The sequence below is a fragment of the Magnolia sinica genome, chromosome 15, assembly GCF_029962835.1.
Source record: "Magnolia sinica isolate HGM2019 chromosome 15, MsV1, whole genome shotgun sequence".
Classification (NCBI taxonomy): Eukaryota; Viridiplantae; Streptophyta; class Magnoliopsida; order Magnoliales; family Magnoliaceae; genus Magnolia; species Magnolia sinica.
Genome location: NC_080587.1, coordinates 1379200 through 1510952, shown reverse-complemented (window position 1 = coordinate 1510952; position 131753 = coordinate 1379200). Strand labels below are relative to the sequence as shown.

Here is a 131753-nt window from a genome sequence, read left to right as displayed (position 1 = left end):
TTGCTCACACATGTTTGGAACCTAGAATACCCTACAACCGTGGTAGCCCATCAGTAACCCACTTGAAATGAATGGGACACTGTGTCCGAGCTGTCGGCCTATGCTGGGGTACCCCGCCTCCCCGTAGTGACCTCGAGTGATCCCTTTCTCACGGCACTCCTCAAGTGCTTGAAGTCGGGGATGAGGAACCCGACGGGATCACGGACAGCAGGGTCTCGGCCTCACGCATTGGGGGTCTTAGCCTTGCAACCCGTTTAGAGCGTTGATACGTGGGGTGTACCAGATTTTCAAATCTGCTGGATGAATGGACCTAACTAATAACTCACCTAACACGATCGCATTATATCGCACTAGTTAGGGTGGCGACTCGGCAGTCGAGGTCGCACTGAGGGATTGTTGTCATTTGCGATCGTTAGATGGTGTCGCTCGAGGGAGCATTGTGGTGAGGGCATGCATCATGTCATGCTGCATACATGCGCATTAACAAGATTACTTAGACATACGTAATTGTCTGGTTTTCATTAAGACCATAATATAATTGATGCCTGTGATAACTTGAGACTAATAGCCCCCACTGAGTTGATCACTCACTCCCACTCTAGGATGGTGTTTTAAAACACCAACCAGATCCGTTTATAGATGCAGGTGACTCAGGACTGGAGGAGCTTGGTGAGGCCAGCATCGACGAGGAGGACGAGCTATCTTATTTCCAGTTGATGGACGGCTCTCCATCGGCTTGATGGGCAGGATCAGGATTGCTGGGCTGTGGGCTTAGCCTCATTATTTTTTTTGACACAGTATTCTTTTGTTGTTTTGGTTGGGCAACGCTTTGTGCGACCCATATATGTTTTGGACCTGTATATATGATAGACCTCTTTCATCTCAGTAGACTCGCGTGGTTATATTCATGTTCCAGAGAATTCCAGGCTGCGCAAATTAAACTGGATTAAATGCTCATTAATGAAAGTTGGTTGTAAGTGACTCTCGAGAACTCGGGAGTTGAGCGCATGCGCGACCCCCGAATTCCAAGGTGTTACAAAGGTCCTTAGGTTGGGTTAAGGATGGAAAACTATATGAAACATGGCACCCTCTTATAATCATCACATGATAAATGAAAAAATTAGGCCAATCCGCTCATAAGGTGGGCCATACCATTGAAATAAATAGATGGCTGATGGTCTGACTCAACATATGGCCCATCTAATGAGTGAGGGCCCAACTTGTGCACAACTTAAGTGTTTTACACATGACATGGTGTGGTCCACCTGAGATTTGGGTCTTCTTAATTTCTGGAACCACATCTTTAAATAGGCTGGAAAAATGGATGGACGGCGTGGATATAAAACGCATCATCAAGGTGGGCCCCACAGTAAGGGCGTGGGTGTTGCCCAGGTAGTCGGGTAACACTTTGCTCAGGTAATCAACTCCAGTCCGTTGAATTTGATATCCCAAAAAATCGGTCTCGGATTGTCCACAGCACCCACGTCGGTACTATGAATACGTGGCATAACTCCATGGCCGGATGTTTATGAAATCGGATGGACGCGGATTTCCTGCGAAAGGCCCTGCGCTGGGATGCTAGGTGGGGTCCACCGTGATGTTTGTGATAAATCCATCCCGTCCATCCGTTTTCTGAGATCATTTTCGGCATATGACCGAAAATTACGTGGATTCAAAACTCAAGTAGGCCGTACGAGAGGAAAAACTGGGGAAATAGTTTTCTACCATTGAAACCTTCCTGGGCTCCACATTGATTATTATATGCCATCCAAACGGTTTATAAGCTCATTCCCACTTAGATGAAGTGAAAACAATAAAAATTTATCATAATACGAAACTTTTGGGGCCTTAAAAATGTTTCAACGGTGTTGACTGAATCGCAACTGTTTCCTCTCGTGCGGCCCACTTGAGTTTTGTATCCAACTAGTTTTCTGCATAATGTCCTAAAATGATCTCAGAAAACAGATGAACAGGGTGGATTTATGACAAACATCAAGGTGGACCCCACCTAGCATCCCAGCGCGCAGGAACATCCTGCGAAAGGCTTTCGCATGAAATTCCCGTCCCGGATCGGACTGCGTACTTAGTTACTCAGTATGCTCTTATCGTACTGAGTAAACTCTGTCGGGCCCACCATGAATGCATCTGGTTTATCCACGCCGTCCATTCATTTTTCCATATCATTTTAGGTGTTGAACCCAAAATTGATGCATATGCAAAGCACAAGTGTACCATAACACAGGAAAAAGTGTAAGCATTGATTTCCACCGTTGAAAACTTCTAAGGCCCCCAGTGATGTTTATTTGTCATCCAACCTGTTCATAAGATTAGAAAGACATGAATGAATGAAAAAAACAAAGATCAGCTTGATCTAAAACTTCTTTGGCCCTGAATAATTTTTCAACGGTGGATGTTCAATTCACACTATTTCCGGTGGTGTGCTCCACTTGAAGATTGGATACACTCCTTTTTGGGCATAAAGCCCTGAAATTATCTATTAAAAGAGATGGACGAAGTGGATAAAATGCAAGAATGCCGTCTCACAGTTACTTGGTATGCAATCCGCTTCCAATGTTTATTTGCCAGCCAACCTGTTGACAAGCTTGATTGAGAACTTCTGTGGTCGCCCCAAGAACTTTTCAATGGTTGACAATCAATTCCTAGTCTGTGGTCCATTTGAGATTTGGATCTTATTCCTTTTTAAGACCATGCCCTAAAATGGGCTTGAAATACCGATGGACGGCTTTGATATACAACACACAATCAGGTGGGGCCCACACTTGAGGAATATGTAACTATGCCGCTAAGCGCCTCAACTAATCTGCTCTCCTTTCCGAGTCCTACGCAATCAGAGTCCTGAAAAATCGAACGCCGTTTTCCCGCGATTAACCGTAGCAAGATGCTCCAGCATTCCAAAGCTTGGTAGGCCCACCATGATATTTTTGAGAAATCCATCACGTCCATCCGTTTTCTAAGATCATTTTAACATATGAGCCCAAAAATAAACCAGATCCAAAACTCAAGGGGGCCACAAGACAGGAAACAGTGCATATTGAACACCAATCATGGAAACATTCATGAGGCTACATAAATTTTTTAACCAGGTTAATATTTTTGTATTTTCAGTTCATCCCAGTAGGCATGACCTTATGAACGGTATAGATGGCATATAAACATCACGGTCCACCCTAGGGAAGTTTCAACGCCATGCATTTCTCTACTCACTTTTCCTGCTGTGAATTTTTAATATATCTCATTAATAGACTCTTGACTTAGCTAGAGCTGACAGAACGGATGGACGGAGTAGATTTTCCCGCAAAATTCACGGTGGCCCACTTAGCTTCCGAGCGCAAGAAATTTCAAGATTATACACGTAACTAACCAACCCGAGTGTAAGGAATTTTAAAATTCAAGTATGCGGAATTTGTGTTGGATTTTATCTACGATGTAAGTTTTTTATTTATAAATATAGGTGGGCTAAAATAAAAAGACAATCCAAAGGTTTTGCTCATAGAGTGAAATATGAAGATTATTATTAGTTATACTTCCATCTTTCTCATCTTGTTTCTACAATGTTGTGTGCATGGCCACCTTTATGATACTGGAGGGCTAACTAGGAAAAGCTTTCCGCCTGGATTTGTGTTCGGCACAGCGACTTCGGCGTATCAGGTTGAAGGAGCGGCTGGTCCTGAGTATGGCCGTGGACCGAGCATTTGGGATGTGTTTGTTCGTTATCCAGGTAATCTAATCATAATTTGAGTTCTCCCTTCTAATCTTGTTTTTGGGTTTTATTTATTTTATTCTACATTTTTTTTAAAGGTTTGGTGTTTTAGTTCTTTGCGTCTTTTCTTTTTTTTCTTTTTTCTTTTTTTTTAAAGTTGAAGGGTTTGCTTTTTTCGCTTGTCACTATATAGTTGAGTAGTATATGTGGCTTTTCGCTTGCAAAAAGCAGTGCCCATGATTTGGTAACGTAGGCTATTGATCAATTGTCCTCTAATGTGGATAGACAATGCTTTAAAAATCTCTTGCAAAGAATAATATTAGCCTTTAGATTATTATTTTTTTGTATTCAATTTTAATTCTTTTTTCTCTCTTTTGCATTCTTAAATTCTAAATTCTTTTATTTGGACAGGAATTGTCGCAAATAATGCCAACGGAGATGTTGCGGTCGATGAGTATCACCATTATAAGGTACTAAATAGATAGGCTTGTTTATCTAGGCATCCATAGATATGGATACATATATACTTATGACTTCACATACATATATAATATATGTATATGTCTGCATATATGCGTAGATGAATTTTTAATGCAATAAATATTGTTAATTCAGATAATTACATGATGATTGCAATGGATATTGTTTTATGATATTTTGCAATTCTATTTTGAGTATAAATTTCAAATTTTACAATTAATTTTATCATGCCCGGCCAAGTGACAACCTAACACACCTGTTTTTGTGTTTTCTAAATGTTGCAATCTTGCAGGAAGACATTGATCTCATGGTAGATATGAACATGGATGCCTATAGGTTCTCCATTTCTTGGTCAAGGATCTTCCCAGGTTTTTAAAGACAAAATCTCTCTTTGATAGATATAGATGGGTTGGAAGTCTGAATCACAACCCAGTGCACTTTATAAACAATCAAGAAGTTTATATTGTGGCTTACTATGATAGAAAATCTCTTATAAAATAAATTGTTTCTAATATACAGAGGGCACGGGTCGTGTGAATGAGCAAGGGGTCGATTACTATAATAGATTAATTGATTATATGATTGAGAAAGGTATTTTCTTCCCTTCATCACTCCTTATTTTTAAATAGTTCACTCTACAACCCCTTGGGATCCATCAATTTTTTGAGGTAGCTTAATTAGAACAAGTGGCCTTACTATGTCAACCACATAGTCCATATTAGTGAGTAGTGAGAACCTCATGGCGTTGACACTCTTTTATTTTGAAATTATGTCAATGTAGGAATTACTCCTTATGCAAATCTCCACCATTATGATCTCCCTCAGGCCCTTGAGGAGAAATATAAAGGCTGGCTCAGTAGACAAGTTGTGTAAGTTTCTCATTATAACATTCTCATGCACATGTTAATAGAGAGGGAAATCATACAATGCTCGATTGAGATTTTCTTTGACACATGTTAGCACACTCATAAAGTTTGTGTGGTACAACAGTGAAGATTTTGCAGATTACGCAGAATTCTGCTTCAAGACATTCGGTGACCGAGTAAAGAATTGGTTTACATTTAATGAGCCACATGTCATTGCCAACCAAGGCTACGATGGTGGGAGCTTTGCCCCTGGGAGGTGTTCGGCACCCTTCGGAAATTGCACATCTGGGAACTCGGCGACAGAACCATACATTGCAGCCCATAACTTGATTCTTTCTCATGCTGCTGCTGTGCATCGGTATCGTCACAATTACCAGGTAATTGTTAATATAATGTATATCTTATATCATCATATATCCCAATAGTCATAAGGTGGACCTCTCCATTCAGATTCACTTTGCTAGAACTCATGTGAACAAAAGCAATAAACAGATTAAGGAATGTTGGTGGTCTATATTTAGTGCACACTACCTATTGGATAGCTTCAATTTATGGGATGTCTCTGAATTCCACCATTTTCTTGTGATTGGTTATTCTTAGATAGTTTTGTTTTTTATGGTGTTAATATTTCAGAAATGCCAAAATGGGAAGATTGGAATTTTGTTGGATTTTACTTGGTATGAGCCTCTCACTAATAGCACTGATGACATGGCAGCAGCTCAAAGGGCAAGAGATTTCCACCTTGGTTGGTATGTATTGTTTTCCTAGGCTAAAAATCTTAAGACAACACTATTAATTTAATACGTCCTAACATGGATGACTATGAAAAAATAACCCAAATTAGGAGATCCTACCCATTTCCATTGGATGTGGACCATTTCTATTCTTTTTATAAACCCTTTATCTTTCGGCCATTGATTGAAAGGTGGAAATACATCAGGTGGGAGCCAAGATACAACTATTAATCTGATGGCCCCTATGAAGAAGTACTATCTCCTAGCCATTTTACATTGGTTAAGGATCATTTACGTACTAAGTTCACATTTTCATGCCACAGATAAAGGGTTAGGATTTACCCATCATTGACTACTTGAATTGTCCATCTGTAGTGGGGCACATCCAATTAATGGACTGGAATCTTTAGTGGGCCCCACAAGGTTAAGCCTTCTTTACTAACATAACAATGTTTAGAAAAAGAAGAGAACAATTATATCATTCCCTTTACTAAGGGAGATTAATAAGTTTCTTTTTGTGATCATTCTTTGTGGGCCATTATTGTAAAATCACAGGTTTTTGCATCCTATAGTCTACGGTAGATATCCGAATAACATGCGCCAAATCGTGAAAGAGAGGCTTCCAAAATTTACAAGTAGTCAAGTGAAGAAGGTGAAAGGATCTATCGATGTAATCGGCATTAACATATATTCTGCAGCTTATATATATAATCCCAATTGGACACCAACGAATATTGATTATCAAGCGGATTGGAACGTCGGATGGGCATGTAAGTCTCTTTTTCTTCAACTCAATTTTCTTTAGACATTTTAAGCTATATATATAATAAATTGAATAACTTTTTTTTTTATGGTAGTTGAACGTAATGGTGTGCCGATTGGACCAAGAGTAAGTGAATTAAAATTTTGTTAGGTTGTAGATTATGATTATACTCTTAAGTTAAGTTATATTGATTGAAGAATAAAATAATGCAGGCACACTCATCCTGGCTCTACATTGTTCCTTATAGTATGTACAATAGTATCAAATATGTGAAGGAAACATACGACAACCCAATCATCATAATATCTGAAAATGGTAAGATTAACACCATCTTTTGACAACTATATTGGCCAAGTTGGCTCACCAACTTAAGTCTCCACCACTACATAATATTTATGTATTGTAACTCAATTGTGTTACTTAATTTTTTATACATGCACCTAATTTTTTTAATGGTTTTCTAGGAATGGACGATGCAGCCAACCTCACACTTGCGGATAGTCTAAACGACTGGACTCGGGTTAGTTACTACAGAGACTACATACTCAATATGAAGAAGGCGATAGACAAGGAGGGAGCGAACGTAATAGGTTACTTTGCATGGTCACTACTTGATAACTTCGAGTGGCGATCTGCCTATACGTCGCGGTTTGGATTGCACTACATTGACTATAACGACAATTTGAAGCGAATTCCAAAGATGTCAGCAAATTGGTTCCGAAAGATGCTCTACAAAAATCATACGAATTAAGCACAAGAGTCACTATTAAGCCCTCTTTCTTTTTATGCATGAACCATTTTTTTTTACTAATTTTGGTATACAATATGCTTGCGTATCACCAAAAAGTAAAAGAAATGGTTGTGTTTATCGAAAAGATGGGGCGGAAGTTCGGCTTTCATTCAATATGATTAGGAGTTGATTAGATGATGTCTTTCGATTTTCTGATTTAGTTGGTTGGTTAGTTTATATTGAGTTGTACTTAATTAGGACGTCTTCTTTCGAACAGTATTTGTTAATAAAATGCTTATGCACATTGTGCTTTTGATATCTAGGGGTTTATATAGCTCTTTTTTTTTTTTAAAGACCGAAAAGGCCCCCAAAAGTGACTCTGCACAACCCTATGCTAGAAAGGTGCTTTACAACGAATGGGAAAAGGGGAAAGAGGGGTCAAGGGAATCTAACAGCGCCCAGCCCCGCATTGTTCAACACCAGCTCTCCTCTAACTAGCCTCAGGAGAGAGGAGCAGCTTCTATAGATTCTATCTAGGCACCTGTCACTTGCTAATCTTGCTAAAGCATCCGCACAGAGTTCCCCTCACGGAAGATATGAGAGAAGGATATGTTAAGGCTTCATCTTATGTGCCAGATTTCTCCTAGATTTTCCAGGGAGTGAATGTTGTTAGACCCTCCGTTGCTTCCACAATAACTTTTGAGTCAAACTCGATGACAATGTTGGCAAGCCCGAGGCTGGAGCAGATGTTCAGACCATCAAGCGTGGCCTGGGCTTCTACAACCGTGTTAGAGGCAGTCCCATAGTACCTATGAAAAGCGAAAATGAGCTTACCCGAGTGGTCCTGGCATACTCCTCCTCCTCCACTCTCCCCTAGGGTTTCTACAGCTCTAATTACTCTAATATTTACATAATGTGAATCATTCCATCTTTGGCTTTTGCCTTACTTTTTTGTCATGAATGGGATGGTTCAAATTGGTTGACGAAAATGATCATCCTAATGCATGATGGGTCCCAACAAATACATGAATCAAATCATTGATTGGACCTCTTTTTTGTTTCAAAGATGCTAACCATCAATATTTAATGTTATTGATTAGATGGTTAAGATTATTGGATTTGTATGATTCTAGCACCTAATGAACAACCAAGATCAACGTATTTAGATCTGGTGGACTCGTGGTGGCACACTCCAGTTACTCTCCCGACCTAGATTCGGGCCCACATTCTGCGGGTGGATTCTGCACTTCCAACAATGATGATTCCTGAATCTGGCCTCATGGCCCATCAAGGAGGTTCTCTGTGAAATCAGCCTAAGATGTGGTCAAGGTGCACGACAAAAAAAAAAAAAAAATCCTAGTTTAAATGGGTGTGGCACCCTTTGCTTCCCCCAAAGATCTCAATGTTTTTATGGAGGGTATTGATGCATGCTCTGCCCACAAATCAGGGTTAAAAGTCGGGCGGGTTCAACTCGACCGACCCGTGACCGACTCGACATTGGGTTGGGCTTGGGCAGGATGTGTTGGATTTGGTCTTGAGCTTGGGCTATATAAACACCAACCCGATAGAGGTTGGGTTGGGCTTGGGTTGAGGTCTTGGGTTGCCCGAGCCAACCCGAACCCGATCATTATATAAGTTATAAATGATAATTGAGTGTGGATCGTCTGTGTTGAAGGCAATAGGAAATTCCAGTGCCGTCAAGTCTTATTGGTCCATGCCATTTCCAATGACTCAAGCTAACAAGATATGCTAGATTTCTCTCTCTCAAATATATTGCGTACTACACAACATGACTTTTAAATGAGTAGTCCTATATTTTAGCTTGTTTGTTTAGAGAAAATGAAGTTCTTTACCATAAATAACTACATATTTAATTAATAAAATCATAGGTACAAAAAATAAAACATGTATTGAAATATAATAGACTAATGTAATAATGAAAATATTAACATGTATCCACCCGACCAATCCGATCAACCCGACCAAGCCCGCTTGGGTTGAGAATTCCCAACCCGAGGTTGGGTTGGGTTAGGGTTGAGGTATAGGAACCTTGGGTTGCGCTAGGGTTGAGCATCAACCCGACCCAACCGGCCCGACTTTCAGCCCTACCACAGATGAGTGTTGCAGCTTGGGTCGAAGCTCTCTCTCTCTCCCTCCCCCTGAGACGTTGTCCCACCTCTTCTTGCATGGGATCCTCGCTCAGGTGGTCTGGAATCTCTTGGCCAGCCTACTCGACGTCACCATATCTATCCACTCCTCCATCCAAGACCATCTCCACTGGTGGTGGTCCACAAATGCTCAGCCACCCCCCTTCATCTCACGTCGGCCTTCCTGCTCTGGGAAATATGGAAAGCTAGAAATGGGGCTAGATTTGACGGCCAAAATATATCGATCCAAGGTGTTTTTTGGAGAGTTCACTGGTGGTTAGACACCCTCTCCTTGCTGCCCAGGCCTCATCCTACCGCCCCTCCCCATACAACTGATCCTTCCTCCCTGCCACAACATTGACAGCTCTGCCATCGGAAATCCAGGGCCAACCGGGGGTGGTGGAATCTGCAGAGATAACAATGGCCTTATGATGTTTGCCTTTTCCAATGGGTATGGTGAGGCCTCTAACAACAGGGCAGAACTTTGGGCCCTAAATGATGGAATGGAAATGTGTGTCCAATTCAGGCTAAACATAGTAGTTTGTCCCAAGAGAGCCAATTTTACCACCTCTAATCTCCTCACTCTGGTTAGAGGTAGATATCTTCTGGACAAAAATGAGATGGGCTCTATTAGGAAGTTCAAAAGGTTTCATTTGTATAGGATATGATAGGCGGGCCAACCTCTTTGTCCCTGGTCCCCGCCCGAACATCCTCATTGTATATTTTGCCTCATCAATGATATGATCTTGAAAAAAAAAACCAAGATCAACGTATTGGACTTGTCTTAGTATACCAATGCTCCAGTGAAAATTAAAACCACACCCTACTTAAATGGAAGGAAAAATAGGGGCGTACATTGGGTGTTATAAAAACAATGATATATAACCTTATTTTCTTCCCTAAAGTATAAATAAAAGTAGTGTTACTTTTGAATATGGGTCCACTATAGAGCCAGCCACTATAGAGCCAGCAATGGGTATGCCTGGCCATTTGGTATTGAGCATAGCGAACCCCACTTGAATGGGCTTAAGCCTGATTTCCAGCACCCATAGACATGGATTTAAGACTAAGTAGCACTCGGTACGACTTAATCTAGTTTGACACCACCCCCCTTCATCCTTGACTCAATGAGTCATTCAACTCGGGACAGAACAAGTCGAGAACTGAGTCATCGAATCATTTAACTATTACCCAACTAACTTTTAAGTCACTTTGAAATGAACAAGCCTAGGCCCAAGCTGCAACCGGTACCATTTATGGTTGTCACAATTTGTTTTGCGTTCATATTCAATGAATTAATTCAATGGCCAGGATTGACAATTGAATCATAGCCCACTCATGGAAGTTCCATCCGACAGAACGTCAAAGGATGCCCCATTCGTTCAGGACTAGCAAAATGCTGGTTGGGGGTATGTTGAGTGTCAAATTTTGCATATTTCCCCTTGTTTATATCATAGTTTTATGAACGTGATAATGCTTAATATATATATTTATGCATGTTTCTCTTGCAAGGTATTTTCTAGTGCTTAAGGTGAAAATGATGCTAAAAGTATGAATTTGATGGTTATGCTAACAGAATGGTGCATGTCACATTCTTTTATTTTGATGGCAATGTTATGATCTCCCTTACACCTGGAGGAGAAATATAAAGCCTGGCTTTGTAGGCAAGTTATGTAAGTTCCTTATCCTAACACTCTCATATCGATCTTAATAGAGAAGGAAAACATACAACATTGGATCGAGATTTTCTATGGCCTAAAAGAAAAATGTCGATCACTATTCGAATGGTGGGCTCCATGGTAAATTGGGAAATTCCAAAAAATGTAGCCCATTTTAAATATAAAAACCCAAAACTTGATACAACTAAATATTCAATTAGGTTATGTTGACTCAAAGACAAAACTAAATTTTAGGGCGTGTTTGGACGAGCGGATTAGGTGGGAGTAGAGTGGAGTATGTGGGATAGGGTTTTGAAATCCCACCCTGTCCTCCTGCAGTTCTGTTTGGGCGGCGTGGTATTGATGATGGATGAGAGTGGGATTTTGGCTTCGGGAGAGGATTCGGTGGATTGCGAATCCCGTCGACTGGAGGAGGTTGGTTTGGAGCCGGACGAACCGACTCTGTTTACGCACATTGTGCAGCGAAGGGACTATCCACACCGTCCATTCTGACGTCATGGGAAGGGTTGTGACCCCCTTTTGGAGATTATGGACGATTTGGATTGCTGATCTGATCACCACCAAGATCGCATAATGGCCCACCGAAGTCAGTTTTCACAGACGTAGCGATTTGCCCAATTTCTTGCGCTGCGCTGATGGTGGGGCCCATGATTGATGTCTTCAGGGAAATCCACTCCGTCCACTGAATGCACGTCGAAAAACTAGTCGAAAATGTTTGGTTTCGGATTGAATTCAGTGTAGCCCACAGAATCTTTTACTCCACCATCCATCTTGCGTTTGACGGTGGAAATCGTGTCTGCCTGTGCGTGGGAGGATAAGGTCTCCATGGGTATGGTCGGCCCCACCTCCTGGACGCATCGGACGGTTCCGATCATCGAACCATCCATGATGGTGGCCCATTACACGTCCCAGCAGGACCCAGTGCGAACGCTGACACTTTTGAAATCCCATCCCGTCCGCCCGTCCAAACACGGCAGTAGATGGGCGATGGATATAGCAATCCAGTAGGATTGCATGTAATCCACTGACAAACCCATTTATGATATGGGAAGCCGTGCAATCCATCCTAATACAACTCACTCCCACCTAATCCGCGCGTCCAAACAGGCCCTTAGGATTGTTAAATTCTGAAACTTAAGGTGAGTGAATGACTAAGATCATATGATTGTGGCATGGGGCATTCCATGATGGGGTCTACAAAACCAGTGAATTGATCAATGTTCATGTGGTGAAATAGTGAAGATTTTGCAGATTATGCAGATTTCTGCTTCAAGACGTTTGGCGATAGTGAAGAACTAGTTTACGTTCAATGAGCCACATGTCATCGCAAACCAAGGCTACGATGATGGGAGCTTTGCCCCTGATAAGTATCAGGTAAATGTTAGTCCAATGTATATCTTATATCATCATATATTCATGTAATCGGGTGGGTCTCTCGGTACACTTTATTAAAAATCAGGTTTACAAAAGCAATGATCGGATTAAAAAAAAATGTTGGTGATCTACATTCAGTGTACGCTACCTGATGATTAGGAGTAGATTTATGATATGTTTCCCATTTCCTACAGTTTTCTTTTGATTAGTTGATTGTTTCATAGTTATGGTTTTTATGGTGTTGATATTTCAAGAATGTCAGAATGGAAATATTGGAATTTTATTGGATTTTGCTTGGTATGAGCCTCTCACAAATACCACTGATGACATTGTTGTGGCCCAAAGGGCAAGAGATTTCCACCTTGATTAGTACTGTTTTCCTTGTCTTATAATCTACCCGGTACTAATTTAATGGGTCCCAATATGGATGGATATGAAAAAATGACCAAAATTGGGAGATCCTACCCCTTTACATTGGATGTGGACCATTTATATTCTTTTTATCAACCTTTTATCTTTGGGCCTATGACCAAAGGGTGAAAATGTATCAAGTGGGAGCCATGATCCAACTACTAATCTTATGGGCCCAACATCAATGGCTATGAAGAAGTGTCTTCTGGCCATTTAACATTGGTTAAGGATCATTTCTGTACTTTTTGTTGAACTTCATATTTTCAGGCCACTGATACAAGAGCTAGGATTCACTCATCATTGACTAGATCCATCTGTAATGGCACACATCCTATTAATGGTATGGAATTTGTAGTTGGTCCCATAAAGTTAATCCTTCCTTGCTAATCTAAAAATGCTTTTTGAAAGAAGAAGAAGAAAAGTTCCTTTTTATGATCTTTCATTGTGGGCCATTGATGTAAAATCACAGGTTTTTGCATCCTATAGTCTATAAGTACATATCCACATAACATATGCTAAATCGTGAAAGAGAAACCTCTAAAATTCACAAGTAGTCAGGTGAAGAAGGTGAAAGGATACATCGATTATGTCAGCATTAACCAGTATACCTCGTACTATATATATGATCCCCATTTTGGGAAACCAGCCTATACGGATTATATTGGGGATCAGAATGTCAGATGGGCATGTAACTCTCTTTCATCAACTTAGCAAAAAAAAATTAGACACTTTAAACTGTGTATAGTTGTCTAACCTTTTTTTTTAATGGTAGATGAATGTAATGGTGTACCAATTGGACCGAAAGTTTTTAAAAATAAAAAATAAAAAAAATAAAAAATCATAGCTACTTTTTAAAGTGAATTTAAATTTTGTTCTCGGTATGCTTGTATTAGGTGTTGTTGCATGTGTTTGGATGCTCAATCAGAATTTCAGTGTAACTCCATAATGCAACTTCTTCCTCATTTTAGTTATTACAATTCATTTCAATTGGGCATTTAAATGCTCTCTAAGGTGGTTTGGCTAAAATCCTAGTGCAATGTTGTGATTTTATTTTAATTTATAATTTTTAACCATGAGAGAACCAATTCATCTAGGTGGGAAAATTTTCATCATCCCACATAGTATATTACAAAAATACACATGCACATGTGCTCCAGTGGACTGGATCTCTCTAAGTTCATATTCTTTTAGTTGTATTGATGGAAGAATGAACTAATACAGGCACACTCATACTGGCTCTACATTGTTCTTTGGGGTATGTACAGTGCTATAACCTATGTAAAGGAAACATACAGTTCTTTGGGGTATGTACAGTGCTATAACCTATGTAAAGGAAACATACAGTAACCCGGTCATGATAGTATCTAAAAATGAAAGATTAACACCATCAAGTAGATTGGCCAAGTTGATGTAACTGGACTCGGCAACTAGCTTTTATACAAGCACCTAATTTATTTTTTTTAATTGTTTACCAGGAATGGATGATACAGCCAACCTCACACTATCGAATAGTGTGCACGATTAGACTCGACTCAGTTAATATAGAGACTACAACTCAATCCGAAGAAGGCGATGGATGATGGAACAAATCTAATTGGTTATTTTGCATGGTCATTGGTTGATAACTTTGAGTGGCGATCTAGCTACACGTCGAAGTTTGGACAGCACTACATCGATTATAATGACAATTTGAAGTGGATTCCAAAGATGTCGGCACATTGGTTCCGATGGTTCCTCTACAGGAATCATAAGAATTAAGCATAAGAGACACGATCACGGCCTCTCTTTTTATGCATGCACCACTTTTTTTACAAACTTTGGCATACATTAAACTAGTGTATCACCAAAAATTAGAAGAAAGGGTTGCATTTAGGGTGGAAATTTGACTTTCCTTCAATACGTTTAATAGTTAATTAGATGGTGTCTTGAAATTTTCGTACAAGATGATTAGAAGTTATTATGATTTCCTCTTGCATTTGTTATTAAAATGCTTATGCACATTTATTATATTCATAAGTATACATATTGGGTTTTTACGCCTTTCATATTTGGGAGTTTCTACACTCTAATTGCTCTAATATTTATATTAGCAGATGTAATTCAGTCCATCCTTAGTTTGGCATGATGGCATGATTTGGATTGCCTGATAAAAATGATCCTTAACAATCATAAGAAACCCATGATGGGTCTTAACAAATATACATTAATCAAATGGTTGATTGGACCTATTTTTTGTTTAAAAGATCCCGCATGATGGTTCCGAACAAATACATGAATCAAATCATTGAATATGGGTCCCGTTGCCACTAGATACATAATAATGTATGCCAGGTGGAAATTAAAAGCATGGCCCACTTAAATGGGAGGAAAAATATGGGCATATCTCAGGAATTATAAAAACGATGACTTGGGTATGACCTTATCTTTCTTCCCTAAGTATAACTAAAGTAGCATTACTTTTGAATATGAGTCCACTGAAAAGCCAACAATGGGCATGGCTGGCCATTTGGTTTTGAGCCTAGCCTACCCCACTTGAATGGGCTCGAGCCTGATTTTCACATTCAATGAAAAAAATTTGATGTCTAGGATTGACTTTTGAATCATGTCCCATCTATGGAAGTTCCATCTGACCGTACATCAGAGGATGCCCCCATTGGAGGGAGTCAGTTGTGATTTGAGGACTACTTGCTCAGTATATATGCTAAGGAAGAACTACGTCCACAGTGCTATTTTTTTTTAGAGTAGAAAAAAAAAAAAAGGTTCAACATCCAACTACTTCTAGAACTGCTTTTGAGAAATGGTCTGTGATATCTGCAGGAAGAGTACTAGAGCTAACATGAACACTTCAAGAGTCCTCCATTGCAGTTACATTCATTATCCCAGTCTAAAATTTGAACTGATTTCGGTTTATGATTGAACATGGTTTGGGGCAGAAAAGGGATCTCTTTAGAGAGAGATTAATCGCTTCTAAATATGGATGCTTAGGAGGAGGGTGGTTTACGGAGTAGTCACGCAACTACAGAGCATCAGCAGCTTGGAAAGTCATTATAGCATTCAAGGAAAATGTGGCTTTCTCATTTGGTAATGGAGGGAGGATTTGCTCTTACTTTCCCAACTATTGCTAGTTTGGCCCAGGACCAAAGCATTATGATCGAAGGATGTTATGAGGTCTATGTTGAGTAAGCAGTGTGGACTCTGCCTTGTCTATGTTTCCTTTAGGATGAGGAGGTGGACGGGTATGCCGCTCTCATAGAGCGGTTGCATGCTTGTAGACCTTCCTTTGGTGAAAGTGACAGATTGATTTGGACTTGAGACAAGTCGAGTTGCTCTTCAATTAGGTAGTTCTATTTCATGCTTCAGAAGGGTGGAGAGAAGATGGGATAGATGACTCAAGTTGCTCTTCAGTTGGATCCTTCTAAGTCATGCTTCAGAAGGGTGGGGAGAATATAGGATAGATGACTCGCGTGTGGCACTAGGAGGGACCCACCTCTGAGAAGCAGAATTCTGATGAACGACAATCTCCATAAGCGCTCTATATTCATTCCAACTATTTGCCTTATGTGCATGCATGTCCAATGCTTATAAGTCGGTTAACCATCTTCTCATCCATTGCCCTTCTGCAAGCCAAGTATGAGCTTCTATTCTTGACGCTACCTCAACGCCTTTTTGCAATGATCGCCATAGCATTGATTGGGTTGTATGTCATGTTGAAATCTATTGTTACATTTCAGAGAGAGAGAGAGAGAGAGAGAGAGAGAGAGGTAAACTATAAATAAATAAATAAATGAGATTGAACGTGGCTTTAAATACCAAGATGTTTACTGCAACTGAGTTAAAAAATAAAAATAAATAAATAAATAAAAGATTGAACGTGGCTTTAAATACTAAGATGTTTACTGCAACTAATATATTGCAGATACATTGGGTATTCTACGTACCACAACTGATTCATCTGCAACAACGGTTTGTGGGCTTTGAGAATTTCAACTCTATGAGGTCTCCCTCCCTCCCTCCCTCCCTCCCTCTGGCAACTCCCACTCATCAAGTGGACCACACTTGTATTTTTCTATTTATCACTTCCTATACATTGTTTTCTATCCAACCTATTAGGAGGATTAGACTTGAGACCCTGAACTATGGTCCATCTAGTTTGACTTGAGACCTTACATACACATATATAAAAGGCTCCAAAAGGACAAGGAAAAGGCCCAAAAAACCACAGGGGGGAAGTAGAAAGAAAAGAATTGATAACCAAAGGTTGAGGGTCTAACTGAAGTTATGGCCTTTGATAGAATGAAACAGCAAAACAGATTGATGTAGCTAACTCCAATTAGTTGAGATAAAGCTTATATAATGATCATTTTTTATTTGGAAAGATAAGATGTACAATATTTTTACAGTACTTTTTTTTTTTTTTTTTTTAAGTTACATACACCCAATAATTCAGTTGTATCGATACAGATATGATACATGATAGTTTCCCTCTACGTTATGCCCCATGATACTTTTGTGCCTAGTGGGACCCACTAATTTTCTGAGGGACCTTAAAACCATAGGAGCCCTACTTTATATGTATATCAGCCACATTGTCCATGTTAGTGACTATTTGTACCCCCACATAATTGGTGGGGCCCACTAATCTTCAAGGGACCTTAAAACATGGGCTCCTATGATGTGTGTATGTCAAGCACATGGTCCATGTTAGTGACAATCTTTATATTCTGAAATGATGGGGATTGCAGGCATTACCATAAATGCAAATTTACCGCAGGCTCTTGAGTCTGGCTCAACAAAAGAGTTATGTGTCTCATCGTAACTCCCTCATGGGCATGTTAACATGAGTTGTGTAAGGTAGGCCCCACTGTTTAGATGCCCGGTGCTAAAAGTTCAGGTGCAAGTGCAATGAACGGATAAAGTACTGTTGGTGCCTGATGAACGGCCTAGATCTCTCAAACATTTTGTATCTCTGGTCTCTATCTTTTGGAGATTGGCTGTTCCTTTGATAAATTTAGTTTTTGTAGAGATGATATTTCAGGAATGCTACAAAGGGAGGATTGGAATTCTGTTGGATTTTGTTTGGCATAAGCCTCTCATGGTCAGCACTAACACCATTGCAGAAGCACAAAAGGCCAGAGATTTCCACCTTGAATGCTAAGTACAATTGCCTAATTTTAAAATTCTTCCAAGCAGGACCCACTGTTAATCTGATGGAGTCTAACATGGATGGCCATGAAAAATGTCCATAATTAGAAGATCGTAGCCATCTACATTGGGTGTGGACTATTTGTGTTATTTTTAAATTAACTTTCTATTTTAAGGCCACTGATGGAAGCAATTGGATCCTTCCCCTATTGGGTCTCTTGAGCATGGTCCATTCCTTATTTGGAAATCTATCAAGTGGGTGGTGATCTAGACTGTTGATCTATCAAGTGGCATGATCCAGCTCTTTCATCCTTTTTAAATCATCATTTCCCAAGTCAAAATTCAAGTGTCTAAGATCATCTGATTGTTGTGATAGTGCATCATCGTCATCGGCATGGTGGCTCACAAATCAATGGCTTCCACCAACGGAACATGCATTCCACACATGACAGACATCCGTGATAGTGAACCATGACGGACTATTACTCATGCTGAGTCATGATAGCACTCTCATTAACCGAACAAGATTCTGTAATTCAATATGAGATTTGTAGAGTAGTTTTCCCACTTCTAGGGAACTTTTTGATAGCACCTTGAAAGAACCCAAAACATAGAATTTCAGCAAAATAGGTAAGTTCTAAAACATGAATCTTTTGTTATGTCACGTTAGTATGACATTCGTTACCTTTCAATGATGAAAGAAACTCATAGGCTCTTAGAAAGATGATCATATGGGCTGATAGACAAGCTTGTGGATTGTATTCCATGACCGAACTCGAAATTTGGCATGAGCAGGTTTGTTCTTTCAGCTCTCCTACATAAACAACAGAAACATGCATGATCAGATCAGGTTAAGAAAGCCAACATCCTTGAATGTCAAAGAAAGATCAGCCAATAAACGTAATAGGCAAAATTCAAAAATTCAACTTGACTCAATATCTAGCTGGGTTGGATCCAATTTAAGACTTGATCGAGTCTTTAATCGAGTGGAATTGATATTTTAATAATTAAAAATTTATAGTATTTAGTGCATTTAAAATTGTTTCAATGAAATAAGTAATAAAAAAAAAACCCCAAAACAGGACAAAGCAACACCATGCCCTGGTAGCATGTTTTGTGCTTTCATGGTGGAGGTCACTAATTTGATTCTTATGGTATGCATTATGCTTTTGAAACCCAGAGAAAAAAAAAATGGTGTTAGGATCTATGGAGCCTGATAATTAGAGGTGTACTGTTCATCCAGTCAGCACTTTCACAGGTCGAACTCCACTCTAAGCTCATTGGGATCATAGGGGGGCAGTGCCCCCTTTGCTTGGGGGTCCAGGGGCATGCCCCTGATCCAGAGGGCAATTTCATAATTTCACATGGATTTTTATGTAAACCCTAACTCATTTGAGGTAATATATATTATGTAGAGAGAGAGTGAGAGAGAAAGCTGCTTCTTCGTTTTATGCCTTTGAGCATAGTGGATTGGCATGAATCCGTGGACCTACCGAAAGAGAACCATATAAATCTGTGTGATGTTATTTGCCTCTTTTTTAATACTTCCTTTTTTATTCTGATATTGTTGTGCAAGTGGTCAAGAAGGGATCTTTCTCCCAACAGCTGGCTAGTGACTAGGTCGAGCAAATCGTACCGAGTCATGCTGGGCAGCGAGTTTCTATAAGATTTGGTTGGAAATCTGGTCAAGTCGAGTTGACTCTGCCAAGTTTTGAGTTTCCAGTGGGTTTTAATACTATGGTCATAGTTAATTATTATTGGATATGGATTCAGCTATAAACAAGTAAAAGACAGTTGTAAGGGAAGATCACGTACATATCTGGAGAGCCTTCTCATGTTCAGTGTACATCCCAAGACTAATCCTGATAAAAATAAATAAATAAATAACTCAGGTGGGGACACCACATGGTGCAATGTACAATCACCACTAAAACCTATATATTCGTATGATGTAGCCTGCCTGAGTTTTGGCGTGTGACCATTCATCCTTGTGGGGTGCGCCTGATGACTGGGTTGGATTGCATATAGACAACACAGTGGACCCGACATTCCATCTGGAAGTTTGTGGAGCGGCTTGAGTTCTCCAGGCCCCTGTTTGGATATCTTCGCAAATCCAGATAGAGGAACCAATCCTTCACATGTTTGTGGCAGCTAGGAAAATGGAATCCACCCTAGGCAGGTTCTTGTTTGCCTGCTTTTTCTGTTCAAGTTGGCAAGTTATCCTGTGATTTGGGCAGAGCACATCCCGACCACCAACAAAAGTAGAAACCTCTAGACATTCCACCTTTAGATGTTCACAAACATCAAAGATTGGATTAATAACTTGGAGCATCCTGTTGAAGAAGTTAAGCAGTTGGATAGATCTGAACCAGATCAACTGCCGATTACAACTTGGTTTGAACCATACCAGCATCACCACCATGCGGTGAATAATCTAATCATGTTTGCCAAATAGCACTTCCAAACCCGTTGTACCGGTGATTTATATGGGTGTTTTCCAATTCTCACCAGCAAAATCCTCCATTGGATGGCTTTTTATGTTCTTGATCATTTTGAACCAAACCCAATCAAAGAAAGCCCTGGTTCTGGTCCAACCTTGTTCGACAGGAAACTCGGGTTGGTTTGTAAATATTTGGCCTTAGCAAAACATGCAAATTGCTTGCTTCCTAATATATATATATTAGGAAAAGATTCTATGTGGTCGAGTTCATGGGAACTTCCCATGAGGTCGAGCTGTGTGGGCCCCACCATGATGGGTGTCGAACATCAACACCATGCATTTGATGGGTCCCATTTAAATTATGGGATATCCCAAAAATCAGTCGTATACGGAACTCAGGTGGGCCATACCATCTAAAATCATGTGAATACATGCCTAAAACATATAAAAGCACTTGGTGGGGCCCACTTGAAATTTGGATGCGTCTGAAACTTGGTCTGACCCCTCATCCAAGTGGGACACACATAATGGATGGGCTGGATTTGTGAACCACATCTCAGTGGGCCCAATAAATGATTATGAATGTTTTAATGGAGGGTAACCCCTGTCAACTTTTGTATGCAGTGTGGCCCAAACTAGTCATGGATTGACTTGATTTTTAAGCCCTAGGCCCGCCATGGAATGATGCATCTGACTGATGGGGTAGATGTTCGACATACATCATGGTGGGGCCCACACAACTCGACCTCATGGGAAGTTCCCATGAGCTCGACCGCATAGAACCTTTTCCGTATATATATATATATATATATATATTCTGAAATTAACTCATATAATACTTCATATTGGACTTGATGTATTTATTAAGATGGTAACATTCGACCCAATATACAATTTCCAGTGAATTATCCCAAGACCTAGATTGAGAGAGCCAATTATGATGAAGGGACGCAGATGATGCGGTAGCATGTTAACAAAATCCTTGTGCATAGGCTTATATGCATGCATGCATATGGAATGAGAAGCCCGTGGATGGTCGGGTGGGATGCGACTTTTCCAAGTCAGCTCAGATTCGGGCAAGTCCAATCCGGTTCAGCACCATGGGTCAGCATCGAGAATGACTCGACCTGGCTCATCCGAGTCACCCCCTGATTCAGCCAACTCAGGAGGGAATGATTCGGCCCAAGTCACCGAGTCAAAAAACAATGGATAAGATTGAATCGGTTGAACTAAAACTCAAGCTTGTGATTCATCACATGTTTGAAACTAAAAACATAATAGGGACTACAACTTACATTTATTGATTGTGATATCCGAACTGGTCTATGAGGCTTTGGAGCTGAAATACATAGAAAAAAGCAGTATAAGTATACATTCTTAAATAGATAATGTTTACATGTGGCTATGGTAGCATTGCTTTTTGCCCATGAACATTGCCATGCTGTCCCTACGGGTGGAAATGGGCCAGGTAGCCCGCCTAACCTGGCTATGGGTTGGGCTTGGACCTACTAGCTTGGCCTGTGGGCCTGGCTTGGGCCTTGCATGCATGGAATTTACCAGGTCGGGCTCGGGCTCAAGTCATTTTGGCCCCACTTATATGTACATTTATTATATCCTACAAATAAGCCATTCTAATCCTTGGTTCGACAACCCATCTGACCTGTTGGTTTCATTTGTGTAAAATGTTATATCCATGACCATTTGTGGACCACTTGATCGATAGATAGATTAGGAAAATTCAAGTGGGAAATGGCGATGTTATCCATTTTCAAGCCAAGCCGGGTTGAGTCAGGTTGGGCCAATGTTTTTCAGGCTTAAGTTTGGGCATGCTGTGCCAGGTCCACATCAGGCTTGGAACAATCTTGGACCTTGGGTCTTAAGTTTTAGGCAGGGCCCAGGCCCAAAGCCATCCCATTGCCACCCTTTGGTGCACCCCATCCGTCTTTTGGCTTCTCTACAATCCATTTCGGTTCTGACTTCCATGTCCACACAATAATAAAAGAAGTCGCAAGATCAACTTTTCACAACACTGATCATCATCATCTAAGCATTATCCTTAGTTAATTGGGGTCGGCTAGAGGAATATTATTCCACCATTCCACTCCATCAAGGGCTTTAGTTAGACCATAGGTTATCAAGTCTTTTCTAACTACCTCCACCCATATACTTTTAGGCCATCCCCTTGCCCTTTTAGAGCCTTCAACTTGCACCAACTCACTCCTAACCGGAACAGTTCTTGGTCACCGGTATCCTTTTTCACGACATGGATAAGTTATCTGTTTTTGAGTATTTGGACTTATAGCTTCTTTTTCTTTTCTTTTTTTGGTCATTTAAAACTAAAAGAGCCAAGCTATCTAAAATCCAAGTTCGTTTGGCCCTTGATCTAGATTTCATCTTTGTAATGGTAATTACCAATAAAAATGTCCACCAGTACATTTTATGAGAGTAAGAAGCAAATACCGTTGGGATTTCCCTGATCATAGAAACTTCGGAAAAGAGAGACTGCCTCTGATGCCATGATTCCACCAGTACATCTGAAGCCCTTTGCTTGAGATGCTTTGCCACTGTCACTAGAAGAGGGAAGTTTGGACAAAAGCTCAAGCAAAACAGGATGTTGTAGGCTTTCTAAAAGCATGAATATGAAAGCAATGCACATCCCAACTATCAAAGAGAGACCATTTCAAATAAGAGAAATAAGGCCATGGATGGACAGACAAATTGAACTGCAGGTATTCAGTCTAATCAAGGAAATGACAACTAGAACTCGTTCCAATGAAGCAGCACTCAAATTGCAGTTTTGTTCCTTTCAAGTCCAACTTGAAACTTGAAAGTGATGAAATTGCAATTGGAGCCTTGTTCTGCAATGTGAATGCTTACAAATGAAATTACAATTTGGCTATTTTTAGCTTTATTAGACTAATAATCGCAATTAATTCAATAGTGCATCCAAATGCATCCCATTTTTTTCAAGCAAGGATCATGCAACCACATAGAAAATAACAGGCAACAGCCATTTTTGTATAGGGCTGCAACATGGGTTCTACCCCAACCCAACTTATCCAACCAAGTCTAGGTTGGGGTAAGTCGGGTGATCAGGGTCCTTGGGTTGGGTTAGGGTTGGAAAAATCCAACCCAATTTGAAATTGAGTTTCATTTGGGTTGAGAAAATTCTGGTCAAGCAAGGTTGGATTTCGGGTAAGTTCAGAGAAAACTAAACAAATCCTTCAAAGAAATACGCATGCAGCATTCAAATAAGGCAAAAGGACAAAGGAGAACTAGTCACCTATAGCCATCTGCATGCCAACTAAGCACCCAAACCCATCTTTCCCGCCAATGTGTCACTCAAGGTATTCCGTAACAGTAACAGTGGCCATAACGACCACCACCATCACCTTTACAATACAGGTCGTAACAGTTGCTATGGCCCCTGTAACGGCCACTACGGTCTCTTTATTTATTAAAAGAAAAATTCCCAAAAAACCTGAATCTGCCCTATAACATTGGAAAAAAATCTAAAAACATGTATTTGCCCCGTAACAGACCATTACGGGGCTGTTAAGGCCTTCATAGGGGGCGTAACGGGCCATTAACGACGGTTACAGGTCATTTTTTTCCATAACGGTTGTTACGACCGTTACGACCTCATAACATGTAACGGTTGCCACTGTTACCTTTATGTACCGGCCTTTACGGCACACCATGGTGTCACTTCTCAAGACATACGAGCTGTGCACCCCACCATGATGATCAACTGGCAAAAAAAAAAAAATAGGCTAGTCCACCCATAAGGTGGGCCATACCAATGTAATAAATAGACAGCTGATGGTCTGACTCAAAGTATGGCCCATCTAATGAGCAGGGGCCCAACTTCTGCACAGCTTAGGTGTTCTAAATATCACATGTTAGTAGGAAACACAGAGCTGCATGCTAAGCATTTTTTTACACTCACACCCTCACACCCACACACACCACATGGGTACTCGAACCCATGACCTCAGTGTTGAAATACATGGTGTCCACCACCGAGCAATGAGTAGGGACCCAGCATGCTAAGTTAGCATACATCCAGCTGTAGGTGATCAGTTGGCAATACCAATAGATATCACGTTGAATGCATTGCCAAAGTCGGGGAACAAACCTAAAGAATTGCTCAGGACTGCATCCATGTAGTGATAAGACGGAACCACATCCTCCAAACTTCTCATTAGCACAGCCATAATAAACTGCTTGTATTCCTAGCAAGATGAGAAACCAAACAAACAATTTGAATGCCAATCTTAACAAGTACATTAGCTTCCTAATGAAATTGGGTTGAATGAGCAAACCGAGAATTGATAAGGCTGCCGCACACATTATACATGGCTCGCATGTAACATAAAGATCACATCGCGAAAAAATTTCTGCAGCTTCTAACTGTGAAAGTCCCATCTTTTGCCACTTCTCAAGGAGAACATCTATCGCCTCCATCTCAGCATGTCTAGTAGCCTGTACACATACAATCAGTTTATATGAAATATGTGTAACTGGTAAGGCGGTGCCCTCCAGTGGTATTGTTACAACTGTAAGCTTGCAGTGGTAAAGGGCAGATGTGGGGCCCACATGATGCATGGAGCAAATCCAACACGTCCATCACATGCATGACCTCATGTTATCTACATGACCCAAACATCAGCCCAATCCAAAACTCAGTTGCACCACACCATAGGTAACAAATTGAGAGGGAAGGCCACCCACCTGAGTTTCAAAACAGCCTGATTTTTACCTGACCATCCAGGCCAGATGAAGGTTGCAAATGGCCTGGATGACATGACACATATACAACACCCTCACAAATCAGGGGGTGGGGGTGGGGGTGTTCCTTGGTGTCTGGTAAATTTGCATGATATTAACACTGCAAGTGTAGTAAGTACACTGAAGAAGCATGATAACAAGGTTACCTGGATCATGGGTCTCTCCGTTACGTGGTAAGGGCACAGCCAAGTGGTACGCTACTTCCTTTAATGTGTTTTATGCTAGTGGTAGGATGATGTAGGTCATTCCATTATTTACACCAGCTATATACAATATAGCTTTATTACGAATTAATATTGTAATTTATATATGAGAATGATGAATATGATTATTGTAGGTTTCACATGCATACTGTTATATTTAGATGTTGGTACACGGTGCATAAACCAAAGTATTAATATCTTCGTTCTGAATATAGATTGACATTACAAGTTAGTCTACACTACGGGGATTGGTAAAAATAGAGTGACCCACTATACGGACCGCGGGATTTGATGAAACGTAAATTTGCTCTCTCTCTCTCTCTCTCTCTCTCTCTCTCTCTCTCTCTCTCTCTCTCTCTCTCTCTCTCTGTCTCTCTCTGTCTCTCTCTCTCTCTCTCTCTGAAAGGTGAAATTTTATTGCAAAAAGAGAGGAACACTCTCTCTCTCTCTCTCTGTTTTTGAAAGGTGAAATTTTATTGCAAAAAGAGAGGAACATGAATAAACTAGAACAAAAAAGGGAAAACAAATGAGAAAAACATAACCAAAACAAAACAGGAAAAACTCGAAAACCCACTAAAAATATACAAAATCCATCCCCTGACAGGAGGAACCCGGGAAGCACCAAACACACTATAGAGCCCAGTACTGAAACATGACAAGGACCCAAGAGAAAACACCAGCCGCTGCAACGGAGAGATTTTGAAAACAACGGTTGTTTCTTTCCAACCAAATTGCCCAAATAACAGCCAGGAATATGATCCTCCACTTTCTTTTTCCCAACGCTCCCCTTGGCTCTGCATGCCAACTGCAAAGAAGATACTCCATAGAGGAAGGCATAACCCAAGCAACCCCGGAAAGTCTAAAAATGCTCCACCAGATATTAGAAGAGAAACGACTGGATGAAAAGGTGATCCACAGTTTCTTTAGACCGGTAAGTCGGTAACACAAAAGACAAACGTTGGGGATGCACATTCATCGTTTTTTAAGATTATTGATCATTAGGACTATGTTTCTTCCCACCAACCATCCAAAAGATGCCACTTTAGGGGGAACTCCATAGTTCTAGAGGGAGGCAGTAAGGGTAGGAGACGAAGCAAAAGAAACCACTACAAGCAATTTGTAGAAAGATCTAACAGAGAAGGATCCGGAAGTTGAAGATCTCCATCGTATCGAGTCTTCTGTGTTAGGAGAGGGCTAGAAGATCTGCAACCACGAAAGGAGAAGAGTAAGGTCCTTGATCTCGGAATCCAATAAGTTCCTACGGAAAGGGGGAAGCCATATACCTCCCCTTCTCATAGAGATGAAACAGTCGTTGACCAGAACATCCTTATTGGAAGAGATATCGAAAAGAGTGGAAAATGATTCGGCCAAAGATTGGTTTCCACACCACAAATCGAGCTAGAATTTGATTATGTGCCCATTTCCAAGAGAGATGGGAATTCTCTGGAAGATCAAAGAGGTAGACCTAGCTATAACTTAAGAAGCTTCTATTTGGTGGGGGGGGAGGCCAAAAACAGCAACAACCCTATCCTCAAAGACCAATCACTTGGTCAGAGGCATTAGAACAATTGATCCAAGAAAATACATCCAATTTTGCTTTCTTAAAAACATTTTCTTCTGACCTACTCTTGTACTGGAAAGAGCAATTGTTTCTTGTCCCCCACAAAACCCAGATAACAACCAGCAAAACTAGCCTTCGCACTTCCCTACCTTCATCCCCTCCCCGGTGCACACAGATAACAGCTCACCAATAGACCTCGGCATCACCCCAAGAGATCTTAAAACAGGCAAGGAACACATCCCACACCTTCTGATCGAATGCATGGTGGATGAACAAGTGATTCACCGACTCCACGTCCTCCATGCACATTGGACAACAATTGGGGATTGCCAACGATCTCTTTTGCAAGCTGTCAACCATGAGCATCCTATTCCTTCCCGCAAGCCAAGCAAAAGCCTAAAAATGAATGACCTAGAAACATGTCACTAGATGTATCGGTTTATATATTGAATGACCTAGAGATAAGACTTGTCTAACTTGGGGCAACAAAAGAGTATAGTGCACACATGATCGTGATTCTAGATGTGTAGAAATAGCATTTGAGTGACAAAGATGGGGCAGACATGTGAGCAGATGTGAAGTTCTACAGAAGCAAAACATAATAGAAGTCTACAAACAATGAGCTAGAAAATAAGTTGGAATATCAAATGAAAGATTTAATCTTTCTTCATGAGGAGACAAAAGTTGGAGGCCATACATTTCGTGTCTCATTGGTCCGGTTGCTCCCACAGGCAATAACCTTTCCATCCTCCACAATCACACAACTGGTGAAGACATTTAAAAGCAGCACCATAAGAAACATATAAACAGCAGAGCTTTGCTAAGGCCACACGCGTGTACAAGTCAGCTAATGCACAGTCACCCCATATGCCGGTGTGGTGAACAGGTGCAATATCCAAGCCACCCATCAGAAGGGTACCAGTATGTTGATTTCCTCTCCCGAGAGTAAGATCTGTCCACTGGACAGGTGGGCCTCAATTAACTGAACAAATTTATGGTTGTAAAAACTCAGGCAAAGTTTTCTAACCTGTCAACTTATTTTTAATATCATGGCCCGCCTACTGAATGGACCATCTTTATCTTTGGGCAATAAGATCTACATGATGAGGTCCACCTAGTGGATGGCTTGGACGTTTCACCTGTTTGCCACATATGTGCATTAGCCAACTTGTACACATGTGTGGGCTTATTAAGCTCTAAACAGCACATTGGAGCTACAGAGGGAAAGAATTAATGGAAACAACAAGCAGGTAATCTATTGATCATGTAAGGAATTACAGGGCAAACATAAAATTTGCTGATAGGCAGCATCCCTTACATGTGGAGCCCTTGATCTGGTGATCAAGATTCCACACCATTGATCATATGGGCCCTGTTGTGGATGGGGCATCCCCTAAAATCTCTCTGCTTGGAAGATACCAACCATTGATCTGGATTGTCTTCGGTTGAATGTGGACAATCATTGTATTTTTTTAATCGGTTGTCTATTTACAGGCCATTGGTCAAAGCATTAGGATCTTCCAATCTGGAAGATTCCAGAGAGTATCTATATTCATCCTGCAGGCATCAGATTAATGGTTTGGATCACCAAGTCAAGGTCCCAACATGTAAGAAACCTGTGCAAGTAAATGTGCTGTGAGTTTGCTGATGTGCAGGATCCTATAATTCATTGGATCATATTAATTGAAATTAACTGAACGAAACTTGAGCAAATGAAAAAAAAAAAGTGTCAACAAGGCATTAGCTATATTCATAATGTTGAAATTCTCTCATGAAGATGTACGTTGTAACAGACCCAGTAAAGAAACTGAACTTCTTAGGTTTATACAGAATGGAGTAAATGCTCCAGTGTTCTCAGAGCACAATAAGTTATAGTGCTCCCAGTTGCATTGGTTGACTTGAACAGTCCAATCGATCAACCTGAACTGTCTATTAAGTCCAGAACACATTTCATGGACTACCATGCAAAAAGCATACCGATTGGATGATCTAACCCATCCTTGATATGGCCTTATCTTCTTTAGCAATCCTTTTTTCCAAGCTATGGATGGGATGGCTACAATTGTCTAGCAAATGTGATCCTTTAGAATAATAAGCAATCCATAATGGGCCTTAGCTGGATCAAATTGTTGATTGGGCCTGTTTTTCTTATTAAAGTCATTCCATAATGGGCCTTAGATGGATCAAATTGTTGATTGGGCCTTTAGAATAACAAGCTTAACAGTCCATATTAAAGTAATTGATCAATGGTTAATATTTGTTGGATTGGTATGATGTTTGTGCATGGGCATAATGAACAGTCCGGATCAATGAATTGGACTAAGTACCCCAATGCAACTAGGAGCACTATAACTTCTGGTGTTCTGAGAGCATTTGAGCATCTCTACAGAATGATAGCGGTCATACATGGGACCAGAGCAGAGAAATGTCAGGATGATGGTAGGTAAAATAATATAACAAACAAAAAGATTAGGAAAGTAGTCATTGAGATGCAAGAGGACACAGCAACAATCACCAAAGACATTACTGCATACCTCTTGTTTTTAATATCAGTAATAGATACCGATTCCAGATCATATTGGATAATCAGTTTAATATCTTTGATGTACAAGTTCTTTAATTATGGAAAAAAAGAAGCCTGTTGATCAACGTGGGAGCATTGTCTGTTGTAATTTCTCAAGGATTTCAATGCACCTGTCCAAAGAGCCCACTTCCAGAAATTTTCCTTCTTTTAGTGTTGGCCACAGTCAGGTTGTAGTCTTAGAGAATTTTGAAGTAAAAAGAGTACTACACAAACCATGAAGATGGTGGAATTCCAAAGAGCAAGTAACTGGATATATGCACATACATAGAGAATATTACAGGGAAAAGCATCATATTGCATCAAATGTGGAAACATGTCATCATTATCTAAGCCTTATCCCAAGTAAGTGGGATCAGATAATTTCTGGTCCGCCGTTCCACTCTATCAAGGATGACATCCTCGGGGTGCAACTCAGGAGGCTTGGGTCAGGTTGAGGATCAACCTAAGCCCAGCACGACCTCAAGAGGACCCAACTTGCAATCCGACCCGACCCGAATTCCAACCCAAGGTGCCCAACCCAAAGTCCTCTATATCAACCCAACCTGACCTAATCCAAAAATACATGTGATTGTTCCCAACCCCAATTTGCTCAACCAGAAACCAATCCAAATTCAAATCGAGTTGGCATTTTCCAACCCGAGGACCTTGACAACCCGACCTAAATTCGGGTTGGGTTGGTTGAGTTTGGGTTGACGCGAACCCAAGTTGCAGCCCTACAACATCCTTAATTACCCCGAACCCAAAGTTGTCGCCCTATGGCATCCTCAATAAAACCATGTGTCATCAAACCTTTTCTTACCACATCCTTGCAGGCCTTCCCTTGCCTTCTTAGAGCCTTCAACTTGAATCAAGTCACTCCTAACCAATACAGTTCTTGGTCTCTATGGCACATGGCCAAACTATCCAAGTCTACTTTCCTTCATATTATAACCTATTGGTACTACATCTAAGTTCTTTCTAATTCTACCCTTCCTCCTCTTTCCACTCATCCATCTCAACATACTCATTTCAACTCCACTCATCCTATGAACATGTTGTTCCTTGACTGCTCAACATTCTATTCCATAAAGCATTGGTTGTCCTATAGCTGTCCTAAAAATTTCCCTTTCAATGTGATTGGTACATCAACATGTATAAAAAAAATTTTAAAAAAACATAAAAATAAATAATAAAAAAAGACATAATAGGTTAGACCAATCTTATGAATGTTTAATAGAAAAAATCTCTATTCTCTAGCATTCATAAGCTATGCAAACATTCAAACAGAACTATGTTGCTCATTCAAATGAAAAAAAAAAAAGTAACAAATATTGGGCATGATCAGTGTGAACCCAGGCCAGAGGCCAGAAAAAAAGGCCCGGGTCACTAAAAACACATGTCAATGGGTAGTGACCTGTTTTCTAAAAAAATGTGAGTGTTGCACTGGGGAACCTCAATCCTAGGGCATCCCCTTGATTGACAAAGGTCTTGCCAATGATGCTGGAGGAGTTTTATTTGTGTATTACGTCTATTTTCTTTTAGATTATATAAATAGTGCTTCAAGTAGACAATGAAGGTCAGAACGGGTTGATCAGGTTGTAACGAACTGCCCACAAAAACATTGTTTGGTCCTAGTTTTAAAACATTAACACGATACCTGGGTGGGCTTTGGAAAGCTAACCATTCAAGATGAGCTCCAAGGCCATTTCTGGGCAATAGACCACTAGAAGCAAATATGGTCTTACAAGAACCACGGGTTTCATGAGGTGGTTTAATTTTGAGGTTTAAGGACGGATTTTTCTTTTTAAGGTTGCGTGTATGTTTTTGTTCAACCAATCAGAAGAATGTTTTCCCTAGGCAAAAGCTTCCAAATATAAATTTATTGGCTAGAAAATCTAAATCCAGTCTCTTTTGAAAAAAAATTTGATACCTCAAATCTATGATCCTTCAGATCAATAAGTTGAGAAGGGATTTTTTGTGGCAAGGTAGATCCCCCTGCAGGAAATTCTCCCTCATCAATTGGAATGAGGTCTACACCCCCTATGATGAGGGGTGAGTGGGGATTAAGCATCTGGACCTGGTCAATGAAGCCCTGTTTTGGAAATGGGGATGGTATTTTGGAGTAGAGGTGTCTGGTCTATGGAGATCTATATTAGCTACGAAATATAGGGTGTCTCAAAGGGGATGGTAGACTAAGCCATCATCATTATACCGTTCCTCCCCGGTTTGGAAAGCATTTGCCCGGGTGGCTGTAAAGGTTTTTCAGTGTGTAGGCCATTTGATTGGTGATAGGGCCAGGACTAGGTTCTAGGAGGATCCATGGTTCAAGGATTCCTCCCTTGGATCCTCTTTCCCGTCCTTGGCTTCTCTCTATATCAAGGCAGATATCCCTGTGGCCAATTGTTTTTCAGGATCGGGCAAAGAGGGGATTTGGCTCGGCCTTTTAGGCCTAATTTGAGAGATAGCGAGCTAGCTAATTTGGTCGATCTTCTTTCTCGATTGCAGGAGTTCATGTTGTCCCCTGGAGTGGAGGATTCATTGGTCTATAAGATTGGGAGTTTGAGAGTGCTCTCTGTGCGGTCCTTCTACTTCCATCTTACACAGCCAGAATTTCCTAGCATCGGCTCTCATACGAGCTTGGTTTGGGCCTACGGGGCCCCTCCCAAGGTCGCGCAATTTCCCTGGCTGGCAGGCAGGAATAGGATCCTAACGGTCGACAATATTTCCAAGAAAGGCAAGGTTCTACCCAATGTGTGCTTGTTGTGTATAGGGGATGCGGAATCTGTAGATCATCTCCTCCAATGCCCGTTCTCCTATTCCACTTGGAGTGGTGGTATCTTCACACTTGCTAAGGTCTCCTGGGTGATGACTCCGTCAATCGAAGGTCTTTTCCGCTCCTAGCATGCTAGCTGTGGCGGAAAACTTGGTAGGAAAAGATGGACAATAGCTCCCCTTGTGAATCTCTAGTCAATTTGGGAGGAGAGAAATAATTTATGTTTCTGTAATAATAAGCAGTTTCTGTCTGGGGTTTTAGCTTGGCTTATGTCGTTATTGAGGGATTGGATGTAATTGGGTCATTGGGTTTGCCCAGCTTGCTGGTTGGGTTTGTCGTATTCTAGTTTTTTAGTTTTCTCACTAGTTTTTTTTTTTTTTTTTCCTTTTTCCTTTTGTTTTGTTTTTCTTTTTCTTTGTATAGTTTTTCTTTTGGCTCTATCTGATAAATTGCTTCATCGTTCAACCAAAAAAACAAAAAATCCTGTCCTATGTTGGGTTTTATTGGTGTGCCAGATGTAAATGTTCATCGAGCTATACTGGCAAGGTACGGGATAATAGGATATTTGAAGAAATGTATCACCCAAACTGACTACTCCAATCTTTTCATGCATTATGCTCATGCATGTGGAAATGTTACAATCAAATACTCAATTGAATAGATTTCAATTTGATTAGTTTGAACTAGATGATCTAGTGTATACCTTGGGCCTGTTTGGATTGGTGAAACATCACATCTGAGGAAAACTTTAGAAAAGAAAAAGGTTCCTTCTCTTTAGGTCTAAAGAGAAAGGAAATAGCCTATCTGAGGAAAAGGAAATAGATTTCCTCAATCCTCTTGTCTTTCAAAAACTGTGGAATGAGGTCAAGCTATATAATGTTTGAGATAGCACAACTCCCATCACAGTGACCCAATGGCAAATCCCTCCAACAAATCATGGAAATACATAGCTAGACGTGATGAATGGAAAGGATTATAATGACGAACTTACCCAACAGGGACTTCTAGGTTGTCCAGAGCAAATTTGGCCTGTGAAAAGCAAGAAAAAAGTAAGCATCAAAGATGTAATAAGGAAATTATGACTGTCTTGAAGCCCTTCTGATGAAGTTCATTGAGCAAAAATATACTCTCTTTTTTCGAGAGAGAGATTCGCTTCAAAAAATATTCTTGGAACATAAGATTGTAGATAAGAAGTTCACGAAAACCAAACTCCTTGCTCAGAGCTCTGGACTCCTGTGTTTGAATGCATGTAAAACTTTCACAAAAATCTGAGGAAATCTAATTCACTCGCAAAACCACTCAAATCAACTCTATTTATGCATGGACAAGTCAAGAACTGAGTTATAGATCCAAAACCATGATGCCAAGAAACAGCATAAGTACAGGTTTTACACTTAAGACTGAAATACCCAACATGGATACATTATAGATACTTTATCAATTTTGGAATATCTGGGTATGATGGAATAATGCCGACTTATCCTAGAATTTTGAGTGGGACTTTTGAAAACCACATTTCTCTATAAAGATCATTGTTATTCTAAGACTTAGTATATCCAGATATGCTTAGTGCACCAATATCAACATGATGATGATAATGATCAATCATCATAACCTTGTCCTAACTATTTGGAGTTGGCTTTTTTACTTTTCACCAATCAAGATCTAAACAGGTATTATCAACAAGATTGGTACCAGATGCTTCATTGGTACCTATGCAACTTGGCGTAAGACACAAGAACCTCAGAAATGCAACATACCAACACACCCATACAAAATTACAAATGTATAATAATATTAAATAAATGTATTATGCAATTCTTAGCTCATAAATTCATAAGATAGAGAAATGCTTCTAAATGACTAGAAATATTAGAACTAAATGACTAATGTATACATGCTGCTAAAAAGAAGAATAAGGCCCTGTTCGGTAGACACCTAAAAATGAGTTCAGCTCATTTTAGTTAATCATGCTATGCATTAGTCATCTCATTTTCATTAACAGAATTGTGCATTAGAGATGATGATCTCTAATACATAATTTATTAACAGGTGCTTTGACCGATATCCAACATGTTTATCTGACATGTGTGTCAGAGAAAACACTGTTTTGAAAAAGAGAAAGGCAATGATACTCTAGCATCATGTGACTATCCATATGCAGGCATATGACTATTGTACATGTAGCATATATGTACCTGATCCAAACCATCAAAATGTTGGGCCCTGCTTCAGATGGGGCATGTACCCGAAATCAGATTGATTAACCTCCTACAATGGATATTTGTTCGTTGAATTTGGACCATGACTATCTCATTTTGACCCTCTACTTTATGGCCACAAAATCATGCAGTTAAGTTCTGTTTAGAGTATTTTTTTTGTTATCCCACCTATAACGGTGACAACTATAGAGACATTGGAGTGCACAATGGTTGCCCACATACCTATGAATCATCATACCCAGCCATCATATACAAAAAATCATTAAGAAAATGGAGTGTCTTTGTCACATGGATGCTTGTATGGTACGGTTTAACATATGTGATTATGTTTGTCCTTTATTTATTTTTATTTTCAATCCAATAAAATCTCATACGTACCCATATTTATCTGAAAGAAAATGCAAACTTCTAAGGGGGTGTTTGGCGCATGGTATTGGGAAGGATTAGGTGGGATGGGATTAAAAAAACGTAATTATTACGTATGGCAGGGATTGTCCCCTGTTACCATGGTATAAGCTTAATTCCATGCTATGTTTGTAATATGGTGGTACATTGAATGGATATACCCACCGTCATTTGAAACTATTGAGAATAACACGTGTTATATCCAAATCGTTCATCTGTTTTGTAACCTCATTTTATGGCATGGGCCTAAAATTGAGGCAAATCCAAAACCTATGTGGCCCCAAAGAAGTTTTCAACGGTAGGTATTCAATCCCCGCTGCTTTCTATGGTGGGGTCCACTTGAGCTTTAGATCTACCTGATTTTTTGGCCCATGCTCTAAAATGATCTCGAAAAATGGGTGGACAATGTGGATATAGCCCACACATCATGGAGGGACCTACACAACTTGCTAACATTGAGTGGAATTGGCACGGGACCCAATGCAATCCCATCTAATCTAATTCCATGCTTTTCCATTCTTCCCAAACATTGAGTGGAATTGGCACGAGACTAAATGCAATTCCATCCCACCTAATCCCATCTAATACCATGCGCCAAACACCCCCTAAGATGTATGTTATTTTATACAAGGATCCGGAAGAATGGAATACCTGTTGTAAGGCATGCTCCATAAATGCAAGTGTAGATGGTGATTCCTCTTCTATAATAGACGCCATCTGAAAATTAGTCAAAGAATGTCTTACTCAATAACAGCTAGGGCGAAACATTCAAACATACACGTGGCATATATGAATATATCAATCCAAAACCATCCAAATTAAAGGACTTGCAGCAGAAAATAGCCCAAAAATCACATGATCGAATGATCCTAACCATCTGATTGCACCATCAGAATTTTCAGATAGCTGGTCGTTTCCTTTTCAACCAACCGTTCAACAGCCATCTACTAGTACAGTCATGATATGTATAGTATTCTTGGGTTTTCGGTTTCTGTAATTGGGGCCCATGGTTCAGTTTTCCAGACTGCTGGTCCATTGGGTCCCATGGTTGATTGAGCATGCCTCAAACAACACATCATGAAGGTTTTCAGGGTGTTGGATGATTGGCATACCAGTGATTGGCAGGGCTCGACTAATTGGAGATGGGTGCTTGCATTGGTACATGAGAGTGCACAACAAGTTCAGTTGGCATATTGAACAGGGATCATAGAAAAGGAATGATCTATAGTCTCAACCCAAGAGCATACACTTCCTATGTCCCTTCTGTTAGTCCCCTGACCCAAGGGATTTATCTCCTAAGGAGGCTTTGATGCATATAAAACATGGTTTTAAGATTTGGATGAGTCTAATGCGATTTGTCCAAGTCAACTAGGACACAGTCAGATCCAATCCAGTTTGAAACCTGCTTCACCCACGATTCATTTGAGTCACGACTCGACTTAGGGCCAAGCAAATCAGCATTGAGTCCAAGAGTTGTAATCATGATATAAAGTGAGTCACAATATACAGGTGACATTGGAACTTATAATAAAGGAAATTTGTATGCCCATGTGAACCTAATAAGGAAATCACAAGCCACTGTCTACTGAAAAATTCATTCGCAGGAGAAAATCACTGTTAATAATCAACTCAGTCAATCACACGAATTTGTCATCTTGTGTTAAAAGATGTTTTTGAAAATTTTCATTTCAAAAGGAAAACTATGTTTTGGTTTTCGTTTAAGGGTTTCTCTAGTAGTGGCCGATTAGACATCCAACTCTAGATCTTCAAGATCTATTAAGCGGGGCTTGCATTGAGGCATGGGCCCACTTGACAGTGGTGATGGTATTAGTAGAGGGATCGACAATACAAATAAATTTCATCCTCGTCGTCATCATCTAAGCCTTATCCCAACTAATTGGGGTCGGCTACATGAATCTTATTTCACCATTCTGTTCAGATTCATGATGAAAGTTATGGCATAAGTTTGATACCAGCTACCTGGTGTTGATGTCTTAAATCTGTAAATAGCAGGGTCTGTCAATGCCAATGACAGGCCGCTCAATGCAATCAACAGATGTTTGATGCCATTGGAAAAATCCGAAAAATCCACAAATCCATGTTTTGTTGCTGGAACGTTTTGGTGTTTTACTCGATAACATCGAAGGTGTTCGATGCCATCGACAGATTGTCAATACCATCGAAGTCCCATCGAAGGTTCCATCGAGCGAGCGCACAGAATTGCGTAAGTGCGGGATTTGTTTCCTATTCCGATTGTGATACTATATGATACTATATATATCGGGTGTAATTGGAATTTGGGAAGCGGAAGAGGAGTTCTGGGCTTTCTAAATTTGTTCTCAAGGGTTTCATGGGCATAGCTTGGGCTTATGAGGTAGATTCGAGGCTTGTTCGAATCAGTAATTGTCTCTCTCTCTTGTATTTCTGCTTTCATAGTGCATTACTTGTCGCTTTGTGCCGTGGTTTTTTCCTGCAAGGGTTTTTCCACGTAAAATTCGGATTGTTTGTGTTTGGACTTGGTTGTGTAATTGGTAGTACTTTACTTGATTCGTCTCTGTGTGCTTCCACAGTTCCCCAACACTACCAACCTAACACCTCTCTATCTGGGCTTGGTACCGGCAATGAGAGAACAAAACTCCCACAAGCACAACGTAATAGACTATCATGTAGGTCAACTACAACCAATACCAATCTAATAGCCAATATACATAAATTAATTACAATCAATGAGTTAGGTCACACATAAATATGGGAGATGCCGGCCGAGTTCAGGCCATGCTGTTAGGCTATTAGATGGAACCTGAGCCCAGCCTGATAAATAAACAGGCTTAAATTTTCGGCTCAATTCTGGCCCCGATTCCTAGAATTTCAGTCCAAGCTCGAAAGCCAAACAGTCCCGCCCGGCCTATTGACAGCTCTAGCTGGTAAATTGTCTAGCAGGTAGACAGTTTTCTGTGTTTGGGTACTGGGAAAATGCTGTTTATGAATTAGAAAGTGCTGGTATGGATTTTCCTCCCATCCAAAACGCATGGATGCCTGTAAGTTGCATTAGTTGTGAAGGAGTTACAGGAAGTGTTTGGATGGGAAATTTCATCACTGAGTGAGTTACAAGCGCTAAAAAAAAATATAAAAAAAAAAAAACCAATTGAAAATATTTGAAAAGGGAGAGATTTCACTCACCTGTAAATCACCCCCCATTTGAAAATATTTGAAATGGGAGAAATTTCCCTCTCTCTCTCTCTCTCTCTCTCTCTCTCTCTCTCTCTCTCCAGGTAAAACAGTTTTTCTTTTCCTGCGCTTTTTTTTCACTTGTGGACAGAGGGTTTCGAAAAGGGCGACGAGTTGCACGTAACCCGCGATGGACAGAGACCGTGTAACCCAAAGCGGTGTGGGGCCCACAGAAATTTCTATTTGAAATCCACTCCGTTTATCGGTTTTTTCAGATCATTTTAGATGTGATACAAAAGATGAGGCTGATAAAAAAAAGTCAAATTTTCCACATCAAAGGAAATAGTGGAAACTAAACGATCACTATTCAAATTTTTGGTCTCCCATTCTAAAATACGCTTGAGAATATAACGGACGGATTGGATTTTATATATACATCAGGGAGGACCTCACAGAGATTTCGATCATGAAGGCCCATGAGTGTGACGCGTCAACCCTTTTACAGAGTTATCTGATACTCGGGCTGCGTATGACGCTTGATACGCAGTTCTCAGAAATTGCATCGCGGAACTTTTCACACGCGCGCAGTGTGCTTCGAAAGCAGAGTCGAAGGACACAGAAGGAAATTTCCCGATAGATGCATCTGTTCTTTTAATTGGCCAGAGATTATCCTCGCAAGGACGGGACGAGCTCTTTCTTCCATCGCGAAGGACACACCACTGTAAGTTCTTTATAATTGCATTGCAGAATTTTTCGTTTTTTATGTTTTTTTTTTCTTTTTATGGGGCAATTACTTTGAAGAAATCGGCATTTGGGTAGTTCTCAATTTCATGAAATTTTGCTGACTATGTGTTTTATTCATCGTATCAATGCTTTGAATTCATTTTAATGCTGTTTTTTTTTTATTATTTTCGATTTTCTTTTCTTTTTTTATTTTGTCGGTTCAGTTACTTTGGCGAAATTGGCATTTGGGTAGTTCTCAATTTCATGATTTTTTTTGTGGGATATATGTGTTTTATTCATTGCATCAATGTTGTGAAATAATTTAACCATTTTCTTGCTTTTGTATTTTCTTTTCTTTTTTCCTTGTTGTTTTTTCTTTTATCAGTTCAATTACTTTGTCGAAATCGACGTTTGGCTAGTTCTCAATTTCATGAAATTTTGTTGGATTATGTGTTTTATTCATTGTATTGATGCTTTGGTGTTTGAAATCATTTAGTCACTTTCTTGCTGTTTTTTCAATTTTTTTTTCTCCTTTTGTTGGTTTAATTACTTTGGCAAAATCGACATTTGGGTAGTTCTCAATTTCATGAAATTTTGTGGGATAAATGTTCTTTATTCACCGTATTGATGCTTTGGTGTTTGAAATCATTTAGGGGTCGTTTGGATGCCTTGTGCCTGTTTGGAACATGGGATTAGGTGGTATTGAATTGCATTAGGTGGAATTAACACCATTATTACACAATGATTATGTGTCTAGAAATTCCATGGAATTTTGACGGTCCAATCCCACATTCGGGATCAAATTCTTCCTTTGGGAAAAACATTGTATTAAGTGAAACCAGCGTTTGGTGGACCATGGAATTGTAATCCATATATCAAAATTTACAATTGATTCTGGTCACCTATACACATATGCAACTCAAGTGTCACATGTAAAGGGCGCATGTAGATGGACAGTGTGGATAAAACACATGCATCAACATGGGGCCCACAAATGTAGTAGATTTCAGATTCCACCAAAAATCCCGCCGTATCTTCTGCTAGGACTGGATGATATGATACCTAGATTAATCCAATTCTTCTCATCAATTCCAAACGCAAGATGGAATTTACAATAGACCAAATGCAATTCCATACCACCTAATCCCACATTCCAAACAAGTGACTTTCAACTCTAAGTTACTTAAGGGTCATTTGGATGCCTACAACTATTGTAAGTGGGAAGTGACTTATAGGTGGTGTTTTGGGGAGGAAATTCATTTGTACGTGACTTACAAGATTAAGTGGGAAGTGATTTACAAGTGGTGTTTGGGGGAGAAAATTCACTTGTAAGTGACTTACAAGCAAAACTATCAGGAAACGTCATGGGTTGGGCTGAGAATTCACTTTCCTATAATGGCCTGTTTGGAATGTGGGATTAGGTGGGATAAGGTGGTATGAAATTGCATTGGTCCAATGTAAACTCCATCTAGCATTTGGAAAAGGATGGGAAGGATTGAATTAATCCAGGTGTCATATCATTCTATCTCAACAAACGATACAGCAGCATTTCTAGTGGATTTCAAAATCCACTACATCCATAGGCCCCACGTTGATGCATGTATTTATCAATGCCTTCCATCCATATGCGCCCTTTACATGTGAAAATTGAGTTGCATATGCATACAGGTGACTGGCATCAGTTGTGAAATTTGGTCCATTGATTACAATTCCATGGTCCATCAAACACAAGTTTCACTTAATATACTGTTTTTTCCAGAGGAAGAATTTTGATCCCAAGCATGGGATTGGACAGTCAAAATACAATGGTATTTCTAGACGTATAATCATTGTGCAATAATGGTGTTAATTCCATTTAATCAATTCAATATCATTTAATCCCGTGTTCCAAACAGGCTGTAAGTGGCTTATAGCCAAAAGTCACTTTCAGGTGAAAGTCACTTGCAACTTAAAAAACTTACAAGTATCTCATTTGAATGCCTGTAAGTTCTATAACTGGGAAGTAACTTACAGGTGCTGCTGGGGGAGGAAATTCACCTATAAGTCACTTACAGGCAGTGTTCTAAGTATCGGTATCGCTACAAGTTTCGCTGGCCAAGGATACGGAAACAATATCGATATCGCTGATAACCGGAAATGCGGGGAAACATGGGAAAAATGGTGGAATTTTCAGTGAAACTTCATGAGATGTTAAAATGTACATATTTGCGTATTTAGAAATAAAATAAAATAAAAAGAATGCATATATAATAAGTTTCCATTTAATGGGGCCTTAAAAGCATGTGATGTTATAAGAAATCAGTCCAACCATCCCATCCGGCCTAGTTAACCATCCAACCTTTCATCCAAACATAAATCGATATTGCAAAATATCAACAATACATGACAGCATCAACAATTGGAAAGGAAATGAAAGATTGTGATCGCATATGTTGTGATATCGATAATATCGAGATGTTATCAATATGATCAATGACAAATTGAACACTACATACAACCATGTGCCCATGAAAAAAAATTGAAATAATTTTTTTTTCTAATAAACAAAATTTTGATGATATCAATACGTTGGCGATATTATTGAAATATCATCGATACAGTTATGATACAAGATTACCTAGAATTTACATTGTCGAAAATATTGGCAACATTGATGCATTGGCAATACCAAACGACACCTAGAATTTACGTAGTTGAAAATATTGGCGATTACATTAGCGATATTGATACATTGGTGATACTTAGCAATACATTGCTAATACCTGAAATTTCTGATACTACCAGCGTTATCGGTATCGCTACCAGTGTTATCGGTATCACTGAGCTGGAGATAAAGATAATATCGGAGATAATTCGAACACTGCTTACAGGCAAAACTGCCAGGAAACTTCATTGGGCTCGGTATGAAAAGTCACTTCCAAGTTCCAAGTGACTTACAACTAAAGGTCACTTTCAAGTGAAAGTCACTTACAATTTAAAAACTTACAGGTGAGAAGTCACTTCCCTGTTGACTTACAATGAATTTCCTCCCCCCAAACACCACCGACTTACCTATAAGTCACTTCCCACTTACAGAACTTACAGGCATCTATATGATCCCTTAGTCATTTTCTAGCTTTTTTTTTTCTTTTTTGGGACAATTACTCTGGGAAAAACAACTTTTGGGTAGTTCTCAATTTCATGAAATTTTGTGGGAGGATTTTGTTTTATTCATCGTATCAAAGCTTTGGTGTTTTAAATCATTTAATCATTTTCTTGCTTTTTTACAAAAAAAATTATTGCATTTTTCTTCCCTCTCTTATGGGTTCTAAATTTCCACCTTCCTGTGAATTTTCTCTGCAGTTTCGTGTCTGCTTTCTTATTTTTGAATTCTATGGGAGTTTTTGTATGCTTCTTCTACTTTTGTAAGGGCCTGAGGGGAGGTATTTGATACTCTGGCAGAGTATGATTATTGATACATGGGCAATAAGAAATTGTACACATGGCATAAATTTAAACCCACTGAATTATGTAACCGACTGTTGCTAAGTCACAGTCCAAAAATCAGATTGGTTGAACAATCCTAACCTCTGATTCATCAAAGGTTAATTGTATGCCACATCTGCAATTTCCATGTGGTTCTTAAGCCCCTGCATATCATCCATCACACTCTAGTAGAGTATCAATGTTTCTCTTTCTGTAATGGGTTGTTCGGCTCATCATCGTAGTGCTTATTTTCATTGAATTTTAGGGAATTATGCATTTAATAGGAAAAGTTTATGCACGCAGTGTGCACTGAGAGTTGGGGAAGCATAAACATCAGCAGCAACAATAGTTAGGTAGTTCTTATGGAAGTCTCCATTTTTGTATGAATTTCATTTTTTTAAGTTTTCGTCAATTGGGTGTTTGGGGATGGGGAAATATGAATATCTAGATAGGTTTGTAGATGCACAGGGTGTGAAGTGAAGTGGAAGCAAATTCAGATGCAGGAGTGGGGAATGTCTATTTCAAAATGTTAGCAAGCATAAACAAGTAGGATTAAGCGGGAACACATGCATGAACCTGAGCCGTTGATTTGAGTGGGTGCGGCATGCACTTGGGCAGAAGGTGTGTCCAACTATTCTTTTATATTATAAAAAAATAAAAAATAAAAAATTTACATGAGAAGGTTTCCCTTATTAAGAACTCATTGTACTAACGTAGTTTGAAATCTGAACTCATTTTATTGTTTTTGCTGTGGTTTTGTAGCTTTTCTTTTTCTTTTTCTTTTTTGTAGTTTTTATTTAATTGTTCCTTTTTCTTTTCTTTTCTTTTTTTAAATTGTTCCTTGATGGGGTTTGAAACTTCCATCTTTATCTTAGTTTTCTTTACAATCGATAGGTGGAAACTCAAACATATGATATCGGGTTGCTTAAATTGAATATTATTGACCCTATGTGAGTCTCTGATATTTTCGGTAAGTTGTCTATTATGTTCTCTTTGCTGCATTGGTTAGTAATTAGTCGACTATCAAATCCTTTTGGCCATGATTTCTTGTTCGCATTTAAACTAAAATGGATGTTTTTAATCGTTGGTATTGTGTTTTGTAATTAGATTCTTCATATGCACTTCTAAATTGGTAGGAACTTCGAGAAGTTTGGTTTAGGAAATTGCCTCTTTTTAGGTGTGTTGCATAACCTATAATCACTAGCCATTTCATTGCAAATGAAAATGTGTGCTGCGTATTGTATTTCTCAAAGTCACATGGTCCCTTCAACTGAGGGCGCTCATTTCAACTAGTGGTGGCCAATGTTTTAAATATCAACGATATCAGCGGATATATCCCACGATATCTCTTGCATCCCACTTGCGCGATACGAAACGCATAGGTAGTGCCAATATATCCCACATGCTCAATTCGGTGAGCATTTTCAGTTTCTAGTCCCTTTTTTGTGTCGAAATTATGTTAAATCAGTGTCAAATGGTTATAAATCCATTGGTTTTTAATGTTTTGCATGGAAAATCATGGAGTTGGAGCTTTGATTTCCTTTGGTTATTCATGTTCTCCATTTTTTTTTCGAAAACTTCCTTTAACCAGCTCTCAGTTGAGACTAATTTTGAAGTATTTAGGAGTATTTGATGAAATGATCATCACATACTAATTTCGAAATTTGAGTGTAGGTGGTCCAATTTGGGTAAATTTTTAGAAAATTCAAAATTTCCCCAATTTCTCTCAAATTGCTTGCAATGTTGCACTCCAAACATGAAATCAAGAATGTATGAGGGCTAATCTACTGAGTAGTTAAATCCTTGTCAATTTTCGGAAAATAAAAGTCATTTTAATTAAAAAATATTAAAATATTAATTTTTTCTTCGAAATTTTCCTTCAACCAATTGTCAATTGAGACTATTTTTGAAGTATTTAGGAGTGTTTTGATGAAATGATCATCACATACACTCTAAATGTTATGCATTCAATTTAAATATAGTTGCATTAGTTCAGTCTAACAACGCATAGCTTAGGACCTTATATAAAGGAAACCTACTATTTGCACTTCTTTTTTGAGATGTTATGATTTAAAAGTGTGTATTAATAATCCCTGAAGTTTCATTGAAAAATTCAACCATTTTCCCTATGTTTCCCCATGTTTCCCATAAATTGCGAGAAATTACCCGATGCAAACAATATATCCCATGCGATAACCAATACGTATTTGTATCCCAAAGATGTGATACGTAATGCGATACCAATATTTCGAACACTAGTGGTGGCAATGGCAGGGGTTGGGCCTACCCGGCCCTAGTACCTTAATCCCTGCCAACAACAAAAGTTGTGAAATGATCAAGGTTTGAAATAATCCAATCAAAGATTATTTTTTTATTGTCGTATCCTCCATCCACAGTGAGCCCCCATTATATAAACAGTTTGGATCATTGAATTATGAACTTGGATCAAATGAGTGTCTTCAAACCACACATCTGTGGAATGGGAACCACTAACAAGTGTCTTGAAACCATCATATTTTATGCATAACAGTAGCCTACTTGATGATTAGACCAGTCAAAAGGGTGGGCTGGGCCATTCATCGTTGGCATAGGCGATCCGGCCTATATTTCAAGCTTGGGCCCAGCCCTCATTCAAAGTTTAGGGGCTATGCATTGCCCTATAGGGCTGGGTTGCCTTGCCCATTGCCACCCTGGTTTCAACACAGATATTCCCATGACCTCTTGTCTGACAAATACCTTGTTGACTATAAAAACTGTAGAGTAGCTTGATTTCAACATCAAGCATCCTGTTTCTGACCTTCCAAAAAAGAAGAAGCACTCTGCTTCCTCCAGAGATCCTCTTCCCTACCCAAGTATCCAATACCAAACCACCAGCTAAAACTCATGCTCATGTAGCTTGCACGGTACGGGACAATCCTGAGATTTTTTTTTTTTAAAATGTTAATTTACATGGCCAGTTCAATGCTACCTTCACAACTTTTCTTGATACATGGTAACAGTTTCAAGAAACCACTGCTGATAACTCCCCTTCTAGTTACCAAATTCTCATTGGATCTGACTTGTCGATGATCTTTGTTGAAGGGTATGCCTTTGGGCTGTTCAGATGCTTGTATGTGCTTAGGGCCTGTTTGGGTGCCCCTTAAAAATGAGTTCATCTCATTTTATTTAATAGTAATTATGTATTACTGATCAATTCTTTTTTATAGGGATTAAAAATATAACCAACCATTTATATAAACTATGATCTCTAATATGTGATTGATGTTAACTAAACTGAGATGACCTCATTTTTAAGTGGCACCCAAATATGCCCTTAGTATTGGTTTTTAAACATTTTGGGATACTCAGATGCTCTTTATATGCTTAGAGTATTGGTTTTTAAATAGCAACCCATTGCATTAGGTTCATTGTTGGCTAAAAGGTCCGGCCATTTGTTGTGGTAGTGGACCATACCCTCATCTGCATCCGTCTCCTATATTTTTTAAAATGCATAGTTGTATGCCCACTGCCATGTGCATGTCTATATCCATATCCATCTTTGTATATGGGCATTGTAAGTATGCATATCATGTTATATTATTTTATTTCATTTCATTGTTTTAAGTCTATAAGAATATATTAGTCTTCCTTCTTTTTCCATCATTTGCTTGTGCGTATTAAGGATTCAACTGCCACTGTTATGTTTTTAGTTACGAAAACTATTCTCCTGTTGCATTCTCTTGATGTATCGCAATTTCCTTTCGCTGCCTGAGCTTGCATCCCCTTATTTCCTTGAAACAAAAGACTGAAAGTATTGTCCTAATCTAGATTTGAAGAGAATACTCATTTAGAGAAATATTGCTAGGGTGATTCACACGGGGGATTGAAGAGGCAATTAGCGGCACGTATAGATGTGGCAAATGATATGAGATCCAGGCCACCCATCAAGTGCTGTCACTTCGACCATCCCTGGCCAGAAAATCAGGCTGGTCCATGCATCAGGGGGGTCACAGATGCATGAGAAAAGTCAGCAGTTAGAAAGGTATGACCATCATGTTCATTTACATGTGTGGCGCACCTGATGGGTGGCCTGGGTCTCTCCCACTTGTGTCACATCAGTTTGTGTGCTGCAAATCACCTGTTCAATCTCCCCTCATGTGCATTTCATCGGCCTCTGATGAGCGATATTCTACCACGGTTTGGTCACCTCAACTCTACATAAAGGCCACAGACCACAAAAACATATCAATAACTTCTTGATGGGCTCTTTTTTCATTGAAATTTTATCAAAACTTAAATGCAAAGGTAAACAGTAAAGGTTCTATGGATGAAGTAGAGAGGAAATGTATGATACATAGCCTGCATTTTGCACAATATACACAAGTTTTTCAATTCTGACAGGTCGGGCCTGTAGTTCAGCAATGGTTTATTGAATCACATCGAGTATGGACTGTGCCTCAAAAAATCTTCTTGATGGGACAATCTTAACCTTTTGATTTTTTTCGCCTACAGAGAGACAGACAAGAAGAGGATGCAACAATGATCCACATTCAACCAAAAAGGTCCTGATTTGGCCTGTGGGATCTTCCACCCTGAGATTTTTGGGCATGCTACATCTACAGTTGGGACTCAAATGACCAATTGTCTGGATTGCTGACTGGGGGGCCACTTGTCAGAATTGAAAATCGTGCATGTTGTGCAAAGATGCAGGTTGCACATCATATAATGCAATAAAGTAGAAAAACTTCAGTACATTCGAATATTGTGAAAAGTTGAAACTACTACTGTCTCTGTTATTTAGCTGGTAGAGTTGGAATGTTTTCTAGTCTTTCTTGCTTTCCTTTCTTTTTGAGGTAGCCAGAATTTTATTTAGGGTACATTTGGTTGCACATAATATCATGAAAATTCATGATAGTTCATTATTGATCAGTCTAATTTGGTGCAAAATATCATGAAATTTTGTGATATTTGATGCAACCAAACCCCCCCTTAAAGCTGAAGCCAAGGCTGCAACTTGGGTTTAGGTCAATCCAAACCCAATTGAACTAACTCGAGTTCAGGTTGGGTTGAGTCGGGTTGTGAAGGTCCTCAGGTTGGGTTGGGGTTGGAAAATGCCAACCCAATTTGTAATTGGTTGGGTTCGGGATGAGCAAATTCAGGTTGGGTTAGGGTGGTTCCAGAATAATCACATGTATTTCGGTCAGATCTGCACAGGTTGGGTTGGGTATAGAGGAATTTGGGTTAGGTTCAGGTTGGGCAACTTGGGTTAGAATTCGGGTTGGGTTGCAGGTTGGGTTTTCTTGAGGTCGAGTTGATCTTGGATTGACCCTCAACCCGACCCAACCTGCTCGGAGTTGAACCCCTACCTGAAGCATTATAGAAGGGAAACGAATTACCAATACAAACAACCCGATGGCTGACACCCTCTTTTACCAACGGATTGGCAATAGAGTTAGCCTCTCTTACTATGCGTGAGATGAAATGTTAGCCAAGAGGCTAGAGATCTGATTTCATTGAAAACTAAGCATCACTCCCACAGCTCAGCTTCCACATTTTTTGCCTAATTAATTACATTGATTGAATCACCGCCCACAATGATGCCCCCAGAAACATAAAGCTGAAAATGCAAATGGCTTTTTATCTTTTCAAAGGCACTGAAAGTTTTATTAGTTTGGTAGGTTGTGATCTTCACAAGTGCTATATCGGCCGATACAACCCCTATCTTATCAGCTATTGATACTGTTACGTAATACCTATGGCATCCATGTGTAAGATCCATTCCATGAAGAGGGGCACACGGTGAGCATGCATGGACTGAAGAATCAGGTTGGTCCGCTCATATGGAGGGGACCAGGAATTGTCGTCGGCTTCCCCAACTGAGTAATGCCCAAGATCTCCCACGCTTGTGTGAACTTGGCACATTGCCCACTAACTGCATCTACGATCTCCTCCTGGAAATCACCTTTTAGCATTTCTAATCTTAGTTCAAGGCTTTCAAATATAAGCCATAGTTGCAAATATGATTTTTTTTTATTTTTTTGAAATTTTAGAAGTGTTAATGAAAAAAAAATGAATGTTGAAGTAATTGATAGCCATTTGATGGTATAAACCGATGACTTTCAGGATAACCATGTAATGAAAAAATGCATTTTCAACAACCAAGTTATGGAAAATTTTCAAAAATTTTGAAGTGTTTATGAAAAAAAAAAATGCATTTTGAATTAATTAATAGCCATGTGATGCTATAAACCAGCAACTCGAAGGATAACCATGTTATGAAAAAATGCATTTTCAATAATCATGTTATGGAAAATTTTCAAAATTATGAAGTGATAGTGAAAAAAAATATGCATTTTTGAATTAATTGATAGCCATGTGATGGTGTAAACCAACAAATCGAAGGTTAACTATGTTATGATTTACAGGGAATGAGACTACGGAGGAGTCTTGAGGTCTGGAAGCTCGGCATCGTCAACTACTCGGACGCACTGAAGCTTCAGGAGAGGCTCGTCTCTGCAAGAAAATCGAATAAGATTCCAGACACCCTTTTGTCCTTACAACATCCACCCACTTATACACTCGGAAAAAGGCGGACATATCACAACTTACTAGTTCCCGAAGCCGACCTCCTAACCATGGGAGCAGAGCTTCACTACACAGAAAGAGGGGGCGACATAACATTTCACGGCCCACGTCAAGCCATTCTATATCCCATCATATCTCTCCGAAACATCGGCTTTGGAGCACGCAAGTATGTTGAAAATCTTGAGCAAACAATGATCGAATTGGCATTGCAGTACAGTGTGCAAGCTCATGCAGGGAAAGATGGCCAGACGGGGGTGTGGGTCGGGGACCAGAAGATCGGAGCCATTGGCGTCCGGATTTCGTCGGGGATCACGTCACATGGGTTGGCTTTTAATATCGACCCAGATCTTAACTATTTCAAGCATATCGTGCCTTGCGGGATTGCCGATAAAGGAGTTACATCTTTGAGAAAGGAGACGGGAGGGTTGCTTCCGACCGATGATGTAATTCATGAACAGCTCATTGGCTGTTTCGTGAGATCTTTTGGTTTCTGTGATGTTTCATCAAAGGATAATGAATCCATTTTGTTAGAAAATGGGGGAATTGGGTGAAATTATGCCAAATCGATCTGGTTGTTTGTTTGATCAGATGTGTACTTGTGCATGTAATTTTCGCTGTTTTCGCTGTTGTGATTTACTTATGAAATTTTAAGCAAGCATTGCAGAATTGGTGTTTAAGGATGCGTTTGGATGCGCAGTAGTGAATTGAATTATGATTTTTTGGTTAATCAGCGGGAAATTGCGAAAGAGGTTCCATCCAATGCATCATGACATTTTGTTATAGAAATCATTGGGACTATTGCCGTTGGATCTAGGATCATGTATCGATGATCCAAACGTTCATATGATGGGTCGCACTGTAGATGGTGGATAAATAAATATACCAGAGAGAATCTTATATTGAAATATTTCAACTCTTTGATCATTTAACCCTTTTCCTTTGAATATGGACCATATCCTTAAGTGTTATTATTGATTGAAAGTACAGAATCTTCCAACATTGAAGATTTTCAAGGTAGCACCATCACATCACAACCTTAGTACTTCCCCATAGCTAAGCTATTTGGAAGAGGAGAACTTGGAGGAAAGATAACTTTTTTGCACCATAGAACTCAAGCTTACAACTTCTGCTTCCTAAATGAGGAGACCTTATACAGAGTTAAGAACCTTTGGCTACTTTACATGAATGGCGAGGATGATGTATCCAGTGCCCATCTAGTGGCTAGGATACTAGGTAGAGAAGAATTTCTTTCTTTATTAAGTTTAATTATGTTAGCCCTTGTTCCAAGCTGGGTCTCATTAGAATGCTCCATTTTAAGGGGAAGTGTTGAAAAAGGCTAATTGGGCGCAAGTCCATGTAATGATGTCCATGGGCCCATCTATGATTTTACTATTGTAAGAGTAGAGAATTAGGGTTTCAATACACCCTAAGCATCTTATGTTATTGTTATCTCTTTTTCCTCTCTCTGTCACATTGTTTCTCTCTTACATTTTTCTTTCCATTTTTTTTTTCTTATTGTAGCTTCTCATAAGCTCTTAAAATTAGCACCATGCAGCTGTTTAACAATACTCTAAAACTCTTTTAAGTAATTATATACAATCTTCATGGCAAGATCCTACTCAAGAACCTATAAGAATTTTCAGAGATCTCAACCTTGCTCTACATGCTTCTAACATTCTCTATAATTATTTACATGTTTTTTACAAGTATCTTAATCTAAAGAAATAGCAAAAATTTGGCTATCCCAAAATATCCTCTTGGGATTCTCCAGTTCATAACATTCAGTTGTGCATCTCTTCAAATCAACGGTTTGGATTATCAATCATGACCTCCAATCCAACAGCTATAATCCGAATATATCCTGTAACAATAAATATCTCCCTCTATATGAATGTTGTAGTAGTTTCAATCCGATCATTTCCGCCTCACCCATCAAATTATTGCAATCCAACCGCACCCAAATGCAGCTTAAACACTGCAGGACGGCATTTTCTCGATCTTGCCTAAACACAGATGCAATACATGTACGAGTACATGAACACAGGAACTCCAAGGCAATGTATGTTTTTTTTTTTTTTTAACACACCACAATGTATGTTAGTATGAGTACAAAATCAGTATTTCTAATTCAAATTACAGACACATGAACATATCATAATGCCGATGGATTAAATAAAGCTGTTTATTTTCTACAAAATTCAAGCGGCGAAATGTCTGAATACGTTGTATTAATATCAGAACTAAGCGTGCACCCGACATTGGTGCATGGATACAGCTGAACTTCATTGACTAAGAAAATCGAAGTCGTAGCAAGCTGTCGAGATAATTACATAGCTTCATCTGGCAAATCTAGCCCAACGTGCAAAACGAGATGCCGAGGAATCTTTTCCAATCTGTAGATATTGACAGCATGTAAAGGCTATTAAAATTCTTAGTTTTGTTTGATATTCTATTGACATTTTCGTCGTCGATCGGACGGCGCATAAGATTAAAAAAATGGCCCATTTCTCCCATTGTTTTCTGAATCTGAGTACTATGAAAAGAAGTCCAAAACAACAGTCCAAAATCCTTACTCAGCCCAGCTTTACAGAAGAACAAATGCAAGATCAGCTCATGCAATATTTGTATTCTAGTCTATAATTTTTACTGCTCTACTGTACACAGGGGAGAGATATGTGTCCATCCAGACCGTTCAAATTGTGGGCCACATTGTGGATGTAGCGTAGGCCGAAGATCGCACTGATCCAACGGTATTAACCTTCTGATGTTAGCTGTTTCTTTAAAACCATGGATTTGACGGCCACTTCATTTGGGTGGTTAGGATTGTCTGATCATTGTGATTCTTGGGATGGTCCATGATTTGGGTGGCTAGATTTAGGTGCATTTATGCCACGTGTACGGTGGATGAGTCACCGCCACTTAAGAAACAGTGGAAAATGCACATGGTCGTACAAATGAGTTAAAATAGAATATAGAGGTCAGGTCAGTATTTTTGAGGGAAGTTTCCTTTCTGTAATCTTCTCCAAAGATGGCTGATGTGAGTTTCTTACAAAAATAGGGTTACACTTCAATGATAGTTCACCACTATGTTGAAAACAGTGGTGACTCATCCTCCTTGCATGCAACACTCATGCATGGCCATCCAAACCGTCCAAATTGTGGCTCAGTTGGACTATATCTCTAAAATTATACCGATAGAGCAAGCCAGACCATTCAATTGATGGTTACCAAATGGATGGTTAGAAGTTAAATAAATATGAGTGGATCCAAATTCCAAAGGCAAAATCAGATGGTTCCAATCGTCTTCTCAGTGTAATTTTCGGCTTATGCTCTATACACAATTGGGGTCAGCGGTTTGAATGGTCTGGATTGTGGTGCAAGCATGTGTGTACGGTTGAAAGGTCACCACCATTTCTTTCACAATGGTGGTGAACTAGCATAGGAGTCCACGACATAAAAATATCCAAATTGCAGAAATCCATGTCCTATATTCTAACCATGTTTGGATCTTGGAAAAAACAAAAGGTGAAAATATCACATTATAGTCAAAGTGGAACCCTAGAGAGTGTAGAAATCAATGTCCTACATTCCACACGTTTTTGGAACTTGAAATGTATCACGCTGGTTTGACTCGGAACTGAGTCGACTCAGTGTGTTCTGAGTCAAATTAACAAGTTTTAGATCAACTGCTGGATGTGAGCCAATCCACATACTGATTTCACACAAACATCGAGTCGGGAAAACTCGGTCCAATTTCAATACTCGGTTGATTCAACTCAACTCAATGAAACTTTGTTAATTTAATTTTTTCAGGGGTTGGGATTGTTGAATATTATCAAATGAAGAGAGGTCTGGAACATCATCTCTTCCCTTTTATAGGGATCATAATCTCTTCCAAGCCAAAATGACTATCTAATTTAGGAAACAATAATCCATGTTAGTGCCAATTCAATCACACAAGGCCAAATGTGTAAGCGACAGCTCATATTAGTTTTTCATGTATAGATAAGATGATCGGGCATGCCAGATTTTATTCAACTCAAAGATTTGATTGAAATGCTCGTATTTCCCCATGAGATGGGCAGATTGAAAATTAAACATAATATTCAGTTATCCTCTCAAACATCGATTTATGCTCCATTCAATTGATTTGTGAAAGTGTAGGGGTTAGCCCTTTAAATAAATTCTTTTTGCTTTGGGACAATAGACGTGAGTCTACATACTTCATTTTTATTTTTTTTTGGCCACTAGTATTTAGGTTTGTATATTTCTTAAATAAACAAGAATGTATGAATAAATAAAATAAGGCTAAACAATGTTGATTTTATTAACATTTAAATGCATTGCCATTACGATCGATGGAGTAATAATCAACCAAAGGAATAAATGAAAAGGAAAGGTAAATACCCGATAAATCTATCAGAACAAAAAATCGAGGCGGGTGGTTAGCAGGATGTGATCGGATTGGCGTGATCAGCCAAATCAAAACTTAATTAATCATAATCTTACAACTTAAGGTTGAGGATATTTACTCTACTCTTAAAGCACTATAGCAAGAGTTACTATGCAGTAGTTATTTATGATAGAAGTAGGATACATTAAGATAAATATAAAGAAGATAGATGTGTTTGGCATGGGGCCTCGAGCTCTTCTTCGTGTGCTCCTTTTATAACTTATTGAGACTATAAAACTGATCGCTCAACTTCCTTGCTGCTTATAGATCATTCACACTCACATTGCAATTCTAATCCCTAGATATGGAAATTTCATTGATTGATTCGAAAATGTCAGTATGCATTGAAAAGAAATGACTTTAGCCAAATCCAAATTTGCTAGCTTCTTGGATTTTATTCTTGTAGTTGATCTTTCATAGAAACCTTCGTGGCCCACTAAAGATCAGGCATGGGACCACAAAAATTCCTCTGCTGAAGGCAACCAGGCCAAGATAAGGACTATTCGTCTAAAGACCCACCTCCTCTACTTGAGGTATCGGGCAGTTCAAATCACACCACCTCTTGTATTTAACCATCCATAAGGTGATGGTTTGAAGTGATGGTAGGATTTGACACCTGATATTGATTTATTATTATACCAAATCAGATCCAGTTCTCTTATTTTCTTGATTTAATTGAACCACGATGCATCAATAGGATATTCAATCTCTTCTTCTTCTTCTTTTTTTTCGATTGATGTTCGGAGAAGGAAACCTAATCGAGCCAATGCGTCTATCTCTCTTGACTTAGGTCTGAACCAAAGCTAGATTGATTTAGACATTGATCTGATCTCCTGATATTCAGAACCTTCTCGAGCGTTACTGGCTTTCTGAACGTTTCTAAAAAAAATCTCCTATTTTAGAAGGACTGTGAGATACGACTTCACCGAGAATATTATAGTCAAATAGATGATTAAATCCATTCTCTTAACAAGTCTTTTATAGTCTTGCCAAGTACACTACCTCATTAAATGACCACGCTAGATGTGGCCAAGTGGCATGCAACGATTCACCCCTTAAAAGCATACGTAAGGGTCTTTTCTATTGCATTAATAACAGAATGCATAACGCCAAAAGAAGATCTCCTTAAGTGCAAATACAACTTCCATGTATACCAAACACAAATGTCACCATATGATAGTCTTCTCAATTTTAATAATTGAAAAACAATTTTACAAAACAAATAATAAAATTAAATTAAACTTATTAGAAGTTTAATTAACAAGCCAATGTGGAGGATTACCGGAGATCTCCACCAGGCCGCCATGGGGTGTGGGTTTTATCCACACCGTACGTCCAACCATTTTGAGATACCATTTTAAGGTATAAGCCCAAAAATGAGGTAGTTCCAAGGCTCAAGCAGACCACACCACAGTAAGCAGCTGTCGTAACGATGCGACCACTACAAGAAAAGGGGTTTTTAGCGACGAATTTTTTTTCATCGCTAAAAGAGACTTTTAGCGACGATTCGTTGCAAAAAATTTACTTTAAACTAAAATGACATGGCAAAATAGATGGATAGTGTGGATTAAATCCATACATCATGCTGGCCCCTCAGCCAGAAGACCTAATCATCATCCACCATAAATAGCTTGATCAAGTGGGCCTCATGACCATTGATCTAACAAAAACTCAGCTTCACTCACCAAGACTGGCATTCAAGGCTCAAAAAATACTCAACCAGAGCCACCCAACTCGACTCGACTCAGTCTCGCCGAGTCATGACCGAGTTCAAGTGTGACTCAGTATAGTTAAAAAAGGGTGATTGGCTATTAATGCACTGGAAAGTTAGCTAACCCAACTAAAGTTAGCTCAACCATCTAAATTTAGAGGCACTAGAGATTAGATAAAACAGCAAGTACAAATGAACAAGGTGGCCCATCTGATATCACGTGCCTGATCACATGACTCAGATTATATTTTAATCCATTAGGAGTGCAATGAAGTTAGTGATGTAGAATAGTCAAATCAACATCACATGATCAGCTATTTCCAATATATTAGAAATTTGAGAAATGATCCAGTGCTTTTAATAGCTTACAAGCTAGAATACTCCTACTAGCATTTCAGCACTTTGGATAGTCTAATCAATCAATCTGGACCATCCATTAGGTGCAATGCATATTTCATGTTGGCAATAAAAAAAATCACATGGATTGGATTATTTGATCTTATATGTGTGTGATCTCGACCATCGGTTTCATAAGCCATGAATCAGATTATTAGAATTGTCTGATTGGTATGATTTTTACATGGTATGCCATGAAATTATGCTGCACCAAATGGACAGTTCAGATCTATTGATTGGACTATGCAAGTCTGGCAATTAAAAAGGGGCATCATAACTTTGGTGCTCTGGGAGTATTGGAACATGTTAAGGTTGTGATTTTTGGGGTAAGGGAAATCCATGTACTCCCAACACAGATGAACGGGTCGGATCTCGCACGTGTAAGATGAAAGTCTGGAGTCGGAGATGGGAATTGATAGGATCCTTCCCCCTTTGGAAAGATGGTGGCATGGTTGTAATTTCTCACAATGCTGATGCCATTCCTAAGGTTAGTTTACTCACACATGCAGATTTTTTAAAGAAATGTTCCAGATCTTTAAGTTGCATTAGGCGACTTGGACAGCTCAATCGATCAATCCATAAGCAATCCATGATGGGCCGAACAAATAGACGGTTCAAATTGTTATAAATGATCCTGACCATCCATTGTTTATGCTATTGCTTAGATTATTGGAACCGTCGGATCCGTGTGATTTTTTTGCATGGTGGCCAATGAAATGTGTGGTGAACCTAATGAACGGTCAGGATCAATAACTTGTACTGTCTTCTGACAGAACTGGGCCAATCTCTCTCTCTCTCTCTCTCTCTCTCTCTCTCTCAAACGGCTACAAACAATATATAAACCATGATTACATTACTAAATAAACACTCCAAGATCTCATATAAGTCCCACTCCAATTCCATCTTTTCACAATATTTCTCTATTGCATTCCCATCCAAGATCTCATATAAGTCCCACTCCAAATTCCATCATTTCACAATATTTCTCTATTGCATTCCCATCCAAACACCATGAAATCCAATTCCAAAGCCTTAGCTGCTCTATTTTCATTAATTCTCGTTCAAATTCTCATATGCTCTCTATCATCTCTATCCCATGAAAGAAATACACCCAGGGAGAGAAACCAACATAGGAGAATGTTATTTTCTATGGCTACATTGGCCACAAACCTCAAGAAATCGCCACCAACATCTGCAGCAGCGACACCGTCGGAGCCCCAGAAAGCCATCGAACCGAGCTTACGAAAGGCGCCGCCGAGCGCATCAAATCCAACGCAAAATTAGTAATTACCATCAGCACCATTAATCAGTGTTATTTAACATGAAAGAGAGCATCTCTTTCTATAATTTTGTAGTGAGTTTTTCCTTTTTTTTTCTACATTTTTTAGATTTTTTTCTTGATTTGGGAAATTGGGTTTTCTCTTTTTGTTTTAGTTCTTGTGATCTAAGGTGGAAAACGAGAGAGAGAGAGAGAGAGAGAGAGAGAGAGAGAGAGAGAGAGAATGTATTTATACCCTCTATTGTATAAAAGAGTTATTTTTGATATTTGCTTTGATTTTAGAAAGTGATTAAGCTAGTTCTACAACATTTTTTGCATGGGGCCCACTTTGATGTATGTATAAAATCCAACCTATTTAAAAAGGTTCAAAACAATGAAAGTAGGATACTCCAAAAATTAAGTAGATCCAACCATCATATGAGCAACAATGTGAATTAGGAGGTTTTTGGGTGATTGTCTGTTGTTTTCATTGGTGTGACCCACCTGATGAGTGGACCCCAATGTCTTGAATCAATTGGAGGAGATGTTGCACCATAAAAAGCAAATGGAGCAAATTAGCAGGTAGTGCCCTGTAATTTGGCTACATTGCATTTATCTCATTGTATATGGTGCATGTCCTTTTATTCTTATTCTTCCTCATGGGATTTTTGGTGTGTTTGGCTGCACCAAATTACTGAAATATGATAAAATTTTGCACTGAATTTGACTGATTTAATCATGATATTTGGGGCAACCCATCCTAAGTGATTCCTGTTTTCATTGGTGCAGTTTTGGTGGTCCAAATCAAAGGGTTTTTTTTATTTTAGAGAAAAAAAAGAGAGGAATTACAAGGTCTTGATGATACATAATAACGTGAATATGTGGAGATGTGCCAATTCATCCAAGTGGGGACCCATGGATTAGTGATCCCAACCATTTGATCTGATGGGCCCCGCTGTGAATGGGCAATGCGCCAAAAGTCTCCCAGATTTGAACTTCCTAACCCTTTGTTCAGTGGTCTACCAATATACTCTTAATAGAGAATTGCAACAAATAAATGGATGTCTAAGATATTCTGATATTGGCTTTGATCATCCTCATCCATGGCGTGGCCCATCAGATGTGTGTATTAGGACGCTATTCACATTCTGGTGCGTCGGCTTTCAAAAAGGGCAAGATCGCGCATAATCACATGTAACTTCGAGTGTGTTTGGATGTGCTATTGAATTGAATTGCAATAATTAGTTTGATAGTAAGGAAAATGACCAAATTGCAATTAGCCAATTATTCAAATTGAGGAAATTGGCCCGAATCGCAATTACTTCAAGTTGGATCAAAAAGACCGTCAATGCAATTTGAGACTACTTGAATATATTTTCTCTTAATTGAACTAATTAATGATTGGAATTCAATTCAATAATGCATCCAAACATGGCCCATTTACGCTTTCGAAGACTACCCACGTATCAAAATTTTGCTAATTTTACATACATGTAAGAAAATAAAAGTTGTCCACATGCTCTTAAATGATTCAGGTGGGCCATTAGATGTACATGGAGAAATGACACCACCTCCTTCTCTAACTTAGACCTTTATAACTAGTCAAAGATCATGTGGGCACCTCTACCTCATGCATGTGAGACTGTCACCTTCTCCTTTTCTAACTTAGACCTTTATAACTAAGTCAAAGTTCATGTGGGCACCTTTTCTTATGCATGTGAGATTAGGTGGTCCACCTACTTCACTTGATGGGTACTCTTGTCTCATGCTACTAAGTATCTATTACACCCACGTAATAAAAGTCCATGTTCTACTGTATCTTTTATTTCTTTTCTTCTTAAATAATCACATACACTTTTTTGGTGGATCACCTACCAAAAATTCAAGTATGGTTTTAGCAATGATAAAGTAAAAATAAATAAATAAATAAATAAGAAAAAGAAAGATGATTGTTTTCTTCTTCTTTTTTCTTTCTTTTTTTCTTTTTTTTTTTTTAAAAAAAAAAAAAAGCCTATTATTTCATTTAATAGAGTCCATATGGGAGTACAAGTCAGCTAATACACATGCCACCACAAATGTCATCACGTGCTGTACCCTGATCCCACGTGATATACAATCATAAACATATCCTCTTGTTCATGGAGGAATCTTTGATCCTCGACCCAACCATCTGCACAATCGCATTTCTCAGTTCGTAATGGCTCAGTGAACCTAGACCGTTGGTCTTTTGGGCCTCGTGGATGGACCCCACCCCAAAAACATCCTGTATGGGACAATGTTAACCTTTCAGTCTGCTGTGTCAGATCTTCCAACGGCTGATATTTACGCATGGTCCATGTGCCAAAGATCTGGATCACTGGACTATGGGTTCCAGTCACGTGTGGTCTGCACTATGAGTGGGCCAACCTTCCCAAGCACTTTTGTTTCCTTTTTGTATTAGTTGCATCCATATCATATATCTAAGTCGTCCATTATGACCGTACAGTCCACTCTTCATGGGCTGCCTTGAAAATTCACGCTGATAGGATTATCCAAACGGTTCGATAGTTTAGCATGCAAAAATGGATGGACAGGATTGTTCGCAGGGGATATCTACAGTCACGGATGTCTAGGACCATCCAACTAATATGATCTTTACACTTGAACGTAATGGACAGTGAAAATAGCTGGTGTGAATGCCGACCAGCTCGTCCGTGCACCTGGGCAACGAGAATATTGTACTTGAAGAAATCAGAACCTTGAATTGCTAGATTTCAGCATGATCATGACCGTTGATGAAATAGCATAAAAATCAGACTTTGATCATAGGTCCTAACCATCTGATCAGTGTTCTGTTTAATGGGTTTAAGACATCAAGCTACTGTCAACCAGACAGCTATGTGTCGGAGTAGGACGATGGCCCACCAGATGTAATATTTGAAATCATGCAGATGCACTTGGGTGGCAGTGTTTGAAGTATCGGTATGGCTATAAGTTTCGCTGGTTTGGGATCCACAAGCAATATTAATATCGCTGATAATCAGAAATAGAAGAAAACATGGAAAAATCAGTAGAATTTTAAATGATACTTCAAGAGATGCTAAAGCCTAAAATACACATTTGCATATTTGGAAATAAAAAATTTGCAAAAAGAACGTATAAACAATAAGTTACCATTTAATGGGAGCTTAAAAGCATGTGTTGTTGTAAGAAACAATATAACCATCCCATCCATCCCATTTAACCATCCAATCATCCATCCAAACATCCATTAATATTACAGAATATCAACAACTCGTGATATTTTGCAAAGAAATTATCAACAACGGGAAAGGAAACAAAAGATTGTGGTCTTGATATCAATATTAGCAACAACTAATTGAAAACTACTTAAAAATTTTGAAATAGATTTTTTTTGAAATAAATAAATTTTTTGTGATATCTCTACATTGCCGATATTATTGAAATATCACCGATGCACTTGTGATACAAGAATCACCTATAATTTACACTGCAAAAAATTTTGGCAACACATTGACGATATGAATACTTAAGCAATATAAGTGACACCTGGGATTTACAAAATTGAAAATATCCGCAATATCAATTTGTTGGCAGTACTTAGCAATACACTGTTGATGCTTGGAATTTCTAACACTACCAGTGTTATCGATATCGCAAATGGTGTTATCGGTATCGCCAAGGCTGGAGATAATGCTAATATTGAAAATATTTCAATAATATTGGAGACAATTCAACAATGGGTGCACCCAATCACATTGCGCGTCTCATGGACGGTTTATTCTTGCACGTCTCATATACGGTTTATTCTCGCTTGCTAACAGGGGAAAACACCTGTAATACACCCATGCAGAGCTGCAAATCACCAGATAAAAAATCAAACACAATCAACATTTGTGGTAAAGCAAAACCCATCCGACCAATGGGCCATGGCCCCAAAACTTCCACGGATCTCTACATGTTCATAGAAGGCCTGAAAAATCTAAGCATTTGAGGGATTCAAAGGTTGCACCTGCAACAAGGCAGAAATCTAGCTATAAACATCCCCACATCAGCAATTTCAACATAAAGCTGAGTGTACATGAAAGATGAAAAATACACTAGTTATGGCGGGCTGACCGTGGCCATTCTGTTAAAACCTCGCCCCATTGGACGAATCATCCAAGACCCAGTGGGGCCCGCCCAGTGCAGTGGGGTCGATCTGATTTTTCCTTATCAGTAACTACCTAAACAACGAAAATGCTAAGTTACTGGAGGAGGAAAAAAAAGAGCTGTTAATTTACATATTAAGACATGCTGGGCCCTACAAAAGCCCCTCGGTCGGTCAGGAAATCCTCAATCAGACAGCTCATGGCCGAGGAACCGACGGTGTGCTCGGCTGATGGCTTTGCCCATAGAATCCCATCCCCGGCGATTGGTAATATCCTGTTGTGATTGAATGTTGTTGGGGCTGCTGCTGAGTGCCGGGCCTTGCTAAGCTCATGAGCATGTGGTTGGGAGGTGGTGGTGGCGGGGGTAGGCCACTGCCTCCATATCCAAATGGCCCCGTCCCTGCCATCACTCCATTAGATTGTACATACTGCTGCACTGGCAATGGGGGTGGTGGTAGAGGTGGGGGAGGCGGCGGAAATGGTGTTTGTGGCTGGTTGGTTTGGGTCATGGGCTGCATACTTGTGGTGGGAGTTTGGGCAGGCATAAGCGGGAGAGTGGACAGCTGTTGCTGCTGCATGTGCCCGAAGTAGGTATTGCCCATTTCGGAGACCGACATCGGTTTCTCAAGCTTGGGCCGCTTTTCCGGTGGGAAAATGGGCGGTGTGGTAGTGAAGCTGCTCACATTCAGGGTGTTCTTGGAGGCAGCAGCTTCTTCAGCAGCCAGAGATGAGAAGATAGAGCTCAGCATCTGGGCGGACGATGTCGAGGCAGCGAGCTTGGCGGCGACTGCCGCAGCCGCTTTCTTGTGATCTTCTTCAGAGGCGGTTTTCGCATTGGCAAAAGCTGTCACAGGTTGGGGCGGGGGAGGGTAAGGGGTGTTCGTTGTTTGGATTATCGATGTCAAGGGCTGGGGCGGTGGAGGTTGAGGGGTGCCTGTCGTTTGATTTGTACGTGGGGTGGGTCCTGCTGTAGCTGCCGCTTCTGCCGGTGGGTTTGGTGTCGTAGGGGTGGCCCCGGGAGGTCGCGTAAGCCGCTGCTGCATGTTGCTTGCTTGCTCGATCTGAGCTTGGGCAACCTGCCATAGAAGAAATGAAACTCAAGACTACTGCAAACACAACTGCTTTTACATGCATAGTTCAAAAACTCGAGTCAATGCCGCGTTGGGTCAGGTCAACTTGAAGACTCAATCGAATCTATACTTGACCCAACTCAATATTTTAATAAATAAAATTTAAAGTATTTATTGAGGTGAAAATAAAAAATTAATAATTGAAACCAGCAAAGTATTATTATTATTATTATTATTATTATTATATAAAAGAAGACAACCGCATTATCTGATATGCCGTTAGCATGCGCTGGCTTTCAGCAATGAGGCTCACCATCATAATCTAATCTTTATCCCAACTAACTGTGGACAGCCACATGAATCCTTTTCCATCAATTCACTCTATCAAGGCCACAGATCATCAGGTTTTTTCTTACTATCTCCACCATGTCCTTTTGGGCCTTCCCCCTTACCCTTTTAGAGCCTTCAACTTGTATGAACTACTAACCAGTGTGGTTTTTGGTGTCCATTGCACATGTTCAAACCATCTAAATCTAATTTCCCTAGTCTCCTTACCTATTGATGCTACTCCCAAGTTCCCACGAATGCATTCATTTCTAATTCTATCCTTGTCTTGCCACTCATCCATCCCAACATCCTCATTTCAGCTACTCTCATCCTATGAACATGTGGCTTTCAGCAATGAATCTGCGAGTTCAATACTTCTTGTTTGCATTTTTTTTCTTAAAAAGAACCAATTGACTTTACAACCAATTTGGTTGAGTCGTGCCAAGTCAAATTGAGTCAACTGAGTTTTCTAACCAACTTGATGAGTCTCAACAGAGTCACACTCGCCAGTGAATTTACATCTGACTCGGCTCAAAATCACACCAAGTCAAGTTGACGCAGTAAAGTTTTCAGTCAAGGCATCCAGTTTTAGAACTATATCTACATCTAGGCCATTTTGGACATATCAAAGCTCAAGTAGGTCATTTTGGGGAAAATTGAAAGAAAAAAAGAAGAAGAAAGAGAGAGAGAGAGAGAGAGAGTGGTAGATGTCCATTTTTTTTGTGATTTGTTGTTGCCCTGTTGGAAACAATGAAATTGAAGATGACAACACCAAATCGACTATATCTTGCTACATTTGTGGTCGATTTGTTTTTTTATTGTTTTTTTCCATAGATATGTTGTTTCTTACAACAACAACAACAACAACAACAACAACAACAACAACAACAACAACAAAAAGGTATTTTTTCAATTTTGATTTGCCATTGCTTGAAAGCATGTAGAATGTTTACATATACAATCACATGTATTAGATCAATTGTTTGAATGTGGTTTTTATATTTTTTTTAATTGAATGTTTTACTTTTGGTTGAACATTGAAACGAATGGTAACAGTTTAAAAAAATTAGGAAAAAATGGGTTTTCTTTTTCAAAATCAATGGTTTAGGGTTGGAATACATGTATAATGATTGCAACAAGCACACAGCGGGGGTGGCTCACAAGCCTCAGTTATTACCGGTACCGATCGCACTCACCAAATCTAGGTACCCTACCATCATTCCTGCCCATCATAGACATGATCAGTTGTTTGAACGTGTTTTTATATTTTTAATTGAATTTTTTAATTTCAGTTGAATATTAGAATGAATAGTGACAATTTAAAAAAATATGAAAAATGGATTTTTTTTCCGAAATCTATGGTTCATAATTGGAATACATGTACAATGATTGCATATACAATCACATGCATTAGATCGATTGTTTAACTGCCTTCCCTATAATTTTTAATTGATTTTTTTTTAATTTCGATTGAATATTGGAATGAATGGTGAGTTTCAAAAAATTAGGTTAAAATGAGCTCTTTTTTTTCAAAATCGATGGTTTATGGTTGGAATACACGTCAAGGCATTCCATAACGGTAATGGTGGCCATAACAGCCACCACTGTTACCTTTAACAATACGGGTTATAGCAGTTGTTATGGGCGGTGTTTTAAATATCAACGATATCGGCCGATATATCCCACGATATATCTTGTATCCCACCAGTGCGATATGAAACGCACAAGTAGTGCGATATATCTCACATGTTCGATCTAGTGAGCATTTTCGAATTTCGACCATTTTATTTTCTGTAAATCATGTTAAATTAGTGTAAATTTGTTACAAATCCATGATTTTTCATGTTTTGCATGAACAATCATGGATTGGGAGCTTCGATTTCAAGATTTGGAGGAGATGGGCCGAGTTGCGGAAAATTGAAAAAAAATCTAAATTTCTTAATTTCTCGCAAATCGTTTGCAATCTGTGTCCAAACATCAAATCAAACATGTGACCTAATCTAGTGATTCTTCTTTTGCTTTTGAATGTATCCCTTGTGTTTCCAGACATCTTCTTACATTTATAAATTATATGAATAGACATTGAATATACTTGCATTAATTCAATTACACAACACATAGATTAGGACCCCATACAAAGAAAACCTATTATGTGTACTTGTTTTTTATAATATTTTGATTTATAAGTGTACTGATGTCTTTTTTAACAATAACCGAAGTTTCACTTAAAAATTCAACCAATTTCCCAATGTTTCCCCATATATTTCCAACAACAGCGATACATTACACGATACAACCAATATATCCCATGCGATAACCGATACGTATCCTTATCCCGAGAATGCGATACCTAACACAATACCGATATTTCGAACACTGGTTATGGGTCTCTTTATTTTCTTTTTCTTTTTTTTTTTTGAAAAAAAAAAAATCCAAAGAGCTTGTATCGGCCCCATAATGGACCATTTCTAAGCCATTACTGCCTTTACGGGGGAGCATAACGGGCCATTACAATGGTTGTAATGGCCTTTATAGGTCATTTTTCATGTTATAGCCTTTACACCCATGTAACATGTAACGGTTGCCACCTTTACCTTTATGCAAAGGCCTTTACGGCACCCCATGATACACATACATTGATTGCATATATACCACATGCATTAGATCAATGCCTTTCTATATTTTTAATAGATTTTTTTTTAGTTTCGATTGAATATTGGAAATTTGGAATTAATCGTGACATTTTCAAAAAATTAGGAAAAAATGGTTTTTTTTTTCGAATTCAACGATTTAATGATTGAAATACATGTACAATGATTGCATATATAATCACCTGCATTAAATTAGTTGTTTGAATGCCTTCATATATTTTTAATTGATTTTTTTATTTCCAGAATGAATAGTGACAGTTTAAAATTTTAGGAAAAATGGGGTTTTTTTTTTTTTTTCGAAATTGATGGTTTATGGTTGGAATACATGATTACATGTACATTATTGCATATACAATCACATGCATTCAATTAGTTGTTTAAATGCCTTTCTATATATTTTAAATGATTTTTTTTCAGTTGAATATTGGAATGAATAGTGAAAATTTATAATAATAATAATAATAATAATAAACAGAGAGGGAGAGAGAGCAAAAATAGGTTTTTTCTTCAAATTTGAATATTCGATAGTTTATGGTTGGAATACATGTAAATGATTGCATATACAATCACATGCATTAAATTAGTTTTTGAATGGCTTTCTATGTTTTTAGTTTTTTTTTATTTTCAGTTGAATATTGGAATTAACAGAAATTAGAAGGAAAAAAAATGAATCTTTTTAATTGATTTATTTGTTTATATGTTTATAATTTGGCTGAGCAGGAAAACTTGATTTATTTAGACTTTAGATTAATGAGTTGGAAAATATGGTAGCCCAATGAAAAAGTGATGATATTGGATGGCAACATTGTGAAGGGGGGACAAATCGAGGCATTTGTCTGAGAGAAAAAAATAACCATTGTGAAGGGGTGGGTGGGGGTACTCACGCGATGAAGTACAGCTACTGTAGTTGAGTAATAACTTTAGGAATCACCCGAGTAAAGCAATATTTGGCACATCAAAAGGGATAGGTTGCAGAAACATGCCAAAAGAAATAATAATTATGATGCAACAAAATTTGCAAAAATCAAAGCAAAAAAATATATATATAGTGTTGAAGAAAAATAGGATGATCTTGATGAGGCCTAGCAACAGTTGTTTGGTCTTGACTATATGGGCATTGGTGATGACAATATTGTGAGTTCGATAAGGATTCAAATCGAAAGGTCACATTGGCAAGGTAAGAGTGTGCACACCGCCTACGAAGATGAAAAGCACTGAAATATGTTTGGGGGAGGGAGTCCGTACATGATGTTGATTTTATTTTTATTTTTATTTTTTTTTTTTGCCGCCGGGGGGGGGGGGGGTTGCTAGAATGAGAGTGGGAGTATGTTTGGAGGTTTGCGGCCTACCTTTAGCCAAAAAGAGACTTCAAGATCTCCCACTATGGATGACAATGTAGATGATATTGCAGAGCCCGAGAGAACCTTATATGATCCAATTTTATTTAGGAATGAGACAACAAAACAAAAGAAGATCAAACAAATGTAAACTAGAGTTGCAGTTGAAAAGCATGGTAGGGCAACAGCCAAGTTATTCATACATGGCAACATAGCTCCAAATGTTGCGAACTCCCCTTACTGGCAAGTGGTGATCAATGTGGCAGCAGAGGCAAGTGAAGGAGTGAAGGCACCCACAGCTCGTGACATTAGGCAAAGTGAACAGGTGCAGATTATCAGGATGGGAAGGCATACATGGTCAACTATAGACCTATATCGCAGGCCATAGGATGCACTATTATGTGCGATGGTTGAACTGGCCCAACCAAACTTAGCATAATCAATTTCATTATGTACTGCAACTTGAGAACAATATTCCACAAATCGATTGATGCATCGAAGGCAACAAAAAATGCAGATAACATCTTTGGCCTTATGAATAGGATGGTGGATAAGATCAAAGAAAAAATATTGTGCAAATTATGATCAATAATGAAGTATCGTACAAGGCGGCAAGAAAAAAAAGTTAATGGAGAAGAGACCACATTCGTTTTGGACCTTCTAGTCACCATGTGCCGCATACTACATTAACCTCATCTTAGAAAATATTGGAAAGAAGAAGTATGTTGCAAAATTGGCTAAAAGAGAAAGGAAAGTGACAACATTTATCTACAACAACAACCAACTAGTCGCTATAATGAGGAAGTTCATGAACAGGAGAGTTCCTTGGGCCTACGCCAACTATATTTACAACAAACTTTATATCTCTTGAGAGTTTATATGAGCATCGGGAAGAATTGGGCAAGATGTTCACTTTTCAAAATTGGCTCAACATAAAATATGGGAGGAAGACATCGAGGCCACTGGTTGACATTGTGGCGACCATAAGGAACAACAAATATTGAAAAAATGTTGCAAACATCCTCAAGGTGATGGAACCATTGATGAGATTTTTTTTTCTTGTTGAATCCAACAAGATACCTACGATGGGCTTCCTCTACCATGCCATGGGTAAGCAAAGCTTGTTGTTCGTTGAGATTGTAAACATTATCTAGATTACTAAAAGATGATTGACACATGTTGGATGCATTAGCTTCGCCACTATATTCATGCAGCAGGTAAACTCTTTGTTATAATTAGAGCTGTTCACGAGTCAAGCTAGCTCGATTAACTCGCTCGACTCAGCTCGAGTCAGCTCGGATTGACTCGGCTTGAAGGGCTGAGTCGGGGCGAGTCAAGCTGAAATATGGAAGCTCGAGTTGAGTTCGAGCCAAGTTCGACCATGGGTTGTTTTAACTCGGCTCGACTCGAGCTCGACTCGCCTCGAAGCTGGAACTCGAGCTCGACTCGGCTCGATTGGAAATAAGTTAAATTATATATAATTTATATATTATATATAAATATATATATATATAAAGAAAAAGTAAAATATTTTTACGGTTTCTAAAAAACCTACCCGGCTACCCCACGTCCCCACCCGCCGCAGCTTTCCCTTTCTCCATTTCCCCTTTCTTCTCCATCTCTACCCCACCCAGCCCGCTGACCGCCGACAGCCGCACGCCCACCCAACGAGGTGAGTGCATCTTCTTTTCTTCTTCTTCTTCTTTTTCTTGATTCCGTTGGAGATCCACCCGATCTCGCAAATTTTAACGGCATATTTTAGATATGGGCGGGATCGAGGAGACCGGCCTATTTCTATGCGGTCATCCTGATGGTGGGGCCCACATGAAATCTCATCTTTACGGTTCCATGATAGATATGATGGATATGAAAAGAAATGTCAGTGGATCTTCAAATCCTGCCTTCATTCTGAGAAAAGCATGTTGAGGGTATGGGCGTTTTTTTAATGGACGCAGATCACCTACTGACAGATTGAGTAGCGAGAATCGCTACTTAAGTGACGTCGCCAGGTTCAGTGGGTCCCATCATAATGCATGTTTTGTATCCACACCGTCCATCCATTTGGAGAGACCATTTTAGGGCATGATCGAAAGAATGAGTGAGATCCAAATCTCAAGTGGACCCCACCACAGAAAATAGTGGAGAGACTGATGCCCACCGTTAAAAACTTCTAAGGGCCACAGAAGTTTCCGATCTAGCTGATACGTGTGTTTTCCCTTATATAATGTCCTTTTTAACTTATGAACAGGCTGGATCTCAAATAAACATCACGGTGGACCTTAGGAAAGTTTCAACGGTGGTCGTCACTCTCTCCATTGTTTTCTGTGGTGGGGTCCACTACAGATTTGGATCTGACTAGTTCTTTAAATAATACCTTAACATGATCTCTCCAAATGGATGGACGGTGTGGATACAACACATCTACCATGGTGGGACCCACGGGAACCTGTCAGTAGCTAATCCGTGTCCTTTTTAGTTGGTTACGTACCTTGGACGCTGATATCCAGCGTAAGACTTTCTTCCTGCGCAAGATTCTGTGTGGGTCTTACCTAATTGTTTGTGTGAAATCTAACCCCTCTATCCGTTTTTTAATCTCATTTTATGACGTGGGACCAAAATCGAGGAGGATCAAAAACTCAAATGGGCCACACAAGAGGAAAAAGTGGAGATTTAGTGACCACCGTTGAAATATTTATATGTCAATAAATATTATGACATATATTATGAAAGATTCTGTGTGGGTCTTACCTAATTGTTTGTGTGAAATCTAACCCCTCTATCCGTTTTTTAATCTCATTTTATGACGTGGGACCAAAATCGAGGAGGATCAAAAACTCAAATGGGCCACACAAGAGGAAAAAGTGGAGATTTAGTGACCACCGTTGAAATATTTATATGTCAATAAAAGTTTTTAACGAAATAATTTTTTGGTTTTTTCCCATTATCTAAGTGAAAATGACCTTATAAACGGTCTAGATGGCATATAAACAGCAAGGTAGAGCCTAGGAAGGTTTCAACGGTACGCATTCCTTTCCCCACTGTTTCATCTCCTATGGCCCACTTGAGTTTTGGATCCTACTCATTTTTGGTAGAATGTCCAAAAATGAGGTCGAAAAACGGATGGACGGCTTTGATTTCTCACAAACATCACAGCGGGCCACACCTAAAATCCTTGCGCAGGAACTTCCTGCTTAAAGGCTTTCGCAGGAAATCTGCGTCCTATTTCTTAGACTGGTATTGTACACGTGGCAGCATGGGCGAGACGTCCCTGCCTGGGAAGGTCTGCATTGTTTTAAAAAAAAAATTCAAACTCAATAGTACAGTATATTAAATGTTTGATTGGTCGTCGTACCATCATAAAAGCCAACAAATGTAAGTACGATCTACATTCTCAACGTGTGGAACTATTCCGATCAGACAGTCAGGGTCCTCCGAACGTAATTTTCTAGTATACAAGACGATAGAAAAGTTGATGAACGGTCCTGATCACCAGGTCTAAAAACTGCTTTGCTAAGAAAGGTCTACGTGCACACCAATGAGAACCATTCAAATCATGAGCCTCTGATAAGAAACTCATAAAAAAAGGTAGGAAAAAAAAAAAAATCCTCTGATGTGTTTGTTTGAAAAAAGGGTTCATATCATTTTTCTTTTTCAGTTTTTCTTTTACAAAAATCATTTTTAAGAAACCTCTTCAAAAGAGGATTTTAACGGTTAAGATATTGAGAGATGACTTTTTCTATTACACCACTGACTTTAAACATTTTCATAGAAAAAATAGTGCAAAAGAAACATGGGACAATTCCAACTTCTATTGATGAATACCTATTTGTTGAAATGAGATACCTATTTGTTGAAATGAGAGCATTGGACCAATATATCTCTAACAATATGATAATCAAATAATTAAATAAACATAATATTTTTTTCATAATAATTTGCCAGAGAGTAGACTAGCATAAGCTATATTAGTATCATATAGATAAGGAAGAATATCTTATAGATGTGCATATCTTGTAGATAACTTAAAACATTTTATAGATATACCTATAATTTGTATATTAAACATCATATAGATTTCCTTCTTAGTCTGAAAATACAACTTTCATCTTAGTATATTAAAAAATAAAAATATAAAAGAAGATTAAAAAATAAAACTAAAAAATCAAAGTAGGTGTGTATCATCTATCACATCATACTAGAGTATCAATGCTTTTCTCTTGATTTTGTCCATTTGTTTCAATTTGGGCCCACCATTTTGACGGTGAGAGTTGGCATGCATGTGTGACACATGTAGTGTGCATGAATAACCACAGTAAATGACAATCTGGTGCAAAAGCACGAATAAAAGGTCAATGAACCATTATACCACAAAGGGTGTTGGACTCCAGGCTCTAGCATTTATTGAGGAATAGGAAACCTAGAGTAATGAAAACAGTTGAAGGGCACCATCACAGGAAAAAGAGTCATCTCATGGTAAGGACAGAACTTCGCAGCAAATAAGATATAAAAGCTTTGATACTCTTGTAGAGTTACATTGATGATATGCATGCCCTTAGTAATTTTATTCCTGTATTACAATTAGTGGTTTGTTACCGAATGTGATAGAGACAATTAACACCTCTAGATAGAGACAAGTAGGAATAAGATATTTAGAAACAATTAGGAAACAAAAAATTGAAACAATTATAGACAATTTATAGTTATGTATATGTATGTAACACGGTGGATTTATTTATTAGGGGACTATTTGAGACACTTGTGTCCTCCAGTTTATGGAGGGGCCCGATATTATTTGTATTATATATTTATATATACGTACAAATATCGTTGACTGATTCCTTCAACCTATAAAAACCCATATCTTACCCTACCCCTGTTATCTTTTGATTTTTAGATGACTACTGAAGAAAATCCTAGTACCCCTGGCCCTGGTGCGTCAATCAATTCTCCTTTAACCGTTATGGATGAAGAAAAATTAGATAACAAAGTTGAAACAACTTCAGTTATTGTGAAAGGGAAAAAAAGATCGGCGATATGGGAATCTTTTGATGAGATCACGCAACCAGATGGTTCAGTCAAGATTAGATGCAAGTACTGTAAAACTTTTTACGGCAAGCATTCTGGTTCTTCTACAACTCACTATCAGAGGCATCTTGATAAATGTGTGAAGAGACCAAGAACATTGAAGGGTAGAGTTCAGCAACTACTTTCATTAACTATTTCTGAAGATGACGACTCTAAAGCTGCACTTTCAACGTATAAGTATGATGCAGATAAACTGAATGAATGGTTTGCGAGATTAGTGATAGCCAATGAGAAGCCATTTAGCATGGTAGAAAGCAAGGTTTTCATAGGATTTTGTAAATTTCTAAATCCCAGATGTGAGAAAGCCTCTCGTAGTACTGTGAAAAGAGAGTGCATGAAAATGTATGTTGTTGAGAAATCTAACTTGAAAGCTCTCCTGGCATCTGTATCCAGATTAAGTTTGACTTCGGATATGTGAACGGCCTCGAATCAGAGAAAGGGATATATGTCATTGACCACACACTTTGTTGATGCGGATTGGAAACTACAAAAGAAGATTTTAAACTTCCGCCACGTTCCTCCTTCACATACCGGTGTGGTCATATCCGATTGCATTTACAATTGCCTTGTTGAGTGGGGCATTGAAAAGAAAATTTCTTCAATTACTTTAGATAATGCCTCTCCAACGATACTTTGGTTTCTTTTTTACGTACTCAGTTCAAAGCTGCCGGAAATTTATTCTTCGAAGGTAAAATGTTCCAAGTTAGATGTTGTGCTCACATACTCAACTTGATTGTGCAAGACGGGCTGAAAGCAATTGATTCAACGATTACAAACATACGAGATAGCGTTAAATACATAAGGGGATCACCTTCAAGACTGAGTACGTGGAATGATATAATCCAACGTTTGGATTTAAAATCTAAACAGCAGTTAAAGTTAGATGTCTGCACTCGCTGGAATTCCACTTATGAAATGTTGGATACAGCTCTACAATTTAAAGTTGCATTCCCTGAACTTACGGCGCGTGATAAAATGTACACATACGTGCCAAGTGATGAAGACTGGAAGAAAGCTAAAGATGTTAATTGATTTCTTAAAGTTTTTTACGACAGCACGAAGACTTTTTCAAGAAATCAGTATCCCACGGCAAATCAATTTCTTCCTGAAATTATTTTCATTATGAAAGCACTAAAAAAGTGTGCTGGTGATGGGCCAGAATTTTTAAAAGCGATGGCTATAGGAATGCAGTTGAAATTTGATAAGTATTGAGTTGAATGCCACTTGTTAATGGCCATTGCAGTTGTCTTGGATCCACGATACAAGATGGCAATGGTTAGATATGTTTTCAGATCGCTTTATTCAAGTTCCGAAAGAGTTTCAGCGGAGATCGCCATTATTAATGCTGCGATTGAAGAGTTGTTTGCTTCATATGTTGATAATTCGGCCGAAACATCAAGTGTAATAGGTACTTCTCAAATTACGGGTAGTTCTTCTACTGATGCTGAGGGCGAGTGACTTCGTGACTTTATGTCTTTCTTAGACGAAGAAGAAACAGATGCACAGAAAATTGAATCCGAAGTGGAGAAGTATCTAAAGGAGCCGGTCATAGGGCTAAAAGATAATGATTTCGATGTTTTACAATGGTGGAAGTCTCGAGCTCGTGAATACCCAAGACTTTCATTGATGGCACGAGACATTTTATCAATTCCAATTTCGACCGTGGCATCAGAATCAGCTTTTAGCACTGGCAGCAGGGTAGTTAGCAAGTATCGAAGTTCGCTTGCCTCGAATACAGTTGAAGCACTGATATGTACGCAAGATTAGTTGCATCCAGTTTGGGGCGATAGCAGTTTCGATGCTGAAGAGTATGAAGAGGACAATGAAATTGAAAACGTGGGTCAGAATGCTTGAAGGAAGGAAAACTTAAAAAAATCTCATGAGCAGTTTTATAATTTTTGGTATATTTTAACTCTTTCGAATTGATGTTGATGTTGATTATTGAGGACAAAATATGGTTTTGTGGTATGATATTGATAGTATATAGAGGTTTTTCATTTATGTCTTACTAGTTAGTAATGTGGCATTAGCATATGAGACATTTAATTTGTATTTTTTAGTCAAAATTTTAATAATATAACATATGATGATATAAACAAGCTCGAGCTCGACTCGAGGTAAACTCGACTCGACTCGAGCCACTAGCTTGACTTGAACTCGACTCGACAACTTTAGCAAACAAGCCAAGCTTCAATGTTGAGCTTGAGGCCGAGCTCGAGCTCAAGCTCGAACTCGAGTACCCCATGGACAAGCCAAGCCGAGCTTGGCCCACCTCGACTCGACTCGGCTCGATGCCCACCTCTAGTTATAATAGTACAAATTCAAGTACGGGCACCTTGCTGATAAGGTAAACTTACTTGGAACTTGTTTGAATTTTTAGCTTCAAAATTGATCAAATGACTAAATGATAAGCATTAAAAATAAAAATAAAAATAAAAATAAACACCTTGATGTTTAGCTTGAGAATTCGCAAAATACCTTATGATAAGCATATAGGTGCCCTTACATGGACCAGCGTTCGAAATATCGGTATCGCACAATGTATCGCACCCTTAAGATACAGATACGTATCGGTTATCGCACGGGATATATCGTTTGTATCGCATAGTTTATCGCACTTTTTGGGAAACATAGGGAAACATTGGGAAAATGGTTGAATTTTTTAATGAAACTTTGGGGATTGTTAAAAAACCTCTTAATACACACTTTTAAATCATAACATCTCAAAAAAAATATACACATAATAAGTTTCCTTTGTATAGGGTCCTAAGCCATGCGATGTTTAACTGAACTAATGCAACTATATTAAAATTGGATGCATGATATTTATAAATATATTATAGTCATGTATGAAAACACAACCAATTCATTGAAAAGACAGAATAACTGAAAAAGTAAAATTTGAGAAATATACTTATGATTAATGGGGATATGAAGTGACGTCACCAAGTTCTGAAGGGCCCACCATGATGTATGTGTTGTATCCACACCGTCCATCCATTTGAAGATATCATTTTAGGCCATGAGAAAAAGAATGAGTCAGATCCAAAGCTCGAGTGGACCCCACCACAGAAAACAGTGGAGAGAGTGACGCCGACCATTAAAAATTTCTAAGGGCCACAAAAGTCTTTGATCAAGCTGAAAGTTGTTTGTTCCCTTTTTTCATGTCTAACTTAACTTATAAACAGGTTGGATCTCAAATAAACATCATAGTGGACCCATGATCAGGGTTTCAAGGGTGGGCATCCCTCTCCCCACTGTTTTCTATGGTGGGGTCCACTCCAGATTTGGATCTGACCCATTCTTTGTCACATGCCGTAATATGATCTAGCCAAATGGATGGACGGTGTAGATACAACACATACATCATGGTGGGCCACACAGAACTTGGTGACGTCACTTTAGTAGCCGGTCTGGCTACGCGTCCTGAGAATCCAAGGACGCGGATTTCCTGCGCAAGCCATTTGCAGGAAGTTCCGGCGCTGAAAACTTAAATGGGGCCCAACGTGATGTTTGTGAGTAATCCACTCCGTCCATCCGTTTTTTGAGATCATTTTAGAACAAAGAGCCAAAAATGAACAGGATCCAATTTTCAAATGGGCTGAAAACGTAAGGATTGAACATCCACAGTCGAAATATTCGTGGGGCCATAAAAGTTTTGAATCAAGTTAATATTTGTGATTTCAGTTCATCTCAGATCCGTGGGCCCCACCATAATGTATTTGTTTCATCCATTCCGTTCATCCATTTTTACGGATCATTTTAGTGCCTGATACAAAAAATTATAGGGATATGATCTCATGTGGACCACACCACAGGAAAACAATAATGATTGGATATCCACCATTAAAATCCTCCTAAGGCCCACTGTACTGTTTATTTGACATCCAATCTGTTGATTGGGTCATAAAGACCCAGATGAAGGGTAAAAATAAATATCTGGTTGGATGACAAACAAACATCACTGTGGGCCTTAAAAAGGTTTCAACGGGAGAAATTAACAGTTCCACTGTTTCTTGTGGTATGGTCCACTTGAGTTGTAGATATGGTTCAATTTTGGGCTGAACACCTAAAATGATCTGTAAAAACGAATGGATGGCATGGATAAACCACGTGCAATCACGGTGGCCCAACAGCGTAAATTATGAAAAAATTCCGATCGAGACCCCACACACATGAAACGGATTGGCTACTCCCCTGCCATCAGCCAATGGCTAATGGTCGGTGCTCTGTGGGCCCCACCATGATGTATGTGTTTCATCCATGACGTCCATCTATTTTTATATATCATTTTATGATATTAAACAAAAAATTAGAAATATTCCAATATCAACTGGACCGCATTACAGGTAACAGTGTGGAATGAACGTTGACCATTAAAAACTTTTTGGGGTCCATAAAAGTATTGGATCTAGCTGATATTTGTTTTTTCCCTTCATCTCGGTCTTTATGACCTAATCAATAGATTTGATGTCAAATAAAAAGTACAGTGGGCCTTAGGAGGATTTAAATGATGGATATCCAATCACTATTGTTTTCCTGTGGTGTGGTCCACCTGAGATTTGTATCCCTCTAGTTTTTGGGATAAAGCCATAAAATGATCTTTAAAAATGGATGAACGGAATGGATGAAATAAATACATTATTGTGGGGCCGACAAAGCACCGACCACCATCCACGGGCTAGTGTCAAGGGGAGTATCCAATCTGTTTCCGTCATTGACGGCCCCAATGCCACGTGACCAACTTACGTGGGTCCCACCATGATGTATTTTTTATATCCACAACGTCTATACATTTGAAGATATCATTTTATGGCATGAGCCAAAAAATGGGTCAGATCCGGAGCTCGAGTGAACCCCACCATAGAAAACAATGGAAAGAGTGACTCTTTTAAGGTGGGCCCTTAAAATTCCTAAATTTAGGGATCAACCCCTTAAATTAGATGGGAAAATGAATGGATGGCGTGGATAGACTACAGACATTAAAGGTTGGCCCAACTGAGTTTATTGAGTACGATAAGAGCGTACTCCGTAACCCACCGCACAATCGAAAACCCCTTTTCACCCCATCTCTGCGCCCTTCTTCTTCATTTTCCCTCTCCTTCACGCACGCGGAGGTTCCGACGATCTCGGCGGCGACGATTCTCGTTCCGGAGGAAGGGGTTCCTCAATTTGGCCCGATTTATCGCCGGAATCTCCGAGAAATCCTCACAGATATATCGTAATGGCCCACCTCCGATCACCAATCTTTGTGGGTACTCTCCGATTTCTCCTTTTTTTCTCTAATTCAAATTTTTTTTATTCTCCACCCATACGCATGGCGACATCGTGCGATATCGCACAATATATCGTGTGATATCTGAATTTTTGCATTTTTGGCATCTTCCGGGCGTTATCGCCCAGGTATCGTCTCGTTGGGGGCCGATAACGATAATATCGGCCAATATATCGGCCGATAGTATCGATATTTCGAACACTGACATGGACTATGCCTCGAATAGTAGGCCAAATTCTTCAAGGATAGGCATTTAGTATCCCTTGACTAGATTATTAATTGGAATTTCAGCGCCCTTGCCAAGATTTATAGCTTGAAGAGTGGGCAAGATGCCTCAAGGATGGGCATTTAGGTGCCCTTACACATGGATATTTATCTTAAAATTGGGAAAACTGTTCAAGGACAGCCATTTATGTCCAAAATGAGATTTTAGCCTGAAAAGTGAGCAAACACCTGAGGATAGTATTTGGCTGTGCTTACCTAGATTTTTAATTTCGGCATTGGGCAAAACGTCTCCTGGATAGGAATTTTGGTGAACTTACCTGGATTTTTAACTTGAGAAGTGCACAAAATGCCTCAAGGATAGGTACTAAGGTTCCTTATATGGATTTCTACCTTGAAAGGCATGTAAAATACATCAAGGATAAGCGCATAGGAGCCCTTACCTGGAAAAGTAGGGATAATGCAACATGGAATTAGGATTTCCCTATTTTCCACCATTAAAATTTTGATTTTTTTCCCACTAAAATCCATGTCAATGCATGAGAATCATCCATAGACATGGACTTCTTTTCTTTTCTTTTCTTTTCTTGTCTTTTCTTTTTATTTTCTTTTGTGGAAGGTGCATAGAGATGGATTTCTATCGCAATCCATGCTAACTTGTCTGAAAATAGCATTTTCTCATCTTTTTCCCACCTTAGAGTTCCTACATGTTTCCACTCTCGAGCTGTGATTTCTACTCCAAATCTGAGATTTGATTTCAAACAACTCAAGAAGGGTCGAATTCACCCTTGGAAGAGATCCCCAAAAATATTGAAAAAAGGTTGTTTGGATTTTTATGATTTTTTTCTGATTTCTCTTAATTTTTTGAGTATTTACACAAGTATCGATATCAAAGATAAAATCAATATTCAGGTTGATACCAAGCATTTATAATGAAGTTAAAGAACTGATATGGCATGACATTTTAAGTATCACTTGAAATCAGCAACAATAGTATAGACAACATCGACTGATAAAAAGTAATATTTACATTACAACTAGTATTTGTATCAAAGACTTGCAAACCATGATATATTATCAATAATATCGCCAACATCAGGGACACTACATGCCATACACCCCAATGTGCCAGGTGCAACATGTGCCATCCACATCTTCAAATGCCCGACATGTACCAATGTTCCATGTGTTATTGAGCCACATGTGCCACATACCCATCCTCCCTCTTTAAGCACTTCACATGTGCGACATTTGGCAATGTGTGTGCAATATGATCTTCAAGTGCCCCACATGTGCAAACATCCATTTTCAAGTGCCCCACGTGCCACCGTCCATCTTAAAGCACCATACAAGTGCCACTGTGCCATGCACAATATGTGCCACCACGAAGCGCCCCATGTTTCAATGTGCCACACGACGCTTCAATTTCACGCACCCACATGCTAATGTACCAGCTCTGCTATTGTGCCACATCTGTCATGGCACATCTTCAAGCACTCCACATGCACCAAACATGCCAACACGCCACGTATGCAACATGTGCCACCATCCACCTTCAAGTAGCCACATGTGCCAACATGTCACATGAGACAAGGTGACACATGCCATAATCCATCTTCAATGCACACGTGGTCACCTTCAATCTTCGAGCAAAATTTTCATGAAAAAATCCTTTTTTCCAAACAAAAGATTTGGAATAGAGGAAATTTTTCAAGAAAATCTTGTTGAAAAACAATCAAGGGAAACGGCTTTTCCTTACCATTTCCTAGAAACAGTGTTTCCCGAGAAACACCATTTCCGCAATTTTTTTTACACAAATTCAAACAGGCCCTTACAGGGAATTACACTGACCCTTTCTGATACTCTTCCTCTCCCAGTTATTGCAAACTCACTCACCAAGGACGTACAAACTCTTGCTCCAAGTAAAGAACTTAAAAGTATATTCCCATCACAAGAAAAATAACTATGATGTTGACCGATCATCATTCATGCTTGATATAACCAAATCACTGGGACTTACCTATTGCCTCTGCAAAGGAACTCGATCCTGTACATCCCATCCTATTGATAACTTTATTTCTTATATTTTGGCCTCCTTCCTAGCAGATGGCACTTGCTTCCGTATCCTCCATTTCTGCCCCAACTAAAGTTGAAGATACCCTGGCTGAACTTGAAAACAGTATGATGGAAGAATTGTCTGCATTAAAAGCTTTTTATGTCACTCGGTTTTCATTAAGTGGACGAATGGCAACACAACTATCCCAATTGTCTGTGCAGATTATCATCCTCACCAGCAACAACAAGCGTGAGATGGACCAGGTTAAGAATTTTCTTGCAGATGCTTTTGAAATGAAGATCTAGGACAGTTCAAATACTTCCCAGGGATTGAAGTTGCCAAATCAAAGAGAAGGATCTTTATATCACAAAAAAGGTATATTCTCGACTTTTCGTTGTTTGGATTACGTGGAGGTCGTCTAGACGATACTCTGATTGAAGCAAATCATAAATTATATGATAAACAAGGGAAAGTTAAAAATCCTGGAATATAACAGAGGCTAGTGGGGCATCGTATTCATATCTACATCACAATCATTCGTACATATATTGCCTACACAGTTGGAGTGGTTAGTCAGTTCATGCACTCTCCAACTACTCATTATCTTGAGGTATATTTAGGATTCTTCGATACCTAACACTCGCATCAGGTAAAGGCCCCCTGTATTCCAATCATGGTCACGAAGATTTAAGCAGCTACTGTGATGCTGCCTGGGCCAGATTATCTTCAAACAGATGATCAAGCACATGTTATTGTACATTCGTAAGTAGTAATCTTGTAAATGGAAGAGCAAGAAGCAATCAGCGCTTGATCGATCATCTGCTTAAGCAAAATGCAGAGCCATGACTCAGGTAACCTGCAAGATTATTTCCTTAGCGTAGCCGTAGCGCTATGTGGCGTACATAAATAGCGTAAATCCCCTATAACGCATGTTATAGGGGTCGTAGAGTTTGCTACAGCTACGTAGTGTGTAGTGTATACAGCATATGCTCCAATTTTATTTTATTTTTAAGTCCTTTACATTAAATGGTTTAAAAATCACATTTTAAAAAACTTATAATGTAAAGTTGAAACCAAACCTTTCTTTATTGATTTTAACTTTAAATGGTAGTGTTTCTTTGTTAAAGTTGCCGTTAAACACACTCATTAAACAAACTAAAAAACTAATGTTAAAAGAAAAGGGTCTTGAAAGAGGGTTTTTGGAAAACCCTCTTTCGAACCCTACATGCAACGCAAGCCCCCCTACACTTCTTCGATTCTCTCGATCTAGAAGGCCATTGAAGGGGAGATTTCGGCCGATCAGTCGACCTTGCAAGAAGGTCCATTTGCTGTATTTTCAAGAGCATTGGAGCTTAAATGAAAGTGAAAATCAGATTTTCCCCCCTTTTGCATACATAAGGATATGAAGCTACAATTTATAGTTTTTTAAATTGATTGAATCTCTTCTTGAGCTTGCAAGAGGTATATATTCTTGCCCCTTAATGAGTTCCTTTTCATTTAGAATGAAGATTCATTGCCCCTTAGGCTGTCCTTTTTTGCTTTTTGCTTTTCTTTTCTTGTATTCTTTCCTCTCTTTCGCAAGCCTTTAATAAATCATTGTTATCTCTCTCATTTAAAAAAATGATTTTTTTTTTTTCCTTTTTTTTCATTTTAGGATACCGATTACTGTGCATTATTGTAGGATAGGGGCTGCTATGCAATTTTTTATTTTTTTGGGTGGTGTTTGTATGGGTGGTTGCGCATTGTTTTCCACGATGTAGCCCACATGGGGCCCACTTAGGTGTGTGTATGGGTGGTTGTGTTTTGTTTTCTATGGCGTCGCCCACGTGGGGCCCACTATGGTGTGTGTATGGGTGGTTGTGATTTGCTTTCTATGGTGTAGCCCACATGGGCCCCACTTGTGGTTTCAATTAGACATTATCATAAAGTGGTTTGCTTATAAAGTTGTTGACGTCATAATTATTTGATTTGGTTTATATATGTGGATTGGGTTTTGATAAATGATAATTAATAATTTGTTTCAACATGTGCTTATACTTGAAAAAAAAAAAAATTTGAATTATCTTTTAGGCATTTATACATACATATATATTGCTTTGTTCTTACTATTTATCATATTTTTCCTATTTTTAAATTAAAAAATAGCAGTATCTTGTAGCTTACACTACACGCTATAGAGGGCTAAACACTATGCAACACACTACCACTATTTAAGACACTAAATTAATTGAGCCAAGTAACTCCTCCAAAAAATGCCCCCCTCAAACTATGATAATAAAGCAGCTATTCCTATGACCTCCAATATTGGGTTTCACGAGCGACGAAACATATCCTGGTTGACCATCACTCTGTAAGAGAGAAGATTTTGCTTCCAAGATTACACACCCCATTTGTTCGTTCTGGAGACCAGTGTACTAATATCCACACCGAAGCTCCTTCCTCTTCTCATTTTAAGTATACCATTGCCAAGCTTGGCATGTATGATACACATGATCCAGCTTGAGGGCTAGCGTAGAGTACAGTCTTCAGTGTACATACAGTAAAGCCATATTTGAGAGTGAGAGTACACAAGCTTCAGTTATCCTGCACTGCACCATACTCTAGAAGATAACATTGTACCTTTTATATTTTATTCTCTTTAATGTTGAGTTTATCCCTTTTATACATGGGTGATTATGATTAAATGTGTATGAGGTTTGAGGAGATTATCAAATTCTCTCCTCCCTTTTTATACTTCTCCTCTCCTTATTTGCTTCTTACACCTTTTTGTCCTTAGTTGGAGAAATAACAGACATAGCTTTGACAATCCAAGATGCCGCAATACAGGTGACTTCTAATCAGTTGCAGGTTGATAAAATCCAGCTGAGATATGCATCAAGAAAATCCCAAATCTATCAAAGCGCCAACAAACCCATGCTTTACGTTATCTATATCAAGCGTACCGTTCACCCCTCTGAATCGTAAGGCAATAAACTACAAAGCGTGTAGCGTAAGCTACATGCTGCTTCTAAACTTTTAATTAAGGTTGCGCATGGTTGGACCAATTTCATGACATTCTGTACCAAATTAGACCAATTAATCATGAAATTTGGTAAAATTTCATGATATTTGGTGCAACCAAACGCAAACTAAAGTAATAGGAAAGGTCAATGATTAAGTATAAAGATAAAGAAGAGCAAAGAAACTGATTTAATCTTGTTACTTACATTATTTTACTAAAAGCATTGAAAAGATTAACTAATTTTATTGAAAATAGAAAAATGTCACAAACTATTTAAAACATTAATTGGTTATTATTTTGTAGTGAAAAATAACTTGTAATATGAGCAACATAGTGTGTGGCATGTAGCATACGCAAATTATCATGTAGTGTAGGCTACATGTGGCTTAAGCTATTTTCATGAGCTACGCATCGTATGCTACATGCTACAGTGTATCTATTTAAAACACTGAATTATCAACTTGAAGCAGCAGAATTTCCTAGGTAAAACTTGGCAATCAGGTAGAGTGATGAAACCAGGCCTGCAGTTACTGAAATCTACCATCATAGGTCCCAAGGTGGGCCCACAATCAAATTGATCAGTAAACAGTATGATCTGAGTCATCTGGCTGATCAGACAAGAAAACTCTAAATATATGAGACATGTGACCGTTATCGCTTAAGATTAATTTAATAAAATTCTCCCATGTGAATACCCCAGGAGAGACTCTACTAAACCTGCTGTGATTCCACATCTTATTGGCTAGAAGAGTTTCTAGGCTATTTACCCCTCCACAGTCATTCCATACAAGTTTCTAATCAAACGATAGTCTAGTTATTGTATCATTCCATGCGCACACACAGTAGTGGCTGCTGGATTTTGCTTTCTAGATTCAAATCTAGTGGCAACCAAAGACTTCTGTTGATTTTCTGGAGAGGACTGTTTATTTCAGAAAACCTAGCTGATTTTTTTTAGTTAAACACTGTGCATCATAGATCTGTTCTTAAAATCCTAATAAGCTATAAAGAATAGAAATGCAAACCAAACCGCCCTCTTTATCTTTCAGAACTAGAATTTTATGAGAGCTAACATGTACTCAGTAAGGTTTCTTGTGAGTCCTCTTATTACTACCAGACAAAACGCTAATAAAAAATTGATCTCTACGATAGTCACAGAAAAGAACACGTGGACCCTGTAGAATGGTTTGCCAACAACGGTCTTCAAAAGACGTTACTTCCTCTATAGAGGGAACAGAGAAAAAGATTCAGATACTTACTTGCATTTGAGTGCGAATAAGCTCCAGCTTCGACTCCTGTAAAACAGTTTTTAATGAGAATGTGTTATCATCTAAACCTTGGGGCTCCATTCGGGCACTTCTGTTTTTTGCACAGATGGGATGCACTCCACCCAGTTTCCACTCTGGATAATCAAGATCAACTTTAAGTTATTAAGATGGTGATCTCCGCAGACATGCACCCTACCCAAAAAATGCAGACACCCAAACAGAAGGCCAATCGGATGTTAACCATTTCACCATGGATCCAGGCCAGGTACGACCAAACAAACCCTTTAAAAATACAAAAGTAATGCAAGGACTATCCATGTTGGGGTAAATTTAAAAGGTAGGCAAGGGAATCTAGAACCCAACCTGCTCTTGAAGTGCCTCTTTTAGCTGAGCAACCAAAGCTGCTCTAGTTGCTTCAACACTTCCAAGTTGATCAATGCATTCCCTAAGAATTGTTTCATGCTCCTGGAGTTCATTGGTCAATGTTGATCCCTGTTGATTCCCTGAAGGACACAAATTTCACAAGAAAATGAACAAATATCCACTCTCCATAGCATAAAGCATGAGTAGATTTATGTCAAAGGCTATAAGAAAATGTAAGGCTGTATTTTGATGCACTGTTGAATTGACTTGGAATGATTATTTCAACAAGCCGGAAATGGATGAATTGCGATTACCTTCTTTAGTACTCACGTTGAAGGAATATCATCTAAATGGCAATTTATGTTACTTTGAATTGGAATTGGAAGGAATGCAACTGCAATTCAAACTGCTTCCTCATTATGAATGCTGAGGCAACAATATGGTCATTTTTATCTTTTGTAAAGGAAAAAAGAAAAACGGATTGGTATCGCTTCGTCTATTGAACTCAATAATTCAGTTCATGGTGCATCCACACTCAGTTCTAAAGTCAACATATAATTTATAGAATGTGTAACTATGGGTTCAAACTTGGTGGATATGATTCCCACTTCCCAGTCTAGCAGCAATTACAGCACGTGAGGGATTGGCAAAACAGGGTTCGTAAAGCCAAACCAAACAGCTGAACAAGGTTATGATGATGATGATTAAACAGAGCAAGCAATATTGCATTGAAATCTTTCTTTTCTTTTCTTTTCTTTTTTTTTTCTTTTTTTTTTTTTTTTTGCTGGTATTGGTAAGGTCAGGTTGGGCATGGCGCCCTACTAATTGTCCATCAGAATTATAGTTGGTAAGGTTGGGTTGGGCATGGAGCCCTACTGGTTCTCCAGCCAAATTATAGGAAAATTACATTCGTCTAGGGATCTTCCATCCCTTGTCCTCTATCACAATTCAGCAGAGGTCTGGATGAACATCGACAACGTGCCTAAAATAAAAAAATCAGTTAATTCCAAAAAAATCTTGTCGCAGGCAAACAAAGCATCTAAAAGAATTTCTCTTACCCTGAATACAGGCATTGTCAACATCTTTCTCCATCTTTCCCACACGACGAATAGCTGCCTTACATTTGTTTAAAGCAGTGTCTTCCTTGAAATGTTCATCATGTACAGATTGAAATGCAGTTACTATCTTTTCGGGCATCCCTCCAATAGCCAATTTCTGCATATGGAATGAATATCCATAAGACTTTTATTGATAGAATACCCATAAGACTAATACACATGAACGTGATCAGAAACCTTTTAAAGTGATTGTTTAGTGATCAGCAATAAGAAATTAAATCAAGTCACTTTTTCGTTTAATCAATGTGATTGTTTAGTGATCAGCAATCTTTTAAAGTGATTTCAACCACCTGAACGTTTTGATTGAGTCTATGTATTCCACATACATGATATCATAGTGACTTAGTATCAAACATCATACACTGCCAAAGTGAACAATGCCACCTTTAAAACCACCTTCCCATCTGTCTCCCACATCTTGCAAACCATTTATTTTCTCTCAACGTGCATTGCACATGCCATGCCCACTAGTGCAGATAAGAAGATGAAATTTAGGAGGAGAAATTCTTACAATTCTTATTGAATGAGCATCTTTCTTCCCTACTTTGATGGAATGCGATTGCAAACTCTTTCCATTGTTTTCCAAAATTGGAGGAGGGTCTTTGCCAAGCATCTCATCTTTAAGGCTCCGACCACGAGATCCAAACACTTTCCTCTCTTCCCAAATACCAACCTGAAGAATATAATGCGATATAATAACTGAAACTTGTACAAAAGTAACTAAATATTGTGAGAATCTTAGCAAAGAATCGAGCCTCAGAGAATCAACAGTAATGACTACCTCCGTCTTAGTTCTTCTACAAGATTAACCCGAAACAATATTCAGAGATCACGAATCCTATTATCCTGAACATGCTAATGCGGCACAAGCACGTGACATCCAGGCATTTCATCAGGTGGGCCGCACTGTGTGTATCATGGTCTGATAATCAGGTCATTCTATCAGATGGATAGCACAAGCAAAAACGGAAGGTAACAGAATCATACAACAGTCCATATTTGATGTACATGTGTGGCCGACCTGACGACTGGATCAGCCCTTTTTTTTTGAGGATTAATGAAATTTTATTGAAGGCCCACTTGCAAACAAGCAGGAAAAGAAAACAGTGAAACAAAGACAACTAGCAATTTACAGCCCAACAGACGACTTAACAAAATCTAAGTCAACTTTCAAGACAGAAGCCTATTCAAGAACATTCACTTTTATAGATAACAATAGAGCGTCGAAAGAACCTGCGGAATCCCAGAAACAACATCTATTTTGCACGCCCCAAATGGCCCACCGGATGGCCGGCAAAATAAGTTTCCAAATAGACCGAACCTTCTTAGACACACCTCCGCCTTGCCATGCCCAAAGGAGGGCCGAAACTGATTGCAGCATCACCCAGGCCATCTGAAATTGAGATAAAAAAATGCACCCAAATCTTGGCCGAGAATGGTAAGGCCACCCAATGAATGGCAGGTTCTGCAGAAACATTTGGAACATTCAAGGATGGGATTTGAATTCCTATTCTTGTTAATAGCCGTAGAAGGACTTTAATGCAGGGGCATTTTCACACCGGGCTCGAGTGGGGTGGCCTGTGGGATGCAAAGGCACACTCGGGGTGGGCGGCTAGTGTGAGGCAGGTGGCTCGTGTGAGGTAGGTGGCACGTGTGAGGCAAAACCCATGCGATGTGGGGTGGGATGTGGGGCCTGAGCTATGAGATAAACGGGATTAATTCGCCACGCTCTATCGGTTCGAGCTTTTAGAGCAAGTGGTTAGTTGTCCTGCATCAGACTTTCACAAAAAGCCTTGAAAAATTACGCAGGAGTACCATTTAACAAATTTCTTTCTTCATTCATAATTAAACAATGACAAGCAAGGCTGTTGGACTAACTAGGACGGGCTTCCAGCCTCTTCATGTATATAAAATATGGACATTTCAGCAGGAATTACTTAGCCATACTATGCAGAATTCTTTTTCTTTTCTTTTTTTTCAAGATTACTATGAAAACTTCATCCAAATAAGATTCTTCAAGCTCGTGGATTTTGACCAGAAGTACAATTGGATGGTTGTCAGTCAACAACGAACAAACAATAGGAGACACTTCCCCAGCAAACGTACAGTTTGCTACCGTCCAGGATTCTGCATGTGTGGTGCCCATGCTTTGGTGATAGACAGTTGAGGAAAACATAAAGCTACAACCCACATTCTAGGCCAACAATCGAACTGCTACAGCCTTATAATCTGGAAGACTTTTGGGCCATCCCCATTCATGGTGGCACCAATCAGATCAATAGTCTGGGCCATGAAACATGGACCCCTATGTAAATCCTGGGCAGGTGAACTGTACAATTGCTATTAGTGCAGGATCAACTAAGGTAAAAAGCTTTTTTTATTAATGAATTTTTTGGTGAATAACAAATTTTATTAAAAGAAATTCACATAAAAAGCAACAAAACATACAAATGCACAGAAACAATTCACATCTGGACCATCATCAACTAAATGAATTGGTTACAGAGCGAGCAATCAGACTTCCTCAATGAAAAAATTGATTGTTGTCTACTGTCTACATGGCACACATGCAAGAACCTCTTGAATAAAAAAATTTTAAAAATAAAAGTTACCAATCTGGAGACAACATTCTTTCCATGATCACCGCCGTTCTCAAAAACATCCTTGAGAGCTCCAGGGAGGACCTTCCAAAACTCATTCACGAACTCACTTCCTTTGCGCCGACTATTCTGTAAGATGTCATTCGCCAAATATAGAAAAGGAACGCGTTGCTCTCTTTGGGAGCCATTAAACAGCTTATCCCAAGTTTCGACAACTTGTTTTGCTTTCTTCCGGTGAGAAATACACCAATGTGACAATGCTGGACGAAAGTTAAGAGAAACAAACAACATGCAAATGTTCAAAAAGAAAAACATACAAATTCATGCAGAACCACCATAATAGTTTCTTTGGGTGATTAATGTAAACGACATGAAAAAAAAAAAAAAAGGTAGTCAGACATGCATATAAAGAGAAAACACATAAAAAAAACAGTGAAACTTCTCTATTTTGCTCCAAGAAAGGTTCTCCCTTGCCCTGATGGGGTGTTTGGATGCTTCATGGAAATAAATTACAATAAACAAAATATCTGATTCAACATTGAAGAAATGACCAAAGTCGGGGGGGGGGGGGGGCCATTTTTATAAATAATGATAAAACCCTAAATGCAATTCTACACATTTGTAGTTGGACCTCAAATAACCATTAAAAGGGGGGGGGGGAGTTCTTCATCATCACCATCGAAGCCTTATCCCAATTCCCAACTACTTGGGGTTGGCCACATAAATCCCATTCCACCATTCCACTCTATCAAGGGCCATAACTTCAGTCAGACCATACATCATCAAGTCTTTTCTTACTACCTCCACTCCACCCATGTCCTTTTGGGCCTTCCCCTTGCCCTTTTAGAGCCTTCAACTTGCACCAACTCACTCCTAAACGGCATAGTTCTTGGTCTCCGTTGCACATGAACAAACCATCTAAGTCTACTTTCCCTCATCTTATTAGCATATTGATGCTACTCCGAAGTTCCCTCGAATATATTTATTTCTAACTCTATCCTTCCTCATCTTGCCACTCATCTAGCTCAACATCCTCATTTCAGCTACACTCATCCTATACACATGTTCCTTAATTGCCCAGCATTCTGTTCCATATAGCATGGCTGGCTTTTAAAAAAAGTTGGACATGCAATAATCTTAATCGCAATTTGGGGCTGGTTGCTTAGTAGGATAGAGTGGGGCTGGCCCAACTTTGGTCATTTCCCCTTTATTCAATTGAAATAATTGCAATTCAATTCAGTTGAGGCATATATTAGCATTCATCTGGAGGGGAGGCGCTCTAGTGGTTCCAGCACCTCTGTAAGTTGTATACCTGGCATCTGTTGGTACAAAGCAACTTAAAGTGGTACCATCCATATGTGGGGCTCAATAATGTGTTTACATAATCCAAACCGTCCATAGGATGCGTCACCTCAAGAAGCCGCCAGATCCAAAAAATCATCCGATCAAAAATTCATATGGGCCACAACACAGAACATATTGAGAGTAAACGCCCACTGTTGATTAAATTAGGGCCCCACATTATTGTGTATATATAGTCAAGGCCATTCATACCCTTCATCAATTCCAGATGAAGGGTTAGGCCAAAATTCAGATGTTTTGCAACTAAGGTGGGATCCTGTGAAATTCAAGGGTGGGTGTTGCCTTCCAGCTCACTCCCTTTGTTGTGGCCTGCCTAAGTTTTGGATATGGTTGATTTTGGGGTCCTAAGGGTTTTCTGAAGTGGTGCATCTTATGGGTCAGATTCCATGAGAACATCATGCGGCCCCACATCTACCCAATACCACCATAAGCTTACAATGGTACCGGTACCATCGGAGTGCACTCATTCCTGTATCAGTATGAGAGGAAAAGTGAGGAGAGAGGAGAGGGAGAGTGTAACACCCCAACCTCGGATATCCGAATTTTATCAATTCGGGTATCGGGTCCCAGGTATTAACTATTTTATTATGTCATCAATCAAACCACAATTCTATTTTTCATGAAATTTCATGAAAACTTCATAGTATATAACCAAAATTAAAATTGTTCATAAATATTAAATGACCTTTAGGCCTAAATTCATTCTCCAATCAAGTGTTCAACTAAGTCATCTTCACGGAGACACCTCTACTATGCCTTTACTTGGATGGTTTTTCATAAACAACACAATGAGCTAAAAGCCTAGTAAGTAATAATAAATTGTATAATTTAATACATATCATATTCATAAGAATATCAGTAATATGGCAACTATCATAAAAACAAATCTATACTTGGGATCACCAGGGCCATGGTTGCGCACAGCTTCTGACCTACCAACACCCATTTAGTCTAGATTCTCCCATGTTTCACGCATGCAGAAGAATAACACTACTACTGGATTGGTTTCTCTCGTCGGTAGTGTGAACCTGTGGTCTAGTAATGAGTAGTCCATTCTGAAGCTAACTAGGCTCCCTCACCAGCCCTGGGCCACAGCCTTGGGAGGAGGCCCTATTGGTACCAACTTGGGTTCTAGTTGGGAACTCTACCCACTAATTTAAGGGGCGTCTATCACCGAGTCTTCGGGTGTTCATTATCAACATTATATCTCAAATGATGGCATATATCACGAAAACAATTTATATCATAAGATTCATAAATGCATGCTGGAAAAAACATATTGATGTAGTGTTACTCACCAAAAAGTTCTATTCAACTTAAGTTTCCTAGATACAGTCCTCTTTGATTAGTCGGTTGGTTCTCAGTTTCCGCTAGTGTTGGGCTCCCCTTTAAGTATTATACCAATAGGGTTATTTTCATACTTAATCTCATGATTTAATCAACTATTATTTGTTAACATTAAATCTGACCGTTGATTTGACAATTAGATCATCAATCCATCGATCCATACCTTTGGTTTAACCATATTGCACATTTGATTCATGCTTTACCAATCGTAATCGTTCAGTTTGGGTTTATCATATGGGCCTAAGATCCTCCCGATCCGACCATTAAACTTTGATTATAACCATTGATTTAGGGTATGGTCGGTTAGATCTAGAATCTATATGCTTAATCTTTCATTTTGATCAATTTGACCCTGATGGACGGTTTTGATTAGTTGGATTGTTAATCCAAGGGTTTAAATCATTTCATTATATGTTTTCACCCATTTTCTATGGTTTGGCTTGATCTAGTTCATGATCTTATGGTCAAGATCAAGATTAAATCATATTGGGTTCAAAATGGCCCACTTGAGATCTTAAACAAATAATCGGGTACATTCACTAATCACATTGCACCTAGCTCTTAGGAACCTTTGGTTTTGATCATGAATCAAGTGAGTCTAAGGCCAAGATTAAATTCTATGGTTTGTGTTTGGAACCCAATAGCCCACTTGGATTATGATCTAAAGTTGGATCATCAAATCTGATTCTTTAATCGTGATTCAATCACATGTAGTTTGATATTGACATCAAGATCACCATCACACAGAGTGGTCCACCTATTATTAACTTGAATCAAGATGGTGTATTTATTCACGGTTCATGATGGATGGTGTGAAGTGTCTATAACCAAATCTACATGGATAGTGTGAAACTCCCACACTTGATAATACATGGGTAGCTACTCAGGGTCCACACTATTGACTATTCTTATCATGGTCCATATGATCTAGGACCTACACCATCCATCATTTTCATAACTGCATCCTTGTCTAAAAATAATGAAATTTAGTGCATACATGTAACAGACTATGAACAGTCATCTCAACGGTGGGGATTTACTATATGTGATGTGGACCCACCTATGCGTTGGGGTTAGCATCCCCACACCTGGGGTCTGGACATGTGAATGCCTAGACGCCCATTCCCCTTTCCTGTTTTGGTTAAAACAAGTCTCTCACAAGATATCTCTTAGATTCTGCATGAGTACACTCACGCTATCCAAGTTTTATTTCAAAGTGGAGTCCACACACAGTGTTATGTAAATCTGATCCGCTCATTGTCTTTCCCGCCCTCTATTACGTATACAACAAATAAGTTGTCCTCAAATGTTACATGAGGTCCCACTTATGAATCTTGGAAGGTGATTCCTTCTTGTACTATGTGTTTGATTTACAATTCATATATGCGTTCAAAAATCATGAAAATTGGTCCATAAGGAATTCTGGACTCATGGCAATAGATGAGCAGTTTGGATTACCGAACCGAAGTTTGGACCACCAGATTTCATGGGTCAAAGACCCTTGGCAGGGAGGGAGGATATTTTTGGCATAGTGTACTCAAAGGTACATCTCCTTACTACACTTGTGACATATCCAAATTGGGGTCCACATGCCCGGATTAATGGTCCAACCCGACGATTGTGCTTAATGAAACATAATAACATTAAGGAAAAATCTTTTCATAGTTAAAGGATTTCTAGATCTAGGGTATAATGAGTCTTTGTCGTGGGACCCATGATCAATCATTCTTATGTTGATCTAGGTCAGATCTATCTGATCTTGGATCCACCACAATAGTTCCCATCAACACTGGGACCTTATTCCAGTTCCAGATACACACACTAATTACATATAGAATTGATGTTTAATATCAACATTCATAATTTAATCAATCTATGATCATCGAGGCCACCAGATTTAATATCGATAGTTTCCAATGAATCAGATCTAGGAATTACATCATATCGACCATCAGATTACTAAAAAATAAAAATAAATAAAAGAAGCAGTGTTTTTATAGTTGTGGGGCTCATCACTGATAGTGATCTACATCTAATGGTCCATCCTACTCTGATATGGTAGTGGGACAAATCTTTCTACTCTACATCCAGAGTGTGTGGCCACCTGATCAGATTTGGGGGAGGTGTGTACGTTCACATGTGGAAACAAGGGGTGTCCATGTCTCTACCTTAGGGATGAGGTACAACAGATCTCTCCCATTCATGTATAGGGTCCAGTAAATTAGGCCCTGTACTCAATCTCTAGCATTGATCAGATGGATGCATGGCCCACCGTCAGTGTATGGGAGAGATCTTAATAAGAATAGTGGACCATACGCTGACAGTGGGCCATGCATCCATCTGATCAATGCCAAAGATTTGAGTACATGGCCTACATTACTGGACCCTATACATGAATGGGATAGATCTGTTGTACCTCATCGGACGATGGGCCCTGTACACTGACAGTGAGCCCTGTACAATGCCATGAAGTACAACAGATCTCTCCCATTCATGTATAGGGTCCAGTAATGTAGGCCCTGTACTCAATCTCTGGCATTGATCAGATGGATGCATGGCCCACCGTCAGTGAGGGTGAGAATATCAGCATATCGATTTTCTGAGCAAACACAAGGCATATGCAGAATCTGTCACAACATGTTCTCAAATAAGATGACAGTCAACCTCTACGTGTTTAGTCTGTTCATGAAAATCAGGATTGGCTGCAATATGGACGGCAGCTTGACTAATATAATGGAGAGGTATAGAGGAAGTGGTCTCAGACCCCATAGCTTGAAGGATTGATTTCACCCAAAATTAACTCACATGTCGCTTGAGCCATGGCTCAATATTGAGCTTCAATGGAAGAGTGAACCACCACGAATGGCTTCTTGCTTTTCTATGCAACAAGGTCGCTGCCCACAAATGAACAGTAGCCCGTGATGGACAAAGAACCAAAGGAGACCCTGCCCAATCAGCATCAAAAAAGCCACTGATCATCAGATGACCATGATTAGAATAGAGCAGACCACAATCAAGAGCATTCTTGAGATAGTGTAGAATTCAGTAAACTGCCTCAACGTGACAGATTTTGCATGAATTGGCTAACGAGATTGGCTACACAGCTGATGTCTGGGTGAGTTATGGTCAAGCAGATTAGGCAACCCATAAGGCATCAATATATGTTTGGATTATCAATCTCTTCATATTGCCAATCATGAAGCTTGTGATTGACCTCAACAAGAGTGACTGTTGGATGAGCGCCGAGTAGCCTAGATTCAGAGAGAACAACCAACACATTTCCGTTGAGACAAGAACACCCCCTTCTCTAATTGCGCAACCTCAAATCCCAACAAATATTTGAGGAGCCCGAGATCTTCATTTCAAAAGATTTGGCCAAAAACGATTTAACCATTTCACCAAAAGATTTGGCTCTAATACTATGTAGGAGTATGAGAGGAAAAGTGACGAGAGAAGAAGAGACGTGTGCGAGACAAGAGAGGATTTGATATTCCCTAACTCATAGAAGCCCCTTATTTATAATAGTCTCAAGATCACAGGAGATAAGAAGAAATTAATGACAATATAATCTACAAAATGCTTTATTATTTCTCATATGATATAATACTTCCAGGGATTACAGAATAATGTACTCCTTCCAGGACTAAAAAGCTCCTCATGTACACCAGAAATGGTGTACTCTCTAACAATTTCATTTATATTGATCTATATGTCTAATTGGTCAGAAAAGAGACGGCATAACTTTATCTTTTAACATGCATATCATTCAAAAATTCTGTTCAACGTGCGGTATTGATGTTACGTCTTGTGCATTTGATTCTATACTAATGTAGAAAATAACAAGCTGCAAGTGAACTACAATGTGAACAGTCTCCAAAGACAGAAAAAGAAGTATGACAAGATAACATACAAGCTGGGATAATCAACTAACTGAAAGTGACAAATGCACCTCATTATACCAGCATTTCATTGTTGCGGGTTAGCATCATGATGCAGCCAGAAATGAAACAGGGCCTCAAGGGAAAGCTTGAAGCACCATGTGAACTCTAATTTGAGTTAATGCATAAAAGCACTAGGTATCCCTCCTAAATTGGTAGTGTCTTGAGAAACGAGAAATCAAGAAATTGTTATGGCATATTGACTGTGTTAGAACAGTTTCAATGAAGAAGAGGTTTTGTACTTCAGGAGAGACTGCATATTCTCCAATTCTTTTGGTGGAGCACTTGAAGTTGAAAGAGATTCTAACCTTGCAATCACATGGGCATCTTCAATGGGACCCAGGCAGTGGAAGCTAGCATTTTTTATCTCAGAAATTAGAGATCTAGTTTCTTCTTTGAACGTTGTTTCTCAAATTTATGCTGGGAGGCAAATGAGTTTGCGAATTCTTTTGTGAGCAAGGGAGTGATGAGAGGGAAACTCATAATAAGCTCTTTGTTTCCATTCTCTGGGTAGTATCCTTGCTTTTACAATAACTTGGTTGTCTTTTAAAATATAGAAGAAGAAAAAGACTGAACTACGCACAATCGAGACTTTGAAATTCAAACAAAATATTGATTTAATGACCTAATTGTTGGATCTAGGTAAAATATCAAAAGAAATGCTTACCAGTTACCACACAACTTAAATTTTTAAACTCACATTTATCTTAGTTCTATATACGAAAAAAGTAGATTTCAATGCCAGTTAATTGTGTAAACATTGCTGTTACTTTCTCCTTTTTTCTTCTCTTTTTTTTTTTAATCTTAACGTCTTTGCGGTTACTTGGCATCTAGTCTTATTTGTCTAATTGCATAGAACAGCCTTTCATGGGATGTAAGAGAATATTGACCATGACTAGTATCAGTACAGATATGAGGCAATTGAAATAAAGGATACTTTCAATGCTTTGCTGTGAATTATTAAGCTTAGAGAGCTTCTCAGCTAATATCTGGCCATTGAAAGCGTTGTTCATCCCGCCTTCTTAGCAAGTCCTCATGTAACAAGGACAACCCTGCAGAAAATACCATTAAAGAGGTAAAGTTAACATTCTACAGTCAACTGCTCAAAAAAGATACTAACATACTACAATTGCAAAAATCATCTTGCTCAATGCAAATGGAAAAAAGTAATGAAGTTTTTTCATACGGTTTTCTTCATCAATACAAGAGTTTTTTTTAAACCAATAAAAGAAATGGCATTGCCTGTAGAGAAAAGATATTCACTAATGAAGGCCATAGGACTTGACAATCTGCTTAAAAGAACTTTGAAACAAGGAAATTGAACTCTTCATTGAATGAATGAAAATGTATACAAAGGTATAGCATTTAGAGGCTTCTCATGCGAATCAAGGAAGATTCCGGAAATCATCCCCAGATTATCTAGAGAGATCCTAGCTATTCCAAAACAGTTACATAACAGTAACGTGGCAACCGTTACACATTACATGTCGTAATGGTGGCTGTTACAGGAAAAAAAAAAAGACCCATAACGGCCTCTTACCCGGGCCGAAATGGGTTTTTTCAAAAAAAAAAAAAAAAGAAACGGCCACTATGGCCCATATCGTAATGGTAATGGCAGTGGCTGTTACAGCCACTGTTAGCATTATGTAATACCTTATCCTAGAGATCCTCTCAGTCTTATCAGGTCTACAACCTCACTCAGAAGTCGGAACTGTTATCATGGTCATAGTCCTTCATCAGATCATTCTGGACGCTTGATGTGGTCTAGATATTCAATATGGCAGTTGAATGGTTCTGACCTATGAACGGTTGCATAGGTAAGCTCTTTAATCAAGACCGCTGGATAGGACTGATCTTCAGTTGACCAGCAATGGGGTCAACCGTGGTCTGCCATTGGATGATTGGATGTTTCTTACATGACAATAAACATGTATGCCCATATACCATGCTCATGTTGTTTATCTTTCAATGTTCCTATTTTAGGGATTTTTACCGGGAAATACTCTAAAAGGTGATTTTTTTCCCAAGAGAAACAAGTGCTCGACTTTCTTAATTCCAAAATAGGGGGGTTCTTACTGTAAGGACAAAGTGAAACGATACTTTTACCCCTCCTTTATTTTCTTTGGGTTAGGATTAGGGGTGTCAACGGGCCGTGTTAGAGCCAAGCCAAGCTCTGTCCAAGCCTTGCCCGCAAATTCAAGCTAAACCCAAACCCAACCAGAGCCCGACACAGATTATTTATGCCAGGCCCAACCCGAGCTCAAACGCGAAAATAAACCCCCTGGTTATTTTTAGCAAAACAATATAGTGAAAATTTGAAAATTCCAAACATGGACAATGGTGATTCCAACTCGCTTGAAGGCATGGTGGATGTTTTTCATGGCGGGGATTAATCAGTGTTTGTGTGGCCCATCTGATGGAGTATCTAATCTCAGAATTGTGTTTTAAGAAGATCACACAGTTGTTGTTTAAACGAAGGACACAATTCGACCTTTAATGGAAGATTGAAGATCGGGCGTCATTTCTTCACTACAACTGCACTGGACGGTTTAGATGGGTCCTACAAAGCTTGTGGGACCCACCATCTTGAGCTCTACAAAATATCATTGGTGGGTTTGCTGTTACAAAGATTTGGCTGGTTACTGCAAACAGCCGCGAAATACGGGATCTGGTCGAGTTCAAATTGGTTTCTTCGGCTTTCTTGGGTTATCACGAGGACACCAAGATCATTTGGATCTTGAATGAACCGTCTGGATTGTTGGAGATCTTGAGTTTCAAAAAACAGCATCTTCGACACTCGAGGAAAACACAGAGAAGAGGACAGAGATGCATTTTGACAGTGTCTTCTCCGTCACGTATTGGGTTTGGATTCTCAAGATGGACAGCTGCGAATAGTTATTGATGGTGGTGTTTGAATCAATGGTTTACAGGTTCCAGCCACAGCCATAACTAGGACAGCAAACAGAGAAGATTGCGAAGAAGAAAAACAAATGTTTTAGATGATATTCCAAATCTTAGCAATGTGCGACGCTTCAATGATTTTGGACGTTGCATGAGAGGGATTGGACGGCTGTGATCTGACAAAAATGGGCCCCTTAATGAGGACATCATAGCATCATCATATCGTGTCTACCATCAGAGGAAGACCCCGACTGATGCCCCCAGCTTCGCTATGCCTAGACGATTGCTACGTGGGGCCCAGCGGGCTACATTGAAGACCGCACGTGCATGGTTCGTGCATCTGGAAGACCCCATACTGGAAAGATGCATGTGGGTTGCTTTTATTGGAGATTTCGACCATCAGATTTTGAAGACCCCATACTGTGGAGAATGTACGCACCCGAAACAACACTCTGTTGAGTCATTTCATCAAACACTTGGCAAGCAGCATTAAGATAAAAACAACCGAGTTACTGAGCCAATTTGATCCGAGTCGATTGAGTTGAGGTTCGAGCCAAGTTGAGTCGAGCTCAGGCAAGCTCGAACTTGGCTCGAAATTTTTTCAAGCTCCAAAAACCAGCTCGACTCAGTCCATCAAGCGAGCTAACCGAGCTACTCGACTCGTGTATAGCTCTAGCTCAAGCTTGCCCGAGCTACTAACTAAATCAAACCAAGCTGGCCAATCAAGCTCGAGGACCGAGCTGAGTTTGAGCTAGGGTTGGCTATTGGCTAAGCCGAGCCAAGCTGTGCCAAGCTCAACTTGGTTCGACTCGTGTACAGCTCTAGGTTTAGCGTCCCACATATTTAGTTTAGCAGTCATTTCATTGCCATCACAATTTCATCACATCATTGCATAATAGTCCATAGGTTTTCTTCTTCTTTTTTCTTCTTTTTTTTATTCCATTAGAGTGTTTATTGTATGAACACCCGTACAGGTCATGGTTTTAGTCTATCCCCCACAATGAATATGGAACAGCTTGCCAAGGCTATCAACCGTCGCCTCACAAACATTGAGAATCACAATTGGACCACCACCACCCAACTGACTGCAACTAACCAACGCTAAGCCCGGTTGGAAGATTCCCTTCAAGCTAACCCCAACAATGGGGTAGATCGTCATTCTCAAGCTGAGGAACCAATTGGAGGTGGGCAAGTCAAGGAGGACCATGTTAGGAAGCATGAGAGACACCAAAGTTAAGGAAGAGCCTATTAGAGAACATGTTAGGTACCAAGGTAGAGGACTAGGCCGTGGAGGGGTGCGTGCCCAGCCACCCCGCAAGGAGTTCCAAGACCACTATGATCCTGACGAGAGAGTAATGAAAGGAGTTAAGGTCAATGCCCCTAGCTTCAATGGTTGCTTGGACCCCAAGACATTCCTTGACTGGATGGCGGACATGGACTACTGTTTTGAGTGGTATGATATGTTTGATGCCCGTCGTGTGAAGTTTTTTAAGATAAAGTTGGTGGACCATGCTAAAAAAAATTGGACCAACATGGAACATCAGATTGAGAGGTCTGGAGATGCCCCAGTTGGGTACTAATTAGAGATGAAAGAAATACATAAGGAAAAGTATCTCCCCCTCGCGTACTATCTAAGGCTCTTAGACCAGGGGCAGTCTTTTCACCAGGGAACAATGCCCGTGTCGGATTACATCGCTAAATTCGATGAATACATGATGTGATGTGATGTGATGTTGAGGACCCGAGGATTACTCTCCTGTTTTAAAACGGACCTCCGAAGCGACATTCAGCAAGAACTCTCTCACAACGTTGGCACCCTAAAACCAGTGTTGTCAAAATCCTATGAGTTACAATTTACGATATACGATTTTAGTCAAATCTTAAGCAAAACAATTTGAATCCTAACCTTGAATTCATTTTTATATGAATCCTACTATTCTATGATTTGAATCCTACGATTTACGATTCAAATTTTACTTATCTTTTATTTTAAGCTTCTCTTGGCTTTCATTTTATCTTTTCAAATTATTTAGGGCTTTAAGAATCATTTAGAAGAGGTAAATAATTTTGTGTTCTTTGAAGAGATTAAATAATATATTTTTTCTTTAACGTTAAATCGTGTAGTTTTTTTATGTGATTTCTTATTTGTTAACAGGTTGAAACAACAAATTGATGTATGACTCACCTGTAATGTTTTTATGGATGGTTACAATCATGCTGACTTATATGTATTATGGAATGATGCTTCGAAATCATAAGTATCTTTTGTCGTAGGTCTACAGTATCAAAAGCCGCTTTTCCACCATGATTCTACATTCTGGAAAGGTAACAAGAACATAAATTTTTAAGGAAAATTTCTTGAAAGACAAAAAAATAAAGGAATAAGAATATTTTAACAATATCATGACATGGTATTACTTGGTGCACATTGATTGCAAAAGGAAGATTGGTGAGTTTTTATATATAAAAAAATCTGATTTACTTATATTTTTTCAATTATTTTAAGAAAAAAAAAATTTTAATCTTACAATTTACAATACGATTTGCGATTCGATACAATTCAACCCCTACTATGATTTGCGATACGATAATGATTTTGAAAACATTACCTAGAACAAATGTACTAGGTGGTGAAAGACCTCGAGCATTGCCTCCAGCCACAATTAGGGAGACGATTTGACTCTCGGGACTCAAATGTTAAGATTACTCCCCAGGGAGGTAAATCTAACTTTGGGAGTCAATCCAAGCCCCTTAGTAGTTCTCAATCCAGCCCTCGGGATGTTAAGGGTAAAGGGTCGGCTAGTACTATTGTGTGGGTCGATGAGTCCACGCGATGCTACACGTGCCCCGAGTATGGCCACTTCGCTCAATAGTGCCCCACCAGAGAGCGACGCAAGGCACTCATAATTAGCGAGATGGATGAGAATGAGCAAGGTGAATTTGAAGATGAAGAGGTCTACGAAACTAAGGCAAGTCCTAGCGATGAGGAGGTTGAGGGCTTGAGACCACTCCTCTTGCAGTCGTCTGATGTGCCTTAGCACAAGCTAAGGCGAACGACTATTGGCATAGAACTGCCATTTTCCATACTTATGTTAAGTGTGGAGACGAGCTGCAAAGTGATTATCGATAGCGGCAGTTGCACCAATATAGTATCAGTAAGCGCAATGGCTCGACTAGGTCTGAAGTCCATTCCCCACCCTCAACCACATCAAGTTGCTTGGGTTGACGCATTGATGCAGGACAATTAACCACTTGCTCTAAAAGCTCGAACTGTTAGTTCACGGTGAATCAATCCCTTTATCTCATAGCCCAGGCCCCACATCTCACGGGTTAGAACCTCGGCCGAACCCCCCTCGTGGGCCCCAAATCACATAGGTACCGCCTCACACGGGCCGCCCACCCCAAGTGTGCCCCTGCATCCCACGGGCAACCCCACTCGAGCCCGGTGTGAAAATGCCCCTGCATTAATCATCCCCGGTGAGGAGTCTCGAACACGAGACCTCCCACTCTGATACCAATTTGATGCAGGACAATTAACCACTTGCTCTAAAAACTCAAACTGTTAGAGCATGGCAAATCGATCACTTTATCTCATAGCCCAGGCCACACATCTCACGGGTTAGGACCTCGGCCAAACCCCCCTATGAGCCCCAAATCACATGGGTACCGCCCACCCCGAGTGTGCCCCTGCATCCCACAGGCAACCCTACTCGAGCCCGATGTGAAAATGCCCGTAATTGGCGAGATGGATGAGAATAAGCAAGGTGAATTTGAAGATGAAGAGGTCTATGAACCTAAGGCAAGTCCTAGCGATGAGGAGGTTGAAGGGCTTGAGACCGCTCCTCTTGCAATCGTCTGATGTGCCTTAGCACAAGCTAAGGAGAACGACTATTGGCGTAGAACTACCATTTTCCATATTTATGTTAAGTGTGGAGACGAGCCGCAAAGTGATTATCAATAGCAGCAGTTGCACCAATATAGTCTCAGCGAGCACAATGGCTCGACTAGGTCTGAAGTCCGTTCCCCACCCTCAACCATATCGTGTTGCTTGGGTCGACGCATCCTCCATTCCAGTGTCCCAGCAATATCTTATTCATATCCAGTTTGGATCTTATAAAGACATGTTGTGATGTGATGTAGTGCCTATGGATGTCAGCCATATCATCTTGGGTAGGCCTTGGTTGTACGACAAGGACGCAACACTATTCAGTCGCTCGAATACGTGTTCATTTATGGATGAAGGCAAGAAGATTAATCTTAAATCCTCTCCTGCCCAAGAGCACCCCAAATAAGAAAGAAGATTTACACCCCAAGTTGATGTAGAATTGCCACATGAAGTGATTCCGATGATGGAGGAATTCAAGGATATTTTTCCTGATAACCTCTCGGATGAGCCATTGATCTTGTCCCTGAGTGAACTCTACCAAACCTCCTGCATTACTGTACGAATCCCACAGAGCACGCGAAGTTAAAGAAGCAAGTTGATGAGCTTCTGAGGAAAGCATGAGCCAATGCGTCATGCCCACCCTTCTCACGCCCAAGAAAGATGGCACGTGGCGCATGTGTGTGGACAGTAGAGTCATCAATAAGATCACGGTCAAGTACTAGTTTCTCATACCGCGTCTTGATGATATGTTAGACATGATAGGAGGTGTCACTATCTTTTCTAAGATTGATCTCAAGAGTGGTTATCACCAAATCCGTATACGCCCAAGAGATTAGTGAAAAAACGGCGTTCAAAACTAAAGATGAGCTTTATAAGTGGTTAGTCATGCCATTTGGCTTGACCAATACTACAAGCACATTTATGAGGATGATGACCCAAGTGTTGCAACCTTTCATAGGAAAATTCCTAGTGATATACTTTGACAATATTCTCATCTATAACACCTCTAAGGAACAACATCTCCACCATTTAAGACAAGTCTGCGGGATCGTTAGGACTGAAAAGCTATATGCCAACCTTAAGAAATGTTCTTTCATGACAGATAGGTTTTTCTTAGGGTGTGTGGTGTCGACCAAGGGAATGTCAGCGGATCCAGAGAAAGTTAAAGCCATAGTCAGTTGGCCTAAACCACAGAATATCCATGATGTGCGCAGCTTTCACGGCTTAACCACATTCTATAGGCGGTTCATTAGAGAGTTTAATTCCATTATGGCTCCCATCACTAACTGTATCAACAAATGGGAGTTCCAATGGACCAAAGCAGTCTCTAAAGCTTTGAAGGGGATAAAAGTTAAGATGGCAAAGCTCCTGTCATGCGTCTTCCTGATTTCTCTAAAGTCTTTGAAGTTGCATGTGACATGTCAGGTGTTAATATAGGTGGAGTACTAAGCCAAGAAGGACATCTAGTAGCTTATTTTAGTAAGAAACTAAATGAAACTAAACAACGGTATTCCACTTATGACAAAGCGGTATATACGGTTGTTCAATCCTTGTGCCATTGGCGTCATTATTTACTACCACAAGAATCAGTCTTATTCTCTGATCATGAGTGAAGAAGTCACTAGGTTTGAGAGACTGAAAGAAGAATATTCTGCTTGCCCAAATTTTGGAGTGTATAATGTGTTTCTATTTAAAGGTGACAGATTCTACATTCCTCATACTTCCCTCCGTGATTTTCTAATCTGTGAGCTTCATGCCGAAGAACTAGCTAGTCATTTTGGTAGGGACAAGACAATCTCCCTTGTTGAAGACGGATTCTATTAGCCAAGTCTCAAGCGAAATGTCCCCAAAATTATTGGGTAGTGTAGGACTTGTCAACTAGCAAAGCAAAAGAAGCAAATACCAGATTGTATACACCCTTGCCGGTGCCACATGCTCTGTGGCAAGATATCAGCATGGATTTCATGTTAGACTTACCAAAGACTATCAAAAAGCCTGATTCCATCTTTGTGGTCATGGACGGTTTTTCTAAAATGGCCCACTTTCTCTCGTATTCTAAAAACATTGGATGCCTCCAATATTGCGAAAAAAAAAAAAAAAATCACTGGGGAGGTGGTTCGTTTGCATGGTTTGCCTAAGTCCATTGTGTCTGACAGAGATGTGCGCTTCATGAGCCATTTTTGGAAGACATTGTGGCACATGATGGGAACAAAGCTTCAGTTCTCGTCAGCATACCATCCTCAGAGTGATGGTCAAATGGAGGTAGTGAATAGAAGTCTTGGTAATCTGTTACGTTGTCTTGTGGGAGACCATATTAGGACCTGGGATGCAGTGTTACCCGTAGTTAAGTTCGCATACAACAGTTATGTTAATAGGTCCATAGGCATGAGTCCATTTGAGGTCGTTCATGGTTACAAGACGAGGAAGCCTATATATGTCTATCTCTCATAGGCCAACAAAGTCCACATATGCATTTTCACGACATATTCATGATTTGCATAGTGAGATCAGAAAACGGATTAACGCAAGTAATGAGAAGCATAAGATCATTGTTGACTCTCACCGTAGATTTAAAGAATTTCATGTGGGTGACGATGTCATGGACTCATGGTTCACATAAGGCTTGAGCAGTTTCTGCAAGGAACCATGAAAAAATTACATACACGCAATGCAGGTCCTTATAAAATATTTAGAAGAATTGGCTCTAATGCGTGTGGTGGATCTTCCATCTAACATGGGCATTAGCTCCACATTTAATGTGGAAGACCTTGTGTCCTGTGATGGACCCACAACTTCACCCGCTAGCACTCCTACAAACCCTCACCTTGTTCCAGATGGTGATAACCCTAACCCTAGTTAGGATGGGCTAAAAACAATAAATTATCGTGCATATTGGACCCATATGCCGTTTTTCCCCCAAAAAAATTGAGTAACCGTCAGGAAATAATTTTTTTTAAAATGTAAAACGCTAGAATATATCACCTTTTTATATTTTTAACATGTATTTAATGGTGTATCATACCATACTTTGATAAGAATGTTGTCTAAGCATGACATGGTAAAAGTCAACCAAATATGCCCTAATCAAACACAATCAAGCATGATTGATATATTAGTGCCCTTCATATTGAAACACTACAAAAGAATAAAAATGTGTGTGTGTGTGTGTGTGTGTGTGTGTGTGTGTGTGTATATATTAAAGTGATATTTTCCCCTTCTAGCTTTTCCCAAGATGGTTTACTCAACTTTGAATCATCAAATACCACTCAAATCATGTTTTTAAGCTTCGTTGTTGTGGCAGAATGTCCCTCATTTGTTAATGGCTCGAGAGTTTGGGCCCCTCCATGTAGGAGGAACCTCTCGGAAGCAAAGATTGGGGATTACGCTAGCCTTTTGGATGTTTTGCGGAATGCTAAGGTTGATGTCCAGAAAAGGAATCCAATGAAACGAACATAATCCCTTCAAATGGCATGATTGATCAAATTTCCTCCTTTCAATCAATAGGAGATCCCACTAATATTCCCGCACTCATTGGCAAATTAAAAGCACGTCTTGGGACTATTTCTCCAATTCAAACAGTGGCAATCACAAAATTTAGGACTTGAAACTGATTGGATCAAGTGTCCTAGATTCATTGTTTCTCTTTGTTTCTCTTCTGGGCATCCTAGTGCACCTTTCCAAGCCACACGAATCATGCCAAACAGTTCCATCCTTGGCAATGATGACAATTGAAAGCCCGCTCGAGCATCTATGTTGATTTGACAAGGTATGATTGTAGAGAATATATGTATTTGCTACTCTCGCGTGAATTCCTTGAATCTAAACGACGTCATGAATCATGATATCGACACTTGATATCATATCATAGCATGGATCTAAGAGTCAAAAACTTATTCACTAATTTCACTCATCTTTGAACAGGTTGCCCAACTAACAACATTCACACCAAAGAATGACCCCTTGCACTATTGAATACATTCCAAAACCAGAGAAGCTGGGATTTCTCAATTATTTTCCTATTTACATGATTTTGTTTCTTTGGGCCAAAAAGAAAGAAAGAAAAATAAATAAATAAAATACACCAATATGGGCTCATATCACATGGGTTGGTATGCGGCTAATACACCAACCAATATCATTATTCAAAAACACCTTGGAAGCAGCTGATGAGGAAGACAAAGCAGCAAAAAGAGCATAATTAGACAAGTCAAACTTATGCAAAGATTGGTATCAAATCTGGCCATCCGAATCCTCAAATGGTGACTGGTGCTCTGACCACCCAGATACTCGGTGACTAAAATGAATGTGTAAAAGGGAGAGGGTGAGGATCCACTCACTAGAAAAGAAATTCCAAATTAAGAATATTTTGAAAACTAACTATATTTTGTGGCTTCCATGTTTATTTACAGGCCTGGTACATAGCAATCCCAATAATTCTTGACTACCAACAAAAGAAAACACATTAAACCTAGACATAAATACTTGTGTAAAACACATTAAACCTCGACTTAAAAAATTTATAAAATAAATAAATAAATAAATAAATAAAAACATTGAGTTAAACACATTATACCTAAACTAAAATAACTTGTGTAACAAACCAAATCGACTAGGAGATGGACTTCAATAACTTCTGTAACAAGTCAGACCAACTAGGACACTAATCTAATTAACAAAACTTGCTAACCAAGCTAAGATAAATGTATTTTTATTGTAGTGTTACAATAACACACTACTATAGTGTTGTTATGGAATGCTATTGGTAGCTCTAATCGCACCACTGGTGCAAAGCATCATCCTCCTCGGGTAAGATAGAACTTGTCCTCAAGTTTAAAGCTAGTGCCAATCCATCACAACAATCTCGCCTCGCTCCTTAGTAGACTTTGGTAGGAGTTGATGATGGAGGCCAACATGTCAACTACAACCCCCCTTCACCAGTTGCAAATGTAGAGCATGACACTTCCACTTTTGCATATTCTCCATTTATGTCCTTCAAGTAGGCCTCAGTTTATTCTACAACAGTGGATATTTTGGCCTTGAAGGTTGGACTGTAGCTAGTGACTTTGCCTCCACTTGATCGGCAGCCCGACTCTTGTGCAAGGTGAGAGCATGGTCGAATGAAGGACACTCCTATGGCTTCTCCACTTAAAGAGTTCTCCATGTCGACCATTGATTCATCCTTTGATTCACATCTTCAATTGACCCATTAGTGGATCCATTAGTCAATTCAAGAGGCAACTCATCAATCAATCAACAGTGGATTCTTCACATTCACCATCTTGAATCATTACAATTTCTTTTGAAACCATGTCCCTGAATTTTCAGACCAAGCTTCTTTCACAAAGTGGTTAGAGTTAGATCCCTCCCTAGTAGTGTTTTTACTCTCATCATTTACCATAAAATGAGATCCGTTGTGATCTTCTTTCTAGCGGATTATCAGTGATTGCTTTGAGCCATTCATTGAATTATTTCACTTTTCAAGTTCTTTTTATTGTTTGCAACATCTCCAGCATTTCCTCGCTCTTCGTCAACTCATTCTTTGATTACCCATGTAACCTTTTATTACATGTCAGCGTCTCCGAATTAGCATGATATTATGGTGGATTTTTGTAGCAAGGAGTGGAAGATTGATAGGGATTGTTGTAGCAATCGTAGGAAGACCGATAAGAATTGTCATAATAGGCATGGATATCCAAACGGAAATCAAAAGAGGGATAGAGATTGTGATTATGGGAAGATTGATAATAATAGTGATAACACATAATGGGAACCTGGGTAGGAATAATTGTGTGAAGCATAGGAATATCCATTTCTCGACAACATCTCAACAACAAAGAATAGGCTGGCTGGGAAACTATTGGTATGGTGAATGGGGTTAGATGCAGGTTGTTTTTGACAGTTTAGAGTCCTTTTGAAAAAGTCTGCCTTTCTTCATTGACAATTGCCCATTATATAGGTAGATTACAAGCTATTTAGGGAAGAAATACAAGCTGATCTTCAGCCCCTACCATATATACATCTATCTAAATATACTGTACAGCTAATATATCCTAATTAAGGAAGGAATAAATCTGTATAACTGTCATATCAGTCAAAGCTGTAGATATTAGCTGTAAATCTGCTGTAAATCTGTAAATCTGCAAAGCTGTAAATCTGTAAATCTATAAATCTGTAAAGCTGTAAATCTGTAAATCTGCTGTGTAGATTGATATTTCCTTTGACATCCTCCCTCAAATTGATGCTGGTAAATCGACAAGCATCAATTTGCTAACGAGAAAATGATGGCGCTGACGTGGCATGGATTTTGTGAAGATATCGGCGATCTGCAAAGTTGTGGAGATATGTGGAAGAGTGATGACTTGATGATCATAGGCTTCCCTGATTGAGTGACAGTCAACCTCGATGTGCTTGGTGCGTTCGTGATAGACTGGGTTTGCGGCAATTTGGATGGCACTAGTGTTGTCAGCATGGAGTGGAGTAGGATGTACGGGAATGAAACTAAGCTCTGTGAGGAGACCACGCAGCCAAATGATCTCGGAGCATGCTGCAGACATGGCTCGGTACTCGGCCTCAGTAGATGATTTGGAGACGTGGTCCTGCTTCTTGCATTTCCAAGAGATAAGGGCATCACCAAGAAACATACACCAGCCGGTAGTAGATTTCCTGGTGTCTGGGCAGCCAGCCCAGTCAGCGTCACTATAGGCTTGTAGCTGAAGTGAAGAACCGGAAGGGAAGAATAAGCCACGAGTAGGTGTCCCAAGAATGTAGCGAATTATGCGGCGGACTGCAGATAGATGGAGATGCCTCGGTGCTTGCATGAATTTGCTGACGGTATGAACAACATAAGAGATGTCTGGTCGGGTAATGGTTAGATAGATAAGACTACCAACCAACTTCCGATAGGTAGTAGGATCCTCAAGAAGCTCTCCTTCGTCACGTCGATATTTCACATTAAGTTCCATGGGGGTGTCAACCGAAGTAGCGTTGGTGAGACCGGCTAGCTGAACCAGATATTGACTATACTTGTGCTGATGCAAGAGGAGACCGTGCGGCTGATGATGCACCTCTAAACCCAAGAAATAGGTGAGCTGGCCAAGATCTTTCATGTGAAATGTAGAATTCAACAAAGTCTGAACCGCAGAGATTGCCTCCAAGTCAGAGCCAGTGATGACGATATCGTCCACATAAACAAGGAGGACGACGATACCTGTGGATGTCCTTTGTAGAAAAAGAGAGGAGTCATACTGACTTTGAGTGAAAGAAAAACTAAGCAAAGTGGATCGAAACTTCTCAAACCATACTCTTGGTGCCTGCTTCAAACCATACAAAGAACGTTTCAGTTTGCAAACATCAGTAGGTGAGGAAGTGGGCATACCAGAGGGAAGTTTCAAGTAAACGTCTTCCTTGAGATCACCGTGGAGAAATGCGTTCTTAACATCCATTTGATGTAAGGGCCAGGATTGGGATGCAGCAAGAGCGAGTATAGTTCGGACAGTGGTCATTTTGGCGACCGGTGCAAAGGTCTCATCATAATCGAGACCATATTCTTGTTTGTTGCCAAGTGCCACTAACCGAGCTTTGTAACGATCTATGGACCCATCGGAATTAAGCTTGATAGAAAACACGAACTTATTGCCAAGGGGTTTCACGGAGGAGGGACATGGAACAACATCCCATGTTTGGTTTTCTTCAAGTGCGAGAAGTTCGGTTTCAATTGCTTTTCGCCAACACTCATGCTCCATTGCCTGTTTATAAGATGAAGGAAGAGAAATAGACGACAAAGTGGCTGTGAAGGATGAAGGAGAAGAGAAACCAAACCTATCTGGGGGTCTACGAACCCGAGTACTGAGTCGGAGAGAGGGAGGTGCAGGTGCTGAAACAGGAGCAGCAGTCGGGGAAGAAGCTTGAGGGGGCTCAGGAGGTGCTGAAGGTTGGTGGGAAGTGGCGGTGGAGCGTCGTCGATACACTAGGAGAAGTTTAGAAGGGACTGGATCTGCAAGAGAGTTAGGAAACATAGGCAAAACAGAAAATGAAGGAGAAACATGATCCTGATGGGTAGAAAAGAAATATTGATTCTCGAAAAAAATCACATTTCTAGAAACTCGAATGCGACACAGATTTGGATCATAGCAAAGAAAACCTTTCTGATGTACTGAATATCCTAGAAAAGCACATTTAATTGACTGAGCCGTAAGTTTTGTGCGTTCATGTGCAGGAAGATGAACATAACAGACACAACCAAAGGTACGAAGGTTAGAATAAGTTGGAGGGTGACCAAATAACCTGGTGAAAGGTGAGTCATGGTTCAATGTGGGAGAAGGCAATCTGTTAATGAGATGGACAGCAGTGGAAAGAGCTTCACACCAAAATCGAGAGGGCGTGGAAGATTCTAACAGAAGAGTGCGAACCACATCAAGAAGGTGACGGTTCTTCCTTTCAGCCACTCCATTTTGTTGAGGTGTCGAAGGGCAAGACCGTTGAGAGATGATGCCATGATTCTGTAGGAAGTCCTGAAACAAATGAGACATATACTCACCCCCATTGTCAAAACGAAGGATTTTGACATGGGCCGAAAATTGTGTCTGAATATATGCATGAAAAATCTTAAAAACAGAAAATACTTCGTCTTTGGAATGAAGGAAATAAATCCATGTGAAACGACTATAGTCGTTAATAAAAGTGACAAAGTATTTGTAATTAGCATGCGAAGTGATTGGTGCCATACCCCACACATCACTATGTATCAGATCGAAAGGTTTGACAACATGCGGTGTGTGAAAAGGAAAGGGTAGAGTTTTACTTTTGCCAAGTCTGCAAGAATTGCAATCAAACTGAACAACACTAAGAGATGGTGTTTCATTATTCCCAAGAAAACCAGATTTCAATAAAGCATGAAGTACATTAGAGTTTGGATGTCCGAGACGTTTATGCCACGCTCGGTAATCAACATGAGCAGAATTACAAGCGATAAAAGGCAAAGAAAAAGAAGACAAAGGAAATTGAAGAGGAAAAAGACGTCCCACTTTAGGCCCCCTCGCGATCATCCGCCCTGACTGTTGATCCTGCACAACACAACCAGATTTAGAAAACTCTACTTTACAATCATTATCAACTAACTGACCGACAGACACAAGATTGGTGGTAAGACCGGGAGATACGAAGACATCAGTGAGAGAGGAGGAAACATCATCAGTGGCCGTGATAGGTAAATGATTGCCATCAGCAGTATGAATTTTGAGATTTCCAAAATATTTGTTTACATTGGTAAGAGAAGCAGCATTGTTTGTCATATGATGGGAAGCCCCGGAATCAAAGTACCAAGGAGATGATGTAGTGAAGGGTTTACCTGAGAGTCCTAAAGCTGAAAATGCAGAAATGATCATTTGTTGAATCATGTCAGGGGTCACGGGTTGGACTGAAACGGGAGCAGGAGCAGGAGCACTTTGTGTTGTATTCACCAAACTACCCGCACTAGAAGAGCCAACTGAGACAGTATATGCTGTCTCCGATTTCTTGGGGGGTCGAGTTGGGCATTCCTTGATGATATGGCCATCCTTTTTGCAATAGTTGCAGAATTTTCGGGGACAGTTTGCAGCATAATGACCAAATCCCTTGCAACAGAAGCACTGAACAGTGCTCATATCCCTGCTTCGTGGCCTGCCTTGTGCTGCATAGGCTACAGGAACAGATGTAGATCGTCGTTGTTCCATGGTGGTTTGAGTGAGAAAGCGCTGTTCCTCACGAAGAAGATCATTTAGGCATGTATCCAAGGAGGAGACAGATTCTCGGTTCATAAGATTCGATCTGGTGCCTTCAAATTCAAACCTTAGTTTCATTAGAAATTGATCCCTCTGAGTAGTTTCATGGACAGATTGAACAGAACTAAGACCTTCGGATGGTAAGTCAGCATAAACTATATCAGTGTATTCAGCCCAAAGATTAGTGAATCTAAAGTAAAAATCAGAGATAGAAAGACTATCCTGTTGGAGAGTGGCCAATTCATGTTCAAGCTGGAAACGACGAGCAGTGTTTTGTTGACTGTAGACCTTCTTCAGGTATGTCCACATCTGAGCTGCAGTCTGAGAAGATCGAAGGTTCAAGATGATGTTGGGTTCAACAGATCCCAAAATCCATGCCATAACTTGTGCGTCCTTGACTTCCCACTTGGCGTGTCGGTCTTTGTCTTTGTCTTTGTCAGGAGCTAGGTTACTGCCATCAACATGTCCCCACAGCTCCTTACCTTTGACGAAAATCCTGAAATGAAACGCCCAAGCAGAGTAGTTCTTGCCATTGAAACGAATCAAAGAAACATCAGACTTATCGGAAGACACGAGGTCAACAGAACTAGAACAAGAATAACCGAGACTAAGAAACTTGAGAGCACGAGACAAATGGAAATTTAGAGCTATAGCTCTGATACCATGACAGTTTAGAGTCCTTTTGAAAAAGTCTGCCTTTCTTCATTGACAATTGCCCATTATATAGGTAGATTACAAGCTATTTAGGGAAGAAATACAAGCTGATCTTCAGCCCCTACCATATATACATCTATCTAAATATACTGTACAGCTAATATATCCTAATTAAGGAAGGAATAAATCTGTATAACTGTCATATCAGTCAAAGCTGTAGATATTAGCTGTAAATCTGCTATTAGCTGTAAATCTGCTGTAGATATTAGCTGTAAATCTGCTGTAAATCTGTAAATCTGCAAAGCTGTAAATCTGTAAATCTGTAAAGCTGTAAATCTGTAAATCTGTAAAGCTGTAAATCTGCTGTGATATTTCCTTTGACAGTTTTCACTAGTCCACAAGTTGTAAATATTGGTACACTTTTGGGGGCAGTTCTAGGACAGGTTTATAGATTAAAATTATCTAAACCGTGGATAAATTGGTAGCTGAGCTTACTTTGGAAAAACTTTGGTAATATATTTGCGCATTGGAAGTGGGAAGAATGGGGACAGTTTTTCGACCGGGATGAATGGGCAGGATTAATGGCTGGGAGTGGGATAGATTTCGGACAATTTAGCAGGTACTCTAAAGGGCTCCAAAAGAATCTTTATTCCACCTCAAACAAAAAAAATTACAAATCATTAGTAGATAAGATTATGGGCTGGTTATGGAAAGATTTGAGGCAAGACTCCAGATATTATTCATTGTAGGATTTAGGACAGACATTGGAGAGATTTGTTAGGAGTTAGGACAGTTTAGGGTCAGTTCGGAGCTGTTTGGAGACGGACTGGAATTTTAGAGCTGGGGGCTGGACAGGTTCTGACACAACATGTATAAACTGATATTAATGCAGAAAAACAAACCCAAACAGCTGAAGGAGATAAACGGAATTCTATTTATCACACAAAAGACAAAATATTAGACGAAGAAAATATAAAGAGACTAGAGAGAGAATATTCGATAAATTGCTTGACTCTTAAGAGTGTGAGAGAGAGAGAGGGCTTCCTCTTATAAAACTAGGATAGCCCGTTTTAGGTAAATACAGGCTGTCATTCTCATCTCATATTTTACAGGATTTATTACAATATTATACATTGCAGATAACACAAGATCGCGTGCATCATCATAATTCATAGGTATGACACTCCCGAGTGTTGAGTGCATAAACACGTACACTAACACTTCCCCCTCAAACCAGGCAGCAGATGTCAATCATTCCCAACTTCCTTGTGATTTTGAGAAGTTGAGCTTTCAGAAGGGGATCAGTGAACAGATCAGCTAATTGTTCTCGTGACTTGATGTATGGAGTGATCACTTCTTTGGCGGCAATTTTTTCATGGATGAAGTGACAGTCAACTCAACATGTTTGGTTCTTTCATGAAAGACAGGGTTTTGGGATTTATGAATGGTGACCTGATCACTCTTGAATTGAAACCCCAATTCACCCATCAGTTTCATGAGCCACAATAATTCACAAGTAGTGTGAGCCATGAATCTGCTTCTGCACTTGATCGAGCAACCACAGCTTGCTTCTTACTTTTTCGAAGTGACCAGCTTCCCTCCAACAAACGTACAATAACCCTGAAGTAGATCAGCGATCATTCAGATTGCCAACCCAATCCACACTGGAATTAGCTTCAACCTTCAAAATGCACATGAGAAGCATAGAGGATGCCCTTTTTTATGGGTAAAGAAATTTATTGAGAAAGCTCGCCTAAGCAATCGCTAGGACGAGAAAAGAATTACAAACCAAAAAAAAAAAAAAAAAAAGCCAACAAATTACAAACATTGATGGCGTTAAAGCTGGTCGCCCACTCTGCCATAGCTACCTTGACCTTTTGGGTTGCCTCTTCCACAAAGCGACTTCTACTTTGAAAACAGCGGTTGTTCTGCTCCCCCCAAACGGTCCACATAACTGCCATTAAAAATAGCCACCAAATCACCTTCCCTTCCTGACCACGCCATCGTGTTAGGCCCATGGGAAATCTTCAATAGACACCAACATTACCCAATGGATGTTAAAGAGATCAAGAAAATACTCCATGCCTTCCAAGCAAAAGGGCAATGAATAAATAGGTGATTTATTGATTCTGCGCCATTCATGCAAATCCAAAAAATGTTGGAGATCACCATAGACCCTTTTTGGAGATTATTTATGGTAAGAACCTTCCCCCTTTCCAACCAGCCAAACAAAAGGTGCAACCCTTGGAGTGCCATAATTCCAGGAAAAGTAAGCGGAAGCACCTTTCTCTTCCCTCAACTCCTTCCAAAGCAACCTGCAGAAAAAGCAGACCAAGAAGCAACCCAACTTGTCAACCCACCACAGCATCGTATCCCTCGCCCCCAAAGAGGGTTGGGCAGCTGCGCCCTTGCCACGAGACCCCTCCAAATATCACATGATCCATTTTGCCACTTCCAGATGGGTCGTACAAGAAGCATGCCTAAACTAAATTATGCCACTAACAGCATGAAGAATGTCCATCTGAGTGATGGTTAGACAAAACAACTTCCCAATTATCTTCTAATATAACTAGGCATCAGGAACTGACTCCCCATTGTCGATTAAAATTTTGTACTTTGGTCCTAGAGGTATATCGACTTGCTTGCACCCCATGAAACCAGTTTCTTTGAGTAAATGCAGTGCATACTTCCGCTGGGAAAGAACAATCCCATGGTTAGATCTTGAAGCTTGATTACGAGAAGATATTTAACATGACTAAGCTCTTTGATGTTGGAGCGATTCCATAGATGATTTTGCATCTCAATAATAGTATTTCATCATCCCCAGTGAGAATCATGTCGTCTACATTTTTTCTCTCTCTTTCTTTCTTCTTTTTTTTTTTTGAAAGGTAGCGGAAATTTTATTGAAGAAGTGCCGAGGTGGCACAAACTACAGAAAACAGAAAATTACACTTTTTCAATGCTTCTAAACAAGAAGCCCGTTCAGCTACATAAAATATTGCCCTAATTATGATCCACTCCTCCCTCTTGCTTTAATTTCGAAAGAACCTTCCATTTCTTTCTCCCCAAATCGCCCAAAGAGCAGCCAATAAGCAAAGCCTCCACATAACCTTCACTCATTCCATGCCATACCATGAAAAGATCCCCAATTGAAAGAGGCATTGACCAAGCTCGATTGAACCTTCTTAGAAATTCATTCCACACTTGGTACGCAAAGGGACAATTGATGAAAAGGCGATTCATTGACTCGGCATTAGACATGCACATAAGGCAGATATTAGGAATCATCGACTGCTTTTGAAGGTTGTCGACGGTCGAAACCCTATTCCTCCCCACAAGCCACCCAAAGGCCACAATCTTCAGAGGAGCTCCATAATGCCACACATGACGTGTTCCCCCAATCTCTTCACCCCTCACAAGCATGAAGTAGAAGGATCCGACTGAGAAGCAGCCTGACCTGTCTTTCAGCAAAATCATCCTGTCACCTCATCTACATAATAACACAAACAATAAGAACAGTAATAAAGCCCTTGTGTCACTTAACAAACATTGAATGACCACAGTTTTTTTTTTTTTTTTTTTTTGAAACGTGGGAGCAAAGGTGCATTTCCGACCTGCTGGATTCGAACCAACAGCCTAAAGATACCTACAGAGAAGTTTTCCACTGCAGTCCTCCGCTCTACCAACTGAGCTAAGGTCAGTTGCTATGGAATGACCACAGTTGCATCTCTGAAAACCAATTTAAAGGAGAGTGCTGCTAACTTTATTGAACCAGGCCCTTTAAGATTGTTTTAGGACATATTATGTTCTTCAATTGGCAAACCCTATGCCCCTCACCCTTACAGGTAAATCCAGTAGGCGGTGACACGCACACTTCTTCCTGCAGGTCATGTAAGAAGCCATTTTTGCCCCTCCTTTAAAAACCATCATTCGGGAGGATCTAATTGAGGAAGACCTCCCAACAAAAGATGTTAACTCTCAATGGAGCTCCTCCGAACCAGAAAGACACCATCCAGTCCACTTTAAGATTCCCCTTGTCCAAAAAGGCAATGTACATGGGCTTAAAAATCCCCACCCGCTTTTAAAGCCCAATCCTTTAATTAGTCACTGCTCTTTGCAGAATGTACAATTTGCTCAGGACTTGGAACGGACTTGAAGCAGCAGCTATCTCCTCGTCCTAATATCTCTCCTAAAGACTAGATGCCCGACACGCACACTGCCATCCATGTGATAGAACTGCAACATTGTGGCCTCTTGCATAGATGAAATAGAGAATAACTGCTCAAATTGGGATTTAAGGGAGTTACTTGAGCACCACCTGTCTCTCCAGAAACTTATCCTTTTGCCTGCTCCCACTCTAACTCAAATAAATTGCATCAAGATGCTGAGCAGCTTAGATATAGATGAAAGAGCCTTTCCTGTAGTTCACAATTTGGATGTCCATCTATTTGACTACTTAGCCAATAAATAAATAAATAAGATCTTCTGCGACCTTGGTGCCTCCCTGTTTCCAAACCTCCACCACCATTTGATCACAAGGGCTGAATTGAACTCCCTGGATAATTGAATGCCTAACACACCTTCATTGAGAGGTCTGTAGACATCAGCCTACGCAAGTAGGTGCATTTTCCAATTATCTTCCTAGTTGTTCACAGAAAACACTTCCGAATGGCTTCCAGTCTGGCTACAAACTTCTGAGGGCGGCAAAATAAAGATAGGAAGGGTAGGGACGCTGCATAGAATGGCCTTGAACAGAGTTAACTCTGACACTGATAGGAAGCCCCTTAGCTATGCACACTGACCAAGGTGTTCCAAAACGGTAACGGTGGCCATAACGGCCACTGCCGTTATTGTTATGATACGGGCCCTAACGGCCGTTACAGCCCATTTTTATTTTATGAAAAAACTGTTACAGGACCGTTACGGGGCCATTACGGTCCATTACAGGGCCGTTACGGGACCGTTACGGCCTATTTTTCTGTAATGGCCGTTTCGACCCCGTAACACGCAACGGTTATGACCGTTTCCGTTACGTAACGGCCATTACATAACCGATTTTGAATACCTTAATGATGACAGCTTGATAGAACATCTCTCAGTAATCTTATTCTAGACATCCACTGAGGGTTTGCTACCTTCAAGAGGCATCCCCAGCAGATTAATAAGAAGAGATGATGTGCCGCAACATGCTAAGTACACTATAAGCTTTACTTCCTGATTGTGCATATTGATTCCAACTATACTGCTCTTAGCCACATTGATTCCTAGCCCTGAAACCACTTTAGAACAACTGAAGATGAACTTTAATTGTTCTGCTTCTGAATTGAGCCATCCCGGTCAGCAGTGTTGTCTACATGTTAAATGTGTGAGCACTCCGTATCGATCGCTGCCACCCTTTCCAACGTCTTGTTTAAACTTTCACTAACAAAGCATAACTACGGGGAGATAGGTTCCCCTTGAAAGAACCCCCTGGAGCTCCAAAAGAAACCAAACAGCAAAGATTCCAGAAATTACAAAGGTATTGAATGAATATAATGGATACAAAGATATGGTACTTATGGGCTTCTCAAGTCTATCTGAGAAGATTTGCTTATTAAGGGAGATCCTAGGCTTATCTAAAATATTTACATAGATTACAAGAATAGCTTCATAGTACAATTATATAGACATTACAAGAATACCCTCATCGAAATTAGGCCTGTTTGGTTTTCGAATTTCCTATGAAATGCAAAGTAAATAAGCCATCATCATCATTTCCTGGTGTTTGTTTAAACAAGAATTATGGCTCATAAATCAAGAGTCAAATGCACTTGTAAAGGAAGTAGGTAAAGTAAATTGTAAATATCACATTTTCACATTAAAAAACTACCATTTTTACAGTGATTTCTGGGTGAAACAAACAATGTAACAAAGTCATCATTGCAGTCAAATGTAAGTGATATCATCACACAAGTACAAGAGAAAATAATCATTACCCATTTACAGCCATTTACCATTGTAATTGGAAAACCAAACAGACCCTTAACAGTTAACACTGAGCACCTGTTTACAGGTCAACAATCAACAAGTTACGGTTAAAGGGCTCATGTCAATGAAAAGTGGGACCAGTACGGAACTCTGAACAAAATAGCTGATAGTTCTGGTTGAGCATTGTGAGTGTTAGGTTGGTTGATTTAAAACATAGGAAAAACCTTAGTTCGGGTGGAGCATTGTGTGTGTTGGGTTGGTTGATTTAAAACATAGGAAGAACCTGTGCATTTTTTTTCCTCTTTGTTGTTTATGTGTACTTGTCCCACATCCAATAGGGAAAGAGCCTGGAAAGCATTTACATCGATATCTTTCACTATGGATTTGTGGTGCAAACCAAAGTGACAGATATGTGCAACTCGCACATGTGTGTGCCGAGCCAGGCCGGGTTGGGCCACCAGACGGAGTGGTGTCAATGAGCTCCATTTATAAACTTACTATTTTCTCTCTTCTTTTGTTTTTCTTGGTGTAACACAATTGTGATCAACTGCTCCTTGGTTGTTGGTGCACCTCGCTGGTGGCCAACTAGTAAGTACCATGTGTCAAGCCTAGCTTCCTTTAGCAAGCCAGCTTCTCCATATTTATCCTATTTATATATATTTGGTTTTGTACAGAACCATTGTTATTCCACACTCTGTTCTCTTTCTCTTCTTCTTCTTCTTAGTGGGCAAATAAGTAGAACACAACTGTGATCCACTGCTCCTTGGTTGTAGGTGCACCTTACTGGTGGCCAATCAATGAGTGCCAAGCCAGCTTCTCCAAATCTATCTTATTTATAAATATAAATAAATATATATATGGTTTGTACAGAGCCATTGCTATTCCACGCTCTATTCTCTTTCTCCTCTTCTTCTTCTTAGTGGGCAAATCAGTAGAAGCAAATTTAAGTTCAGGGGCTTTGATCTAAGTGTGCGTATGATATGAGTTGGTCATCATTATAGAGAACTGTTGTATCTGCCCAGCTCCAAGTTGTTCAAGAATAGTGGCGTTGAGTTTCTCGACCCTTTGCCTTAGGATGAGTCAGTTCTATTTCTTGATAAGGGCAAGGAAGGGATATAACTCACCAGTAAAGTGTCACCTTGACATGGTGGAAGTCATCAATTCGAGCCTAATTATCCCTAAACCCAATGTGAGAGGACAGAAAAGTTGCAACCCAGTCCATGAACGTTAACATCCTTGTCGAAGCAAACATGTCTTCAAGACAAAGACTATAACGTGCTTCAGCTATCCGTCTTTCATACCCCTACAGATTTTATTTGTGTCCCTGATTTAAGATTTTAGGGCCCATTTGGATTTATGGAAAAGAAAGGAGAGGAAATATTGTTTCCCATGATCTAACATTCCGTTGTTTGTCAAACCCCTCTGTGGAATTTGTGGGAAACATATTTTCCCACTTTCTATATTCGTTGGAAAATAAACAAATTTATTTTCCTACCACCACCTCTAAGAAAGCCATTTTCCCACGATGGAAGGAAAATGGGTCTCTCAACAATTAAACCGAAATGTGCACCACCCATCTTTGATTGCTTCATATGTGCCAATGTGCCAAATGGGCCATTCTCCATCTTTACGCCCCACACATGCCACTATGCCACATGTGTGAAGGTGCCAAATGTGCCACCGTCCATCTTCTATTGCACCCACATGTGCAACATGCGTCATCATCTCTTGCACATACAAGTGCTAATGTGCCACATGTACCACCATTCATCTTCTTTGGTGCTACACGTGCAAAGCACCCCACATGCATCAATGAGCCACATGTCATCATGCATCTTCAATCGCTCCGAATATGCAACATTTGCATATGTGCTAATGCTGCCAATGGGTACAAGTAATGCCATCTAGCTTCAAGTGCCCACATGTCAAATGTCCCAATGCTTGTCTTATGCCACATGTGCCACCATATAGCTTCACACACGTCACATGTGCCACAATTCAGCTTCAAGTACCCACATATGCCACGTATAACACATGCTTATCGTCCATCTTCAAGCATCCCACGTCCCATGTGCTAATCCAACGCATACCAATGACCACCTAGATTATTTTTTTTCTTCGAGTACCAACTAGAAATTTTTTATTTTAACAAATTTCAAAATAGATCATAAATTTCTAGGAGAATCTTGTTGAAAAACAAACAAGGAAAGCAATGCTTCATTTGTCATAGTTTCCTAAAAATAAGGTTGCCTAAGGACATGTTTCCTATCCTATGCTTTCCACAAATCCAAACAAACCCTTATGTGCTATCTCTATATGTTGAACCAACAATTTAAAGACAAATGTCTCCTTGAAAATATCGATCTCGATGACAACCACCTTAGAGAATCCTAGAATCAAGATTTTTTAGGGAAGAATTTCAAGAGATGACAACGGAAAATGGAGTGCTACTTGACAACTCTTAAATTGATCTCTGTCATCAAGAGTCCGCTTCCTTCTCTTAAGGCAAATGAACATGGCATCTTTTGACGCAGGGGAGGACATGAGGTCGAGCACCGTCTTCCTCAAGAGGATAACTATTCTAAATCCACGGAACTTCTCTGAACTCCTCACAGAGACTTCTCGAATCCACGAGGAAAGAAAGCAAAAAATAGGAATAAATTCTAATAAATTCGAAATTGATTAATCCATGAATAAAAACGAGTTCACAACCCTTTAAATTGGGGTACCAAGCAATGGGAAAGAAATCAAAATCAAACTACAACTAAAACTCCTAGAATTCGCGACTTACTATAAATAGTAAACTTACTATTTATAGACGGTCGTGATGTCTACTAGTGCGAAAGGTTTTCGGCCAAAAATAGTAAGTGTCCTATTTGGCTTCACCAAACCGTTCTCCTAATTATTCTAAGCTCTTTTCACGTTGGGCACAACTCCTAAAGCCCGACGGATGAAGAGTTATAATCAAACTAAAACTTACTATTTATAGTAAAAACGAAAAAAAAAACAGGGAAACGACCGTCGATCGAGGGGTTTTTCGCAATTCCAAGTTGCGCAACCCAGCGTAGTTGGGTTGGTTGGCTAAAGTAGCTCGTTTTACCCCAAAATCATATATTTTACGTCAGATAACTCATTCCGGATTGCGAGATACGCCCGATCTAAGGTCCGACGGTCTAGATCACTTCTGTCGTTGACCGGGCCTTTTCTGATCCATCTTGGCCATGAAACTGTCCGCGACCTGCTCTACATCAGTCCCCTCCACTTCAAAAGAACTCGTCCTCGAGTTCTCATCCTACGCTGGTTCATGCTACTCGGTTAGGTCCGCGACGTTGAAAGTCCGTGAGATCGCCATGTCATCTGGAAGATCAACAACATAAGCGTTGTCATTGATCTTTCAGATGATTGGTACCGGTCCAATCTTTTTATTCTTCAACTTGTTGTACATTCCGGTCAGAAATCGTTCTTTGCGCAGATGGACTATTACTTGGTCGCCAACCTTAAACATTTTTTGTCGCCGATGCTTGTCCGCTTGCTCCTTGTACTTTTTGTTTGAAGCATGTAGCTTAGTTTGTACCTCCGCATGAATGTCCATGATCTTGTCAGCCATATGTTCTGCTGCAATGCTCATGCCTGGGAGTATGGGCAGAGGGACCAAGTCTAGTGTGCGGCAAGGAACTCGTCCATAAATAACCTGGAACGGGGATTTCCCTGTCGAGCGGTTCACCATGTTGTTGAATGCAAACTCCACTTGAGACAAAGTCAAATCCCACTGCTTCGGTTTTTCTCCTGAAATACATCGAAGGAGGTTTCCCAACGTGCGATTCACAACCTCAGTTTGACCGTCAGCCTATGGGTGGTAGGCGCTGCTGAATTGAAGTCGTGTATCGAATCGAGTCCACAAAGTCCGTCAAAAGTAGCTTATGAACTTCGTGTCACGGTCAGAAGTAATAGTCTTGGGAACCCCTTGTAACCGCACAATTTCTCTGAAGAATAGATTCGCCACGTGTGTTGCATCGAGAGTCTTCTTGCATGGAATAAAGTGCGCCATCTTGGAGAAACGATCTACTAGCACGAACACCGAATCCATGCCGCGTTGTGTTCGTGAGAGACCAAGTACGAAGTCCATAGATAAATCCTCCCAAGGGCCATCAGGCACGGGTAACGGGGTGTAGAGGCCCGTATTATGAGATTGCCCCTTGGAGGTCTGACAAATATAACAATGTTGGACTGCCTTTCCCACATCACGTACCAATTGTGGCCAGTAATACCGTTCTTCCACAAGAGCTCGCGTCTTGTCTCGCCCAAGGTGTCCACCGAGGCCTCCTCCATGTAGCTCTTGGATTATCTGTTCCCTTAGCGAACTGTTCGAGATGCACAGTCGATTTCCCTTGAAAAGGAACCCGTCTTGCATATGTAAGTCGCCGGGGTGACCTTCTTGGCATCTAACCCATGCGTCCTTGAAGTTGTCGTCATCGGCATATATGTCTTTGAGGCACTCGAACCCGACAACCTCATTACTCATAGTGACTAACAAAGTTGCACGGCAACTCAGTGCATCAGCTACTTTGTTCTGTTGCCCTGACTTGTGTTTTAGTACAAACGTGAATTCCTGCAAAAACGAGATCCATCTAGCATGCACACGATTAATGTTAGCTTGACTATTAATGAATTTAAGAGCTTGATGGTCCGTGTAAAGTATGAATTCTCTTTGAATCAAATAATGTCGCCAGTGTCGCAGTGCCTGGACCACCGCGTATAACTCGATCTCATATGTAGGCCACTTCTTGCGTGCATCGCTAAGTTTCTCACTGTAAAAGGCTACCGGCCTACCTTCTTGAGACAAAACTCCCCCAATTCCGACATATGAGGCATCACATTCGACTTCAAACAGTTTGTAAAAGTTAAAAAGTACAAAAACCGGGGTCGTGGATAATCTGCGCTTAATTTCGGCAAAGCTCCTGTCGGCTTCGTCAGTCCACTGAAACTGCCCTTTCTTCATGCAATCTGTAATTAGTGACACAATGGTACTGAAATTTTTCACGGCCGACGATTGAATGTCGTCAGTTCATGAAAATTTCGCACTTCGTGAATATTTGTGGGAACCGACCATTCTCTAATTGCCTTCACATTTTCCTCATCCACCCGAATGCCCGTGGATGTTACGACAAAACCCAGAGATAATAGGCTATCAGTCATGAAGCTGCACTTTTTTAAATTGAGATACAGTTTATTTTTTGTGAGCACTTGAAGGACCTTCTTGAGGTGTTCCATATGGGTGGTTTCGTCTTGACTGTATATCAAAATATCATCGAAATAAACCACAACGAACCGTCCAATGAAAGGTTTTAGAACTTGGTTCATCAATCTCATAAATGTGCTAGGCGCATTCGAAAGACCGAAGGGCATGACCATCTATTCGTATAATCCTTCCTTGGTCTTAAAGGTCATTTTCCACTCATCACCCGGCCATATTCAAATCTGATGGTAGCCTCTCCTTAGGTCCAATTTAGAGAATATTTTTGCACCCTCTAGCATGTGCAGCATATCGTCCAACCGTGGTATAGGAAACCTGTATTTTATGGTGATTTTGTTGATGGCTCGGCTGTCGACACACATGTGTCAACTCCCATCTTTCTTTGGAGGTAATAGAGCTGGTACAACACATGGACTCACGCTTTCTCGAATAAGACCCTTACGGATCAACTCCTCTACTTGTCCCTGCAGAATCTCGCACTCATTCGGACTCATTTGATAGTGAGGACGATAAGGTAAACTGGACCCAGAGACAAAGTCGATATGGTGTTGGATATCCCACATGGGGGTTAACCCATCGAGAAGGTCATCGGGCCAGATTTCTTTGAATTCATGTAGCAGGGGCCTTAGTCTTTCAGGGATGATGGTAGGCTCGAGTTCTTCCCCTTTTACAATTAATGCATAAGTCTGTCCTGTTTCTTTAGATTCTTCCACGAAGTCCCGTATGGTTAAGAGAAAACAGCCCTCCACTTTAGAAGTTTCAGGTGGTCCCTCTGGATCCATAAGGGCCAATATGGTCTTCCGGCCATCCTTGACAAAGATATATATGTTATCTCGCCCCTTATGAGTGGCGTCATGGTCAGATTGTCAGGGCCGACCGACTAGTATGTGACACGCTTCCATGTCAACTACATCGCATACTACTTCATCCTTATAATGTTTGCCAATTGAAAAGGATAAAGTGCACCGTTCAGTTACCTTTCTTTCGCTGACCTTCTTAATCCAACCGATTGTAAATGGAGAGGGATGACACTCTGTTTTCAATTGTAATTTTTCCACCATGACCTTGGAGACGATGTTCTCGCTGCTCCCACTGTCAATGATCACGTCACAAACCTTTCGACTCACCGTACACCTAGTGCAGAAGATGTTATGCCGCTGTGGATGCACTTCTTTTCTTGGCGCATATAATAGTCGCCTCATGACGAGCGACCGCCGTGATCTTGCTGAACCCAACCTGAATCATCTGCCTCGTCCTCGGTAGTATGCTCCTGTTCTTCAATATCTGCATCTTCATAAGCGTTATCAGCACTACCATCATTGATGGCGAGGTTTGCCACTTTTCGCTAGAGACAAGTATTTGATAGGTGGCCCGGTCGGCCACGACGATAGCAGTTGTCGGGCCTTGGCCGAGCATAGGGGTTCGGGATTCTACTTGGACCAGCAGCAGTCGATACGCCCCTTTGGGGTCTAGCTTGCCCGCTTCCCTGATCTCGGTTCTCAGACGTAGTTAGTTGAGTGCGTGCTCCTACGGGCTTTCCCCTTGGGCTGTGCAGTTCCCTGGGGCGGACCTGCCACAGGGCTCCTTGCAGTAGGATAGGTCCGTGTGTTAAGACGTTCAAGTTGCGCTTCTGCCTGAATAGCCAACTTGATCACATCATTCATCGTCCAGACGGACTGCATCTGGACCCGATCCTGGATAGCCATACGCAATCCACCGTTGAATCAGGCGACTTGCTGCGATTCAGTCTCGACCAAATCATTACGCGCCGCCAACCAGTAAAATTCTTCTGCGTATTCTCTCACCGACCGACTACCCTGTCGACAATTTTGGTATTGTTGGAATAATACCTGATCGTAATCGCTAGGGAGGAATCGAACACGTAATAGCTGCTTCATCCGCTGCCAGGTGCGGATTGGTGCTTTCATCTGCCTGGTTCGCACAAGTTGCAGTTGTTCCCACCAAGCTGAAGCTCCTCCTTTCAACTTGTAAGCCACAAGTTTGACCTTCTTTGCTTCAGGGATGTCCATATAGTCGAAAAATCATTCAACTTCAGAAAATCAATCAAGGAAATTCTCAATGCGTAATTGGCCATTGAAGCTAGGAATATCAACCCGCATCTTGAATTCTCGATCCGTTCGATCCACTCGATCGCTGCCTAGTCTGGGGTGTTGGAACATTATGTCATCGATTTCCTCCTCACTGGAGCCCCCTTCCTCAGGAATGACCCTTGGCTGCACTGCCGGTACTATCCTGCGATCAGGGCGATTATGAGTTTTAGCAATTGGCGGTGTAGGATTACCACCAGGAACACAGAGTTGCCTTAGGTTTTCTGCCAAGAGATCCGCTATACGATCGATGGAAGCTTGCAGCCCTTGCATGGCTTGCTGATTCTCTCGTTGCACTACTTCGAAAGCTGCCGCCGTTAAGGGTAAATTCCCTGGAGCACCGCCCATGGGATTGTTGCCCTACCCGTCGTTAGAAGCCATCGATTTGAGGAGAAACCTCGCTTTGATACCAAACTGACGTAGGGGAGGACGTGAGGTCGAGCACCGTCTTCCTCAAGAGGATAACTATTATAAATCCACGGAACTTCTCTGAACTCCTCACAGAGACTTCTCGAATCCATGAGGAAAGAAAGCAGAAAATAGGAATAAATTCTAATAAATTCGAAATTGATTAATCCATGAATAAAAACGAGTTCACAACCCTTTAAATAGGGGTACCAAGCAATGGGAAAGAAATCAGAATCAAACTACAACTAAAACTCCTAGAATTCGAGACTTACTATAAATAGTAAACTTGCTATTTATAGACGGTCGTGATGTCTACTAGTGCGAAAGGTTTTCGGCCAAAAATAGTAAGTGTCCTATTTGGCTTCACCAAACCGTTCTCCTAATTATTCTAAGCTCTTTTCACGTTGGGCGCAACTCCTAAAGCCCGACGGATGAAGAGTTATAATCAAACTAAAACTTATTATTTATAGTAAAAACGAAATTAAAATAGGGAAACGGCCGTCGATCCAGGGGTTTTTCGCAATTTCGGGTTGCGCAACCTAACGTAGCGGGGTTGGTTGGCTAAAGTAGCTTGTTCTACCCCAAAATTATATATTTTACGTCAGGTAACTCATTCCGGATTGCGAGATACGCCCGATCTAAGGTCCGACGGTCCGGATCATTTCTGTCGTCAACCGGGCCTTTTCTGATCCATCTTGGCCATGAAACTATCCGCGACCCGCTCTACATCATCTTTTCAATAATCTAGATGGCAAGAGAAAGATTACTTGTGCCAAAATCATATTCTGCATGCAATGACAAATGATAACTATGATATCTACCGTTATCACACTTCAGCCAAAGAGCTGTAGGAATATCTTGAGAAAAAATTCAAAACAAAAGATCTTGAAAGCAAGAAATACGTTGTGGTCACTACATTGATTTCAAGATGGCAGACGACAAACCTGTGGTGGATAAATACATGATCTATAGAAAGTTGCCCATAAGATTCTACCAGAAGGTATGATTATTAATGAGGCCGTCCAAGTTGTTGTTATTATTGAAAAAAATCCACCTTGGAAGAAATATAAAAATACCATTAAACATGAGAGAAAGGAAATGAGCTTTGATGACCAAATTCTCCACATTCGAATAGAAGCAGCAAGGAACCATGACAAACTTTCTATGAAAATGGAGTCTGCAACAAAGGCCCACCTTGTTAAAAACAATCGGAAAGGTCAAGAAAATAGAAAAACTAGAACTCCAAAGAAGAAAAACCTTCATTTCCACAAGAACAAGGCTGGTCACTTCAGCAAAGAATACTGCCATTGAAAAGATTACAAAAAGAAGTCTCATACTCATTTCGCCAAGGACTTTGTAAGGGTTAATAATTAAAGCACTCAATGCTTGCAGTGTGAAAGAGTGGTGGATTGACTCGGAAGCCATCGAGCACATTTGCTCTGACCAAACTGTGTTTTCCGCCTATGAGATATCTTCATGGGAAATTCATCCAAAGCAAAGGTTGTGGACAAAGGGAAGGCGAGCTTGAAGCTCACATCCAATAAGTTGTTAACTCTGTTAGAATTGCTTCAAGTTCCTGACCTCCGGAAAAATCTTATTTCTGGCTCGATGCTTGACAAGAATGGTTTAAAATTAATTTTTGAATCCGGAAAATATATGATTTCAAAAAATAGTACTTCTATTGATAAAGCGTATATATGTGATGGATTGTTCGAACTTATTATGAATGAAAATAGTGCTAGCTCCTTTACGAATTTGAGTGAGTCTTTAGATGTATGACATACTAAATTAGAACATGTGAACTATCATTCTCTTGAAACCATGATTAACATGAGATTAATCCCAAGAGTTGGAAAAAAGAACAATGATAAATGTGAAACATGTATCCAATCCAAATTCTCTAGAACACTCTTCAAACGAGTAAAACTGAACTCAGAAATACTTGATTTAATTTATAGTGATATTTGTGACTTAAAAAACATAGACACTCATGGAGAAAAGAAACACTTTATAACTTTCATAAATGATTACTCTAGAAATGCTAAAATATATCTACTTAGGAATAAGGATGAAGCAAAAGGAAAATTCAAGTCATATATGAATGAAGTGGAAAATTAACTAAATAAAAAGGTTAAAATTCTCAAGTCAAATATAAATAAAAAATACACCTCACATAATTTTACATCATTTTGTGAATCAAAAAGGAATCATACATGGAACAACTACTCCTCATTTACCTCAACAAAATAGTATAATTGAAAGGAATAATGGAGCCTTAATCAATATGGTTAAGGTCATGCTAACAAGCTCCAATTTAACTTTTAACTTATGGGGAAAGGCCATTTTAACCACATTTCACATCCTGAACTATGTACCACAAATACCTCGAGAAGACTCCTAATGAATTATGGAATAGTAGAACACCAAATCTAAATTACCTTAAAGTGTGGAGGTGCTTAGCCAAAGTAGGGCTACCCTTACCTAAGAAAACAAAACTCAGAGCCAAAACTCTTGATTATACATTCTTAGGATATACCCAAAACAGTAAGGCATATAGATAATCGAATCTTAGTGATAAAATCTCACAACAACAGTGGTGAACACTATGATAAAACCTTTCGATGCTGAATTATATGAGAGTATCTTTCCATCAAAAGTTAAACCCACTATAGTTGAGCAAATAGAAAATCCCACCATGAGACATTAAGTGGAGTATAATACTTTAGGTGAGTCCATTGAACTTAAAAGAAGTAAAAAAGCTAGAGAAGAAACTAGCTTTAGACCCAATTTCTACACCTTTCTAGTATAACCTACAACATATGCAGAGTCAATGAGTTCTCCTAATGCAGCCTTTTGGAGAGAAGTTGGTAACAATGAAATGGATTAATATTACACAAACACACTTAGGAATTTGCATGTTTACCCAGTAGCAAACCCAGAGGATGTATAGGCATTCAAAAAGAAACTCAAACCAGATGGATCGCTTGAGAAATTCAAAGCTAGGCTAGTGGCCAAAGTGCACAGACAAAAAGAAGGCATTGACTTTTTTATACACATTCACCGGTTACCAAATCACCACCATTCGCATGCTAATGGCAACTGCTTCTATTCATGACCTTGTAATTCATCAAATGGATGTAAAAAACTGCATTTCTAAATGGTGAATTAGAAGGAGAAATTTACATGGATCAACCCAAGGGGTTTGTCATAGCAAGACAAGTATGTAAACTAATTAAAGCTCTTTATAGTCTTAAACGAAGAACCTAAGCAATCGCATGAGAAATTTGACTAAATTTTGTTATCAAATGGTTTTCGAATCAATGAATCTTATGTGCATATAACAAACTTCTTCAAGAATACATCTGTTATCATATGTTTATGTGAATGATATGTTAATATTTGGTACTGATCGAAAGATAGTGAATGAACCCAAATCCTTCCTGTCATCTTATTTCGATGTGAAGGACTTGGGAGAAGTGGATGTAATTCTAAGAATCAAGATAGTTAAGGATTCTAATGGAATTACATTATTTAACACAATCACATTATGTTGCGTAAATTTTTAAGTATAATCTTCTTAATTGTGCACTTGCTAGTCATCCCTATGACCCTCATGTGAAATTATTTAAAAATGAAGGAAATAGTGTTTTACAACTTGAGCACTCTAGTTTTATTAGTCAGTTGATGTATTTAAGAATTGCACTAGACCCGATATTGCATATGTCATTCATAAGTTGAGTAGACACACTAGTAATCCAAGACTATAATTGGGATGTTGTAATAAGAGTATTGAGATAGTTGAAAAAAGACTTGTAATTATGGTCTCTGATATGTTAAATATCCTACTATGCTTGAAGTATGCAGTGATGATAACTACGTATCAAATTCGACCAAGTCAAAACCTACAAATGGATATGTTTTCACTCTAAGAAGGGTTGCAGCCTACAACTTCCTGAAATTTTCAAAAAAAAAAACCATGTATGTCTCATGGAATCTAAATTCATTGCCCTAGTAAGGGCTGGAGAAGAAGTGAAATGGTTAGAGAACTTGCTCGTGGATGTACTTTTATGGGGTAAACCCATGGAAGCAATAGCTTTGCATTGTGATTGCCAAGTTGCAATAACAAAGACAAATAATTGGACCTACAATGGAAAATCCAAGCATCTGCGTCTATGGTACAAGTTAGTCAAGCAATTACTCAAGGATGGTATAATTGCAGTTAACTTCATGAAGTCCAATGATAATTTAGCAAATCCACTAACTAAAGAAGTATCTAGATAGTTACCGTTGAATATATCGAAGGAAATGGGTTGAGTCCCACTCCCATGTAAGTTAAATCACCGACAACGAAAACCCAACCAATATGACTGGAGATCTCAAGAACTAGATTCAATGGGTAAAAACAAGTTACTCTTCAGTAATTTGATATTAGTAGTGCAAGCTTATAATTAAGGACTCCATTCCTACGGTGTCGTGTGGCAGTTTTATGACCAGTAGCGAGATAGGTTAGATTATGTCCTTAATGAGCTTCATAGTTGTGATATAGTAGAATGTATAGTTACAGGTACATTCTTGATGGAATCACCTATATGAGCATGAAAGTGGGGCCGCTTCCTATGAGGACCGGAACATTCTCTAGAGTGCTTATGAAACTGGGATATAGCACATGGTCATGATGTTCTAGCTTTGTAAGGTCTTACAATTGCTTTGAAATGTTGAGCGATGTATCAAGAATGTCTTTTCAAGTAGGGTTAGTTCAAGAAACTAGACCACTAACCCTCTCAAACCATATATGTTTATACTAGGCAAGGTTCAAATCTCTAGATACCTCCGTCGATGCACTTCATTTCATAGATTTTCCCACTTGCTTTAATTCTTTTAGTCATATTTTCTCTATTTTCCTATATTTTAAATTGTGGGGGATTGTTGGGTTGGTTGACTTAAAACATAGGAAAAACCTGTGTGTTTTTTGCCTCTTTTTTGTTTATGTATACTTGTCCCACACTGAATAGTGAGAACATGGAAATCCTTTATATTGAGATCTTTCAATATAGGTTTGTGGTGCAAACCAGGGTGAGAGATTTGTGTGACTCGCAGATGCGCACGCGCTGGGCCAGACCGTGGTGCGGCACAACACCATGCAGTGTGATGTGGTGTATCACAAGAGCCCCTTCTCTAAAATTATTATTTTCTTTCTCTTCTTTTGTTATTCTTAGTGGAACACGGCTGTGATCCACTGCTCCTTGATTGTTGGTTCACCTCACTGGTGGCCCACCAGTGAGTGACACATGTCAGGCCTGGCTTCCTTGGCAAGCCAGCTTCTCCAGATCTATCTTAGCTATATATATTTGATTTTGTACAGAACCATAGCTATTCCACTCTCTATACTCTTTCTTCTCCCTTCTTTCTTGGTGGGCAAATCAGTAAAAGCATATCTAAGTTCAGGGGCGTTGACGTAAGTGTGTAACTAATCCAATTCAGTCATCATCGTGGAGAGCTGTTGTATCCCAGAGACAGAGGAGCTGCAACCTAGTGCATCAAGGTTCACGTCCCTGTGGAAGCAAATCTGTCTTTAAGACGGCGGATGTAATGTGCCTCAGCCATCTCTACATAGCAAAATAACAGTGTATTCCCTCAAAACGCGCTCTCTTTTAATCATGACACCAAGAAGAAAAACCCTTTTTCAGAGCAAACTTATCATGAACGTAGAGTAGAACTCTCTTCAATTTACATGGAAAAAAAAAAAAAAAAGATCACAGCTTGTACATATTGCATTCATTAGTTCCATTATACCAAAGTTGTGAGGAGAAAAAAAAATAAAAGAAAAGAACTGCTGCCACAAAAACACCTCCACCAGCCTGTCATACGCTGATCGAGACAGGTAATCCGGTGGGCCATGTCCCAGAAATCAAACCCAACAGCCCAATCAGCAGACTCGCAACAGACAGCTAACTCAAAACCGAGCAAAACATAATAAACTAATCCACACTCGACCGCAAAACTACCGATATTATATCCTAATCCAGATCAACGGTCCTGACATCAACACACACTTAGGACATGAACAGCAGGACCCACGCTTCGCCGAAACAACACAAAGCACGCATCATACTGGAATTTCAATTCATGTCGAATCAAATAGCTACTTTTCCAAAAGAGAGAGAGAGAGAGAGAGAGGGAGGAAAAAAAAAAACGAAGGAAATCTTACCTGATTTTTCCAGCTGAATGTGATGCCGCCGGAGCGGTTTCTTAGTTCAAGCTGTGATTATATCCAGCTAATTATTCTGTTAACGATGATTAGCAGAAAATCCGCTAATTCGACGAAAGAAGCCATGGATTTGAGGTAGAAAAAAACCCTAGATTTGGGGGGATTTAGGGAAGAAACGGAAACCCTAGATTTTCTTCTTTTTCGTTTTTCCTTTTTTTCTTTACTTCGTGTGTCCGGAAGCGGAACGGCTGAGATCTGATCGTTGGATTCTGGGGTTTCGTACTTATAGGAGTGTACGGACGAGGGTAGAGCAATGGAACGGACAACTACCGGAATGCCTCTCTCGTTTCTTTCATGCGTTTTGCGGTTTTATCAGCGGGAATTTGTATGGTACGCTGCTCGAGTCTTTGCACCGTGTACGCGGGTTTCTTATGCCTGGTAAGCGGGGTCCAGATTTTGGTAATCCAGACCGTTGGTCTGTTTATTTGGATGATTGATGGATTATATTGATATGGGAAGATCAAAATGAATCTGAATTAAGAATATTTTTGGATGAATGTGGGCCGTTTTTGTTTTATTTGGGCCAAAATTCAATGTCTAAGATTTACCTACAAATGATTATTTTGAACGTATAATCCACTACAGGAAACAGTGTTCTGATGGTTTAGATTATTGAAAAGCGGGCCCCAGTTATCAAA

At 39.7% G+C, this 131753-nt stretch overlaps 4 protein-coding genes, 1 non-coding gene and 1 pseudogene across 25 annotated transcripts; 3 read left to right on the top strand and 3 right to left on the bottom strand.

Moving 5' to 3' along the window:
• Positions 1–3477: 3477 nt before the first annotated feature.
• Positions 3478–7590, top strand: LOC131227952 (beta-glucosidase 43-like). Its single transcript, XM_058223770.1, has 11 exons — positions 3478–3739; positions 4133–4191; positions 4494–4569; positions 4721–4792; positions 4983–5070; positions 5192–5444; positions 5701–5816; positions 6357–6571; positions 6659–6690; positions 6777–6879; positions 7029–7590. The coding sequence occupies exons 1-11, from the start codon at positions 3523–3525 to the stop codon at positions 7313–7315; spliced, it is 1518 nt and encodes a 505-aa protein (XP_058079753.1). The 5' UTR covers positions 3478–3522; the 3' UTR covers positions 7316–7590.
• A 5070-nt stretch (positions 7591–12660) lies between these two features.
• On the top strand, positions 12661–14774 carry LOC131228039 (beta-glucosidase 44-like; annotated as a pseudogene).
• A 3750-nt stretch (positions 14775–18524) lies between these two features.
• Positions 18525–38327, bottom strand: LOC131227264 (tRNA-specific adenosine deaminase TAD2). Of its 16 annotated transcripts, none has more exons than XM_058223020.1 (11): positions 38186–38327; positions 35657–35722; positions 33370–33407; positions 27740–27806; positions 27289–27438; positions 24813–24972; positions 24626–24722; positions 22948–23057; positions 21783–21826; positions 19863–19909; positions 18525–18861 (listed from the first exon to the last, which is right to left on the bottom strand). In XM_058223020.1, exons 1-10 carry the CDS (start codon positions 38201–38203, stop codon positions 19904–19906), a joined length of 756 nt encoding a protein of 251 aa, XP_058079003.1. In that variant the 5' UTR covers positions 38204–38327; the 3' UTR covers positions 18525–18861; positions 19863–19903. The 16 variants fall into 16 exon arrangements, 15 of the variants coding, with proteins under 15 accessions (XP_058079003.1, XP_058079002.1, XP_058079011.1 ...); XM_058223016.1 differs by lacking the exons at positions 18525–18861; positions 19863–19909; positions 38186–38327 and adding exons at positions 21319–21635; positions 27905–28001; positions 28101–28181 and having other exon boundaries at positions 35657–35728; XR_009162145.1 differs by lacking the exon at positions 22948–23057.
• A 403-nt stretch (positions 38328–38730) lies between these two features.
• On the top strand, positions 38731–49602 carry LOC131227162 (octanoyltransferase LIP2, mitochondrial). 6 transcript variants are annotated; one of them, XM_058222895.1, is made up of 3 exons: positions 42037–42714; positions 42822–42982; positions 48766–49602. In XM_058222895.1, the coding sequence occupies exon 3, from the start codon at positions 48769–48771 to the stop codon at positions 49474–49476; it is 708 nt and encodes a 235-aa protein (XP_058078878.1). In that variant the 5' UTR covers positions 42037–42714; positions 42822–42982; positions 48766–48768; the 3' UTR covers positions 49477–49602. The 6 variants fall into 6 exon arrangements, with proteins under 6 accessions (XP_058078880.1, XP_058078881.1, XP_058078878.1 ...); XM_058222894.1 differs by having other exon boundaries at positions 42814–42982; XM_058222896.1 differs by having other exon boundaries at positions 42810–42982.
• An 11172-nt stretch (positions 49603–60774) lies between these two features.
• LOC131228239 (actin cytoskeleton-regulatory complex protein PAN1-like) lies at positions 60775–131407 on the bottom strand. Its single transcript, XM_058224133.1, has 8 exons — positions 131056–131407; positions 94849–94963; positions 87277–87524; positions 85176–85337; positions 84605–84761; positions 83547–83686; positions 83175–83210; positions 60775–61970 (listed from the first exon to the last, which is right to left on the bottom strand). Exons 2-8 carry the CDS (start codon positions 94922–94924, stop codon positions 61092–61094), a joined length of 1698 nt encoding a protein of 565 aa, XP_058080116.1. The 5' UTR covers positions 94925–94963; positions 131056–131407; the 3' UTR covers positions 60775–61091.
• TRNAC-GCA (transfer RNA cysteine (anticodon GCA)) lies at positions 114719–114811 on the bottom strand. The gene is made up of 2 exons: positions 114775–114811; positions 114719–114754 (listed from the first exon to the last, which is right to left on the bottom strand). It is a non-coding gene; the product is annotated as a tRNA-Cys (tRNA).
• Positions 131408–131753: the final 346 nt, after the last annotated feature.

Bases quoted from the DNA above. Each gene is read 5' to 3' on its own strand.
- LOC131227952 (XM_058223770.1), top strand. From the start codon at position 3,523: ATGAAGATTATTATTAGTTATACTTCCATCTTTCTCATCTTGTTTCTA. The intron at 5,817-6,356 runs GTATGTATTGTT...GTAAAATCACAG, and splicing joins AGAGATTTCCACCTTGGTTG to GTTTTTGCATCCTATAGTCT. The intron at 6,572-6,658 runs GTAAGTCTCTTT...TTTTTATGGTAG, and splicing joins TTGGAACGTCGGATGGGCAT to TTGAACGTAATGGTGTGCCG.
- LOC131227264 (XM_058223014.1), bottom strand. The intron at 27,439-27,739 runs GTATGGCCTCCA...ATTCATTTTTAG, and splicing joins GGACCAATGAGACACGAAAT to GCTTTTGCTTGGCTTGCGGG. The intron at 24,973-27,288 runs GTGTGGGATGTG...GTATGTGTACAG, and splicing joins ACCATGCATTCGATCAGAAG to GCTACTAGACATGCTGAGAT.
- LOC131228239 (XM_058224133.1), bottom strand. From the start codon at position 94,924: ATGAACAACGCTTTCAATGGCCAGATATTAGCTGAGAAGCTCTCTAAG. The intron at 83,687-84,604 runs GTAAGAGAAATT...TGTGTCCTTCAG, and splicing joins TGACAATGCCTGTATTCAGG to GGAATCAACAGGGATCAACA. The intron at 61,971-83,174 runs GTAAGTATCTGA...CTTCTATGGCAG, and splicing joins TTATTCGCACTCAAATGCAA to GTTGCCCAAGCTCAGATCGA.